Source organism: Trachemys scripta, chromosome 1 (genome assembly GCF_013100865.1).
Source record: "Trachemys scripta elegans isolate TJP31775 chromosome 1, CAS_Tse_1.0, whole genome shotgun sequence".
Classification (NCBI taxonomy): domain Eukaryota; kingdom Metazoa; phylum Chordata; order Testudines; family Emydidae; genus Trachemys; species Trachemys scripta.
This window is the reverse complement of record NC_048298.1, coordinates 98,335,254-98,479,432: the sequence shown is the minus strand read 5'-3', so window position 1 is coordinate 98,479,432 and position 144,179 is coordinate 98,335,254. Positions and strand designations below refer to the sequence as shown.

The following is a 144,179-nucleotide window of genomic DNA, read 5'->3' as shown; positions in this document are numbered from 1 at the left end:
GAGCACGGTAATGCCACTTGTCACTATCAGAATGACCTGCTTGCTTTATTGACATTTGTATTTTCATGGTCATCTCTCACAATTATATCCACATCCCTAGGCACACCCCAGAGATATGAAGATTTTTGGAATGTGGTCAAAGGGAGCTGCCTACTCTATCCCTTGAGGCATTCGCTTAATCTTTAAAACCCATTGCAATAAGAGTTCTATATTTTGAATGTCTAACACTCCGAGGCTTGAGGCAGGCAGTTTCTGGTGTTTGAGGTTTCAGCGCAGTGAATGGTGAAGTAATGGCATCAATAGCAACATCTTTTTTTCTCCCCAGTGGAAGCCCACTTCCCTTTCATAGAGCAGATGATTTCTATGGGAAGTAGGGTCGCCCAGAGGAGGGGCAAATGGGGCAATTTGCCCCAGGCCTGCAGGGGCCCCCATGAGAATATAGTATTCTATAATAATGCAACTTTTTTTTAATGGAAGGGGCCCCCAAAATTGCTTTGCCCCAGGCCCCCTGAATCCTCTGGGTGGCCCTGATGGGAAGACCCTGAGGCTGGACCCACCCAAGAGGTATTTTCAGCTGTGGTGCCTGGATATGCTTCAGCTACACTGCAGGATAGCCCACTAGCCTACAGGGTATCTGGGAGTTACTGGCTAGCCTGGGAACAAAAGGAGTGGAATAGCTCTGCAGGGAAACTGAAGCCATTACAGTGCAAGTTCACAGGGCTTCTATTTTATTAACATGAAAATTAACAGTAACATCACATACAATACACCTTGTGCCTTGGGTTCTTTCTCCCAGATTTCTCACCCACGCTCTAGATGCTATCTAGGGTGACCAGACAGCAAGTATGAAAAATCGGGACAGGGGGTGGTGGGTAATAGACGCCTATATAACACTCAGCCCCAAATATCAGGACTGTCCCTATAAAATCAGGACATCTGGTCACCCTAATGCTATCTCTCTAGAAAGCCTCTCCCATCTCCCTTATATCAGGGTGGGTAACAAACCATTTGCCTCAGTGAGTCAGCAGAACTAATATGACATTTCTCACCAGGATCAAAGCCTGATAACAGGGAGGGGAGTTTCTGGCAAATATATCAGTTCATTTAAAGAACCTGAAGAATATTCTTATGACGTTTTTGTGTCTCACAATGGCATCTGACATTAGACAATTGGATTAGGGTCAGCAGAAGAGAGAGGGAACATACTTTCACCTCCCTGAAGAAATTCTGTAGATTTGGGGAGGAAACCATGAAGAATATTCAGATTGTAGGAGAAAATTCCTACGTAACTGGCTAAAAATTTCCCAGAGGATTACTATTGATCCTGTGTGTAATAAATGATAGTACATATCCAGATTCCTCTTTATCCTGGTTTAGATCTGCAGTACAGTGCTATCAGCTAAATGGTATTGGATTCCTGAAATACCACTTGTGAAATCCCTTGTAATTTTTTTCTGTAGAATTATACCAACACTTTGCCAAACCTACGGAACAAATTCCAGCAATTCACATGAGTTTGCCATGTGTTTCAGCTCTGTACATTTAATAAGATGGCAGTTTTGAGTTGGAAATTCATCCCCCTGCATCAGGGCAGGATTGATTTAGTTGTTACTTTGAACAGTTCCAAATATGGGGATTCCACAACTTCTGGGAGATGTTTTCTGTACTAACAATTCTTATGGTTGTAAGGTCTTTTTCCTGATACTTAAACCAACCTTTTTCCCTGCTGATGCTTAAACCAATCTTGTTGTGTCATCATTGAATAATGACAGTAATTGTTACCTCTCACCTTAATAACAATACCCCTAATAGTCTACTATCCCTATAGGCAGTTATCATGTCTCCACTTGGGCTTTTCTCTAGACAGCTATGCAGATTTCTATTTAACTTTCTTATAGATTTTAATCTACTCAGTTTTCTATCATTTGTATAATTTTTCCCCCTCCACTCACTCTAAGTTTTTTTCCCATGTTTGACAACCAAAATTTCTACATTTATGTAGATCAGTTTATTCTAAGAAGCAGAATGAGGCCAATGGTCTTACACTAGGGATGAATATGACCCAGTAATCGTAACACATGATCTTCCCATGTGTCTATCTCAGTGGATGGAGAAAAAACATTTGATTTGACTTGGTTGCAAAAACTTGATATATAAGATTTGGCCACTTAGAATGAATTGTATTGATGTCAACATTTTGGGCACCTTACTGTAAAAAAGCCTTTGTCTACTCTTATTTTAGCATTTTCTAACCAGGTCTTACCCAGGAAAATACAAGCTGGCAAAGTTCCTTTGCTGAAATTTCATGCTCTATATTAACAGCAAAATTGAACCATTATTAGCTCAACGATCAACAGCTTTTCCAGGTCATAATCATTGGAATCAAAACCACCTTTAGGATGAGTTGTTGGTTACCTCTCTGATAAATATTGAATGAGACCAGGAAGCTTTGATCACAACCAAGGAGTCTTGCAGAATTTATACATGGAGTCCCAAATTTGAAAAAAAAAATGGCCTATAATTTAGGGTGCTGCTGGTTTTGGTGCCCACCTTGAGACAGCAATTGCCTAATTTTCATAGGTGCTGAGCATCCACAACTCCGATTAATTTTAAGTGGAATTGTGGATGCTCAGCACTTCTGCAAACGAAGCCCCAGATTTCAAAAATGGAACACTCACAAATGAAGGCACCTACCACTAGAGGCCACTTTTGAAAACTAGGTGAAAAGTATATTCTGCAGGCCATACTGTAGTCTCTAAAGTTCCTAGAACATATCAACCCCCCAAGGCTGGTGAGTGTATTAAAGTGGGGTCCTTAGCTCAGGCTAAGGCACTGTTTAATTGCAGTGTAGACATCCCCTCTCTGACCTGCAGGTGAAATCTGCTCCGTTTCTAAGTAAAAAGGTTGATTTTCTAACTGCCAGAACCACTAATTCAACCTGGAATCTGAAGATCGTGTAGTTTTCTTTCTGTCTCAGGCACTACCAGCAACAATGATGGGGCAGTTAGTGTTTATTAACCGTTTGAATTATAAAAGGTGAATCAGAATTGACTCCAGAACACACTCCTATAGCTCTTTGGTCTCTACATGGTATGACAAAGTTCCTCCTCTACCTTGGTGGGTCCTGCGCTTATTGGCGGATTTGCTCGCTTCACAGATCCACCCTGTGGGTCAGGAAACAGTCCAGAGACCTTCCCCTCTGGTAGAAGCTATAGTTCAGGTCAATTCCTCTTATGTTTGATCAGGAGTTGGGAGGTATGGGGGGAACCCGGGCCCGCCCTCTACTCCAGGTTCCAGCCCAGGGCCAAGTGGACTGCAGCTGTCTATAGTGCCTCCTGTAACAGCTGCATGACAGCTACAACTCCCTGGGCTACTTCCCTATGGCCTCCTCCCAACACCTTCTTTGTCCTCACCACCAGACCTGCCTCCTGATGTCTGATAATGCTTGTGCTCCTCAGTCCTCCAGCAGCACACCCTCTCACTCTCAGCTCCTTGTGCCTCTTGCTCCCAGCTCCTCACACTCACTTCCTCTCCTCTGGCTCCCCCTGGCTTGACTGGAGTGAGCCCTTTTATAGCATCAGAGGGGCCTTAATTAGAGTCAGGTGCTTAACTGCCTCACCTGACTCTTAACAGGTTAATTGGAGTCAGGTGGTCTATTAGCCTGGAGCAGCCCCTGCTCTGGTCTCTCAGGGAACAGAAAACTACTTATCCAGTGGCCAGTATATCTCCCTTCTGCTACTCTGCTGTTCCCAACTGGTCTGGGTCTATCACAATGGCTAACTGGCATGAAAACAAAAAACTTACTTTAGCCAATAAAGCAAACAGATATGTCTCTGAATGCACACGGAGGGTAGATACATTTTTTTATTTTATTTAATTTCTTTCTTTTTTTATATGTAGTCATTTCAGAGAATGATTGGCACTTTTAAAGTGCAATAGAACAAATTCATCACTGGTGTATCCTGGCCAAAACTCAGACCTGGTACTCCATCCTCTTCTTCCTTGACCTCTCGGCTGCTTCTAACACCACCAGCTATGCTCCTTGTTGAAGTCCTGTACTCCCTCAGCCTTTTTGACTCTACCGTCTCCTGGTTCTCCTCGTATCTCTCTCATCCCTCCTTCACGCCGCCTCTCATACTTAGATTGTGAGCCCTTCAGGGCAGGAACCATCGTTCTGGTATGTTTGTACAGTGCACGGTGGAACTCAGGCCTCTAGGTGCTAAAGCAATTCAAATAAACAACAATAATAAAATAATACTGTGACTCCATTGAAGGCAATGGCGTTAAACTGGGCCGTACTGAGCTATAGCGTGTATTATTTATCTCCTTTGGTAATACATACTATTATCAGGTTAAAAATAAAAGAGGGTCAAAAATGAATAGGGAAAAACTGTCATTGACATCAATGGGCTGTATGTTTGGAACTACGATAGCTAAGCTTTGTAACAAAACCAAATCTAACAAGACCCATACATCTATGATACAGACAGCCAAAACTAAGGGCATGTAATTAAATAAATAATTAAAAGACAAGACATTTCCAAGCAAGACACATTTTTACTTATCAGGGAGATTTATAATCGGATTAGGGCAATATTTAAATATGAGAGTTGCCATGTTTACGAGCTGCATAGCATGTTCACATGTGGACAAATAATGTATATTTCAATATCCTTAGACTAGTCTCTGTTGTTATGCCAGTATTCAGGCTAACAATAAAAAGTTGCTACTGCACATGAGAAGAACTTTATCCAGCTGTTGGTCTTGGAGAAGTAGAAAGCAGATGCAGTGTGTTAAATGTAGAGAAGCTATTCTTGAGGGATTTATCTCCAGTATTGCATTTTGTAATGTGTGGATGGAAGCAGTACACAAGCACAGATTAGTGATGTTTCTACAGCTGATGAGTATACAGAAGAGTCAGTCTGAAACAGATTTTGCATTTAGTGCTGGATACCCATGATGCATCTGGCTTATCTTCTGTGCTTATGTACAATTCTATGTCTTTATTAAAATCCAGATTTTCTTTAAGACTCCTTTGGGAGTTTTGAGGAAATTCATGTAGGCTTCAATATCAAACTTTCTTGTCTCTAATATGTTCACCATAGAAGCAAATAAAACTTTCATTGTTGGCCTAAGTACCATGCTACATAAATGTTGAATTTCCCACATTGTCTGGTAGCCTGTATTCTTTCCATTCTGGTGTCACCTTGCTAGATAAGTATCAGAGGGGTAGCCCTGTTAGTCTGTATCCACAAAAACAATGAGGAGTCCCGTGGCACCTTAAAGACTAACAGATTTATTTGGGCATAAACTTTTTTGGGTAAAAAACCCACTTCTTCAGATGCATGGAATGCAACTTGCATCTGCCATCTGCTACCACTGAGAACAGTCTAGATCCATCCTCTTTGGAACCCCCCTTCAGGTAGTTCTTCTCTTCTGCATGGGTGTGGGTGACAGCTTGGGCTAGCTGCCTAAGAACAGAGCCAAGGGTTGAATGGGCTTGTACTAGCCTAAGCTGCTGTCTGTACTGCAGCAGTCACACTGCTATTTTTAGCATGCTAACTTGAGCAGAGCTAACATATATGTCTTCCTGCACTGGGAAGCACCCTCCCGGTGACTGTGTAGATGTACCCTAAAGCAAAACACTGCCACAGTAACCTCTATTACATAGCAGAGTAAACTCTTGCTTGCAGGTAGATGGTGGTGTGAAGAATGAAGAATAACCTTCTTTGGGGTAGAAGATTGTTTGTTCTCTGTTTAAACAATGACTAACACAGTGGGGTCCTGATCTGAGACTAGGGCTCCCAGGTGCTATGGTACTACAAATGGTAACTAATTAATGCACTTCCTTTAGACAGTGTTTTCATCAATTTACATCTGCTAGTAACGCTGTGTTATTGTATTTACTGCCTGGCTTAGATGCTTTCCCACCGTTAACTTAATACAATATTTTGGTCTTTCTTTACCACGTCTCTGCAAGTAGGGAGCTGAAGTGCTGAATTTAGTCATCCTGGCCACAATATGCCCAGCAGAAGGGATGCAAAGGTGGCTCTATACCACCACTGCTGTCTCTCATCTTGGGGATCCTGGTACAGTGCAATGTAAAGCAACCTGAAGGTTGCACTACATTACACTGGGTACCCATGGCCCCCACAGAACCATTCTGGCATTGCAGATCACTGGCAAGCCACCTCTCCAGATGGACTTCCTTTCCCTTGGCCAAACTCTTATAGTGGTGTAGAAGCTGTTATGACATCCCTGAGTCACCATAGAGTTGTGAGGACTCTGGTATCAAAGCCCAGTCTCAAACCCAGGCTCATTGGGTTCTTGAGAAGCAGCATTGGCTGTCACACCACATTGGCTGATCAAATTACTAGGGAATTCACAGAGGTGGGCGGGGCCACCCTCCAGTCTTCTGCTACTTGCAGGGTCTTAACCTTGATTGGTCAGTGACCATATGTAAATTTCCTGCTTCCTTTCTGCCTTGTCTGAGCAACAAGCCACTGCCCGCTAGTTGCTAATCAGACCCTGCTTGAGCCTGCCTTGTTGCCTTGCCTGACTCTGTCTTGCTGCCCCATCCAATTCAGCTTTGCTGTCTCCCCCCAGCTGCCTTGCTCTAGCTTCCTGTTGGGCTGGATCTCCTAGCTATCAGACTTTGTGTGAACTCTGACTACTGATCTGGCCTGCCCTTTGATCTGCCTGCCTCCTGGGGATCAGAGTTTGCTCAGATAGCCTTCGATCTCACCTGGTCTTGCTCCTTCTCCAAGGAAAGGGGGCATGGAACCCACAGGGGTAGTGTCACTGGCACCCTCCAGAACACCGAATCCTCAGGAGCAAATCACACTCTTACAAGCAGAAAACCAAGCCCTACGGGCTATGGTGGACCAGTTCCAGGTAGAAACCCACATCCTTCAGGAACGGATTACAGAAATGCAAAGGAGAATGCCCCATGGCTCACAGCTCCTTCACTATCTGAGCCCATGGTGCCTTTACCAGAGCATCATGAGTGTACCCGCAGTACGTTTTGTGAATCAGTGCAGGCTCCTGTTTATGTTGTGTCCCCAAGTCCACATGACTGACCAGGCCAAGGTAGTCCCAGTTGTTAGTTTCCTCACCAGTGAAGCCCTAGACTGGATCTCTCTACTGTTAGAATGCGATCATCCTGTGTTGGCTAGTTGGGACTCCTTCTTGGGGCTTTTGCAATGATTTTCTATGATCCACACCAGGCCTGCACCACAGAGGCACCCTTACAGAGGCTCCATCAGGCTAATGGATGAGAAGAGTTGCATATGCCTGCTTCCAACAGCAGGCAGGTAATATGGCTTGGAATGAGTCAGTCCAGCTGCCTCAGTTTCAGCTAGGTCTGAGCAATGTGGTAAAAGACGAACTGGCCTGCATGGAGTCCCCCGGAGGAATCAATGCCTTCATTGAACTTGGTATTTGGATTGACACTCAGCTTAGCAAGTTGCAAAATGAGAAGAAGGAGGATCCATTTCATGCCCAGGCTCCACCTCAACCTCTCATGCAGGTGAACTCAGATTGAGCATGGCTGAAGCTTTTTGAATGGGAATGCCGGCGGTGAGAGAATTTGTGTTTTCACTGTGGCAGCATGGGCCACATGGCACCCATCTGCCTGGCCAAGGTCCCAAACCAGGAGAGTTTGGGGAAATGGCCCTGAACGCTTAGCTAAGGGAGTTGAGCTTGCGTAACATAGGAGACTCCACTCAGCAAGCCCTGCTAGGCATCTGCCCCATCTCCTTGAGATCATCCCCTCACCTACAGCTCCAGCTACAACTCTGACTTCAGGGCTCCAGACAAGCTTTTCCACTTCAGTGGGCATTGACTGACTCCAGGTTAGGGGATGCCACTGTAGCCCAATTACTCAGTGTTTCCATAGCCTAAGACTACCCCTGACCTGGACACTGCTCACTGTTTGCCTCTGGTCCCGTAAGTCTGAAAACTGTGGTTCTGGAAGCAGTAATTGGGGAACACTGTGAGCTCCTTTGGTTCAGCCTAATCCAGTCCCCATACTTTCCTGTGATACTTGGAATCCACTCATTGGACAGGCATGTCCTAAGTATCTCCTGGCAGCAGCATATTATGTTGTTTAGCGCAAAGTACATTTGAACTAATTGGCTTTTAGCCCTGAAGCCTGGATTCCAGGCATCGCCAGCCAGACATGCTACCTGGGTTTCAGGTATGTTGGGGGGTGCACAGGGTTGAGCAGCAGAATGAGTCTCCTTACTTCTAGGGTCAGCTGTTTCTCTCCCCCAGAGATACCAAGAATTTTCAGACGCATTTGAAAAATGAAATGCAGATAGCTTGGCCCCTGCCCTCACCATTAATATGATTTATCAATAGATTTGCAGCCTGATACCAAGATACCATTTTGATGTATATACTCCATGTCTGAGCCTGAACTGGTAGCTCTTAAAGAATGTATCCATGAGAATCTAAAAAAGCATTTGATCCAACTGTCCACATCTCCGTGCAAAGCTGGAAAAATGTATCTTTCGCAACCTACCATAGAGTTTCTAGGATATATATTGTCTCCCGAAGGGGTCCACATGGATTCCTGTAAGGCAGTACAGGTCTGCAACTGGACAATGCCCTGAAACATTCAGGAAACCCAACACTTCATTGGGATTGCAAACTTTTATAGGTGTTTTATATGGGGTTACTCTCAAATTCTGGCTCCAGTAACCGCCTTGCTTTGAATACCTGCCAAATTCATCTGGACATTGGAAGCCCAACATGCTTTCGAAAGCCTGAAGGAGATGTTCATCCACCCTCATGCACCCTGACCCCAGTCAGCCATTCATCCTGGAAACTGATGCCTTCGATGTTGCTATTGTGGTGGTGGTGTCCCCAAAGACAGAGTCATGATCAAGAGATCCATCACTGCACATATTTCTCTTGAAAGCTCTCCCCTGCTGAATGTAGCTATGAGATTTCGGATAAGAAGCTGCTTGCCATCAAGGCAGCTTTTGAAATTTCGAGGCAGTACCTGGAAAGGGCAAGATGCCCTGTGCAGATATATGCTGATCTCAAAAATATGGAGTTCCTACATTCTGCTAAAGCCTTGAATCAATGACCATTATGCTGGGATCTCTTTTTCTCAAGGTTTGATTTTACTGTCATTTACTGCCCTGACTCTAGGAATGGAAAGGCAGATGCACTCTCCAGAAAAGAAGAGTATGCCAATGATACTAGGGACTGCAGTGTAGAACCATCCTACATCCTGAAGCCATATCACTTCCTTGGAAGGTCATTGCTGTCAGACTTAATAACAACCATATATTCTGTTCTTTGCGGTTACCTTTTCGCCCAGAAGCACCTAACCTTTGTTACCTAACCCTTGGCTGAAATTACACAGAGGGATTGACTCCTTCATATCTATAGGCATATTTATGCCCCTGAGGAAAGCCTTCACCTGGAAGCTTTACACCTATGCTGCCATGTCCCTTGGGCGGGTCACTTCAGCCAGACAAAAAACATATGCCTGGCACTCCGATTCTTCTGGTGGACAAAACTGTGGTCTGATGTTCATGCTGATGTCAGATTCTGCAACACCTGCGCTCTTACAAAGATACCTCTAACTAAGGAGGGAAGTTGTGGTACCTCATTGATTGGGAAGGATACAAGCCCAAGGTGTGGATCTGGGAACCAGCTCATCATGTACTTGCTTCTGAAAAAGTCAACACCGGCCACAGGGCACACCCAGATAAACCCAGACCGCCAGCACCCCAAGGGGATGTGATGTCAAGAACCACTGGGTTCTTGGGAACCAGACTTGGGTGGGCCAACTTCAAGGGTTCCACAACCTGCTTCCTGGTCTTGATCCTGATTGGCTGGTGACCTTATATAAACGTCCTGCTTCCTTTCTGGCCTTGTCTGAGCAACAAACCATTGCCTGCTAGTTGCTACTTGGAGCCTGCTTGACTCTTAGCTTGCTGCCTCACCTGACCCTGTCTTGCTGCCTTACTTGATCCCACCAGCTGCCTTGCTGTATCTTCCCCATGAATTGGATCTCCTGGCTATCTGACATCTTGTGTGAACTCTGACCACTGATCTGGACTATCCTTTGACCCACCTGACTCCTGGGTATTATGAGGGTTCCTCTGTATTGGAGAAATCTTCCTGCAGCTTTTAAATCCAGATGTAAGATTTCTTTGTGCCACTGGAGTGGTGAATAGCAGACTTGTCAGGGATGAAGATCTGTCCTGCACTCTAAGCACACTCTGAAGGGCAGGCAACTAAGAAACTCAGAATCCATTCTGTATGTGCTGGCCGCAATTCCTGCTTCCCCTGCCAATATGCTTATGGTTTGGCATCTGTTGAAGCACCAAAGCTGTCCAGCTGATAAACTGACACGCTTTGGGTGGCCTTAGTCTCTTGAGATTTTACAACTGCTGTTGCTCTACCAGACAAGAGCCAAAGGCTTCCAAACTCTCCCACAGAGACTTTCCTTGTACACTGGTGTCAAGTTCAGAACAAGAATCCAGAGCAGACTTTTTATTCCTCCTAACACTCACATCCTTATACTGCTGCTCTCCCTCAGCTAACTGGTGTATGTGATGAACCCATGTTTTATGCACTGATTCACCCTGGTAATCAGTAGCCAGGAGTAGTTCATAGCAGTATCCCTGCCACCCAGGAGTCCTCTCCTCATGAAATATGAGGCATTTTGTATGCTTGACACTTGGATCCAAGCTTATAACCAGAGTTTGTTGCAGTGCACTGTGCAGTCCTGATTCCTGAATCTCTCTGCTGTGTGTGCTGGATGCTCAACACCCAGGTAAAAGAGACTGTTTGCTGACAATGAGACAACATGGAAAAAACAATGTCTCCAGCAGGAATTTTAGAAGGATAACTTGACTGATACAGAGTTAACACTGCTCCATTTATTAGGTCATCTCCATTTAAGGTTCACACCGTAGGTAGAGGTGCTGGCTAATGTGTATCTTGGACTTTGTGGACAATGCTTGCTTTACTCATAGAACCTTTTCACAATATGCAGAGTGGATTTCCACCACTTCCCTCTCTCTGGCTTCAGATGGTGGAAGGTCAGAGCATTCTGCACCAAGTTTTGATATTCCAAGATCTTCTGGGCCATCTTCACTATTCCCATTCTGTTTCAACAACTCCCACATCATTAAATGCAGGTAGTGTGCAAAGCCAAGGTCACAGACAACCCTACCTTCATGCACAGTTCACACCACACTGGAACTGCTCTTGGATGCCATCGATATAGGTGAGGAGAGAATCCATTAAGTTATCCACCTCCTTTGTTTTGCACAGTGTGCGATATCTCAAAATTGCACACACATGTGGCTGCTGCTTCCGCCACAAGGCAGCACACAAACAAGCCGTTTTTTCTATTCACCACCCAAGCAGACCAAGTGGGTGCTCTCATTCAATAATTTATAGATTAATAATTAATCCATAGGTTGGTTTGTCAGGAGGATTTTCTTGCCCTTAGATTTCTCCAAAGCAGAGAGCCTGTATCCAGCAGCATTTAGAACAGCTGTAAGACACTGCTCTTGAGGAGAAATACATCCTGCTTGATTCTTACCATCTGGGGGCTGCCCATGGCCTCTGTTCCCAGAAGGGTTCTCACCTTGTATAAGTGAAAAGGACAACACATAACTTCCAGGAATTCACTCGCTTTGGCATTGAAAAAATCCACAAGGGAAAGTCCTGAAGAATTTAATGTGATGAATCCAATAGATTTCCAGAGAAATTACTCTAAAACTATATAGAATTTAATAGAGTGATATTCTTTCTCTAGTTTTTTTTAAAAAACAATTTTATAGACTTCCATAACAGGGATATAATTTTCCAATAAATTCTATTGGATTGTTCAAAAAACCAACAGTACACTTTTCATTTTCTATTACCTTCTATATGACTTTTCTATAAGGGAAGGACCATTGGGTATTTTCAGCACAGTTAGGGCTGTATTTGAGGGTCTCACCAAAAATCAGGTGAGTCATTCACTTGATTCCCGACCTTATTGAGGAATGATGGTTTTGAGACTGCTTCTGCTCTGCCTTCTTAACAATAGCTATTGCTCTGAAGGATTCAGGTGCAGAAGTAGCTCTTCCTCTGTTCATAACCTGCACTGAGAGCAGTGACACCTCATTACTGCTTCTTCAGCAGGACTACTTTTAAGAGTGAGTGCTCACCAACCTAGGTAAGAGTTGCACAAGGATATGTCAGAGCTTCGGTGCACCCCCTACAATGGCTATCAAGACCCTAGCTACTATTTTGCCTACACAAGCAACATATCCCTTCTACTCACCCCTTTTCCTCTAGGTCACACCCTTGGCTCAATTCTTTTAATATTTATACCTGTGAGACTCATTGTAGCTGGGGATACTGGTGGCAATTGCCTATACAGATATAGTCAATGCTTCACTTTTAGGTTCATGACCCACAAAAGTTTAACTAGAAACCCAGCTAATTTAGTTTCCCTGTGATTCAAAGATGGGCAGAGAAGTCCGCCTAAGGAAATTCAGTTTGACATGCCATTTAAGGTGCTGTAAAAGAGGACAACATCTTTATTTCTCTTAGAAGCTTACACATAAATATTTACAGCATTGAGCTCTAGGATTTATGTGTGTGTGGGGTGGTGGGACTTGTAGACTGTCAGGGACCCCTGTTTCTGGAGTGGTTTGGCTGTATTATGCTATACTTATAATCTGTTTAGCAACAAGTAACACTCTAGTTCCCCCATGTGGCTATTTATGGTACAACACAAAATCAGTTGAGAGGCTCAACAAAAGGCTAACCTACCTCTCTATTGGTCAGTCCAGGATAACAAGATCAAAATTCCATGGACCAGCCCTGCTCTCCATCTTCCAAGAAACCTGATGATCTTTGGCAGCATTTCTCTGGAGGAGAGTTCAACACTCTGTTGCTGGCAGAATTTTCTTTCTTCAGCATTCATCTTCATACTTTTTTTTAAGCCCATACCAGAAAAGGAAAGGAGAAGATAACATCTGAGCTGGGATGTCCAAAATATTTGAAAAGATCCATTTAATATCTTAAAATAATGCACAAAGTTAGATTTCCAGTAGTTATTCAAGTTAAGGCAGGGGGTTGGTGCAGAGCCAAATGTCTATGCAAGCCCCAGTAACCCCAGTTGTTACGTGATTCTACCTGTACGTCTTTGTTTGCTTATTTACTTTGAGTGACTACAAGGGCACTTGGTGTGATAAAACATGGTCAATGTCCTGGGTTCAGTTGGAGAGTTAGGTTAGGATGTTATCTTTCTGGAGATTTTCCCTGCAGCCGTGATGCTACATGATCTGGGGTTAACTTTCTGTTGAATAAGCAGGGCAAGATTTAAGGCACTGGTCCAGATTGTAAACAAGTCTGTCTATTTGGAGCCTGCATTGGCAGCGTTGCTGAGGTTACTTGTATTAAAATATTTGCTAAGCAATTCTTTATAAAGCGAGGTATGTTTCTGTGAAAAGGAAAGATAACGTTGGTGCTTTGTCCCATTTCCAGTAGCAGTACTCTTGCTACCTTTGTCACCATTGATTACTCGCAGCAATTCCAGTGCACTGAATTTGGTGCTGCTGCACAGGGCTGGCCCACAACATTTTGGCATCTGAGGCGGGGAGCTCAAATGACGTCCCCATGCCCCCTCGCTAGGGCCAAAACTTTGAAAGGTCTCAATTCTGCCTTCTTCCTGTTCTACTCCTCTCATGGTACTGCTCTGCTACCTACCCCATTAAAGAAGAACTAACAACTTAAAATGCCTTGTTCAAAAATTTTAAGTAACACTTAACTTTCAAAAGCCTGAACAACAAATGTAACTTTTCTTGTCTGAATAGAAAACACTGTCATTTTTATCTGTTTGAATAATCAAAGTGGTGCTTTCTGTCCCTTCTTGGTTGCAAAGATTTGAACTGCTTCCTGCTAAAAGTCCACAGTCTGGGCTAGCTCATGCTCTATTGAGATGGTTGCAAGACCGACCAGCCTCTCCTGTGTCATTGTGGAGCGTAGACGTGTTTTTATTAACTTCAGCTTGGAGAAGCTGTGTTCTCCACTGGCAACTGTTACAGGAAGTGTTAGAAGTATGCGCAGAGGAACAAAAGCATTTGGAAAGAGGGTGGTCATCTTATTTGTGCACATATATTCCAGAACAGCCTTTGGAGTTGATCCTGCTTAAATGTATCTTGAAAGGGCTTTCAGTTCATTTCCTAAACCATCAATATCGCGCATGTCATAATGTGTCAACATTGTCTCTAGTGCCCTGCATTGCTGGTGTAGGTCTTCTTTAGGTATAGTGAGGAGTTTTGGAATATCATACAACATCTCAAATATACTGCTGAGTTCCTTGAGCTGCATGAAACATTCTTCAACTGACTGTATTGCACAATCTAGCACCTGGTTAAAGAATTCAACTTTGAATTGTTGTTTGGAGTTTCTTATGGGATTATCCCGTGCCTCGTAATCAAAATGTCTTCTTCTTCAGTGACTCTTGTATTCTTGAATGGGTGGGAAAATAGCTTCAGTGTGAAGTTCCTCTGCCAACTTCTGTGCACTCCTCAGAATGTTTTGAAATCCCTCATCTGACCAGTAAGACTGTAGGTATGACTTTGCTTTGTCCAGTTGTTCCATTGCTCCAGATATATCAAGGTCAACACCTTGGAGTCTCTTGCTTACAACATTTATTTCAAACAGTATGTCATGCCACACACTAAGCTACACAGAAATTTGAAGTTATGTATGTTTCTGGTGATTCCATTTCCCCTTGCCACTGTTCTCCCACAAACAGTTCCTGTCATAGCATTATCCTCCATAATGGCAACTATGGCATCATCTATCTTCCCAATTTGGTGTTTGATAGGCTTTATTGCCTCCACTCAACTTTCCCATTGTGTGGTACTCAGTGGTTTCAGTGTCAGAGAGGATGTTCCCAGATGTTGCTTCAAAATTTGCCATCAATGAGTTGATGCAGAGAAAAATACATAGATGCTTTGAATTACATTAAAAAATTCAGCAGCCTCACTAGAAACTGATGCTGCATCACTGACCATCAAGATCAATAAATGAGAACTGCATGGGACAAAAAAAGCTCGAGGGTTTAACTCTTGGATCCATGTCTGCACTCCTCTGTTCTTTCCTCTTATGTTGGCACCATTATCGTAGCCCTCACCTCTCATGTCAACTATCGCAATTCCCATATCTTCCAGCTTTTTAAAGCACATTCATCATACCAGGTCCTGTAGTATCATCAGTGTCAATAAACTCTAGAAAATGCTCTCTGATAGTCCCCATTGCAAGGACATTTTCACTAGGCTCTATTGTTATTACAAAATGCACCGTTAAAGTCATTTGTCCCGTAGGGCTGATGTCAGGTTTGCAGTCCAGAATAACAGAGTAATATCTTGCTGACTTCAGATCTGCCACAATCTTCTGTTTGACTTTTGTTGCCAGTAACTGTATGATCTCATTTTGAATTGTTTTTCCAAGGTAGTGGTGTGTGTACATTTCTTGGGTGGTGACTCTTCTTAGATGCTCCTGGAGTACAGCATCAAACTCAGCCAACAGCTCCACAATTTTAACGAAGTTTCCATTGTTTGGCACATACAGCTGATCTGAAGTGCCACACAGAGCTAGGTTCTGGGTAGCAAGCATTCTCACAATTGCAATGAGCCTTTTCAGAACATTTTGCCAGTAAAGAGACTCTGATGCAATCTTCTCTTGATGCTGATCATCTATGGTGGCCTTTAACCGTAGTCTCATCTCAAGCTCTTTCCATCTATGGAATGCTCTCTGGTGATTTGCTGCCTTCTCATGGCATGCCAGATTTTTCCAGTCCTTGTTTGTGTAGAACCCAATGTGGCTGGAACATTAGACTGGAAGAGTTTGCAACAAAAACAGTATGCAGCATTCTAGGTTTTGAGTACATAAGCCATGGCCTCTCCACTTTGTCACCATTGGGGATTTTATGCCAGTAATGTGTTGGATGGAAACTTCTATTTTCATTGTCTTTAGGGAACATGAAGTTTTTCACTTGCTGTGGCCTATGCAGCACAAGGAAGTCCCTCAGGCTACTGCTCAAGTGGGTCCACAGTCCTGGATCATCTAGACTTAAGGAACTAAACTCAGCAGCAGCTTTCAGAGTAACAGCCGTGTTAGTCTGTATCCGCAAAAAGAAGAACAGGAGTACTTGTGGCACCTTAGAGACTAACAAATTTATTAGAGCATAAGCTTTCGTGGACTACAGCCCACTTCTTCGGATGCATATAGAATGGAACATATATTGAGGAGATATATATACACACATACAGAGAGCATAAACAGGTGGAAGTTGTCTTACCAACTCTGAGAGGCCAATTAATTAAGAGAAAAAAAACTTTTGAAGTGATAATCAAGCTAGCCCAGTACAGACAGTTTGATAATAAGTGTGAGAATACTTACAAGGGGAGATAGAGTCAATGTTTGTAATGGCTCAGCCATTCCCAGTCCTTATTCAAACCGGAGTTGATTGTGTTTCTTGTGCCTCTACCACACTCTTCTCTGATCTACACTTTTCTTCAGGAATGTGCATGGTTACATCCATTTGAGAACGAGATATGGATGCTGCAGTAGCTGCCAGGTTACCTGCACTCTGACTAACTGGAAGATCAGGCATCTCACCATGAACATTTGTGTCTATGTATCTCAGGAGAGCTCCTTCCTGCTTAGATAGAAAAGCTTCCTTTGCTTTCTTTCTTTTTCTGAATGCTGCCCCAGAGGGGCGTTTTCTTCTTTCACTCATGACTGCTGTTCTGAGCCAGCTATAGTGGCTCTCAACACTCAATTGAAGGGGACAAATAAGCAGGCTGGTAGCAGGATCTGAATGAGGGAAGATATCAGCATCTTAAGGGCCTAACTGACTCCTACTACTTCAGTTGACTGCCTGTTCTCCTCAAATGGGCTCAGGGAAGCAGCAGGAAACAGGAAGCTCCCTGAGAAGCTGGTGTTAATCAGTCCAGACTTCTGGGGTGCTAAAGAGGTACACAAGAGGCTCCTCATCCTCTCTCTCTCCCTGCAGCTCCTGCTGCTTTCTGTTATTTCCTCTCACCTTTTCTCCTACCTGCCTGTTATGTCTCTTGTGCCCTCCTTCCTCCAGCACAGCACTCCGCCATCTCTGTGCATCTAGAGCAGAGAGAATACATATGCACCAGCAGCAGACACAGTTTTCTACACTCTGGGTCCTAGTGGCGCACCCCCACAGTCTGGCACCTGATGCGGACACCTCAGTTCGCCTCATGGTAAGGCCAGTGCTGCTGCTGCAAGCCTGGAACTGGTCTGAGTGCACTGTCTGATTGTCTGTCTGCCCAAGAAGCAGGAGCGGAATCAACCCAGTTGCAGAATTCCAGTGGCATCAAATTCAGTTCACCAGAGCTGCTGAAACTAATCAGTGATAGGGAAAATAGTGAAGGTCTATCAGAATAGGGGACATTCAGGATGTAGGACACATATAAGTTCAGCTCATCCCACCCTCATGTATAAGCTCTATACAGCAGGGATTGTCTTTGCGTTCTGTGTTTGTACAGCAGTGATCACAATGGGCCTGTGGCCTATGACTTGGGCTCCTACGAGCACTATAAGTAATAATAATAATTTACAATACATCTGTTCCTATCTGGAGAAAAATTGAACAGTTTGAACATGACTTAGTGCAATGTAAAACTACTACAACTATTTTTGCAACAAGGCAGGTGAGGTAATATATTTTATTGGTCAACTTCTGTTTGTGAAAGGTACAAGCTTGGAGCTACACAGCTCTCTTCTTCAGATCTGGGGAAGGAAGCAGAGTGTCTGAACTAAATACAAGCTAGGATAGATTGTTTAAGCAGAAGGGGTGAGGTAGTCCCTTGACATGGGCAATTGGGGGTTAGATTATTATGCATAAAGGGTTTGAAATGGCCAATTAAAGGTTAGCCGGCAGTAAGGTTTGTTAAAATTGTTGTAAAGAGCATAAAACCAGTGTCCCTGTTAAGTCCATGGTTATTGATATCTAGCAGGGTTATGAATTTAAGTTCCCAGCCTTGCCTTTTGAAGGGATTGTGTAGGTTTCCCATGAGGACAAGTATTAAAAGATCAAGTATGGAGTGTTTACTTTGTGCGAAGTGTTTGCCCCTGGCTGCTAGGGTGTTTTTGTCTTTTTTAATTTTTCTGTGTGAGTTCATTTGAGAGCAGAGTATTGGCTGGTTTCACCCACATAGTTATTATTTTATTTTATTTATTTGGTTATGTTGTTTTTATTAGTTATGTATTATTCTTTATCTAGGACAGGTCAACCTAAAGGTGCACCGCACCTTTTAAACAAGTAAAAGGCATAGTCCTGGCCTCAGATCTGGTCCTGTCCTGCATTCCTTGCACACTCAAGCTTCCATTGACTTCAGTGAGTGATCTGAGGATGCAAAAATGTAAGGTTGTTCCTTATATTTTGATATTAGATGATGAGTGATAACAAGGAAAAAGGAGCAGGGTATTGGAGAAAGGGAGATGATTGTTGCTGACGCTGGTGTGCGCTTCCTGAAGACTCTGGTCTTTTGTTCATTTTGTTTGCAATTGGTTAGGATAAAGCTGTTAGTGATAGGTGCAGTCCTTTTAGCCTCTCCTCATTTTGTTCTCCATTTTCCTGGACTCGGGTTATGGGACTTTCACTCAAGTTTCTGGCAAAGAAAAATGTGAAAGGACAGGGACAGGGAGGACAAGGAACAGAGGTCACTGATAAATTAGATTCGGGGTCTTTTCAATGGGTGGAGGATCAGACCTAGGATGTGCACCATACTCTATCATGGATGTTAGAAAGAACCTGTATATAGACATTTAGTCTGTGTACAGTGCAGCTGATCTCTCAAGCGTAGAAAAGGTAGCTATTGATTTAGTTGTAGGGAAAAGATCAGAAGACATGGAAGCTCCTTAAGTTTCCAGTACATACTAGTGTCTAATCCCTGGCAGGGAGCTATGGAAAGGCATTTGCTGTGCTGCTGACACGGTGGGAAGAAAGAGGGAGGAAAAAGAAATGCAAAGTAACAGGATGAATTTGCTGGATATTTTGAATCTCAGATCTAAGTGAGAGTGAAGAAGTGGGAGCCTGGGGTTCTTCTCCAGGAAAAATAAATAAATTGAAGTTTACATGCAAGGTGGGATATTGAGATGGTAAAAACGGTAAAACTTCCCATAGACCAACAATGAGCACTTCTGAGAGCATTTTACTGTTAAGGAAATTAGGGATTATGCACTCTGGTGGCCAGATCCTCAGCTGATTTATCAGCTGTTAAAAATCAGCATAGCTTCACCAAAGCCAGCTGCAGGTCTAGCCCTCTGGGGTGGAAATTCCTGCAAGTTATTCTTATCTTTATCCCAAAGGACAATGAGGATGCCTCTTTATCACAACTTTTTGCTGAATATGTCTCCTCATCTGAATGTAGCTCTCTCTCTTCACCATTTTTCATTCCTTTTCCCTTCTTTCCTTTCCTCCCTCTTCCTTTCCTTTATGATCCCTTTCTTGTCATCCCCACACTCAGCTAGCATATATTTTTTTTCCCTTTTATGGTGGCGTAGATGTGCATGCTGCACAAAATACAAATAACTCTGCAATATCTTTATTATTGTGTTTTGACATTTTTTTATTAGCATGTAATTATAGAATGAATTCCTTTGGTATGGACCTGCTCCAACATTTTTGTATTTTATTGCTTTGCATACTGTCATAATTAATAATGATTTTTTTAAAGTGATAAACTTCACTTTCTGCCAATTTCTCCTCCTTGTTTCCATTAATTTTTCTCTGCAGCAGGTCAGGTTAGGTAGTTTTGCCATCCCCTGGTGCTTCAGTCATCTCCTAATGTCTGAACAGGCTTTCTCAGAGGCAGCTTTTCTTATCTGTGAGCTATGTTTTCATGTGGGGTGGATTTGTATTCTGTCTGTCTTCTCCTCTGTCTCTGCGTCATGTCTTTTGGTTTGTCTTTGGCCTTGTGTCTTTCTGCTTTTTTTGGCTCAACTCTGTAGTAACGGAGGCAAAGTTATTGTTAGTTCTTGCTGAGAGTATATTACAAGATGGAGTGATACTTGTTTCTTTCATAGTTAAGACTGATGCAAAGCCTTCCATTATAAGCCTGACTTTGAATTCCTCCCTAATTTTGTCAGGATGAAATTTCACAGGCATGTTCCTATGCCTGGCTAGAATTTTCTTGGAAAGTTTGAGAAAAATCAGGCAAGGCATTTTGGAGTTATTTAAAAATAGGGGTGATCTCACTTTTTTGACTTTTTCCTAATTGTGCATTTTCTTAAAGGAGTGTCATAACTAAAAACTGTCTTGACTTGGAAACTCCAAATTTGTTTACTTTGTTGTGTCTGGCAAGGACTGGTGCCATGGACTAGTCTTGGAAGGTTTGATGGTTAAATATTATTTAAATATTAGTAACATCAATGTCGATGCACATTTGTAACACAAAGATATTCTATATATAGCATGCTGGCTTTGTACTTTGTTTGGAAATTGCTATCAGCCAGTTATGTGCTCCTTAAGCAATGTATCAACAGCATGTACTTTTTAGGAATAATGTAGCCAAAGGCTACCAGGTGCCTAAATAGCTGCTGTCATGTGTCATGTGACTGGGAAGCACTCTAATTATTCATCTTGTGTTCGCCACAGGAATTCTTGCAGAACCTGTCAACTTCGCTGTTGTTCCTCTGGACTTTACAAGATGCACAGGGCCTCTCTCCCCCTTTAGTGCCTCCCTGAAGTCTCAGAAAATTCCTCTACTAAGCTCCCCCTCAGTGCCTTTCAGTGACCTGTGGGACATTAGGGATCCTTGAATGGACTATGGCAGAGTTGGCCTCACATTGATCCTAGTGGAGCAATTTTTATACATTTTTTTATGTATAAAACCGAATGAAATACTGAGACATCAAACTTTGCTAAACTGGAGGTGAGGCCAAGAAAACAAAGTATGGAAATTCTGGTAAACTGCCCCTATGATGTCGTAGTTATGCCTGAATCTCAATACACAAAATGGTGAATGGCATTACTATGAAAACTCAATAAAACCTTTAACTGTCCAGATCCAGACTCCCTGGAGGCTCAAGGATGGCTCCTGGGTTTTCTGACCTTAGGAAAAACGGAAGTAAACTGAGAACTTACATTGTAAAGATCTCCAGGTGGCCTTTTCAATAGTACTCAGCATTGGCCTAACTCTGCTCCCAGTAAAGTCTTTGGTAAAGCTCCAGTGAGTTCAAAGGGAGCAGAGTTAGTCCAACTCTGAGCCCTTTTGGAAATTCCCCCTTACACTAATAATTCATGTATTTATAATGATCTCAGGCTGCTGTACCACATAAAACTACACAGTCAAAACATAGTGAAAGCTTAATTGAAAAGCCACCCATAATAATACAGTAAAACAAACAATACACAACACAAAAAGGAGTAGATAAATACAATACCAATGATGAGGGCATCTAGAATGAACACTTCTCTGAGATATCTGACATTACAAGATGTTGTGTTAAATATCTCAGTTAGTGTAAAAGTGGAGACACAGGATTATAAAAGCCCATTTCTAAAATTCTTTACAGACTAGATACATGATCAGGCAAATATCCTTTCTGTTCCCAAACACATATGTAACCCCTTTTGCTGTCTCAGTATCAAGATCTCAATTCCATCTAGGATAGGGTGACCATATTTCCCAAAGGGAAAACAGGACACCTCCAGCTGCTCGCCTGAGAGCCCCTCCCCATGCTGTTGCCTGTCGCTGGAACCCAGCCCCTTCCTCCCCGGTTGTTGCCCATCACTGGAACCCTGTGCGCCCCCGCCCCCATCAGGCTGTTGCCCGGTCGCTGGAAGCCTGCGGGGGTCCTCGCATGCTGCAACTCTGCTCCCCACTCCCAGCCCTGCTTCTCCCCTGCGGGGGGCTGACATCTCCACTCACCCTCTCTGTACCACACCCCACTTTTTTCTCCAAAAATTGGCATTTGTCCTGTTTGCTCTTGCTAACTGAGCAAGTCAGCAAGAAAAACAGAACAAATGCCTCCTTTTGGAAAAAAAAGTTGGGATGGCCAGGAGAGGGCTTAAAAGAGGGACAGTCCCGACCAAAACGGGATGTAGGGTCACCCTAATCTAGGAGAATGCAAAGCAGGTATTAGACTGACAAATGGAGAAGCTGGCAGTAATGTCCAGAGTGAGGGTGCTGACAGACTAGAGCTCTACAGGTGCAAAGGTTCCAAAGTGAATGTCCAGGCATAAATGAGCATAGATGTGACAAGCCTAAACGAGTATGTGCTGTGAGAAACATTAGCTACCATCAGTGCTCAGCCTAGTTTGCGAAGGTGAAAATCTTTGCCGAGTTAGATTTCCCCTGGCCTTAAATGTTCAGGTTTTCACATGTGGAAACTGTGCCTATGGTGACTGTTTTCATTAAGATGCCTAGTACAGGAAATGTGTTTTGTGACACGTGTTGGTGCATGGTGAGAGAATCCACATACTGTCATTTTGTTTGAGTTAGTATATTTTTATAGCATTTTTGTAATTTTGTGTTGGTTGTAAAGAACACTCTCACCCTGGCATAGGGCAGCCTACTATATTAGGAGATTGAAGTGATCTCTTCTGGGGCAGAGGACCCTTTTGCACTGCTCACTTCTGATGCTGATACTCTCCTGTAAAGATTGATCACTCTCTGTAACAGGCAGGAAGAGTTTGTTTGAAACACTCCATTGTGTTAGCAGATGTTGATCCTGCTGGGGAAAGGTTAAGTGGATTGTATTGATTCTCTGAAGCAAGCAGGTGATTCATTACCGGCACCTGAATATAAAGGGTGGAGGTGAAGAAAACAGATGGTTCGAGGATGGGATCCAAGTAGTCCTCACCTTCCTGAAAAGGCGGCTTGTGCTGGTTTTATAGGCCTAATCCAAAACCCACTAAAGTCAGTGGAAGTACTTCTGAACACCTTGCAGGGGTCATGAGCATCTCCAGGAAAGGGGTAATTAAAAATCTTGAGGCCTACATTTCCAAAAGTGACTAGCAATTTTGATTCCTCAGTTCTTAGGTGCCCAACTTGAGACAACTTAAAGGCATTAAACACAAGTTATGGGGCTTGGTACAGGGGTAACTGGGTGAAATTTAAGGGCCTATGATATACAGGAGGTCAGACTAGATGATCTAATGATCCCTTCTGGCCTTAAGCTCTATGAATCAATGAAACTGAGGAAAATCAAAATTAAAGGGGTCTGACTCTGAGTGTGTGTACTCTGTACTTTTTGAATCCCAAATCTCTCTAAATCTGATTTCTTCGATGACATGTAGAAAAGATTTGGGGGTCATGATGGATAATCAGCTGAACATGAGCTCCCAGTGTGATGCTGTGGCCAAAAGTGTGTGGTGCTGATGTGATGCTTGGATGGCTAAACAGGGGAATCTTGAGTAGGAGTAGAGAAGACGTTTTACCTCTATATTTGGCACTGGTGTGACCACTGCCACAAGCAAGAAAGATGTTAATAAATTGGAGAGGGTTCAGAGAAGATCCACAAGAATGATTAAGATTAGAAAACATGCCTTATAATGATAGACTTGGGAAGCTCAATCTATTTAGCTTAACAAAGAGAAGGTTGAAGGGTGACTTGATTACAGGCTATCATCACATATGTGGGGAACAAATATTTCATAATGGGCTCTTCAATATATCAGAGAAATGTATAGCATGATCTAATGTCTTTTCCATTGTAAAGTTTTAAAGATGAAATTCCAATCTTATTACAGTTAATAACAAAACTCCTATTGATTTCCATAAGATCAGGATTTCGCCCTACAAGAAAGATGATATATGATATGTCTGATTTCCCCAACTGATCTTCAGAAAGATTTATGTTTACTCCAAGTGTGCAATAAAAAATGGGCTCACACTATTTGATCACACCCAAATTTTGCTCTTAACTTCATTAATGATGATTTGTAGAACAACAGTTTATTGTAATCATGTTCCACGCTCATTATGCTGTGTGGTTTGGAAACAGAAATATAATTAAGACCTCCTTTTAAATGATTTTATTTTATGTGATTGTTTCTACAAATAAAAGCCTTTTAAGAGGTTCCAAGTTATATGTTTTTATCTCCAAACTCAGTACACTAGCCATGGATAAAGAATTATGGTCACACAGAAATGGCACCTACAGAATATAGAGATGCCGTTGGGAAGCTAAGAAATTACATGGTTTTGTGCAGTACTTATAATCTGCAGCATACTAACCCTCGTTATGGGCCCTATCCTACAAACCCTTGTTCATGTACATAACCATTACACATACAGGTAGTTCCAGTAACGCCAAGAAGTTCAAGATTAGGCTTTCTGATTTTGATAACTGTTAAAGAAAGAAAATCTCCAGCTGCTATGGAAGAGGAAATGTTAATGCTGTAGTTAACTGGGACAGCACCAGAATCTCTCAGATGCTGTGAAAAAAATTAATTAGTTTTCAGGTATTCAAACATAGGCCTGGTCTACACTGGGGGAGGGCTGGAGAGGAGATCTATCTAAGTGACATAACTTCAGCTATGTGAATAACGTAGCTGAAGTCAATGTACTTAGATCTTCATAGATCTTCGGTGTCTTCACTGTGGTAAGTCGACGGCTAACGCTCTCCTGTTGACTCTGCCTGCGCTTCTCGCCCTGGTGGAGTACTGGAGTGCTCGGTTGTCGATTTATCGCGTCTAGACTAGACGCAATAAATCAACCCCTGCTGGATCGATCGTTCCCCATCGATCCAGCAGGTAATGTAGATAGTGATATCAACACTGTGTAGAAGACTATCAGTTGGGTAAGAGGGTCAAACCAGGTGATTTCAGTGAACAGTAAGCTCTTATTTCTGGTGGAATAGGGGATTGACTCTTCCAAATCAATTGGCTGTAACCTTGTGAACCAAGAAAGTTAAGTGGACTATGGGAAAATATGGGTCGTCACGAGGTGTTCACCATGCTCACTATATTATATAGCAGATTAATGGTGTTAAGTACTAACGTCCATACTTAGTTATCTGATGACTTATTGTGCCATGATCACCATAGTATCTGGATGGGTTGTATACTTTAAAAGAACACTTTAATCTGTACTACCACAAAAGACTGCAGAAATAGCCACAATCCCTGATAACCAACCCAACCGACCTTAGTCAAGCGACTACTTAGCTAAAGGAATGGATCTTGCATACTGCCTTCAAAGTCGGTGAACTTAGGCTCTGGTGGAGCACAGCAGGAACAAGTTCCACAACTCCGGACCCTCTACCAACATCTTTCTCCCTCTAGTCTTCTTGAGTTCGATTCTAAGCATTATCAGCTACTGCACCTCAGCTGATTTCAACCATCACAAGCAACAGTTAGTAATATTTGCCCCCTTACTTCTCAAAACAAATCAAAATAGCAAACCCAAGATGATTTATATCAGTGACATGTTTTTAGTCCAGGTTGTTCATGCTTCTCAGGTAGCCTTTTTCTTTGGTTTGGAGTGGGTTTCTGTATGCCTGTTTGTTTAGAAATATTTACCTGCTTTGCGGTATTCTTGTTTGAACTTCACTTTTTTCCCTTACGTTATTTGATTGTTAAAGTCTGACACTATGCCACAAAGCTTCTGGGGGTGCCGGACTGGAATTAAGAAACTTGCTGTCTTTACATTAAATATTAATGTTATGCTACCACCTTGTGGACAAAATATAAATAACACTGAACTGCTGTACACAGGTATACTGCAATAAGGGTGGAAGTCAAATCACCCAGGGAAAAATGGCTGCATGTGTGTGACCTATCTGGAAGCATATCAGAGGCTGAATCCTCTCTGCTAACCAAGACAATACAAACTACCAGTGTGGCAAAACTGTGGTATAGCCAATGGACTGTAATAGTTGCTGCAGGCCACCCCCTAAGTGCTGAGGGCCTGATTCTCCTCTTGCATGGAGAATCAGGCCTGTGTGGCCCCTGAATTCATATAGCTAACAAATCCATTGATACAACGAGGAGTCCAGTGGCACTTTAAAGACTAACAATTTTATTTGGGCATAAGCTTTAAAAATGGTAAAATTTTACCCATTGATCACACTCCAACCTCAGCCCTTAGGGCTGCCTATGAGTTCCCCCTGTAGGCTCTTGAGGGGGACGCTGCTTACAGTTCACCCATTGTGCTTCTGTGGAAAGGGGAAAGCAGAATATTGCCCTACATTCCAGCCATAGAACCATTATTAAGAAGAATTTTACCTGAGACAGGACTAAGGAGCAGTTCATCCTGCAGGGCTGTAGCTGTGGCGGGGAAGGCACCCACACAAGTACTGGGTACCAGTGACTTGACTCTCAGTACAGAAGAAGATGCAAACAAACAGCTGAATCCCCCCTCCCTCTAAACATTACAGAAGGCCTTTTGCAGGTTTTGGGCTCTGCCTCTTCAAGGGCAGATGTGCTGTGGGTGAAGGACAGGGCCATTCTCTACTTCAGCTTCCTTCAATTCCCTGGGGATTTCCTGCACATGCAAATGCTGACCCAGTGACTGGTGTGAAAGTGGTGGGAATTGGGGGGTGGAAATCAAGCAAGCTGTTTTTAGGGTTCCCATGACAGCTCAGTTACACAGGGAGCACTGTAGTGGTTGGGGAGGCATGGAGCAGCCCACACCTTCTTTTCTCCTCTCACTGTGACAGCTGCATGTATTTCCTGATGGTTTCTGGGGAAGAAGTTCCTTGCTTCTGCTATAGCCCTAATGGCCTTTTGAGGCCACTTCGCCTTACCATTACATGAGCGCCCAATCCTGCCTCCCCAATCTCTATGCCCTTCTTCTCACCCCCCACCCAATGAAAGAGCTGATGTGAAGGAAATGTCGTAAGTTAAATGCAACAGTTTTCTGGCCCTTTGACTGGATTTTCCCATTTAGGTCTTGGTTAGCATCTGAATATGGAGCACAGGATTAGGCCTTCTGTACCTATGGTATAAATTGGTGTATTTCTATTGAGGCCAATGGAGCTATGTCATTTTTATACCAGTTGATATGGCCTTAGGGCTTCAATGAGACTAAGATCTGGCCCATAAATCCTTCCTAACAAGTTTTAGGTCTTACCACTGATAATTGATACCTAGAACTTTTGCCAAACTGTGGAGAATTACGGAGTAACAGAAAAATTGTGGACAGCAATTAGCTCTGCAATAGATAATCATGCAGCTGTTTTTAGAGCCTTTTTTTTTGTTGTTGTTGCCATTCAAAGTACTGTATAGTGAGCTGCTCTGTAGGTTTCTAAGGTTCCTGTCTTTTCATGCTATCATCCCTGCTCCTGGGCCAACCGAGAACTCAAGTGTAAAGGAATCAGAAAGATGATTCCCTCCTCATGGAAATTCACTTTGATCTTCCCTTAATGCAGTTGAATGAAAACAAGATAAGTCATGAAGGATCTGATAATGGACCAAAAACTATGCAGGTAGAAAAAACATTGTTTAATCAGGTTACACCCAATATAAGAAATAAATACCATAGTAATAAATTATAACCTCAGTGATATCAAAAAACATATATTAGAATTGGAAAAGGTACAGCAAAGGGCAACAAAAATGTTTAGGGGTATGGAATAGCTTCTATATGAGGAGAGTTTAAAATGAGATGGGACTATTTAGCTTAGAAAAGAGACGACTAACGGGGGATATGATAGAGGTCTATAAAATAATGAATGGTGTGGAGAAAGCGAATAACGAAATGTTATTTACTTCTTCGCATAACACAAGAATCGAGGGTCATCCAATGAAATTAATAGGCAGCGGGTTTATAACAAACAAAATGAAGTACTTTGTCACACTCCACCTAGTCAACCTGTGTAACTCACTGCCAGGGGATGTGGTGAAGGCCAAAAGGACCAGTGGGTTAAAAATGTATTATAGAAATTAGTGGAGGATAGGTCCTTCAATAGCTCTTAGCCAAGATGGTCTAGGATGCAAACCCAAGCTTTGGGTGTCCCTAAACCTCCAACTGCTGGAAGATGGGACTAGATGATGGGATGGATCACTCAAAATTGTGCTGCTCTGTTCATTCCCTCTGAAGCTTCTGGCACTGGCCACTATCAGAAGAGAGGATACCGGGCTAGATGGACCATTGGTCTGACCCTTCATGGCTGTTCTTATGTTCTATGCATTTAATATTTTGATAGGATTTCTGGACAACACATTTGTAACTGAAAGCATGTTTTGCTAACCATTGGATAAAATCAGCCAAAGAAAGAAAATAAGTAATTAGAAAAAGGTTGCAACAAACAATAGTGGATAATAAGTTACAAACACAGCTCCTTCCATTTCCCAACGCCCTAAAGCTAACAAAATGTTTAATAAGGGAGCAAAACATAAGGGTCAGATTCAGTTTCAAAGCTTGTATTTGTAGGACACTAGAGACAAAAGAGTTGAGTGAAATCATTTTGTTTACTTAGATTTAAACCAAGAAATATGAACTGACATGAGAGTAGGAACCAAACTGACTGGTTGAAGTACAAGGCTTAAACACTTTTTACAAATTTCATACCATCAGCCAACACACGTTCCACTTCAAACCCAACAGTTCTGGGATCAATTCAGGAAACACTTAAAAACAACATATTTAAAAAAAAATGGGTTGAGAAAGTTTTTAATACTCTTGTTGTGCAAAAGAGAAAGTGTTGCTTAACTGTGTCATCTCAAGACATTCTTGAAACACAACACTGTTTAATTGCCACCTTTACAGCTACTGACCCTCTATGAATTCGTTGGCTGTCTATTTATTTCAGTGTATTTAAAGTGGGCCTATCCATAGCGCTCGATGAACCTCAATTAAATCCATGCAACTGAGTTATTATCTATCAATAAATATAGAGCCATGTCACTAAGTGTTGTGATTTGACATTACTGTAAATGACTTCTTTATTGAATTCTGATCCTGATTATGCCCCAGTGCACTCAATGGGATTTTTTCTATTGCTGCAGCGCCACGTGTGCTATAAATCAGTGTAGCGTTACTAAAGTCAAAGGTCCCCACTGCTTTAAGTCAGCTGAAGCTCTGGCCTCATGACTTCGGTGGTAGCAGGCTCAGGTCCTTTAATTTCCAGTGGTATCCCAAACTGATTTAAACCAGCTAGTTCAGCTTCAGTTTTAGCTTCTAAACTGGAAGAGCTTTTTCCTCACTTTACCTTGCCTGGTCATTGCAGTCTTTTGTGGTATGTTCCATGTGATGCATGCTTCTACAATAATATCCCAATGAACAGTGCTGTAGAACTGGGTTGCAGCAATGGAAGGGAAGGAGGGGCTTGCTTTGGCTACTTAAAGGCGCACTTCCCACCACTTAGCAAAATATATATTGTGATATTGTTTCCTCCTCTTTTATCCTAGATTAATATAAATGTAATAGCAATATAGACCAGAAAACACCCCCAGACACCAGCTGGGGACTGCTAATGCACATTGTGCTCCAATCATACCCTGCCCCACCCCCTGTGACATGCCTCCTGCACTGGTAATGTGGTGAGGGAGGTGTATAGCTTGCCTCTATGCCTGCTGGAGACTAGCCCATGAATCTCCAGAAGGGGACTTAGGTGAAGTTTTCACTCCCTTTGTACTTCCTGAGTAGTGCAAGGCTACTGGATTGAGGGCTGAGAATCTGGCCCTTTATCTTTGCTTCCTATCTTAACTTGCTGTGTAGTGCTTCAGTTAGCTATTAAACAGTTATAAAAATTCACTCTTGAGGGGAATCTTGGAGGTGGTTGCATTTCAGTGGTGGGTTAAGTGACCCCTTTGATTATGTCTAGACATCAGTTCATTATGTGTTTTAGGATCCTTTGGGAATTTATCATGTGAGTTTGCTTCTTTCCTCCTGGGTCAGTAGGGAGTGGGACTATTGAGGATGTGATACTTTCTACTTATGGGGGAAGGGTCTTGATTTTCTCCTGCTCCTTGGTTGCTTTTATTGGTCATGTCAGGATGGAGGTTCAGTCCATAACACATCTTCACCCCAGTGTAAAGAATGAAGATGTCTCAGAGGAAAGTGATTGAGAAATAGAGGTATCCCACTGGACTGTGAGAGCTTTGCCTTGCAATGAAATATAGATCCTCAATGGGGGAAAGAGGAGGGTGAGGTGAGAAATGGGGAGAAACATGGCCCAGTTTCATGAAGACTTGAGGTAACTTAGGACTCCTCTCTCTGCCTCGCCAAGTCCACAAAAGCCTATGGAGTGGCCATGCTGGGAGCTCCTTGTAAGTCCACAAGGAAGCAATCAGGCACCTGGAGACTTCAGAGGGGTCAATATGGGTAGGGGATGGAGTTGGCTAAGAAAAAAAAAGTAATGACTTCCCAAATACAGATTTAATAAAATACACTGTTTTGTTTTACATGCAACCAATCTAGGAAAAACAAGTTTATCAGCATAAGCAAAATATCCACCACAGGGAGTTCATCAATAGTTCAGTTTCAAGTCACAAGACATGTTTTATTTGGCTTTCAAGTCACCCTATGACAGATTAACATGAAACAACTCAAATGTGAACTATATATATATATTTTTCTGTTTAATATTGTCTGCTGCTAGCCTCTATCACCCCCATCTGGCACCATATGCTAGCTTTTTCATGGTTATTTTATGATGATGAAACAACAGCTATTGTAAGAGCAACGCAATTGATCCACATCATTTTGGGTCAAACCCTGCAGTTCTTCCTCCGTCCTTACACCAAATAAGGGTTAAAGAATTTAGTCCTTAAGCAAGTGTGATCAGTGATGCTTTTGGAACAGCCTTTGCTGGATCATATGAGACCCTGACCTAGAACTTGCGTAAGGACAGCAAGTTTTGCCTCTTATGGAAGAGCAGCTTACCCCTGAAATCATGAGTCCAATTAATCACTGTTGGAACTCCATAGGAGTTGATGAAGTTACACCAGGGATGAATCTGGCCAATTGCCATTAAGTCTGCATTTTATCAAAATAGTGTGTTGTTAAAAACACCAAAATCAGCTCAGGATTTTACCCTACTCCCTGAGTAGTTCCACTGCAATCAATGGCCTTACTTGAGAAGTAAGGCACTAATAAGCATGTGTAAGGGCAGGAGAAGCTGGCCCTAAGTTATTTCTTTTTCTCTCACTGCTCCAGGAACTGGAAAAGACAAGGGTGTGTGGGCGGCCCTGGAGTCCCTCCAAGGCAAGTGTGAGGCTTTGGACAAAACAAAGCCATTTCTTCCAAATATAGGTCTACTCTGAGCTCCAGCCAAACTCAAGTCTAAAATCCAAATTCCATCTCTCAGAGGGAATTCACAAACGAGACCCTATGGCCTGCAGAGTCCAGCTATAGAAAATATTTTGATAGCTCTTCCTCTCTGGCATTATCCTCCACCTATTCTTCCTTGAACACATGGTTCAGGCTACAAAGCAAAATAACTAGCTTGATGAACATAATATTTTGTTTTTAAAAAACTTGATTTATTCAAAAATGATTTATTATTAGTCATCAAACATTTTTGCCTATGCCCCAATTGGCAAGAAGCAGACAGATAAATTACTACAAGATGTAATGAAACAAATGGCTATAAAGAAAATGTGTGTGTGTGTGTGTGTGTGTGTGTGTGTGTGTGTGTGTGTGTGAGAGAGAGAGAGAGAGAGAGAGAGAGAAATACAGGAAAGTAAATCCATAGCATACTTTGGGACCCTGTGAATGGCACTAAATTACCTACCAGTATATGAAGGCTGTTAAATGAAGTGACAGTCGCAAATAAATACCATGTACAAGTTCAAGGCCTGATCCTACAAACATTTTCTACAGGGCATATTGAGGGGACTATGCATGGTAGCCAGTATTATATGTCTTAGTAACTGTTTGCAGAACTGAGCTCCAAAAATATATAGATGATATTTTCAAGCAGTTATCAGCCCGGATAGTTTGGGGTCATTTAACTGGCAAACAAAAGTCACATGTCTGAAAAGTTGTGTCATTCAATGAGATAGCCCTAGAAAAATGGCATGGGTGTCTATATATCAGTATAACGCAATAAAGGGTACAGCAGTAGATAAATATACTCCACTCAATGCTAGCTTATATTGTCTATCAAAAGTAGAAGATTTTGTTGTCACTGAAACATACTATAACAAGTAATGAAGGTGGCTAAGATTGTGTAGCTTGACTCAGTGAGGTGATTAGACTGACTCAGCTACTCATGAGTTAGGATCTTCAGATACGCAGTTTCACCACTAGAAATCAGTAAGTTCTCGGGTTATTTGTACACATTTCAGCACCAGCTAAGACTGGCTTTTAAGAAATGTTTTCAAGGGCAAAGCAGAGGTTTTTCAGCTCCTCTTTCATTTGACTGAGCGTGTTCTTGACTTTCTGAGGTGTATTCAGAACCTCTATGCTGCAGGTGAATGGATCATAGTGAAGAGAAAAAGGCTTCTTGATCTTCAGAGCATATTTTCTATTGGGGAGGGGGGAGAAGATAAGAGATAGGTAAATGACATTTGAACCTGCAGACAAAACCCTAAATGTAAAACCTGTAGGGCCTTATTTACCACTATGTTACTCCTGTTTTACATCAATAGCAGTCATTTATGTCATTTATGTCAATGTTTCCATTTGGAATTTATATAATTATAGGGGGAGCTGGAAGCAATCCCTACATTTAGGTTACCTAACACCTTCCACCATGAAGGAGTCTTGTGAAGCTTTTCTTTTTTGAGATGCTGCAAAACCTCCATTGCAGTAGGCTTTTGAAATTTGGACTGGATTAAAGCCCTGAGGCCAGAGAATTGCCTTTTCATTAGTCCATAACATTCTCTTCAGGTTTGACAGAGATTTACACTTTTGAAAAATCACCATTTTTCTTCAGTCAGGTGAGTTGTCAGCAACATTTTGGCAGAGTATGAAAATAACTGAACACTGTAACCTAAGGTGAAGCCTAAATTGCTGCTGCTACCTCAATAGAAGACTGTACACTGGGAACCCTTGGAAAAGACAGTGTCTTCAGGAGGTTGAGGGAAAGAGAGCTGGAGTGGGCTCTCCTTGAAGAATTCCCCACCCTGACCCATCACATGTCCCCAGCAGCCTCTTACCCACCCCTACAACCAATAGCTGCCTTCTCCTCCTGCCAGCTAATGTGCTGATGGTTCAGTGTTCAAACACTGCTAAAAGTGGGGGAGGGCATTGTTACACAATAGGATTTTTTATTACCTTTTAAAAAATATCTAGGAAATTATATCCTCCCCCGCCCGACACACCCTGTTTTATAAGAATGTTACCTAGGTTGCACTCTAATGTTATGCCAGAACTTAGGTTGACTGTGAATTTTAATTCTGTTCCCTTGTGCTTACACATTTGGGACAGAAGGATGGCCTTATGAATAGGCGCCAACTTCCTCATTTCCCGGGGGGTGCTCGACCTCCACTCCATCCCAGGCCCCGCCCCTTTCCCCAAGGCCCCACCCTGCCTCTTTCCACCCCTGTTCCACCCCCTCCCCCAAGGGCACCTTATAGACAATTGGTATCTCCCCATACGGGGGAGGGGGGGGGCGGGAGGGGCGCGATCTAAAGAGGCAGTCCCGTGACCAGTTACATGTCATCCCCCCTGGTGACCCTCCCCCATGCCCAGCCTGGGTCACAGTGGTTTCCCCAACACACGTTACCTGTGTGTGTGTGTGGGGGGGCACTCTGTCATCCCTCTGCACCTGCCCCCCCCCCCCAGGGCACATTCCTGGCAGGAGGGAGCTCGGGCAGGGAGTGGGAGGGAGCCATTCCAATGCCACCCCTGCCGGTCGCTGCTCTGCCTGAGAGAGCCTGGCTGGGGAGGCGGCTTCCGCTCCCTGCCCAGGCTCGGCTGCTGGGGACCATGGCTGAGCAAGCCGGAAACGTGCCAGGTGGAGGGAGGCTCTGGCTCACTCACCCCCGGTCCCTGGCACCCGAGCCCAGGCAGGGAGCGGAAGCTGTCTCCTCAGCCAGGCTGAGCAGGCTATGTCAGGCAGCTGCCAACGCCGGACCGCCATGCTGCAGAACGGCATCCTGGCAGCCGGAGGAGGAGCTGGCTGGTCCCGCCCCATCTGCTCCTGGCCCCTCGCCCCTTCCACTCCCTGGCATCTGGGGCATGCATCACCCAGCCCCGCCCCCCCACCTCTTCCTGCCTCCCCACATGCCGTCAAACAGCTGATCAGGGTAGGTGGGAGGCGCTGGGAGGAGTGGGGGAGGAGCTGATTGGTGGGGCCTGCTGCTGGTGGGAGACACTGGGGGGGGAGAGGGAGGAGGAGCCCACTGGTGGGTGCTGAGCACCCACTATTAATTTTCCTTGGGTGCTCCAGCCCAAGAGCACCCATGGAGTCAGCGCCTATGGCCTTATAGTAAAGCCCTTTGACAGGGCTACAAGAGATCTAGCTTCAATTCCTGATTGCCACAAACTTCCTGGGTGACTTTGGGAAAGTCATTTAACCTCTCTACCTCTCAGCAGCAGAACCTACCTCAGAGGGATGGTGCGAGGACAAATATGAGTAAGGCATCTTTTGGATGTTGAGGCTGGGGGCTGGATAAGTATGTAGATGGAGTCTTATATGCAACTATTACTTTTAAAAAGCAGTACACCTCTACCCTGATATAATGCTGTCCTCGGGAGCCAAAAAATCTTACCGCGTTATAGGTGAAACCGCATTATATCGAACTTGCTTTGATCCGCCGGAGTGCGCAGCCCCGCCGCCCCGGAGTGCTGCTTTATCCTAATTCATGTTATATCGGGTCCCGTTATATCGGCGTAGAGGTGTACTTTTATTTATTAAAAAAATGTGCAGATCGTGTGTATTCTGAGTCAGCCACCATATTTTATGGAATGATGATGTATCTACCTTGATACTGTAAATGGAGCCCAGCTTCTAACCTTAGCTCGGCTACCAGATCGGGCAGGGTGTAGTAGTGCCTCCTGTGCATTGGAGATTAGCATTTGGCCCAATGTATTTGTCTCTATGAAAAGAATGTGCATCAATGGCAGACTCACTGGAGTTTGGCCTTGGCATCTTCAAAATTTTCTGCTACAAAATAGACAGGTTGGAAGGTCTGATCCTGATACGGATGAACTGCAGTCAGTTCGGGATCGAACGGTTTGTGCTCAGGCTTGTTTGATAAAGCATACTTTAAAAACAAAAAACAACACAAAAGGTTAGAATTTGTGCATAAAGATGTAACAAAATAAACATCCACTGTACTGATTAAGATTCTAAAGTGCATTCGGGATGGGGCAAGATAAATTATGATTAGGATACTACATTTACAGTTTGAAGTTTATTTTCATAATTTTTCACTAATACAACACATATGGAAAAGAAGATGTTTCATTCATTGCAACAATGCAGGGTGGGCATACTGTAACCCTTTTCTAGAATCAAATTCAGGGTGTGAAGCTATTTAAACATTTATTCTGAAATGTTAATAAAGAAGGCAAATGCAAGTCATAGGTATAAATACTAGATAGGGAGTTGACAGAAAAAATATCATAACAATAATCCCTTTTACCAAAGTGGGTAAGGATGGCAGAATCTGGCTCTCTATCATTCAGAGATTGATGACATTATCTCTGATTTTGAGCTAACCATCTAGTTTTGAGTCACTTGCCTCTTATCAGATAATGATTTGAAATTTCTTTCTAAACGCTAAAAAGTGCTATGAAGTCTTTGACTATGCAGGTCTCTCCCAAGCAAATGAGCTGCGGGTGAAGCTCCTGGTTTCAGTAACACAGCTGTCCCTTCATCTCACAATCCTCACGTTTTATTTTTAAAGTCCCATTAACTTATTTAATTAGCAATAAATTATGCAACAAGCTCATGGCGATGAAAGAAACAAAGCTCTATTAAACATATTGAGAGGCCACCTTTATGTTCTGAGGCATGGCTGTTTGTCTTCAAACCACGCTCAGGAACAATCCTCATGCCTGCATTCCTGAGCCTCTAGTCTCACACCAGTGTATGTTCTTCCTGACATCTTATCCTCTTTCTCCAGTTCCACTTAGCCTGTTGCACAACCAACCTGTAGCAAAGAGGTGTGGCCACCCTTGGAGATTGACAGCGAGGGATGGCCAGATGCCCCCTAGTGGGCAGAACCAGGAAAGCCACACTCGCCACACCGGAAGCAGAGGGGTGGGAGAGGAACAGGAAGTATAAACGGTGGACCCTGCAGCTCAATTGGGTTGCAGCCACCAAGGGAGATGGACAGGTTCTCCCCACTGCTGATGCAGGAGACCGCAGAAGACTTCTGGTCTGAGGACTCTCCCGAGCTGCCAGAGCTGCCAGACCTGGCTGACACTGAGAAGCTGCTGGGCTTGCCACTGGCAGTGTACCCTGGGGAGACGGAGGATGACCCCAGGGTTCAGGTAGTAGCCATGGGCAGTCGACTACTGTCTGGCTACATTGCTGGCTGACTCTAGGTCAGCATGTTGTGGCTGGATCACTCTGCCACTGTTAGGGCCCTGGGCTGGGATGTGGTGGAGTCAGGTGGGCCTGCGTCCCCCTGCCCCTGCCATCTCACCCCTGAGGTGGCAGCCTCCACACCATAGGCCAGAAGACCTGTGTTGTTCTACCATCTGCTGAGCTAGGATGCTAGACTGTGTGGTGCTCACCCCCTTCCCGAGCCCTAGACTGTGTGGTGCCCCACCCTGCTTGAGGGCCTGGGCTCATAGACTATTCACAGCTCTGCCCTGCCTGAGGGTTGAGACCTAGAGACAAATTTCTCTTTAAGCTAATTTCTCTTTTGTACAGACTGTCATTCCAGGTGTGTGACAGCAAAGAGGTGGGGCCACCCTCGGAGATTGACAGTGAGGGTCAGCCACACATGCCTACACACTTACATAGCCATTTTCTAAAGATTCAGAAACGTTTGGAGGTGTGTTTTACACTGCTGGTTTCAGCCAGTTTTGCTATAGGAAGTACCCAAATCCCATGAAAAAGGCTCTGTGTGCTCTGTTTCTGACTATGACTAGAAGCACCTAGAAACTTTCATTTAAAAAAAAAAGCAGCTGAGATTCTCATGAATTCATGTTCTGTGGCTTGAAGAACACCATCAAATATCATGACACTAGTGATAAAATTGCAAGAGGTAGTGATACTGCATGGGATTTTCAGCTCAATGTGCTGACTTGAGAAACTCCACTTCTTTGACACAACAGAATTCTCTACAATAAGGGTAAAGATTGCTGGAGCTAGAACTCTCTCAGGGGCTGGTTTGAGTCTGTGGAATGGTCCCCTCCATGCCAGGTATTAAGGGCCATCATAAACCTCACCATCTTTCACCCCAAGAGCAAGGTGCATCTCTTTGGCCTTGCCTTCTGTAACATAAATACATAGCAACATGTTTATTTTAAAAATATCCCCCTGGGATAGAGAGAATGAGAGAACACACACAGATGTTAGTCGAGTTACTTAATGAGATATTGGAAGGCACTCGGAGACTATGGTGATGAGCGCGAATGAGAACCTTGATAAAACAGAATACAATGGTTGAATGGAAGCAGTTCATTTTAAAATGAAGTAGCAGCAGTTTGCAGGGAAGGAGTTAAAACATCTCCAAATGATTCTACAGCTCTTAATGGGAAAATTAAGCAGCAATACAAATTGCTTGCCTTCTACATTCAGTTAAATGGCAGATGTAACTTTAGCCTTTACAACCAAGGTCGTATACTAACTCAGTTTCTCTCACCACAGACTTAGCCTTAGGACTTGACTGGATTCCTCTATTGTGATTAATCACTTAAAGGAGATTTAAAGCTCTGTCAAAATCACTAGAGGCCATGCTGAAAAACTACTAGTTAACCTTTGCTGAGCTTCTGAACTTTAACCTAGGTGCCTCAAAACATACGTATTTGGAGACATGAGCACCAGTATCCTATATTACCCTGCTTAATGTTGAAATAAATTAGATTTAAAGCTATAAAGTATTCAGACATATAAGGGGATTAAAACAAATGTTGAGTCTTGCTCCATATTCAGTTTTGATAATGGATCTGACAGGTTTTAGAAGATAAATAAAATCAGCTATAAACTTTATATTTGTTGACAATGCACATGGTGAAGGCAGAGGGAAGTTTAAGAAAATACAAGTAGCCTGCAGACTTTATCCTAGAACAAGTATAAGTCTAAACCAAATATATGGTAATTGAGCATAATTTGTGGAGATGCACGTTGATCTTTTGGTTCAAAGCGAGAAAGTCCAGTATTATATGTATAGGTGCTGTACCTCTATAATACAGTTTTAAAAAATGGTCATGCACAAGATCACAATACCACATTGTAACAAAGACACACATACTTCTATACTAGTGTTAATGAGGGAAGCTTTCCCTGCAGACCATAAGGGAAAGCTCTCCAAACCATGCACCATTCAGTTTGGAAACTGAACCCTGCAGTTTGGTTTGCAGGAGGTAGGAGCACACCAATCCCAGAAGACTCACTGCCCTCTAGTGAACAACAGGCAGCTACACTAGCTTAATGTTGGACAACCATGCTTCTGTCTGCCAGGTTTTGCTCTGCCAAGGCATCTGTGGTCATCTCTACCAAATTCACGGTCCATTATGGTCAATTTCACGACCATGGGATTTGAAAATTGGTAAATTTCATGTTTTCAGATGTTTAACTCTGAAATTTCATGGTGTTGTAACCGTGGGGGTCCCGACCCAAAAAGGGATTGTGGGGGTGGGGGTTGCAAACCTGTTGTAGGGGGGGTGATGGGATTGCCACCCTCACTTCTGTGCGGCAACCGCAGAGCTTCCTGCAGCTGCAGGAGATTCCTGGAGGTGGAGGTGGGTCTGAGTTCTGCATCCCCCACAGAGCATCTGTGCAGGGGATCGACAAGACCTGTCCCTCCCCTGGCCTGCCGGGGCTAGGAGCCCCCTTTGCTCAGGCACTCCCAGCAGCACAGGGAAGATCAGACACAACTCCACAAGTCTCCTCCAGCTGCAGGAACCTCTGGGGCTGCTGCCCAGTCCCAGAGCGCGTCCTGTAGCAGGGGAAGGCACCCGGAGGTGGGTCTAGTCTACCCCCGCAGAGCAGCTGTGCAGGAGATGGACAAGTCCTGTCCCTTCCCTGCCCAGCCAAGCAAGGAGTCCCCTTTGCTGGGGTGCTCCTAGGAACAAGAGGGCATCGGATTTCACAGGGAAGGGCTTATTTCATGGTCCGTGATGCATTTTTCATGGCCCTGAAATTGGTAGGGCCCTAGTAATCTCATCCAGTTTTGAACAGGACAGGGCAACTGTGCAACTAAGCTCTTTAAATCGGGTTTTTCTAATGACCTGCGATACAGCTGCAGTCAACTTCAGTCTGTCGCATATCCTTGACAAGTGCTCACTGACTTCTTTTGAGGGCGGGCTACCGGCTCTCTACCTGGTTACTACTGATGCCATCAAATGGCTGGGCACATTGTGCATATGCTGAGAGAGACCAAGCTTGTACTGGGGAAGGTACCATAAGGAGACAGTCTATTAGTTCACGAGTATAGTTAGTTTTCATGGCTATGTTGGCTATTTAGTTGGAAGACAGACAACGCTATAATTTTTCTATTCACATTTGTGATGGCTGTTGTAGGAGAGAAGGGAATATCTGAATTTCTCTAGGGTGGGAGGAGTGGAGGAGTAAGGTGCTAAACGGGGTGATCAAGTGTTTTTTAAAATGATCCTCAGAATATTTTGATGTCAGAAAACATTCATTAACTTTTCCCACAAACGTTAGAAAATGGATCATAGGAATCAGTCAATAATAAATACATTTTACTTACCACAAGCTCCCCGTAAGATGAAAGGAGTCCTGCCCCATAAGCTTTGATGGATCCATTTTGTTTGCAGAGACCAAACTCAATAGTAAACCAATAGAGCTGATAACCAAGAACAACTAATCAGTTTGTGAGAACCATAAACTAATCTAATAATCACCTCTCTTTTTGTTTACTTGACTTGTGCCCTATCTTTCTTTTGTTTCTTTTCTCCTTATTACTTTTCTTAATTTCTAGTTATCTTTAAGCATTAAGTTTGTATATTTTAAGAAAATATCCTTACATATGTATATATTTACATATTTATATATTTAAATTTATCTACTACTTGAGCAAAATGAAATAGGAAAGGTCCCCTCCCCTCCATTCTGGCACTATTAGCAGAAATTTGAAATTATCCATCCCTTAGCACCAACATCCACTTTAAAATTAAGTCCATTCCATCTTTATCACATTACAACAGACAACAAGGACAAATATCTTTTGGCTGCCCTTGCAAATTGAAGTAGTTGCACGTTAAGTTCTGGATTATGACCCAGCCCTACAGACCTGCTCAGGAAAGTAAGGGAATTAGGACACTTTCCCCCTCTGCAACCCTGTTAACACTTCCCACATTGCGGTTGCAGACATGGGGAAGCTGGGGGAGGGAGGAAGCAGGGCCTACCTTTCTCCAGCAGAAGGGCAGGGAGGGGTGGAACCTATAACCTGCCCCAAGAACAAGAAACAACAGGGAAGGAAGGAATCATTCATATTCCCAATGTGGCTCTGTGTCACAATTCATCTCAGGCCCCCTTCTGGGGCATTCAACTATGCACTTCCTGTTACACAGGACTGAGCCCTAAGTTTCAATCAAGCCCTATGTGATTTGTTTACAGCACTCCGCTTAAAGAGTTGCTGATACTTCACAAAAGAGTATGAGACTAATCTACCTATATATCTTGGTTTCTTTGATATAGTTCTCTGACTTGTTATTTGCAAGGACATTTACAATTAAAAAACCCCAAACAACAAACAGGCAAACAAAGAAACAAACACCCAGGATTGTTGTTCCTTAGGGGTTTTCTCTTCTAACTACTTTACCCACATTTCAAATGATAATACTTCATTTGTGATGTTCTAATCATCTAGGTCCTTTTTATTTTCTAATGGGGATCTTTTCCCATTCCTCATCTTTTTAGTATAGGATCTCTTTGGTTGGATCCTGAGGGATAGGAAGGTGGAATGGGGTGCCCCGTTCTTTCTGAAAGTACCCCTGTGCCACTTCTGTGATGCTGAGTGAGGATCTTGAATCTTGACACTCACAGCTATAGTGTGATATGTGATATGATGCTGTCTGGGCAGTGAGTTCAAACATGAATGCTGACAACTTTCAATCTGTCCTGCTCTCACACAGCTGTGTAGAACACGTTCAATCTAAATATTAAGAACTGAATAGATGAAGGAATCAATGGTGGTTCAGAGTTAGCTTTAGTAAAGTCAATCTCATAACACTTAGCAGCACACTTTAATTACATTAACTAGATAGTCCTCACAATGGTCCTATGATATAGGCAGTAATAGCTCTGTTACAGGTGGAGAGACAGAAGCAGACCAACTAAATGAGTTAACCAAGATCACAGAAAGAGAGAGAGAGAGAAGTATAAAAAATGAGAGGGAATGCAGATATTCCTGGCTCCCAAGACCTGTGCTCTGGGCACTAGACCATGCATCTCACTTGAGAGGCAATTAAGAACTAGCTTGTGACAACAGCACTCATGCCTCAGCATGAGCCTAATTCCATAAGTGGTCCCACTGACTTCAGGAGACATCTCATGGAGTAAGGTCAGCAGGAGGAGTCAGAATGTGTCTCAATGTGATCTGGTGATTTAGAGCCAGATTGTGGACCCCATACTTTCACTGGTGAGCCAGGAGTCTCAGGAATTGTCCCATTGACATTAATGGGACCACTTGGATGAGTCACGTAAGGGGTTTGCAATCTGACCCGTAGTTTGCATCACTTTATTAGACGACCATAAAAAACTAAAGAGAATGAATTTGTTCCCCCACAGAGCTGAATTCCCAAGTACTGGCCTAGATGGGCTCTAGGGACAACGTAGCTCTTTTCTTCCCATTTTTGCTCACCCACAAAGAGTCGTTCTCAGGTGTGCCATAGACTCCTGAGGAGTTTGGGGAAGGGCGGGAATGTGGCTCCTGTCATGGCATTTTCTGGGATGCTTGGGCTCCTGCGTTTCACAGTAGGTGCCACTGAAGATTTAAAAGGTTTATGGGGCACTTTGCTCTCAATCTGCATCTTGGAATACGTGGCTGAGCAAATCTTCTCCAATAGGTGACTGGAGAAAGGGATCATTAGACAGGCTCACAACCCCATGGCTATTATTGGTGACCCTCTCCTGGTCTGCAACAAAGAGACTGAGAACTGCAGGGTTTGCAAAGATATATGTGGGCTCATCAGAGAGGGGCAGGAGGGGCTGCAGGAGCTGCTTGTATAAGGGAGGGTTGGAAGGATTCCTCTGCCTCTGATAGAGCTTTCCGTAGACTGGTAGTTCACCCCGACACAGGTGATTTACTCCTGGCGCTCAAAAGTCATCCTGATGAACAAGTATGTGCCTTTGGAATAGGCCAGATTGCATGAAATGGTAGGTATTCCCAAAAGAATGACCCAGGGTGCAGCTTTACTTCAAAAATAGACCCACAGCAGCAAGTCTCAGAGCTTGGGTCAGCTGAGTCAGGCTTTTGATAGTTCTAGTGTTTGCAACTGTGGATCATCACAGCTAGTTGCTGGTTTGTGCTCACACAAAAATAAACTCTTTTTCAATGCTGGTTTAATTTAATAGTAGGATGCAAGTAATCTGACCTAGTAGTTGGGGTGATGTGAAGCTGGAAGTGACTGGTGACTTTTCTGTGACTGAAACTGAATGAAGACCCTGATTCAGGAAGACATTCAGATTCAGGAAAATAATTAAACACTTGCTTAAAGTTACACATGTGCTTATCTGCTTTCCTGAAGAAGGATGGACTTGAGCACATGCTTCTGCCCTTTCCTGATCTGGAGATACAGTTCAGAGACAACTTTTGTGATGCCTCCATTTTGGGTACCCAACTTGAGACACCTGAAAGTGAACACTCAGTATTTTCTCAAAATCAGGGCCCTTGTATTTTATCTCTGATGTTAAAGTGTAATCTATACTTACTGTTGCCAGTTTTTCAATCTCAACATCAGATGATCCAAGAGAAGCCAGTCCAATAGCCTAAAGCAAGTAGACAATGTTATACTTGTGTTATTGTTTAGCCAACAAGAGAAAGACAGACATAGAGGAGTACTATCTCATTTCTAACATGAAATAGTCATTGCTATTTGTCAACCAATATGTCCTACAGGGGTTTCCAGGATACCTTTGTCTCTCTGGCCCCATCTACACAGCAGAAGGAACCAGATTTGTTGATCATTAAAACTGTTTAATTGCATGTAGTTCTTGGCCTAATGTTGACCAGCTCTTAGCCTAGTTTTGACCCAAGGCACGTGCGCTCTCTCCCTAAACAACAAAGAAATCTTGTTACGAGGCCAAGGTCTATATGGCTGGATGACACCTCCAGCTTCTCCCATTGCATGGCCTGGCAACATACAAATAGTCTCTTTCCCACCTGCCAGACCCCTTTCTAGCTCCTATGCCAGCTCCACTCACTGTCCTTGATGCCCAACTGCCAGCCTACCCACCCAGCCTTGTCTTTTCAATTGCTTCCCCCCTCTGTCTCCCTATCTACATTTCTGGATTCCCTGATACTTTCCTGTTCTCTGGTACTCTTCCTGCCTCTTTACTGTCTCCCCTATTCTTTCCTTCTCCTCTCTTCCTAACTGTTCCTCTTTCCCCCTCATCTACAAGGCCCATTCTGGAACTTTCCATCTTCAACCCTGACTGTACAGAAAAGAATTCAGCAGCATGTTACAGGTGAAAATGAGTGAAGTGGTTTGGATAAAAAAGAACCGCCATCCCCTTAGCACCACAAAAATAACCCAAAACTTGAACCAAACCTTATCTGAGATTGAAAAAGTTCACTCCTTCTGTCCTGTATCAATGATGTGACCCTGCAAACTCGATTGTGTTTTCTGATTGAAGGAGTGAGAGTAGCAGAAATGGCTCTCACTACAAAGAATCTGTGTGAGTAAGGAAGTAACATGCCTCATGCCAGACACGTCGTACAGTCAGAACTCCAATGGGCAAGGAAGCTCTGCTGCTGCTTCTTTCATGTTAAATCTACACGTAACCTCTAGATAAATGGGTCAGATGGCGTGGACTCAAGATCCAGCAATATGCAAATGAGACACAGCTCTACCTATCCTTCACCACATGTGACCACACTACTGCCATCAAGAGATCCATCCCAGTGCTTGGATGAGCTCAGCTCTTGGATGGAGATCAGCTGGCTGAAGCTGAACCTGAGCAAGATGGAGGTGATGTTGGTGGGCAGAGGAAAGTATTGTGAAGAGCTTGTAGCTACGGTGCAGTCCCTGTAGGTGGAAGATAGACAGACATAATTGGTCGATTCAGTTGTAGTTTAGGACTACTCTTGGATGCCTCGCTGAGCTCTCATATAGCAGCATCTGTGAGGAATGCTATCTATCAGCTCCACTTGGTTAGAAAACTCCGTCCCATTCTAGTGAGTGAAGACCTGCCCTCAGTTATTCATGCCTTCGTCACCTCTCAGCTGGACTACAGCACTGCGATATACCTGGCCATGAAGCCTTCTGTGTTTAAGAAGCTCCAACTAGTTCAGAATGCAACAGTGTCTCCTCAGCAATGCAGGCTACCACAAGCACATCACACCTGTCCTTCCCTCTGTCAGGAATCAGGACATGCAGCATTGCCAGTATGAAGCAGGGCTTGCAGCACAGCAAGTCTCTGGGCAACCTAACGAGCGCAGCTTGCTGGTGCTAGGCTGACTGACTACACTGCCCAACTGGTTTGCAGAGTCAGCAGGCTGGCTCTTAAGCCCAGCTGCAGCAGCAGTTCAGCGGCTGCTCAAAGTATTTGCCCATGGCTGTGATAGCTCCTGCTTGTCCCCAGCCCTGGTCCTGCCTTGACTCCAGCCTTGCCCAAGCCCTTCCTCACTCCAGGTAATCCAGTTCTGACCCTTGACTCCAATTCCTGACCTCTGACTCCGGCTCTGACACTTGGCTCTGATCGCTGACCCTAGGCTCTGGCTACTGACTCTGGCTGTGACCCTTGGGTCTGGCCCTGGACTCTGATCCTTGGCTACGGACGTCTGTTCTAATGACTTAGACTTGACTCTTGCTCTGATCATTGGGCATGACTCCTGCTCTGACCACTGGCTATGACCGCCTATGTCCCTATCACATAGAATTTAGAATCAAATTTATGGTCTCAGTCCTTATCTTCAAGGTACTCCGTGGCCTGGGCCCAGGGTATGTACAAGACCATCTAAAAGTCTGCGGGCAACAACTAGGCTCCCCGGTGCAGTGGAATTCTGGACAATCTGAGTCAAGCGTGTCTGTGCAGGAGACAGATCTTTCTCCAGAGCAATCCCAATCTGTGGAATGAATTCCCCCAAGAGCAAAGGTACAGCACAAACCTCACCACTTTCCGATCCAAGGGCAGGGTGCATTTCTTTGTCCTGTCTTCTCGAACAAACACCGAGTAACAGGTATATATATATATATATTTTAAAAGACATATGCTACCAAGAAAAGACACTCCACTACTCACACTTCTCCCTCTGGGGAGAGGAGGAGAGAACAAACAACATGTGACAGATGTGTAGTCACATGGCTTGATGGACTACTGGAAGATACTACAGTGGTGAACATGGGTATAAAATAGAATAGAATCGAATAGACCTTGGTAATCTGAGCATAATACACCTCCAGAATTGCTTGAGATACAAGTTACTTTATAGTTCTACCAGCCCAATGGAAATTTGAGCCTGTTAAAACTGCCATTAAAGACAATGGAAAGACTCCCATCAACTTCAGTGAGAGCTGGATTGGGCCTATTGGCACTTCAAAAGAGCACTACTGAACTTTTCAGCAGCAGAGTTGACAACAAGAATCTGTCTACTCCCTTGTATGCTCCCCATTAAGCTAATTACATTATTTTAACAGTGGGAACTGCAATTCTCCGGAGCCTCCTTACAGTTCAAGCCCTGGATACAGTGTCATAGTAACAAAAACAAAACAAGGGCATTTTTACCATTAATTTTCACATAGTGGATGAAATCAAGAAGAATTTCCATGACAGGAATTCAGCCATGAAAAACACTTGATGTCATTCACTTCAATCAGTGAGCTTTTGTGAGCCTGTGTTCGCTCTTCCATAACAGAGCAGAGAAAACAACAACAAAACCTGGTGGTTCTGAAATTACTATAGCCCCTTATTTTTACATCTTTTAATGGTTCTTTATTTCTAGTATCAAGCAAAAGGGAGTGTTCCCCCCACAGGGCAGGGCAGTCACAGGGCATTAGAATATTATATGATTCACTGGTTCGAATATGGTAATGACCAAAACTGATGACCATGTGATAGCTCCTGCTTGTTCCCAGCCCTGGTTCTGCCTTGACACCAGCCTTGCCCAAGCCTTTCTTCACTCCAGGTAATTGACTTTGATTCCTGACTCTGGCTCCGACCCTTGGCTTTGATCTCTGACCCCAGGCTCCATGACATGAAACCAACTGGTGATCTCTTTCCAGAACTACTGGACAGGCGTCTATATCACAAAAATACTGACGATTCTGTTGGCAGTCTCAGTAGAGGGCAAAGACTGATGGGGACTGCATGAGGAACCTTCTCATCCCTGGGAGGCTCCCACCAGTTCAAGTTTGAGGCACATTAACAATGCAGAGTAGGGGAAGCTTGTGCTGCTTTTTCCCATGCTGTACCTGTTCTGTGTTTAATTAGAGAACACACTGGCAATCCCTAGAGATTGCAGTTCCCTAATTAGCCACAGAACACAGGTTTTCAGCAGCACTAAATCCACTTTGGGCCAGATTCTGATACTTTTATATGGAGTAACAGCTTACTGCACATGTAAGTTTTTCATAGATTCATAGATTCATAGATTATAGGACTGGAAGGGACCTCGAGAGGTCATCGAGTCCAGTCCCCTGCCCGCATGGCAGGACCAAATACTGTCTAGACCATCCCTGATAGACATTTATCTAACCTACTCTTAAATATCTCCAGAGACGGAGATTCCACAACCTCCCTAGGCAATTTGTTCCAGTGTTTAACCACCCTGACAGTTAGGAACTTTTTCCTAATGTCCAACCTAGACCTCCCTTGCTGCAGTTTAAACCCATTGTTTCTGGTTCTATCCTTAGAGGCTAAGGTGAACAAGTTCTCTCCCTCCTCCTTATGACACCCTTTTAGATACCTGAAAACTGCTATCATGTCCCCTCTCAGTCTTCTCTTTTCCAAACTAAACAAACCCAGTTCTTTCAGCCTTCCTTCATAGGTCATGTTCTCAAGACCTTTAATCATTCTTGTTGCTCTTCTTTGGACCCTTTCCAATTTCTCCACATCTTTTTTAAAATGCGGCGCCCAGAACTGGACACAATACTCCAGCTGAGGCCTAACCAGAGCAGAGTAGAGCGGAAGAATGACTTCTCGTGTCTTGCTCACAACACACCTGTTAATGCATCCCAGAATCATGTTTGCTTTTTTTGCAACAGCATCACACTGTTGACTCATATTTAGCTTGTGGTCCACTATAACCCCTAGATCCCTTTCTGCCGTACTCCTTCCTAGACAGTCTTTTCCCATTCTGTATGTGTGAAATTGATTTTTCCTTCCTAAGTGGAGCACTTTGCATTTGTCTTTGTTAAACTTCATCCTGTTTAACTCAGACCATTTTTCCAATTTGTCCAGATCATTTTGAATTATGACCCTGTCCTCCAAAGTAGTTGCGATCCCTCCCAGTTTGGTATCATCCGCAAACTTAATAAGCGTACTTTCTATGCCAATATCTAAGTCGTTGATGAAGATATTGAACAGAGCCGGTCCCAAAACAGACCCCTGCGGAACCCCACTCGTTACGCCTTTCCAGCAGGATTGGGAACCATTAACAACAACTCTCTGAGTACGGTTATCCAGCCAGTTATGCACCCACCTTATAGTAGCCCCATCTAATTTGTATTTGCCTAGTTTATCAATAAGAATATCATGCGAGACCGTATCAAATGCCTTACTAAAGTCTAGGTATACCACATCCACCGCTTCACCCTTATCCACAAGGCTCGTTATCCTATCAAAGAAAGCTATCAGATTGGTTTGACATGATTTGTTCTTCACAAATCCATGCTGGCTGTTCCCTATCACCTTACCACCTTCCAAGTGTTTGCAGATGATTTCCTTAATTACTTGCTCCATTATCTTCCCTGGCACAGAAGTTAAACTAACTGGTCTGTAGTTACCTGGGTTGTTTTTATTTCCCTTTTTATAGATGGGCACTATATTTGCCCTTTTCCAGTCTTCTGGAATCTCTCCCGTCTCTCATGACTTTCCGAAGATAATAGCTAGAGGCTCAGATACCTCCTCTATTAACTCCTTGAGTATTCTAGGATGCATTTCATCAGGCCCGGGTGACTTGCAGGCATCTAACTTTTCTAAGTGATTTTTAACTTGTTCTTTTTTTATTTTATCCGCTAAACCTACCTCCTTCCCATTAGCATTCACTATGTTAGGCATTCCTTCAGACTTCTCGGTGAAGACCGAAACAAAGAAGTCATTAAGCATCTCTGCCATTTCCAAGTTTCCTGTTACTGTTTCTCCCTCTTCACTAAGCAGTGGGCCTACCCTGTCTTTGGTCTTCCTCTTGCTTCTAATGTATTGATAAAAAGTCTTCTTGTTTCCTTTTATTCCCGTAGCTAGTTTGAGCTCATTTTGTGCCTTTGCCTTTCTAATCTTGCCCCTGCATTCCTGTGTTGTTTGCCTATATTCATCCTTTGTAATCTGTCCTAGTTTCCATTTTTTATATGACTCCTTTTTATTTTTTAGATCGTGCAAGATCTCGTGGTTAAGCCAAGGTGGTCTTTTGCCACATTTTCTATCTTTCCTAACCAGCGGAATAGCTTGCTTTTGGGCCCTTAATAGTGTCCCTTTGAAAAACTGCCAACTCTCCTCAGTTGTTTTTCCCCTCAGTCTTGATTCCCATGGGACCTTACCTATCAGCTCTCTGAGCTTCCCAAAATCTGCCTTCCTGAAATCCATTGTCTCTATTTTGCTGTTCTCCCTTCTACCCTTCCTTAGAATTGCAAACTCTATGATTTCATGATCACTTTCACCCAGGCTGCCTTCTACTTTCACATTCTCAACGAGTTCCTCCCTATTTGTTAAAATCAAGTCTAGAACAGCTTCCCCCCTAGTAGCTAAAGTAAAAGTCCCGTTTACTTTAAGGAGACTGCTCATGAGGTAAAGCTCTAATCAATATGAGTAATGGTGTCAGAATATGGCCATTTATAAACAAGATAAAAGTACCCTGGTAGATTGAAATGAAAATGCAGGGACAGGATCAACCTAAATTATGATGGCTCCTGTCTGTGAAACCCAGAGATGCGAGTTCCCATGCAGTATGATGGGTACCTAAGAGAAGAGCCTATTCATTCTTAGGCAGGCAGTGCTTAGGAGGTCTCCATTGCAACTGAAGCTTCCCTCTTCTTATTTCTGCCTTGGTTCTTATCTCCCCTAGGAGACACTGCCTGCTCTGCCCTGCCCTGGTGCTTACCTCCCCTAGGTGACATTGCCTGCCTTGCCTTGCCACTTATCTCCCCTAGGTGACACTGCCTGCCCTGCCCTGGGGTATAGTTCCTCTAGGGTGTAGCTGGCACCCCCAATGCAAGAGAGTACAAACACCACCACCACCCTATACAGGCATAAATGGGGGAGAATCAAACCTTCAAAATTAAAATAGCAAATCATATCTAGTCCCTTGTACGCATTGCTATTGGAATTACAGACAAGGTTCCTTACCTGTGAGAACTGTGCAAATTCTTTGTCTGCTAACATGGGAACATGACCCAACAATTCGTGGCAGCAGTCCCTGGAAAACAAATCACTTTTCTCATGTAATAAAGCTTGTTTTATGTGAAAATCCCCCCCCCAAGTGCAATTCTAAGCAGGGCATAGCTGCTGTTTCACTGCTATTCTTTCTCCTGCTCTTTGCACAGCAATTTCACATGGGCTAGATTCTCAGCTGGCATAATTCAGTGAAGCTCCATTGGGGACATATATAAGGATACCACTGGAGTCAGACAGATGCCAGCTGAGTATTTGGCTCTAGGTCTTTGCTTTCATTTTCTCCTATCCAGTTGTCTGTGCTCTTTCCGAGCCTCCTACCTGTCCAGCTCTGTGTTATCTTCCTACTCTTGTCTTTAAGCCTTCGCCCATGCTATGACTTAGAACGCCCAGGCTCCAGTAATTTGCTCAGATACCTCCTTCTTTACATGGACGGCTCTCCCCAAAATTGACTTTTTCCATGCAGCCTTTCATTGATAACCTTGCCAAGCCCTGAACACACATCATGAAAACAGAACTCCAATGGCCACAGCTCCCATTGACTTCATTCATACCTGTGGGTGCTCAGCAGCTCCTCCGAAAACCAGGCCACAACTACAGAAAAGGCCAGCCTTTTATCCAGTGCCTCTTGTACATATAATCTGTGTATGAACTCAATTTCGAACTGCACGCCATAAGCCAAACTGAGAAGTGGTGCAAATGCTGGTTTGGAAAGGGTGTGGAACTGGTGTGGAAAGGGTGTGGAACTGGTGTGGGACTTGGAGAGGCAGAAGCGTGGGCTCATAGCAAGCAAAGCAACCAAGAAGAGGATGTAAGATAAGGCAGGGCAGGCTCAATGTGTAAGTTATACTCACTTTCATCCACTCTTACCAATGTGTAACTTACTCCCCAATGTCCCTCCCCAATTATGTCAACTCTGAATTTGGCCCTTGTGGACTCATCTTCAAAGGTGCTGAGCAACCGCATCTCCCAGTAACTTCAATGAGATTGATGGGTGTTCAAAATCAAGCCAAGAGGCTGTGTCTAATTTACATTGTAAGCTTCTCATGGCTGGGTCCACATTTCCTGTGTCATGGAAGCGGCCAAACATCTTCTCAGAGTTCAACAAATGGTCAACACAATAAGAATGAACAGATTAAACCAGGTTCTTCCCAGTCTTTTCCTTCTCCAGACAAAAGAAGGAAAAAGAAACAGACTCCCCCTCTCATGGACCACTTCCACCTCTGCTTGCTTCTCAAAATATTTCACTCCGTGGACCATGTTGTGGTAATTGGGCCTACAAATTTATCCTAATTGCGAGCTCAACTGTAAAAAGTGACTGAAAGGTCTTAAAATGTCACAATAACCTACGATAACAACACAGGTTGATGGACAAAAGGTAACCAAAGTACAACTCAGACTGTCGTATAAGGTTGTTTATAAAAATTAGCACAAGTGAAAAAACAGAACAGAATTAATTCAGACAAAAAGAGCCTCTTGATAGAACTCAAGGATTGTGTTAAAATCACGCCTGGTAAACAAGAAAAGCCTGGGGTCTGAAAATTCATGAATCAAAACTGGTGTTTTGGAAATTAGGCCTAATTTCTAGACCAAATAATGAGGGAATGGGCTCATTCTGCCCATCACTCCCTTTTGGGGTCCTTAAAAAAAGAGAGAGAGACACACCAGTGCCGTATTATTGCCTAGGCCAACAAGGACTAGGCCTAGGGTGGCAAATTTTCAGGGGCGGAAGCTCCCCTCCATGCCCCGCCCCCCGATCCAGCTCACCTCCGCCTCCTCTGCAAACTTGCCGTGGCGTCCTGTTTCTCTCCCCTTCCAGCGCTTGCGCCACGAAACAGCTGTTTGGCGGGGCAGGGAGGGAGTGGGGAGGAGGGGGAACACCACGCGCTGGGGGAAGAGGCGGGGTTGGAGGCGGGGATTTGGGGAAGGGATCCAATAGGGGAAGGGAGGGGGCAGAGTTGGGGCAAGGACTTTGGGGAGGGGGTTGGAATGGGAGCGGGAAAAGAGCGGAGGCGGGGCGGGGCCAGGGCGGCAATTATTTCCCGGCCTAGGGGTGGCAAAATTATTAATCCGCCACTGAGACACACCTTGGGGGAAAAGCTAATGGGCTGCGACACTGGCTGATATAAGATGAGAGAAAAGGAAGAAGCAAAATTCACCATCATGGCTGCCACCCCCACCATCTCCTGGAACCTTGGGCCTCTATCCTAAGAGGTGTCCTGACCAGACTGGTCCAGAGAGAAGGGGGCATACCTCATCCTCTCCCCCACTAGCTCTGGCTGAATCCCAAACACCACCTGCCATGTGAGACTTGGTTTCCCCTGCACACCCCCTTTGTTCTTTTCCTTCCCTACCTTATTTCTTCTCTTTCCTATCTCTCTCCTTTTTCCTTCTGTCTGAGAAGAGTCTGGCTTAGCCAGGCAAGGCTGCAATTTTTTAACACTGCTGTAAGCCTGTGACCAGAGAGGGAGCTAAAAACAATGCTCTAAACAGCCTGGTGATATGAGTTTGTCAGGTCTCAGAGTTGCTGGTAAGACTGTGCTGTGCCTGTGTTTTTCCAGCAATGAGGTTGCAAGCGATACCTCAGAGACAAAAGCTGCTATTTTCCATCTTTGCTGTTCCCTTCTTTCCCATTTTGTGCGTGTGCGTCTTGTTTTGTCTTCTAGGAAATGGGATTGGACTTTAACAACAGCTACAAGACCAGCTCCAGCCCATCTCAACTAACTTCTCTTCTCCCCAAACAACAGTTATTCCCATCTCAAAACCTGTCAAACAAAGGGACTTTTCCTTCTAGAAACTCTCTTCAGCCAAAGGGAAAGGGAACGAGGGAGGGATGTTGTTAAAGTGAAAGCCTTACTTAATACTTTACATTTCAAATGCTTTAACTTTTTCCTTCTTTTCGGTATCTTTAATAAAAGGTTTAAAGGATGTTTTATGGTGTTTTTGCCATGGTACTAAGCAGACTGAAGTCTCTGTATATCAAAGACCTTGTTTAACACTGAGAATGTTGGACAATGACTGGGTTACATTAACACCCTTGACTCTTTGAGTCCCTGTATTCCATCTAAATTAGTACAACCACCACCACCACCACGAAAGGCTCACAGACTGAGAACCACTGGATTTTGCCATATCATCCTACTTACGGTTCTGGGGAATGCATAGGGGAAGAGGAATGCCTTATATACTGTGTGCTCTGAAAGACACGAAATGCCAGGCTGGCAAGGAAGTCACGAGGCGATAGCAGCCCTGCAGCTGGTCTCAGCTGAAAGCCTGTTCTTTCTGCAAAAGAAAACAACCCAGCAGGAAAATCTACTGTGAACATAACTCCACACCATCCAAGCAGTTTGAAATTTCCTTTGCATTTAGTCTCAGAACTTCCTTGTACAGATGGATAAGGAAAATGTCTGTCTATTTTAGGTACTAATATGGGCTCTATTACCTTGGTATCTGAGTGCCTCACAATCCTTCGTGTATTTATCTTTCTAACACCTCTGTGAAGAAGGGCAGGGATATAATCCACATTTTACGGATGGGAATTGAAGCACCGAGAGGTTAAGTGACTTGTCCACAGAGGAAAGCTGTGGCACAGCAGGAAATGGAAGCTGGATCTCCCAGGTCCCAGCCCACTGCCCTAACCACTGTCAGCTTTCTTCTCTTGTAATAATAAATGTCAGAAATAAACAAGAGTTTGGATGGTATGCACACCCTCTTGATTCAGGGCACAAGGCAAGTTTCAGCTGTTGGCGGCTCAGCAGGTATATTCCCTGGTTATACATTAGCCTGTAACTACCTACTGCAGGATTCTTACACCTTCCTCTGAAGAAGCCGGTGCTGGCTACTGTCAGAGACACGGCACTGAACTAGATGGACCTCAGGTCTAAGCTAGTCTGGCAATTCCGATGGTCCTGCATGGGCCTTTTATGACACAATCAACTTCAAGTAGTCAAGTTACCGTATGGTATTATGTTGTGTTTCATTTATTTTGTATGCATGATTCAAAAGCAGAAACTGGATTCACACTGGCAGCACACTGCCATACATTTTTGGAGAGTGTATTTTTTGATTGTTGCAGTCTGTTGAAATCATTGGGGTGCAGCAGCAACTGAATTTACATGGGACCCCTACAAGGTATGTAACAGGTAGGGTTACTCATTATGGGTAATTTGGCCCTTAGCCTTTCTACATTTTCATTTTAACATTCTTTTCAGAGCTGTCAGCTCCCATTTTTCCATCTGATCTTGCACGTTTGTGTTTTATTTGTCGAAGTTTAAACTATAAGCCCCTTTTGGCAAAGCCCATGTTTTCTATGTGTTCAAAAAGCATCATGTAAAACTGCCGTGATTTAAGAAGAGTAGATGATAATCTTTTTGAAGCCCCATATTCCAAATCTGTGTTGCATTCCCTGCTTTCATAAATACTGTTTCAGCTCTCATTTTAATTACTTTTATTGCGTACAACTAAAAAAATAAAAGGACAGAAATGGCTTTTTACTTGCTTTCCTAATTTGTTTAAACAGAAATGTTTCCCACAGAAACCAAGCTGTTCACGTGAAATGTTTTATGTTTCTTCCAGCATGTTTGGTCTCAGTCTGTTTGGTCACTAGTTCTCTTTCTCATATAAAGACAATCTTCCGGGGGAAGAGGTAGAAGCCCCATCCCTAGAGACATTTGAAGTCAGACTGGACAAAGCAGGGAACACTCTTTCCCTGGCAGGATGATGACCTGGACGAAAGGTCTTTTCCATCTTGAATTTCTATGATTTGTTGAGCCAAATTCAAAGACATTGTGTAAGATGCATCATGTAAGCTACACAGTAGTAAGTACATGTGAATCTAAGGGCACGTCTTCACTACCCGCCAGATCGGCGGGTAGCAACCAATCTATTGGGGATTGACTTATCGCGTCTAGTGAAGACGCGATAAAATCGATCCCTGATCTCTCTGCCGTCTACTCCGGAAATCCACCGCGACAAGAGGCGGAAGCGTAGTCGACGGCGGAGCTGCAGCGGTCGACTCGCCGTCGTCCTCACAGCCAGGTAAGTCGACCTAAAATACGCAACTTCAGCTACGCTATTCACGTAGCTGAAGTTGTGTATCTTAGGTCGGATCCTCCCCCCCCATAGTGTAGACCTAGCCTAAGAGTTTAGATTGTACTTGGACTACCTGCCTGTGCAAGGGTATCAGGAGGAACTGGGAGAACCTACACCGGCTATTCAGAGACCTGTCATGGCATTTAGGCCCTGGCTATAGCACTGGGACTGCTCAGGACTAGCATTGCACATGACCACAGCTCCACCTACAGCTGGAAGGAACTGCACACTGCCTCTCAGTATAGAATATAGCGGCTGGCATGTCCCCACCTCATGCTATGGAATTCTGGGAGACACAATGCCACCTAGAGCTCCTCTGGGGAAGTGCAGCTCTTCGCCATCCACAACACGGGCTGGATTCCACCCAAGGTATTTGTAAATAAGAGGTACGCCTTATGCACCCTAATCTCACAAGATGGCTCACTGACATTGGACTGGCTGTTGCAGCTGCTGCAGATCTTGCAATGGTACCATTAGACTCTGACTTAGAGTGAGTTTGTGCCAAAGGGATCTGACAGTAACTGCAACTCTCACAATGCCCTAAGAGGAACGCTGTGTGATAAGGAGAATCTAAAGTTAGAATTATTGGTGACAAGGAGATATTGATGGATATTGATTCAGTCTGGACCCAAGTATCTTATCCACCACTATATGAGTCCAGCCATAAACAACACTGGTTTGTGGAACACTCTGAATTTCCCTCCCCCGATAGATATTTGCAGAGTTTTCTAACTGATGATTTTTTTATCATACTTTTGCCCAGAACAACTTGCATGATGACACATGGAAATAACTTAGGACCACAATCTAGAGCAGATGTGAATAGCCACAGACATCTCTAAACAAAATCTAACTGTACACATACAAAGAGTGCGCACCAGTAGATCCTTACTTTGCCCTAATCTCCCTGCTTCTGTTATCCCTTCTGAAGTGAGCTAGGACTGATAAAAAAATACCAATATCAGTCACATTCAGAGCAGTATCCTAAGACCTATTTACAAAGCTAAAGCTCCCTGCTGACTGCTGGCAGTAAAACACACAGAGAAGAAACATATCCAATTCCTCGCCACCATCCAGAGCTGCTCCAATATTATAGTGAGTGCAGGGTGGGTAGAATGGAAGGGGGGAGGGAGAATACTAAAACAAGCCCTAAATTGGTCAGGGCAGATATGGTTGCCATGTACACCAAGGAGAGGCTCAATGGAGCAGAAAAGGAAGAGAGAACAGAGAAGGAGCTGGGTGATGGGCGAAGCCTGGAGGTTTGGCTCAGCGAGTCAAGGAAAGACATGGTTGAACCCACTGTGTAGGATTTTCCAAAATGAACGGTAATCAATAAAACAAAATGTCATTTTACCTACACAGTGAGGTATGATATTCCCTTAGTTGGGATTGGGAATGTTGTGATCCATTATTATTTTAAGTGATTCTCTTTTTTCTTATATTGAATAAACTTCCCTTGGCTAAGGCATTTTCAAGTCTTACACTTTTTTTCAGGACAATTTCACTGCGGCATGTTTTCAAAGGGAAACAGCCTCTGACCTCTGGTGAGAGGCAAATGATAAGAAAAAGACAAGTGACCTGGTCCAAGACATCTTCCAGACACTGGCTGTGATCAGTAGGGGTCTGGAAGAAGCCACCTGAGCAGAGGCAGTGGCAGGATTAGGACATGAAGGTAACAACAACGGTGTGTTAAGAAAAACAATGTGTATTATGAACCTGATTCTGACCACATGTTCACTAGTGTAAATCAGGAATAACCCCAATTGAAGACAATGGAGTTATACTTGTGTATCACCAGTGTAAGTGATATCAGAATTAGGCCATTGTCCCCATGATCCAGCAAGGAAACTTAAAGGAAACCTACAATATTCTTAGTTATTTCTCACATTCTGTTAGTGAACAAGCTAATGGGCCAGATCCCTAGGCCCAACTGAGCAGTGTTCAACTCATGAATATCTAGGATGTGGGAGGTTGCCTCTCAGGCATCTTTCCACTCTCCTTATCCTTAACCCAACCACAGGCTCCCAGCATAATGTAGAGCAGCCTTCAGCAACAGCAAATCTCAAGGACTGCTTTGCCATCTTGGAATTGCTGGAGGGCATTGTGCTCCAGTTCCACCTCCTCCTAGCCCTGGCAATGTCCTCAGCCCACCCAGGAATGCCTACTATTCCTGGGGTTGGGTGGGAGGATGACATAGTCCTGGCCATTCCAATTTACACCTCTGAAGGATGTCTCTACATCTGGGGAATTTCTGGCTGCACTAGCAATGTAGCTGTCCATTCCCTTTGTGCTTCTGGATCAACACAAGGATCTGGCCCAATATACCTTAGTCTCTAATTAAAATGACAATGTACTGGAAATCTCTTCAGCAGTAGGTTAAGCCAATTTGTCTTGCATCTGTTTATTGGCCGATTGAGAGGTTCACTTGATTTGATAAACATCCAATTTAAACTTAATGTATTTTAAGTTAAATCTACCATTTATATATTTATTTTGCCATACTTTAGCAACTGTCTTTGGGCTGCGTCTGGCACCCTTCCTATTGCTGGGAGAGCAGCAAGGAGGGTGTTTTCTTTTACTGCAGCCATTCCTTGGCTACTCCAGATTACAGTTAATTTGGCAAGCCGATTTGTCGAAAAGGCACACCCTGTCTTGGAACTGAATCTATCCGGGGGGTTAGTAACACAGGATCTCAATCTCCACTGTCCTCTGTCACTCAAACGTCTGCTGACAGACTAACTTGAGCTTGCACCCTCTCAATATTGTATCTATTCCTAACCCCCTCTCCTTGTTATTAGCAAACAGATCTTCACGCCCAGTTCATTCAGAATGGGGGTCTACCATCAACACCTCTTTCCATCACACATCATTGTAGATTCCCAACCTAGGGAGTGCTAAAATACAGTGGACTGTAATGTCTTGCCTTTTAAAAATCTGGAGACATCCTGAAGCTGAGGTATACTATCCTCTTGGTATCCACAGCATTTCTCCAGCTGCTGAAAGGCATCCAGGTACTGCTTACAGGCGTGGGTAGGATAGAGGCTGCTCAGCTTCCTGTAGACTTCCCTCCTGAAAGAACAACAACCCTTAGTTCATGTCCTTTACTAGGAGCACCACCTCCTCTCCCTGGCTTCAGAACCACAGCTATTCACACAGGCAGGGCAGAGAGGGTATCTAACACCAAGCTGAGCTCAGAAAAAATGATGCTCTGAAGCCGAAGCCTGGATGGAGGCTGCAGGGTAGGATTTTTCCAGGAGATGGGCACAAAACGAGGAACCAGATACGGGCCTTGATCTTGCACTTGACTCTGCCCAGGCAGATCTTGGTGCCTGTGTGGAACCCCATGAACTGTTCAACTGTAAACGGGCACACAGAGTTTCCCTATTCAGGAAAGCACGAAGTATGTCCGTAAAGTGAAGGATATGCTTCAGTGCTTTCTTGCATCAGGGTAGAGTGACCAGAGGGCAAGTGTGAAAAATCGGGACAGGGACTGGGGGGGGTAATAGGTGCAAGATACCACCCAGGCAGCTCTGAATGCAAGATGGAGATGTCCATCACCTCAAATTTTGGAGGTGTTTAGCTTATTGTAATAAAAGGTGCTATATACAATTATATAAAATTAGTTGGCAGTGCATGGAATCTAGGGCTTTGGTTTGGGCCCTTCTCATGTATTTTATTATTTCATTTTAAAGGCCCCACTTTCAAAATATATTTAGCTATTGCAAAATAAACAAGCACTAAAGTGATGGCAGGGAAGCTTATAGAAATGGTTATATTTATTCACACCCAGCTCTGGGGTTCTAACAAGTGTATAAACAGTATTTTATGAAAATTGAGATCATTCTTGGAAATACTGACTAAAGAAAATGACTTTCTCTTGTTTTTGTATTGTAAGTTTTTTGCTGCTATTGTTGCTATGGAGGTGATAGCCAGTATCTTGTAAGGGTGTCATTCCATCACATAAACTTCTTATGTTAGCGTGGGTGTAATTGGGAAAAAAAGAAACAGACGTAGACAGTGGCTGTTGTCAGTATTGTAAAAGCTGCATGAGCTCCATCTCCACAGAGAAGACAGGAAAAGTTTAGGAGAATAAGAGGCCAGATTTTGACCTAACTTATTTCCCATAGAATACCATTGACTTTAATGGTATTGTATAGGGTGTAAAGCAGCGCATCAGTCCAAGATTGCTCTCTGTACAGTCTTATCTAGACTTGTGGGAAGAATCTGGACATACTTACTTCAAAGAGTGACTTTACTGTTAATACTAGCACCAAAGCTTAGGCAGGATCGGAGACTAGAAATGAATGTGACCCAAAACTCCAGGTCCAAATATTCTTCTTCAACTTTGGGCAACTTTGTGTCTTGATAAGATGCTGGATGCCCTGTCCCTTTTCTCTATGGGACTAATATTGGTCATTTTGTTTTAAAACAAAACAAACTTTAAAGTCCAGGGACCACGGCCTCAGCCAGTGTAAATAGACACAGTCAATGAATTTTATCTAATTGTGTGGATGAGGCTTTGGCCCACCGTGTATTTTGTAGCCACGTGTCTGCATAATTATCACCATCAGCCTAGAAGAGGAGAAGCCACTAGGTACTGGCCTTCTAGTATAGGGCTTGGAGGAGGAGACATGGAGGACAGAAGCCCCACAGAGAAAGAAGTTGTTGCCAGGATACTTTGACATGGGAGGAGCCATTTTTTGGCCCCTTTCTTCTCCATATGGTTTATTCTTACTCCCTGGTTGGTTGACAGAAATGGGGAATAACATAAAAAGAATGAATATATCTTGTGTGGGCATAAATACCTCGGTTCACATGTGAATGCAACTATTTGTACAAGGAGCAGGCCTTCTCCAAACCATTGTACAGAGCACATGAATAAGGATGAACTGAGCAGCTGGAAATTCAAATGAATATTTGGGAGCCCTGTATTCAGCCCGCTCTAGCTGTAGGGACCAACGATGCTGAAGGGCCAGTGCTGGCCATCCCCACCCTAACAAGAAGGGTGGGAAGGGCAGAGTGCAGAGTGGGGGGATAAGCAGAGGAACCTGATCCTATAGCAGCCCCTCAGACTGCAGTTCACACTCTGAGAAGACAAGGCGAAGCCCTGCAGAAGAGTTTGTGATCCTGCCTTCGGAAGCCTACGATCAGCAGCAAAGGGACATTCCCTGTGTTGAGGCTGCTTTACCTCTAGTTATCACCAGGGGGTGGGACTTCTGGTCACCTGTGTTCAAGAAAGATTAATGCAAACTGGAACAAGTGCAGAGAAGAACTGCGAGGATGATCGGGAATGGAGAGCCTAACATGTGAGAGGAGACATGGAGAGCTTGGCCTCTTTAGCCTAGCAAAACAAAGGCTGAGGGGGAATCTGACTGCTCTCTATAAATGCATTGGGGGGTAAGCCCCATGGAAGGAGAACAGCTATTGAAGCTAATGGACAATGTTGGTACAAGAACACCTGTGTATAAACTGACCATGAACAACAGGCTGGAAATTAAATGAAAGTTTTTACCCATCAGAGGGTGAGGTTCTGGAACAGCATCCCAGTAGCAGTTGTGGGGGCCAAACACCCTAACTCGTTTTAAGGTGGCGCTTGATAAATTTATGAATGGAATTATATGCTGTGGTTTCCTGTGACAGCACGGGACTGGGCTTGACCCAGCAGATCCCTTCCAGGCCTATGTTCCTATGAATTCTGCTTACAAACCAAGTAGAAAGGGGCTGAGTTAGAAAACAGAAATTACAGACTTTTAAATATGCTTACTTTACTTTAAATATACTGTACAAAACTTTTTTTTTTTAAATAGACCAATACTTCCCTATTAGAAAATTTAAAATTGTGTTTACACTTACAATAGAGACAAGTTTAAAATTAATTGTACGGGTTGCTCTAGAACTAAGTTTAGTATTACATATGCTTTTACTGCAGTTTCCTTTTTTTAGAAAATTAGAAGCACTGCAAATAAAAAAATATCATATTTTATTCTTAGACCATAGAGAGAAGAAACAGTGGGCTTCATTTAGTATTCTCAGCTGTTGTGCATTATTGATCTGCACTGCCCAGCTGCAGTGTTCCAGCCCAGAGGTGGCTACAATTCAGTGACAGGACAACAGAACTGTGTACACATAGGGCTCAATTCTGCAGTCCTTACACAGGCAAAATTCCCACTGCTTCAGTGCACAGCTTTTCTAGGTTTGAAAGCCGTGGAAAGCCGCTCCCTAGTAAGCTGTCAGAGGCAGAGGAAATGTTAACCTGCTTTGAAGGCGGAACCTCCTAACACCAAACCCCTCCACAGAGAGTTTCAGAGCTGCCCAGGGGGCGCAGCTGGTGAGCTCAGGAACATGTGCTCCTCTCCTTCCTTCTGCACTTCCTTCTCTTCTCATTCTTTGGATTGCCTTCAAAGACCCCAGGCCATGAGGGGGAAAGTGAAGGAAGTCCCTCCTGAGCCAGGCTGTAGTCACTTCCCTGCGTGATCAATGGTTTGTGGAAAGATGCGCCACCCTTAGATGACTGGGATGGGTTTTTAAAATTCCCTGGGACACAGAAGAGTGCTGGAGTTGCTAGAGAAAGTAGAAAATGGTCCTTCCAAACATTTTTTCCCACAGAAAATGGCTTTTTGAATCAATGAAAATGTTTGAAAAAAAAATCTGTTTTTCTCAAAATTTGAGGGGATATTAATAAAAAACCTGAAAACCAATTTTTTAAAAACAAAAAACCCCTACATTTTAAAATTATAAGCTGAACAATTTCAGTTACTGAGAAAGAGAAATATATATCTATACGCACTCAGTGGTAGGTTTTTAGACAAAATGCTAAAAACATACCATTAGTCTGACCCAGTATGGCCATTCTTATGTTCTCATGATAACTGCATTCAAAAAAGAACTAGATAAGTTCATAGAGAATAGGTCCTACAATAGCTATTAGCCAAGATAGTCAGGGACAGAACCCCATACTCTGAGTGTCCTTAAACCTCTGAGTGCCAGAAGCTGGAACTGGGTGAGAGGCAATGGATCACTCAGTATCAGTAGCATAGCTGGGGGGGAGCGGGGCAGTGGCAGCTCCCCCACTGAGCATCTTGGCCCCTTTTTAATTTTTACTCACCCGGCGGCACTCCAGGTCTTCGGCGGCACCTCAGCGGCGGACCCTCACTCGCTCTGGGTGTCTTCGGCGGCACTGAAGGAAATGCTGCCGAAGACCCGTGGAGCGAGTGAAGGTCCCACCGCTGAGGTGCTGCTGAAGACCCGGAGCGCCGCCGGGTGAGTAAAAGCACCGCCCCGTCAGTAAAAGCGCTGCAATGGGTGGCGCCTTTTTTTTTTATTCTCCCCCTGTTCCCTCCACCTGGCTACGCCACTGCTCAGAATTACCCTGCTCCGTTCATTCCCTCTGAAGCATCTGGCACTGGCCACTATCAGAAGACAGGATATTGGGCTAAACAGACCATTGGTCTGACCTCATGTGGCCAAAAATCAATGACAATTTGATTTTCATCAAAAACATTTTGTAAGATGAAAATTATTTCCTGACCATCTCTAGTACCTCCCCTAGATAAAATGTATTCAGAACACTAAGGATAATACACCTGAGAAATTTAGGGTCTGATCCAACTCCCATTACAGGCAGTGAAATGATTCTTACTGACTTTAGTGGAGTTGGATCAGGCCCTATTTAGTGTGGGAGGAGGAAGGTGATAACTATTTTAAAAGGGAATATTCTTTGTAAATACTAAAAGCTAGTAAAAATCTGGATTTCTAAAACTGAACCTTGATCTGAATAGTGTAAATTAAGTGCACTGTAAATGCACGCATGCTGAGAGCATATGTGTGCTGTTTCTTTAAAATGACAGGTGAGGGCTGTGAAAGATTCTAGGCAGAATCTTGACAGTGAAGCAGTGGGAAAGACAGCTGGGACAGCTTTAGGGATAATGCTGTTTCCTTATTCTAATCAAGTTCCTTGTTCTCTGTTAGAAGAAGGTGACTGTCTGCCTTTACTATTGTCACATGACATATGTCTCAATATCTTTGTCCTCTGTTCTCCCTTTTCCTGGGCAACTTCTTCCCAGTAAACATCTCCCCATTTGCTCCCATGACCGTTCCGTTTATGCCTCTGCAATAACTATGCCTGACAACATAGATTGTCCAAGCCCTGTTTTTGGAAGCTGAGATTTCTGCTCTTGTTTTCATTTTTATACACATGTTGCTACAAACTGAAGGCATCCAACAGCTCTTCAGAGCTAACATCAAGGGACTTTACAGCATGTCAAAAAATTTCCCCTTTGGTTTCCCTGTATCCATATTAAGTTGTGTTGTAATGCAGCTGACCTCAGCACACAGCCCTAGGGAGCTACAGTAACAACTGTGAGATCTAATTTTGGAATTTGGGTTGCTGGGGCTAACTGTGTTGAGGAGATAGCTAGATACCCCCGAAAGGCCTATTCCATTTACCACTGTGGGAATAGTTCTAGATGGAGAATGGCTGCCGTGATGGAGGTTGGCAGAAAAAGGGGAAAAACAGGAAAGAACACAAAATTTAATTTTCTTAAATACAACATTCCCACACACCAGAACATGCCAATATTGTTGGCTGGTGAGAGCCGTCAGGCACATGATGCTAAGGACTTAAAAGGCATGTTACTACTTTTCAAAGGTTATTTGAAAATCTAGCTTGTGAAAATAATAGAAGTTGGATGAGTAGGATATGATGTTCCTTGGTAGTTATCCGGTGCTCATTTTGCAAATTCTAAGGCCCAATGGATTTTATTTAAAATAAAACACTCTTTCAGAGAGGAAGGATGACCTTGTTGCTGAGGTGCTGGTTGGGGACTTGGGAGATCTAGGCTCAATTCCTGGCTGTGCCCTGTAAGACCTTGGGCTAATTGTCTAATTTCTCACTTTCCCATCTGTAAAATGGGGATAATAATTTTTCCTTTCTCCCACCTTTTGTCTGTCTTGTCCATTTAGATAGTCCCTACCCAGAAGAGTGTACAATCTTCAACTATGTGTACATGCAGGACTTAGCACAGTGGGGCCCTGATCTCAAGTGGGACCACAAGACATTCTTGTAAAACAAGTAACCCATAACAATAATTATTGCTATATAGTGTGATTTTTGAAAGGCAGCTAGGGAAGATGGAAGGAGGTGGACAAGAAATCAAAATTCCCCTTTCTTCCGAAACCTTCATCCATTTCTGAAGTTGGCAAATGTCTTCTAGGTTTAATGAATTTCTTGCATTATTTTTTTGTTGCAAATCCCACTGGGGTTTTTGCACTGGGATAGCTACAATGAGGAAAACACCAGGGGAGAAATGGGCTACACTGGTGTGAAAAGTGACTTTCTCTAGTGTGGCTTGCCCTGGGTTCATCTGAGATCATGAAGCTTTTTTATTGTAAGTTAAGACCATGTTTATTCAGAGAGTGAGTCAACTTAAAAAGGAACATTTTTAACGTAAAGGGAAACCTGTGCTGTGCACTGGGGTTAGAAACATCCCTCACCCCATAAATTGCTAGATAGATGCACTCCCTTGCACTACTATCTATCTCAGCATGTATATATTAAGAGCACACCTTTGCATCGGTTCTAGCATATACAGGGGAGGAAAGAGGAGAAGAGAAAAATTCAAATGGAAAAATACACTCTGTGTGTGTGTATATGTATATACATTTGACTACACTGATTTTTCTCATCCTTCCCACTTTCACATGGCTTTTCACTTTTTGCTCCATCTTCACCCTTTTTTTCCCCACTGGATTATTCTTTCTCCCCTTCTCTCTTCTTTTTTCACACTAGCCCCTAAATAGAACATGAACCAGATAATGTTCAATTTTAAGTTAAGGACATAGGAATTGCCATGCTGGACTGACCAGTGGTTCAGCTAGTCCAGCATCCTCTCTCTGGCAGAGACCAGTAACATGATTTCAGGCCCCTATGTTTATAAGGAACCAAACAAAAACCACAGACTCAAATCCAGATCTGGATCCAGATCTGAATTTTCTGGCTTGGGACCAATCTCTTTTAAAGATTCTGAAATGCTCAGTTAACATGTATTTGATCATTTTTCAGTCTTACACACTTCCAGGTTCTGGTCAAGACAGGAGCTGCCAAAAATACCTTGCGAGAAACAGTTTTGTTTTATTTCCAGCCCAACCAGAAGCAAAATAAATTTAAAAAAAGCACTTGTTCTCATGAGTTTTCCAGACAAATTTTGCAGATTTTCAAGAGTTCTGGATAGTATGTTTAAGTAGCCAAACTTTTTAGTGTCTTTTAACTGAACCAGAACTCTGAGGGCTAGATCCACATCCCTACTAAATCTGCTTTGTGCTGCTTTGGTCCTAAGCTCCACACCTCGTACCAACATCACAGGGGATGTAACAGCCCCTTAGCCAGTGCAATTTAGAGCAGCCCTGAGGTTGTTCCAACCTGCCAGGGATCAAATTTGCCTCTGCTACCTTGGAAACTGGGTGGGGGCAGAAAGAGGGGCCACAAATGTAGCAGAAAGCCCCCCTCACTTAGGTGCACCAACCCTGAGCCTTTTGTTGTATTCTCACCACTTAATGTAACCTGGAAATAGATTCAGAGGTCTATTCACCCCTCAGTACAGGTATGTAACTCCTCTTAGCAACACCAGGAGTTACACTTGCATGGGGAGAACAGAATTCTGCAAAATGAATAACAAGAAGGGATAATTAATACATCAATTAAAATGAGAGATGTCAAATATTATTTGAAAATGTAGGGCACTGTTGTGCACTTCTTGCACCTCTGAAATTCCCTTGGGTTTCAGTGGAATCACCCCATGACTTGTCATGGGGCAGGATATGAAAAATATACTCACCAAGTAGCAGTCTCCTGGACAGTGTACTCAACTCGAGGCAAAGGGTCTCCTCTTTAAAGAGAGAGAGAGAAAAAATTATGTAGCTGACTTGAGTTCTAGTTTCAAGTATAATTTTCTTTATATGCCTCAGGACTATTTGCCATACTAAAATAATTACAAATAATAAATAATCATCCTGAAGGATTCTAAAGGGTTTTATGACCCAGGTGTCCTAGGCTCCACCAATCCCCAGGGATGGTGCAAACAGTGAAATACTGTAAAGGATGGACCACTTGATGAAATGTAGAGAAGCAATGCTGTATTATTTCCCGTTCCAATTGCTTAGCTGCTGGAAGACCATCAACAATTATACAGCAAGTGGGTTTATAGGTATATTGTGCATATTTCAGCATTAACTTCCCCTCTGTAGTTGTATCTACCATCAGAGAAGGAGATAATTCACAATACTAGTGAGGGAGCTGGCTGACTAGCCACAATGTACGGAGGCTGTCATTAAGCAGAAATCTCCCAAGGTTCAGGGTTTCTCTTGAGTTCTTGGGCACCATGTGGCTCACAGCTCAAGGCCATTATGCATCTTGCTAATGCCACCTACAAGTGCATAGAATGAATTTCAGTGTCCACAAGAACAAGCCCCCAGACTTCTCTTCCACTCCCATGTGTTTTTACACAGAAAGGCAAGAAAGTGTAAATTGTTCATTTGAGGATAAGTCCATCTTTTTTTTTCTGTAGGACATGAACAAGTCCTTGTCTACCTGACAGGTTTATTAAGGTACATGCCAAATCCTGGAAGGAAGATACTCTCATCCTATAATTTAAATGAAAGAGTCATGTAGAGACCATTTGTCCCCTAGAATTACATGAAATTATGCAGAGCTAAGTGAGGTGTGAAGGCAGCCCTGAAGTTAAATATTAAATTAATTTTCATTGTATTCTGAAATGTTCCTGATTTGTATGGGATGTGTGTTTCTGTGATTAACTCAGTTTTCCAACAGATGGCACCACAGACCATTAGCCTAGGATTAAGTTACATCAACCATAAAGCTGCTTACAGGTGAACAAAATCAGACTACTTACTGCGAGAGCACACAAAATGTGAGTGAAACTGATTTAGAACAAGCAGTTTTCCAGTGGTGCTGCACTTACTCTCTGTAGTTGAAGGCCAGGTCTGTAAAGAAGGCTCTTCGTTTCCTGTACTCTGGGTCAGTGTAGCCCTAAATTGGGAAATAATTTAGCATCACTCTTACATCTGGACAGTGATGGGCTTGAATGGATTTGCTGACAGAAACATTCAAAACTAACAGGCCTGAATTTGATTGTTTCTTCTATTGTACTCTCTCTGTGGCAAGGAATCATGGAAATATTACAGAGTGAACCAAATTCTGCACTTAGTTACACCCATGAAATCTCACTGACTTTGGACCTGTTCCTAAACAGGAATGTAGCGTACTTTGGTCACAGCTAAGCATGAAGCTATAGTAGGTTTTGAGTAGTGATCATTATACAGAATGAAAGGCACAATTTAAGTGGGAGAGTTAGAAATTAAGCTCACGCCATTGATTTTCTGCTTAGCCATTGTGAAAAGGGACTATGTTGATGTGAAATTGTATGCTAGGAGACGTTGCTATAGGATAAGGGTTGTTAAGTGAAATTGTAAGATGACATGTGTCTCTGGACAAAGACCAGAAGAACTTATAGAATCATAGAACATCAGGATTGAAAGGGACCTCAGGAGGTCATCTAGCCCAACTCCCTGCTCAAAGCAGGACCAATCCCCAACTAAATCATCCCAGCCAGGGCTTTGTCAAGCCGGGCCTTAAAAACCTCTAAGGAAGGAGATTCCACCACCTCCCTAAGTAACCTTTTCCAGCGCTTCACCACCCTCCTAGTGAAAAAGTTTTTCCAAATATCCAACCTAAACCTCCCCCATTGCAACTTGAGACCATTACTCCTTGTTCTGTCATCTGGTGACCCGAAACACAGGACTCCTGAACAGAAGCTCCATTAGTCTGCTCATTTGGAACTTTTGGGGGTTGAATTTGAATGATCATAGGTTCGTTGCTATGGGGAAAGAGAGCTGGATCGCGGAGGAGGGCAGGGAGCTGGACTGTGGTCAGGAAGGGAAGCACCACCAGACTCTTATAAGCTCAGGCTTTCCTTCTGGGAGTAAGTAGAAGGGTTACTGAAAGCTATTGTTATGTTTAATTTGGTTAAATAAAAGTTGAGTAGTTTTTCACACATAAAAGTCAGAAGTGTCATTAGTTGGTGGGTTTTGAAGAGATCTGCAAGGCCCGCAAAATAGAGTTAGGAAAAAGCAGACAGGATCTTCCGCTTATCACTGGCAAGGGTCGTGACAGGAAGCTGAGGGATGGGGGCGGGGGGAAAGCCTGTACTAACAACACAGAAACACCAGTGCTGAACAAAGTGTGCGCCTAGGAAAGGGAAGGTCATGATAGCCATTTTTAATTATGAGACATTTAGAGATGGACATATGATATTTTGCTCAAAAGGGAGCACATTTAAATTTGGGTTTTCTTTTTCTTATGTTTTAATAGAAATTCAGCTCTTCCAGTCAGGTCTTTCCAATTATTCAATAAATATTAAAAATATGTGGAATCAAATCCCTTTTAGGTTTACATTACTTTTGATATAATAAGAATCATATCTAAATTCTGGCTCCATATTAACACAACTAATAAAGCAGAGCTGATCGGTATCACTGTGCAAATATTTATTACTGTAAAATATTCAACATTTATTGGAACCATTTTTCATTTTAAGGGCCAAACTTTTCCTTTAGGGTTATGATCATGAATACGACTGTAATCAATGAGAGTTGTGCACATTTAGCTGAGGGAAGAATTTGACTCTGAGAGCATGTTATAATCTCTGTGAGCCAGGGAAGTATTATTATCTCTTTCAATGGGACTGCTCACATGTGTAAAGTTACCAATAGATGTAAAGACCATAAGATCAAGACCTAAAATAAGGCAAGATGCAGAAGGTTGGGGCACAGGAACACATTGTTATGTCATGAGCACATGGTTAATATGTTGTAATTTGGAGGTGGCAAATGAACGAGAGGTTTCTTGTCTAGAAAGTGAGACCTGATCACGTGCTAAAGGCCTTTCCTGAACAGGGATGCACTTAACCATGTACTTAAAGTTAAACGTGTGCTTAAGTGCATTTCTGAATGGGGACTTGTTGTAATAATTGGGCCTACAAATGTACCTTAATTGCAAGCTCAACTGTGGGAAAGTGAATGAAAGTTTACAAAATGTTCCAATCACATATAATGATAAATGTTGACAGGGAAAGGTGCAAAAGAGAGCCAGAAAGACTGAAGTAACCGCCTCCTCCCCCTCAAAAAAAAAAGGCCACTGATATAACTCAAGGATTATATTAAGATCATGGCTGGTAAGCAAGAGAAGTGTGGATCTGGACATTAATTAACCAAAATAGCTGTGTCAGAAATTAGGCCTAGTTGGTGAACAAAATAATGAGGGGATTCTGCCCATCACTCCCTTTTTAGGGGATTCTGCCCATCACTCCCTCAAAAAGAGATGTTGTGGTGGGAAATTAGGAGCATGCTGGCTAACTGAAAAATGGGAGAACACAAAAGAGTAAGCTTTACCATCACGGCTGCCATCCCCACTGTTTCCTGGGACCCTGGATCTCCTGTAATACCTTTGGGCTTTCCTTGTACTGATCCTGAGAGACGGTTCTTACCAGACTGGGCCAGAGAGAAGGACCCAGATGACATCACCACCTCCACTGACAGAGACTGAATCCCAAACCCCACCTGGGATGTGAGACTGTTCTCCACCTTGCCCCTTCTTGTGTCTTTTTCCTTCCCCACTTTATGTCTTCTCTTTCCTATCTCTCTCCTTTTTTCTTCTGTCTAACAAGAGTCTGACTTAGCTGACCAAGACTATATTTTGCACACTGCTGTAAGCCTGTGACCAAAAAGGCAAATAAAAGCAATGCCTTAAACAGCCTGATGCTGTACAGGTTTGCCACACCTCAGAGAGCCTAATAAGACCGTGTGCTGTGCCAGTGTTTTTCAAACAGTGATACTGCTTTTGAGAATCAACACCAGGGACAAATATTGCATTTTCTATCTTTGCTATTCTCTACTTTCCCCTTTTGTGCGTGCTTGTCTTGTTGTGTCTTCTAGGAAACAGCATCAGATTTCAATAACAATGGCACTAACAACAACTCCAGCCCATCTCAACTTTTTTTCCCTTTCCCCACAAATGGACAATTATTACCATCTAAGACACTGTCAGACAAGGGGGATTTTCCTTCTCTACTGTAGCTGTAAAGATACTCTACAGCTAAAGGGAAAGAGAACAAGGGATACTGTTAAAAGGAAAACCTTACTTAATACTTTACCTTTCAAATGTTTTAAGTGTTTTTCCTTTTTTCCCCCTGTATCTTTATTAAAGGGTTAAAACTATTTTAATGGCGTGTTTGCCATGATACTAAGCAGACTGAGATCTCTGTATACTAAACACCAGATCTTGTTTGACACTGTTTAATGTTGGACAGCGACAGGATCATGTTAACACTTAGCTCTTTGGGCCTATTTATTCCATATAAATTAATACAACAGGTCTATAAGATTTTTTATTATTAGGGTACTTCATTCATTCCTAGTTCACTGATGTCCATTGTAAATCCCCCCTTTAAAAGACAAACGTCGGGCACAGAATTATTTTGGAGGATAGTTTTACAGAGAATTCTTTCTATTGTGCTTCATCTGGACAGCAGAACTAACCAATGTATTTAAATAGTTTCAAAGGTAAACTAATGATGACCTTAAACTTACAGGATGATCATGGTCCAAATCAGGTTCATACTTGGCGATCAGATGGTGGCACTTGTCAAGGTCTCGTATTTTCTTTGGAAACCATGGGACTGTTGGAGACAGCAAAAAATGGTACATTTAAATGATATAGGTTCAGTACAGGCTTGGGAAGAGACAGAATAAAAACAAACCACTGAGAATAACCACCTCTGCTTTATAGAAGGAATATCTTACACCCCCATGTTACAAATGGTGAACTAAAAATGAGTTGAAAAATTACAAACAATGTCACTGTTCACAGTGACCCAAACCCTGAGGGCCCTACTTAGTTTTCCCCACTCAGGCAAGCTCCATTTATAGTCAGTTGGAAATTTGCTTTTGTAAAGGGTGATATTCTTGCATTTAGTCAGGATGCTTGAAGTTCAGTGTGGCCTTAACCAACACTCTCTTTTTTGTATCTAAAATGTTATGGGAACAAATAATTGCAGACATGATTATTTGCAAATGCAGCTGAGGTTATCAAGGTCCCCAATCCTGCAAACACATATGCACATTCTTACTTTTTTAATCTGTGAGTATTCTGATTGATTTTAATGGGACAGCATGTGCTTTTCTGGTTCAGGACCAGAGAGCTCAGCATGTTGCAGGATTGAGCTCTGAGTTCATGACTGCATGACAAATAATTGTCTTTACAAAAAGGAGACTGCCTTAATGATGGGTTGCATGTCAATTGCATGAGCTAAGCAACATGAAATCACAGTTTAAGACAGAAGCAAACCTCTCTCCCCTCCGTTCATTGAGAACAGTGCTATAATAACTATCTCTACTCATTTCTCTGACCATGCCACTCCGGTTTTCGCTCACCTTTCCCAGCAAATTCAAGCTTCTTATCTTTGTATTCAAGCTCTCTACATCTCTGCTCTCATCTTCTGCTGCTCCCTACTAGCTCCCTGCCCTCCATCCAAGCTTCCAGCTCAGGTGCCCCATTTGTTTCATTCTCCCATTCACAGTTCCACATTCATGGGAACACCTTCCTTGTTCCTATTCACTCGATAACCTGCCTTGTCACGTTAAAATCCCCTCTTAAAATTCATTTCTGCAAGACTTCTCACTAGCAACTCACATTTTTTAAAGTTAAACATGTGCTCAAGTGCTTTCCTAAATCAGACTTTGAATGCTGAAAATAGATTATTAAATCAATGGATTAAAAAAATCCAACCTCTGCCCCCACCCCAAACGGATAATGTCAGTAAAGCTGAAGAAAAGCTGTATTATCATTATCATTTCTCTCTCTGGCCCATATTTTCTCCCCCAATAACACCTCACTTTATACAACCCCCATTTTCAGAATTGTTTTCTCTGTCCCAAGTGGCATTTGATTAAAAAGGTGTTACTATGTACAGTTCACTGCATACAGTATATGCTCCCGACAATAAGGTCCCCATTCAGCAAAGCCTATGTTTAAATTCCATTGTTGTCAATGAATCTTAACTACTTGCTTAAAGATAAACATGTGTGTAAGTGCTTTTCTGAACTGGGCCTAAGGCTCTGATTCAGTAATGCACTTATGCATGTGTTTAGGTCTATGCTTATTCATACTTGAACTAAAAAATGTAGTTTGCATTAGCATAAATGAGTGTTATGCACATGCATGAAGCCCATATACCTGTATTCTCTATCATTTCCTCAGGTTTTGATCATAAATCATTCACTCTTCACCAGCCAATGAACATAAGAATTACCACAATGGGCTGAGCCCCTGTTCTCTGGCAAAGGCTATTTAGATTGCAGACCACTGTTAATTTCAGGCTGGCTGGTGAGAAGGCTGTTTTTCTTCTAAGAGAACAAGTATTAATACAGAAGGAATATCCTGTCCTTTAGAAATTTAAAAAGAAGGGAACACTCTGTATTCTAATAAATAATAATAATAACCATTCTTGTTTATAGAACATCAGCTTTCCTGAATATTTTCTATTTCATATAAAATATAATAACTACTACATGTTGACACACAGAGACAAAATGCATAGAAGTACTATGGAAAATATGACATTGATAAAATCTGTTGCATATTTTGATGTGCTATATTTTCAGAATCATCTAGAAACAGAAGATGCATGAAAAACAGGTGGACCCCAATGCCAGGATGTGTTTTAGGAAGGCTGACCTCTGTGAGGTCACTGGAGCTATGCATGAATATGGGATCTGCTCAGGAACATCACGTTGCAGGATAGGGGGCCTAACGTCACATGCATAAACTGGAAACTCTGGACCTAATTAATAATTTAAATACAATTAGACACATTTGTGGGAGGAGGGGACTTAGCCATTAGGGTACAGGTTCCACACATTGTATACCTCTCTCTTCTCTGATAGTTTTCACATCTTCCGCCATTTTCTTTAAGGAGTTTATAAGGACACTGACATCAGAATTATGAACTTCACATTTGACAAAAAATTCGAGGTCATCAGTAGTGTTCTTGGATTTTTTGGCTTGCCTGGTTTCAAGGTGATGGATTCCAGCTTCAAAAGTCTGCAAAAGACAAAAGTCCAGGTGGTGAGAAATCTAAAATCATTAGTGTCATTCATTGAAAGACAGCTCGCTTTAACTGCAGCTGTAATATGTCTTTTAAAAGATAACTGGATAAAGCTTTACAAGAAATGTCAACACCAATTTTTCTTACGCCTAAAATGAACTGCGTGTGTGTTTTACTGTGGGAGGTGAGCAGTTCTTTCACTCCAGATCCTGCCTTCAGATAGTTTGCATAGAATTTGCTGAGAGAATCCACAGCATCATAACAGCCAGAGGGTCACATTGGCTGACGGCTCTTCACCCTAGAATCGTTCTCCACCTGAAGGCACCATAATCAGAGAATGGGAGAGGGCAGGGCGGGCTGCTTACGTTGGACAAATACCCCCATACAGCAAGATGGTTCCTCTAAACAGCTGTTCCCATCCCTCTAACCCTCCATCCTCATTTCAAAGTGCCCCTGGCATCCCCCTTCAGCCAGGAGAGCCCCAGCCAACCCCTTTGAGCAGAGAGGTGGTGCTAACATACAGGGGAACAGAAGAGCTGAGAGTCTAGGAAGTGGGAAGAGGCAGCTGGTCCATAAGAGGGGGACACGTGCAGAGGCTAGACGGGGTCAGGGTCTGAGGGAAGGTACAAGCATGTGAGAAGAGAGGGGAAGGTTAGGGGACAGAGGCAGGGGGCACAGAAGGGGATGAGGCGAGAGGCAGGGCAGGAGGATGCTGTGGAGGGCGAGGATTAGGAGAGAGGCTGGGATGGGGAGGTTTGTACCTGGAAGACTTTGACTGTCTTGGAGAGCCCGGCCTTTCTAGCATTCCGGAGGGTGAAGGTCACGATCAGGGTGGCTCTTCCTTCCTCTTCCTCCCAGACCAGGCCCTCTCCCTTGTCTAGGGATTCTGTGGCCGGAGTTTCCTTCTCCGCATCTTCTTGGAGGCTTGCTCTCCTGCCTGGGGCGCCCGCAGCATCGCTCTTCATTGAAAACCGGCTCAGGAAATCCAGGTCCACCTGTGCAGAGGGAGTTTAGCTCACACCGCCTACAGGCGCCGAGTTTCAGAGAACCAGCCCTTGGCCTCGCCTTGTTCAGTGAGAGCCCCAGCGGAGATCGGTCATAGGCAGTTAACGGGGACTATACACCCGCTGCTAAGGGCTGTGGGACAAAACCCTCCCCGGCGTCCTTACAGTGCGAGACGGGTTTGGGGTGGATGTAGGATTCCCGGTGGGTCTGACACTGGGGGAGCCCAGCAGTGAGTGAGGACCATTTATAGTGCCCGCCCCAGGGAGATCAATGGAAATGCGCTGCGGACAGTGTACGCAGGAGACTAAAATAACCCCCCTTCTCATGGTAATTTCAAAGCAGGATCCTCCTGCTCTATTTGAAAGTGTCTTTATTTTCCGCAGTGTTGCATCTTTTTACCGTTTTAGAAATAAATATATTTTGTTAAGAGGCCAATTGAAATCTGGATTCGGTTTACATCTCTGAATCTGAGCTTCCATGCTTGTGCGTGGAAAAAAAGTATCTCCCCCCACCCCTCCCCACACACACACACCTCTCTCTGTCTTTCTTTGCGTTTATTGTCTAACTGGAAAAATCTTCTTTCTATAGCTGAATTCCCACTATTGGACTGGTCCGTATTCTACCTAAAGCGTTCAATTATACAGGTAATTCAGAAGGTGGAAGTAGAATTTCTCTTTTCAAGGTCTTCGATTTGGGGAACAGCTGATCACAAAGAAACCTTTACATTTTATTTCCAGGAGGAACAGTCCCCGCCAGCCGCAGGGAGGAGAGGGGAGGAAATTAGAATGACCTGGAAAGGGACAGCTGTTCAATCTAGTAACTCTCGATGGATTTCCAGCCCTGTTTAAACCCCGCTGCAATGTCAGCTGTGAGTGTTAAGCGTTACTTTAAATATTGTCACGTAGAGAATGTTATTAGCTATGCCTAAACCTATGTCGTGCAATATGATTATTTCCAACCGTTTAGTTTAAGAATGTTATAAATCGGTGGTTTTTTTTTTTAAAGCAATGAAGTAGAAGAGATGCCAGTCAACAACAGCCTGTGATTTTTGCAAGGTGTCCGGGATCTCGCAGTCCGCTTTAAACTTTGTTTCAGATTTACATTTTACTTTCAATAGCCTTTCCCCCCCCAACCCGCCACTCAGCTAGGGGCTCTTTGCATACTTCGCCCTGGGGGAAAACCCATATTGTTCCAAGGGGCTGGTTTCTATTGTAACAGTATTTTGAATTTCACTCAGATTAACGCTACCTAGCAAACGAATTCAGCTCTGGTAGATAATTCAAGCCCCATCTCTTGGGAACACATGGCTCCGGATTAATGATGGACATTTACTAGATGATCAATGACTATAAAGTGCATGCAACTCCAGAGACGCAGGACAATTGTTCCATTTTATTGATTTCGGTGAACGATGACCGTCAACCTGTATGCGCATTCTATATACAAAACTAATGTTTCCAGAAAACTATTGTCCCGGGTGTGGCTGTGTTTATGGATCCGGAATTAAATTCTGCCAGCATTTCCACTAGTACAGTTCGTGATTTTTAAACCAATTTCAAGTCCGTGGCATTTTATGTTTTGTTTTCATTCTTCGATTTTTTGGGGTACTCTTCCTCCCATCACTCTGCAATTTGGGACATGGACACACACCTTTGTGTTGCTGTCAGTTCATTTCCCAGGTTTTAAAGCTGTATTTCGATTGCCAGAGCTACGCCAAGCTGCTACATTTTAGCCCAGCGAAATATAACATAATCAAACGCACACATGACCAGTTTAACTCTCTTTTTTTTTTAGCAGTCGAGGCTAACGTCTCAGTGATACAATTTTACCACCAAACGCTCTACAGCTTTATAAAATCATCCTCCCTTGATTCCAGGAAGAATGCTACAACGACACATGATCTACTGTAAGCCCCCCGAATTCCCCTTCTTCCCTGTGGGTCAGATGAGAGCAGGGATGGCCGCTGTCCCAGGTGCTGAAACTTTCCTGTCTTGACCAGAAGCAGCAACCCTGCTCCTGGATCCGTTGGAATGTCCAAACTCTTAACTGCCTGGATTTCTAGGGTAGTCTGTCGGTCAGTTTGGTTCTGATTTTGGCTGGTCGCTTGGGAATAAGGATCCAGAGTGAAACGCAAAAGTAATAACTAGTCATAGGCAGAAATTTAGCGCCGAAATAGTGAGGTTTTTCACCTATTTGTAATTAACACGAGTCTTCTGAGCTTCGATTGTTTCTGAGCTAGCCACGAGGGAAAAGACAGTCCTATGCAGTTCCAAGTATTATCCACGGAGATCCGAGGTTGTCAGCTGATTTGCTTTCAGTGGGAGTACAGTAGGAATCCGCATTCGGCATTATTTACATCCACAGTGAAATTAAAACCAGGTATTTAACAAAGAACAAGACTCCCAGAATCCACATTTTCTGGAACCGAAATTCCTTGGTGACTTTTTGAAACCAGCAACTGAAAGTGTGATTAGCTGGTAATATAAACTAGAATGCCATCTATATAAACATGTATCATGTCGCTCTATAATCTATAGATATACTATATAATCCTACTATATAATCTAATATATAAAAAGAAATCAGCAAAGACACGAATTTATCACACCCAAATCTGCTGTGACACAGTGCAGAGGTTCAGCTCGAGATAGGAAAGAATACAATTTTATCGACGTAAACCTAATAACAACCTTCCCAGAGTGGAAAGCCAGTCAAGACAGGCTGGGGATTGAGTCTCTCTGAAGATAACAGCCTCCTTATATGCTACTTTTAAATCTGGACGGTAAAAGGTGTAAATATTAATATTTGCCATACAACCACCTGTACTCTCATTCAAGCACTTACAAAATCATTAGGTTAAAATGTCCGGCAACATCCATTTGCTTGGGATTTTTTTCCTCTTGCAAAATAAAATAAAATAAATCAAAACCATATTAAGAAATACAAAATTGCCAGCGAATGGATACTCAACCTCCAGCTTCAGACTCAGGTAATGCAGGGCTGAAACTAAACAAGGACAATCTCGTCCTTCTCGCCCAATCTTCGTGGTTATAAAGTAGCAACAGCATCAGTCAACCTAACAGGGACAAACCACTTCTCCTTTTGCTCGTCCTGGTGCCATTTTGTTGAGCTGAATGCGGAAGCCCCTAGGCTGCGGTTCACCAGCTCATTCCCTTTTTGAGCTCCAGCAGGCTAGGCTAAAAGCTAGCAATGGAAACTACCAACGGAGCTCTGAAGGGTTAGTGACACATAGAGGAAAAACCAGCGAAGTATTTACTGGAGTGAAGGCACCTCTGATTTGCTTGAGGCGCAAAAGAACAAATTCCAACCGCTTCCGTGGGTTTCTGGCTGACAGCCCCACCAGTTTTGAAACGTGTTAAGCACATGAGTTATACCCTATAATACGTTATTAAATGCAAAGTTATCCAATGAAGTCTTATACAAATGTCATAACTGCAAAACGTACATCAGGTATATTAATTTGCAATCGTATTGCATAAGCGAAACCGCCAGGATTAAATATAGCTGATGAAAACTGTGATCAGGTAAATGCTTCCTTTTATCCCATAAACTTCTATTTGCCCCCGGTAAATGTATTTTTAAAATATGGCCCATATGTTTAATTGTAACCATGACTGGCTGTTCCAAAGCCCACTGACTGAGGTGAGAGTCTTTACACTGATTTCAGTGGGCTTTGGACTAGGCTAGGCGTGAAATCAGTGCCGAGATGAATTACATTATTTGTCTGACTATACTACAAATATTGCCTGCAGTGGTGTTGTAGGTGTTGGTCCCATGGTATTACAGAGACAAGTGAGTGAGGGTAATATCTTTTATTGGACCAATTTCTGTTGGGGAGAGAGAGGAGCTTTCTAGCTCCACAGAGATCTTCTTCAGATATTAAAAGACATTACCTCACCCACATTGTCTCTATACGATAAATATAGACTGTATACATTTTAAGTATATAGCTACAGGTATAGTTAAGTATTTGATCAAATAATTTTAAGGGTACAGAGTTACTGGCTATAACATTAATACAAACGTTTCAATCCATGCTCTGAACCCAGCTTCCCCAAAAATCACTCTGTGAGGCATTAAAAGAAGGCACCACTGCATTAACAGTGACATGTGCGACATTTCAGAGAAGAATGGCTGAACTTTTGTAACATGTGTCTGTGTTTTAGGGGTGCCTCAATGTAAGACCAGGGCAAGAAATAATTCCATGGTCTTGATTCCACACCGTCCTATGTAACATTAATTCCAGGTGGTTAGACTGTAAGCTCTTAATGGCAGGTTGTGTCTCTTACACTGTATTTGTAGTTGCCTACCACAACTGGACTAGTCATGTGACAAATATTATAGTTCCAGGTCTCCTTACAGGGACAAAATGTACCAGATCTTATTATTATACAGACAAACTTGCAACAGCTTACAGCTAAGAGGGAAATAACTTCTAACCTCAGCGGTCAATATTTGAAGCCATAGCTCCCCAAATAGGCTACATTTTCTAAAAGGTCTGGTCCTGCAGTCCTCACCCAGACTCCTCCTGAGTCTCCCACACATAGGCACTCAGATACCTGCACATAGTAGAGTAATCCACTGGGGTTTGACTCAGATCCAGCTTGCACATTTGAATACGTATTTTTTGTGTGCAGTCACCACTTTGCTGCTTGTGATTACATGTGATTGTACCTGCATCCAACTGGTCATATTTGAACATGAAAATGGATGATTTGTGTGCATCTAGGAAATCTGTCCGGTTACATCCATTTTAGGGCATCTGCAGATACTATATCAGGAGTTCAGAAGCAGAGTGTGTGTGTGAGAGAGAGGGGGGGGGGAGGTGCTGGGGGCAGCAATCTGCTCATTCTTCTTGAGAGCTGCTAGCCTGAGACATGAATGCTCCAAAATAAGTTTGTTGTTTTAAAGTCGCAGACTGAGTGTTTTATACAGATCCACATTTAATAAGGAGGATTAATTAAGGAGGATTCCCTTCCCGCCCCCCTTCCTGCTCCAATTAACAGCATAGGAGTATATGATTCATACTTTGAATCACCGTCATCTCACTTTACTTGCAAAAGCAATTTGGTTTACTTCATTTTAATGCTGGCCAGAGATATTGTAGACAGTCCCATTTCCCTCTCCCTCCAGTATATCAGATTGCAAATTTATTTTCTTTAACTAATTCTCAGTATACGCTGAAAGAGATGAATTTTTGGTCAAAGCTATTTATTTTCTTTATTTCCGGAAGCAGCATTTATACAGCATTGTGATGGCCACTTGTTGAAGAATCTAGGATAAGAAAATCCTATGTTTCTGTGTCAACCAGGCTTGGCAGCTTTAACTCAAACACTGGTCAAAGTTTCCATTGGACTCAGCTTTTAGTGGGGCTGACACAGTCTTTACAAAGTCCCTTCTTTGAATACCTCAGTTTCAACTTATAAGGAAACTTGGGTCTCAGACACATAGGCTGAGATCCTCTAAGGTAGTTAGGTGCCTAACTCCAAATCAAATTCCTTTGAGGACATGGGCCATAGTCCTTTTGCAGGAGAATTCCCTTGGAAGTCAGCGAGAGATGGCCTGCATAAATGACTATAAGACTGAGCCCTAAATTAGTTTCCATAGTAAAAGAAAGTCAGGTCACAAAGGAGCTATGCCCATGCTTTATATTTTAAAGGGCACATATTAAAGACAGGAAGGTCCTGTTTGCTTAATGGAAAGTTGTGGCATAGCCTTGGCTATGGAATGGCTAGCATGTCTCCATAGTAGTAAACCAGGTTACACAAATCACATCTGGTTAATGGGTTATTGTTAGCAATTTTATTTGCATAAAACAAAACAAAACTTTCACCTATTGCTTTTAGGACATATACAAGGATCAGCGCTTCAATCAGTACATTGCCCAATACTGCTGAAATATACACTTAATATGTACTTAACACTGTATTTATTTAGCTCTGCAAAGAACATGATAATCTGTTGACATAAAAAGTAACAGTGAACATATGCAATTTAATGAAAATAAATGGTAAGGAAGTTAAATGGGTTTGGCTGCAGTGAGGCACCAAAGTAAGTGTTGGCTCAACTGTGCATTTGTGCAGACAGAAAAACCTGCTAACGAGACGCTACTCAAAGATGTATAATTACATCCCAACCCCCAGACTGAAGATGAAAAGTAAATGCTTCAAAATACAGAATATCACAATGCACTATATACGGCATCTAGTCACTACCTGATGTGCACATATAACTCATTATTAGTGTTACTTTATGGAGCTTAGAAGAAACGGGGTATACAGAAGAATGAAAAGCCACTCCAATCATATTAGCTATAGGCACTTTTAGGAAAAACAAACAAATCAACCAAAAGCAACTAACTCATTTCAGCAGAAATCCTTTTCATACAGTGGTTTTTACACTGTATTTATTGTTGCAGCTTTATTGATAATGAATTTATATGGTATGACTATTATTCATTTAGATTAATTTAAATGCTAACCAGGTCTTCTATCTATACACCTTTGACATAACTTAAAAATACAGTACATGCTAAGTGCAGCAGTATACTTTAAGATTAAACCATCAGCAACAAGCAAGGTAAAATCTCAAGTCTCCCTCCCCATCTTTACAATAACAAACACCATCATGATCAACTCTATTAAAGGCAGCTACCTACTGTAATAATATCAGCATGGACAGCTGATCTTCTATCAATGCAACTAAGGTGGGCTCTGTTTCATAACCAGGTTGGTACCCAAGCTGAAAAGGGTCAAGGAGATCTGAGGCAACTGGATACTGCAAAAGCGGTCTCACCACAACTTTTTGATCACCTTAATCAGGAATGAAGGCACCATGGATATTTTAGCTTATTCTACAAGAAGCACTGAAGGAAGAAGCATGGAGAAAGAGGTTATAGCATGGGACTGGTGGTCAGAAGTTTAGTTATAGTTGAGTATCCTAAATACTTGGATAGCACTATAATGGGAACACTATATTAGCCTAAATTGACAGAGCCGATCCAGAATTTTTATCTCAGGCTCGATAGCAGATCCTGGACATGCCAATAACCTTCCATGCCTCAGTTTCCCTGACTGTAAAATACAGGCAATACTTCACGGATCTGAGATTTCTTAGTTAATGGTTTTAAAGCATTTTGATGTTCTTGCATGAATGATGCTGCAGAAGTGCAAAATGCTATTGAGTTGTTTTTTTATTTAGTCTGACACACCACTTAAAAAGTACTCTCTATATTTGTAAATATTTGTTTTAATACTGGCTTACTAAACATTTACATGCATTTAGTTTACAAAGCAGAATGATATGTTTACCAGACAGCAGAGAAATTAAAAGATTTTTTACAAATTTTAATTTCTTTCTTGAGCTATCCACTAAAACTAGTATTCTAAATGCAGCTAACTTAAAATATTTAAAAATAAATGCATAAGATTATTTTTTTTAGTAAGAAAATCTAGTTGCAGTTTGTTTCATCCATTTCTAAAATCCTGAGGGGGCCAGTTCTCTCCCTCCCCTCACTTAACACTAGTTTGACACCAATGTAATTCCATTGATTTAACTGGAGTCACTCCAGCCTACACCTGTGTAAATGAGACATAATCAGACCCAAAATGTGAAAGTTGTTTAATAATTCCACTTAAGTATAAAGGAAACCATGTATCCTGTGTTCCCAACAGCACCATGGATGCTGCTCTTCTGTTATTCATAGCAGCAGTCACAACAAGATTTGAAAGCCAGCAGCAGATTATTTTGAAAGACTTCAAACTTGTGGTGGAATCGTCCTTTTGTGAACACAATCACCTTAGAGGCATCACTATACTAGAAGGGAAGGAACATGGGCTTCTTTCACTTTTGAAATAAGTGCCAGGGATTAAAGGTTTGCACAAACATTACCACACAATAAAAGACTCAGTGATAAAAAGTGATACTTCAAAGCACCAAAATGATGCCATTTTGTATAAATATACTTCTATTCAAAAAGGTCCCAGCTGGTATCCTTACAGGGCCGGCTCTAGGCACCAGCCTTCCAAGTATGTGCTTGGGGCAGCACTTTTCAAGGGGCGGCACTCCATCTTTTTTTTTTTTTTGCTTGGGGTGGCAAAAAACCTGGATCCGGCCCTGTATCCTTAGATTAGTATATGCTATAAATATAATAGAGGCAACTGTAGTTTGTATCCTCTTAAAGGACAACGTTTGAATGAAAGATCCATTGCTTTTCGAGATGTAAACATAAAAGTGGTGCAATAATAGGTTTTACATTTTGTGGACTTTTAAATTAGTTTTGTAAAGCCCACAGCAGCTTTAGAACCTCTCATCACATGTTAGAGACTAATACATTTATTTGGGTTTTAGCCCAGAAAGCTTATGCTCAAATAAATTTGTTAGTCTAAGATGCCACAAGAACTCCTCGTTCTTTTTGCTGATACAGACTAACACGGCTACCACTCTGAAACCTGTCATCACATGTTGAAACTTGTGTATGGGAAAATTGTTAATGGGAAACACTGATTTGCTCTGCTTAGCTCAGGATGGTTCAAATGTCCAATCTGTGACATAGCAAATTTAGTCCCTGGACTATGAGCTGTGGGAACACATTGCACATGGTGTGAACACACTATTTTAACACTGGAGGAGAAATCTTCACTAATGAGTCAGAAACATACTGAAAACACATTCTCCACTTGTAACAGCAGAGCATCTACTCTTTGACTAAATCTGAAGTCACTTTTGAAGAACAAAAACTTTTACAGCAAAATTCATCCCAGTGCAGAGGACCCACACAAGGTACCACTTAAGCCCCATGTTAAGGTGGCAAACTGTGGCCTCTTCTCTGTGCAGAGTGCCCCATGTGTGGTGGAAGAGGTGCAAATTTGCTATGTAGGGGACAGGGTTTGTGAGGTCATGTAAAGTCTGTGTACAAGCTAGGGATACAGAGCTTTGCTCTCCAGGGGAACCCGGCATGGTTGCAGGCTGGGGGGGATGGGAGTGTAGGAGGGATGTGGCAGGGTGGGTGAATCTGCTGCTAGCCATTGCCACGTTGTCACTGGGACATGTGGACAATGCAGTACCAGGGCTGCAGTAACTCCACAGGCTGGTGAATGGAGAAGGATTCCCTCTTCTGCCAGCCTCCAGGATTCAGACAGAAGAGATGTGCAGGCCGTGGATAGTCACCCGGGCTGGGGTGAATTTTAAATAGAATTATGATATGCAACCAAAGAGAGCACAGAGTCACCCACAGAAGCCTCTTTTGTTGCTAAGCTATAGTAATTAAGTAATATGTGTGTATATACATATATATCTTAAACATTCACACATTCAATAGAGTGATAATGTGAAATAGCTAGAATATTATTGGCATTTGCATATGGTCACTTCAGCCAGTAGCTCTTGGAAGAGAGGACGCTGAGAAAATCTTCATTCTATCTTCTTGAGGGCACTGCAAAGAGTTCCCATCTCACCTGCATATGAAACAGCAAAAATCAGTGTTTGTCCTGTTAGTCTTACAGCCTGTTTAATACATTTCAATGGAACTACAGCACAGCCATATTTTCATGCCCAGAAAGAATGAGACCAAAGAGGCGGGTGATAGACTGGGCACATTAACTTCAATGGAAGTTTTGCCTGAGTATGGACATCAGGATCAGCCCTTATATCTGGAGTTTTATCAGCCATAGATGCTGTGTAAGATCAGGGATGCTGGCTTTGAGCAGGCCAGTCAGTCAATTGGAAAGAACTGCTCATCCTGAAATGACGAAAGAAAATCCAAACAGCCTAAGGCTGTGAATATCCCCCTTTCCTTACTGGGGGCAGAGAGAGCCAAACTCTGGTTTCATCCTCCTGTGATATCACCAACCAGTCCTTCAAACTTTGCCAAAGTCCTCCAACAAAAGGAAGAACATCAAGATGTGATATTTCCAATGTAAAAAGCCAACAAAGTGGGCAAACTACTTTGGGGGATGGGTGAAATTAGGAAGCAGTTTTTATACACCATAAAGGAAATACTTAGGACCTGATCAAATTCCCACTGGTGTGAGAATCAGGTCTTTAATGGCAGCAGGAGAAAAACACTTCTCATTCAAGTCCTAGCTTTTGAGGAACCTATTATAACAAAACTGCAATTGCTTACTGCTGATGGACTCAGCTAAATTCTTCAACTGCTTTGCATTGTCCAAGACTTCAATTCTCTGGGTGTACGGATCGTAGCGAACGGAGAAAGGTCGAGGGATTGTTGAAGCAAATCTCCTGAAGGAGAAAAGACAAAAACTTTTATGAAAACAACTGTTTCTTTTTAAGTAACCTCCTCCTTTAAGTTGGGAGGAACTTTTATTGATGTGAAGGATAGGGAAACCAATGTGGTAAAGTAACTGAAGACCTACTCCGGGAGTAGGCAGCTGCAGTATTCTCCAGTGCTTTAGCAATATCCTTGAGGCTGACCTGGGAGTCTTTCCGATAGGTGCGTCATTTATTAACCACCCTTCATTTTTTCAAACAGACCCCGTTATGCAGTATTTACCATGCTATTATAGGAGTAATACTAGCTGCTGCTGATTTAACCCAGTGAGCAGGTGTCAGAATTTCCCAGACTTTAAATCCCCATTTTCCTATTACTAATGCAGAATGTGATCCCCTGATCCACTTTTGCAGTCCCTGGGGTTGCAGACCCTGACATGCATTCGAGTACCTCAGGGCTCGTCTAACTTCTGATAGCTGGGAGCAGCCCCCAAGGTGCTGGAAAGCCAGTCAGGGATCACTGGAGTGCAGTTTCATTCTGGCCACACCTTTTCCTCAGTCTTGCCAGGGGAGTCTTCAGCTGAGGGATTAGGGTTGCTTTACAGCCTCTTGGACTGGCACTTATATACTGGAGCTGAAGATCTGGTCCCATAATTGTGGCAGAACACCTGTCATTTGCCAAAGCTCTCTCACCGAGGTTTTACCAGATTAATAATTTGCCTTGGAAAATGTCTGTGCTTCTCAAGTCACCTATAGTTCTGGTTACTTCAAAAGTTTGAGAGAGAAAAAGTGGGAGACTTAAGGGCTAGGTAATAGGCTACCAAGACCAAGGGCCTCATGTACTCTGCAGTACAGCTGGGCCAAATTCTACAGCAGCAACTCTTGTGTTAATTTATTCTATCACCCTGAAAGTCGTTCATTCCCTACCCCCACAAATGCACACGGTTATGGCTCATAGTTGAATATTGACATAACATTTGTTGATGATTATGTTCAGCCATGCATATTTCTGGGCATAGGTGTTTTCCTCTATCCTTTCCAGGTGGCAACCTCCGCTCCCTGGGCCATGGCTTCCGCAATGCTCTCCAGGCAACCCAGCTCCAAAGGCAAACACTGCATGCGGCTGTGGTCAACAGGCCCAAACAATGGAGCATGTCATATCTGAATGTTCCCTTTGTTCTTTTGCCGGGGGCCTGAAGGACATTCACCAGTTCACTGCTGTGGCAATGTGCTGGCAATCAAATCTAGACATAAATTTGTAGTCGTTGCTATCTATCCAAGCCATATGAAAGAAGAAGAAGAAACTCCAGATTGAATTCAGGCCATGATAGTAGTGACTGAAGCCACAATCCCACCCAAAGCTCTTTATGGGCTGCTCCCCTGTGTTCATGTGGCGCTTCGCACAGAACCGTGGCCTAAACATATTATCATGTGATGGCTAGTCAGTACTCTATAAGACAAAGGTTGCTGGTATCAGTCCAGGTCCTTCTGGGAAAGTGTCAGCATTCTAGGAAAAAGAATGTTCCTCCTAGATCTCAGCAAGAGTCCCAAGGGCTTCCCTAGAAGTAGGAAACCTTAGCTCAGACACAGAATGATGACTAAAAAAAACTAAGGCAGTCTGTGACCAAAATCTCCCTTGTATTCACATCCTACACACTGTTCTAATAATTTTTGTACAAAATATGCCTTGTGAGGTGTTATTTGAAAAGTAATAACTCACTGATCAATAATATCATGGTGAAATGCATGTAGTAACATCATATGTAAAGTTATGAAATCCCCCTGTATAATATTGGTACATGTTCAAAAACACACAGTTATGCCCAGGCAGAAGTATCCTGAACAAAGAAATGTGTGTTTACCTTAGTAATACATATAAGTATTAAACAAGGTCCTCAAAACAGCAGGGAGAGGAGATGGCAGGCGACAAAGCAAATTAGCATTTCAGCAAACACGGGTGAGAAGAAAGAACATGGAGTCTCCTTCACCACCAGACTTCATGTCACTTTCTTTACTATTTGAATAAACTTTGTCTTGAGGGATAACCCTCAGAAGAATCTACTTCAAAGGTTAACTGGACTATAAAAGAAAGGGGCAGGAAACCCCAAGGTATCTCTCTCTTTCTCACCAAGATGACAAAAGAAGCAGATCATTGATTTTGAGGGGAGAGCCCAACCTGAGAATTTGGACAGCCACATTGCTGGGAACGTATGTGAGGATTTTACCTTGAACCAAGTCTAGCTTGTTAAGTTTTATTTTATTTATTATCAAGTGTAAGAGAGTTTTATTTTTATTTCTCTTGTAACCATAGTACCTGATACTTGAATTCACTCAAAATCCTATCTTGTTTTGTTAATAAACTTGTTTTATTTTTAATCTGAAGCAATTCGGTGCTGGGTTTGAATTGAACTGTTTGGTAGCCAGTTAAAGTAGCAAACTGTTGAATACTGACCCTTTACAGGGGCAATGAATCTTTAATATCTGAACTGTCCAGGAGAGAGCTGGCCAGTGCACAATAAATGCTTCGGGGAAAATTTGGAACTGGATGTGTGTAACCAAGACTGGTGGAAGCCAGAGTGTGACTGGGGTGCTGCTGACAGGTTGCTGGGGTCAGAGCTGTTGGATCAAAGCTGTAGATATGCACACACACATTCAGGGTGTGACCTTCATGCTGGTAGCTCTTTGTGAGTGGCCCAGTTTGGAAGCTACAACAGTAAAGCGTTGTAAGGAACCCATGGTTACAAGGCAGGCAGTGACCCAACCTTATTTCAATGTAAAGCCCAAGTTGGAAATAGATACATGAGGTGTAACATAAATAATAATAGTTATTTTTATTATTAAGGGTTTCCATTGTGGAATAAAAGGGGGAAAGATTTGAGCAGCAGATGAAGCTACTGAGCAGAACCAGAAAAGAATAGTTGTTATGAAAGGAGAACATAGCCCAAGGATTTTGTTGTTAGCCTCAACTACAAGAAGCCAAGGCTTGACTGGGCATAGAGACTGAACTACTCTCTCATCCCTAGAAGGGATTTCCCCAGGATGTGATTGGCAGAGTAGCATCATTTCTGAGAAAAACTGAAGACTTCAGCCTTCAGGGCTATCAAGCTGATGACAGAACACATTCAAACAGTCCCCTTATGCAGAGCAAAAGCTCAGAGAAGCTTTCAAAAGCCAGACCAGAAGTCTTAAACTTCAAGAATTCAAAGAACATGTTCCTCAGCTGCAGGGGTCCACAAAGGCCTCGAGGAGGTATGTGTGTGTGTGTGTGTGTGTGTGTGTGTGTGTGTGTAAGATATTGCCTATAATGGAGAGGATTATTTTACCTTACTTTTTCCTTTGCATTTTTAAAACTTTCAGCAACATAGTAAACAGGCTGGAACTCAGTGACGGGGTATTTCTGGACTGCAGTCTTCTCCAGGTTAAGGGATTGAATTTCAGGCTTATCTGATAAACAGTACTGCATGGAAAGAATGAGAGATTTCTTTCAATTAAAAAGTGGTCTTGTTTGAATAACGGAGGAGGACAATGTTATTTAGACATGCACACATTCAGTTATTCAGGACCTGCTCTTCCTCCCATTGAAGACAAAAGGAATTTGACCATTGAGTTCAAAGTGAGGAGAAGCAGGCCCTAAATGAATATAATGATACATTTATGAAATATGACTTCTATGCAAAATAATAGTCATAGATTTTAAGGCCAGCCTTCCCGTTTAACACAGGACATGGAACTTCCCCAAATCTGTTTGAATTAGAGCCGATTTATTTAGCAGAAACATCCAATCTTGATATACTAGTTGCTAAGGATGGTGAATCCATCACTGTCCTTGGTGAGTTGTTCCAATGGTTAACTACCTTCACTGTTGAATTTTGTGCCGTATTTCCAGTCTGAATTTGTCTAACTTCAATTTCCAGGCATTGGATTGTGTTACACCTTTCTCTGCTAGATTGAACAGCCCACTATCAAATATTTGTTCTCCCTGTCAATACTTAAAGACTGTCAACTCACCCCTTAACCATCTCTTTGATAAGCTAAATAGATTGAGTTTCTTGAGTCTATCACTGTAAAGCAGTGGTCCCCAAACTTTCAGAGTCATGTCCCCCTTTTGCCCCGTCTGCACCCTCTACGCCCCCGCCGGGGTCAGGAGCAGGGCCGCAGTTCCAGGAGGGGGGAGACACAGATGGGGTAAGAGGGCCGAGGCTGGGGCCAAGCTGGGGGGTGGGTCTGGGGCCAGGAGCGGGGCCACTGACAGGGGCCGAGGCTGGGGAAGGGGGCAGGATTAGAGCCGCAGCTGGGCTGCGGTGGGGGCCGGCAGAAAGGCCAGCGGCCAGGTACAGCTCCACTCCTCACCTTGCTCCCAGCCTTGGCCCCAGACCAGGAATGGAGCCGTGCCTAGAGGCTCACACTGGGGGCTGGCACGGGGCAGGAGCAGAACCACAGTGAGGTTGGGGATGGGGCCAAGTGCAGGGCCGGGAGTCAGGGATGTGGCTGGGGGCAGGACCAGAGCAGAGCTGGGGGCGGGGAGGGGCTGAGTGACACTCCCTCCTGGGGGAGGGGGGTGGCCCAGGTCCTGCTACGACCCCAGATGTTCCTCCGGTGCCCCCCACTTTGAGACCCTCTACTATAAAGCATGTTTTACAATACTTTAATCATTCTCATGATTCTTCTCTGAACCCTCCCCAATTTATCGACATCCTTCTTGAATTGAACTGAATACAGCATTTCATTAACAGTTTCACCAGTGCCCAACACAGAGGTAATATAATCTCCTTACTCCTATTCAAGACTCCAAGCATCGCTTTAGCCTTTTTGTCCACAGCATCATACTGGGATCTCATGTTCAGCTGACTGTCCACCATGATCCCCAAGTCTTTTTCAGAGTCATTTCCCAGTCCTCTACCCTGTAAGTATGGCCTGCATTCTTTCTTTCTAGATGTATGTCTTAACATTTGGCTGCATTGAATTATAGTACTCCATTTAATTCAATCTGGATGCACAGTACTAGGTGAAGATACAGTAACATTTACATAAGAAACACGTAATTAAAAAAAAAAAAAAGACAACAAATCATGTAGCTATTATGACGTGTTATTGGCAACAAACCTGCAACTCGCCAAATGAAGACAGCAGCCCAGCCCCATAGGCCTTTATTGCGTCACCTTCTTTACAGAGTCCAAATTCCACCGTAAACCAATAGACCTAACATCAAAATTAGACAGAAATAGATGATTCTCTAGGCAAAAAATATCTGACCGTGTGGCACTGATTTTTAAGTATTTGGAACTTACCTTTGCTAGAGAACGTTTTTATTTAAAAGTGTAGCTATGGTTTAAATAGTGACTGTTTTAAAATGGTTCCTTTTTACTGAACAGATCTGCTCTCGTTCAGTGAAATTCACCCCTTTGAAGAGGGTCAGCAGTAGGTCTATGTTTCACTTACATCCTACTTAAGCCGTCAAAATAGCCATGTATGTATTCAGATCTGCTTACTTTCCTGACAGAATAGTTATTTGTTACAGCCTTTATATTTTTTTGGCAGAACAGAGCCAATAAAGCTACATGAGAGAGAAATGGATTGTAATACAGGTTGTCAATCATTGACAGAGGTTGAGTTTTGTTCCCTTAGTGACACAAATTATGTTTCCTGTTTCACATGTAGGGCACCAAGGTATCACAGAGGCAAGGGAGAGCAAAAGAGACTAAATTGTTAGCAGAACTCTGACAATTGCTTATGGATAGCCTTGGAAGGAGTAGATTTTTAATCAGCAAATGTTGGTAAACATCAATTTCAGTGTACATGCACAAAGCGAAGAAAAATATTTTCAAAGATAACAATTGAAATTTACAGATTGGTGAAGTAAGAAAAATGCTTCCTGAGAACTTACTAGAGTTTGATTTAAGAATATTTACTTCGTATATTTTGACATGTGATGTTAACAATTTGTGTTGTAACAGTTCTGAAGCTTTACATTTTTCAATCTTAATGGCTACTACTGTCATTCAGTAAATATTGTCTGCCCCCCCATTATTTCCCACATCTGTGAAAATTTAAATAGATAAAAAACGAAAAAGTTTAAAAAACAAAATTTTGTGCAACTGTGAAAATTTAAATGTCTAAAATGCTTAAAAACAAACATGAATATTAGCAGTCACATTTATAAAAAATAAATAAAAATGGAATTCTGCCAAACCTACTTATGCTACCTGAGCTAGAAAGAACACAGCTTGACTTTCAGCTGGAGTTCATAAAGCTCTGCATCTCAGCTCTCCCACAGTAGGATATGAGTAACTCCCATTGACATCAGAGGGAGTTATTTGTATCATAGGGTGGAAGAGCAGAGTCCTTGGCAGGTAGAACGGCTGTCAAAACTTGCTGCACATTTGCAGGAGAAATGAAGTAACTGCAGTATCTCCTTACCAGAAAGGGTCCAGCTAGAGCAACTATACTCTTGCCCTTCATGTTTAATCACAACTGTAAAGTCAATAAGGCTCGGATAGGATAAGCATTCTTATTATCCATGAAGGCAAGTGTTTACAGGTGGGATTTTCCGAAGTGCTTATCATTGGCCTAATTCTGCTTCCATTAAAGTCAATGGGAATTCCACCACTGACTTCAGTGGAAGCAGAATTAGGCCAGCCCCAGATCTTCAAAAGGTATTGAGGCACTTCACTCATTGTAATCCATGGGAATCAGGTGCCTAAATAATTTTTTTAAGATCCGGGCCTGAGAGCTTTGCAAAATCCCATCCTAATGTATTAAATTACCGTAGCAAGTTTCTCAATATATTCATCCGGCGCTCCCAAGGATGCAAGTCCAATTTCCTGCAACAATAAATCATTGTTCTTCAAGCTGTTTAGTGCAAACATTGCTTCTTATATGCGTTATTTCATTGTTCACTTTTTAATTACCATCTAGTACCACCACACATAAGTGTTAACAGAGCACCTTACCCTAGTGCATCAGAAATTGTTAACCAGAAGACCCTATGGAAGTTAATGAGGGGCTCTGTCTAAATATCATTTGTGTGGTGTGACCCATTGGACCTGGCATGTAGCCCATTTCCACTGACTTCAATAGGGTTTGGATCAGGCCAATAGTAAGCAATCAGCAGAGCCTTACAATAAAAAGATGATAAGTCAATCACAAAGCAGATACTTTAAATATTTATCATTGTTCTGGTGGACCCTGATGGAAAGTGAACACAAGAACGGCCATACTGGGTCAGACCAAAGGTTCATCTAGCCCAGTATCCTGTCTTCCAACAGTGGCCAATGCCAGGTGCCCCAGAGGGAATGAACAGAACAGGTAATCATCAAGTGATTCATCGCCTGTCGCCCATTCCTAGCTTCTGGCAAACAGAGGCTATGGACACCATTCCTGCCCATCCTGATTAATAGCTATTGATGCTGCCCATCCTGGTTAATAACTATTGATGGACCTATCCTCCAAGAATTATCTAGTTCTTTTTTGAACCCTGCTATAGTCTTGGCCTTCACAATATACTCTGGCAAGGAGTTCCACAGGTTGACTGTGCGCTGTGTGAAAAAATAATTCCTTTTGTTTGTTTTAAACCTGATGCCTTTTAATTTCATTTGGTGGCCCCTAGTTCTTGTGTTATGAGAAGGAGTAAATAACACTTCCTTATTTACCTTTTCCACACCAGTCATGATTTTATAGACCGCTATCATATCCCCCCTTAGTCGTTTCTTTTCCAAGCTGAAAAGTCCCAGTCTTATTAATCTCTCCTCATTGAGCAGTCGTTCCATACACCTAATCATTTTTGTTGCCTTTTTCTGAACCTTTTCCAATACCAATATATCTTTTTTGAGATGGGGTGACCACATCTGCACACAGTATTCAAGATGTGGACATACCATGGATTTATATAGAGGCAATATGTTATTTTCTGTCTTATTATCTATCCCTTTCTTAATGATTCCCAACATTCTGTTAGATTTTTTGACTGCCAGTGCACATTGAGTGGATGTTTTTAGAGAACTATCCACAATGTCTCCAAGATCTCTTTCTTGAGTGATAACAGCTAATTTAGACCCCATCATTTTATATGTATAGTTGGGATTATGTTTTCCAATGTGCATTGCTTTGCATTTATCAACAGTGAATTTCATCTGCCATCCTGTTGCCCAGTCACCCAGTTTTGACAGATTCTTTTGTAACTCTTCGCAGGCTGCCTGGGACTTAACTATCTTGAGTAGTTTTGTATCATCTGCAAATTTTGCCACCTCACTGTTTACCCCTTTTTCCAGATCATTTATGAGTATGTTAAATAGGACTGGGCCAAGTACAGACCCCTTGGGGACACCACTATTTGTCTCTCTCCATTCTGAAAACTGACCATTTATTCCTACCTTTTGTTTTTTATCTTTTAACCAGTAACCAATCCATGAGAGGACCTTCCCTCTTATCCCATGACTGCTTACCTTGCTTAAGAGCCTTCGGTGAGGGATCTTGTCAAAGCCTTTCTGAAAATCTAAATACACTATATCCACTGGATCCCCCTTGTCCACATGCTTGTTGACCCCCTCAAAGAATTCTAGAAATTGGTGAGGCATGATTTCCCTTTACAAAAACCATGCTGACGATTCCCCAACAAATTATGTTCATCTATGCATCTGACAATTTTGTTCTTTACCTTATTTTCAACCAATTTGCCTGGTACTGAAGTCAGGCTTCAGTTTGCCTAGAGTTACCTCTGGAGCCCTTTTAAAAAATTGGTGTCACATTAGCTATCCTGTACCAAATGACTGGAGAAGCTGATTTAAATGCTAGGTTACAGACTACAGTTAGTAGATCTGCAATTTCATATTTGAGTTCCTTCAGAACTCTGGGGTGAATATCATCTGGTCCTGGTGACTTACTACTGTTTAGTTTATCAATTTGTTCCAAAACCTTCTCTAATGTCACCTCAATCTGGGACAGTTCCTCAGATTTGTCACCTAAAAAGTGCTTCCCCATAAGCTCATATGAAATGGTTCCAGAAGCTAGGGGCACAGTGTGAAAAGAACCTACTCTTATCTCAGGAGATAAATGTGAATATGAATTACAAAGCCATCCACATGAGTGTAAAATACCCAAAGTGCAGAAAAAAAAAATACAAGCCCAACTCAAGAATGTGTATAGCTAACTTGCTCTAAAACACAGACTGCATGCTGCAGAGTCAAAGGCTATGTCCTCACTGCAAAAAAGAGGGCCATCTTGATGTAAAACCCTAGCTGGAGACAAGACAGAGGTTGCTTTTGCCTCGATGTAGCTAGTTGAGGTAAACCCCGGGGATGTGTGGGGGTGTGCACATGTGGGGGGTTGGGGGTAATAGGGTTGATCTTCACTTACAACACCAAGATAAAGACTATCTGTGCCTTGTTTCAACTAGGATTTACACTGACTTAGCTATCTCGATGTACAAACACACCCTTTGGTGCAGTGAAGACATAGCCAAAAGCTCAATCCCTTCCTGAGGTTTGGTGTGATTAATAGAGAAATTAAAAATTAACAACATACAATACAAAGTAGCAGCTCAAATTTTCTCCACCAGGTTCGATGGCTCTGAGGATTCCAATCTTACCTCACCTCAGCTACTCTCCACCCAAGTCACTCCAGCTCCTGTATATCAGAGTGGGGTAACAAGTCATCTGACTCAGATGTCATCTAATCCTTTCTAAACAGGATTAACACCTGCTAAGAGGGTGTTAGGCAAACACTATCAGCCTATTTCAAGGGATATGGATTAAAAAAACAAAACTACACAAAAATGAAATCTATATTTGTATACATTAGGGTTTTTTGCGTGAACTGAATCTAATTTTTAAACAATAAATAAAACAGGTTCTACTTAAATATATGTACAGCAAAATTTTAAATCACATTGCATACTTTGCATAACAGATCGGCCAATATGCTTCAACTCTGACTGATGGGATCACTTCTGGGAGACAGGAGAGTGTGTTTTCTATGCCCATTCAGTTCTTAGGAACTTTGTTGAATCTGCCAATGCAGCTGCCAATTAATATTATGTTTACCTCTCCATAAAGAACTAGATCTTTTCACACAGATTGCTGAACAGCAGACAGATAATAAATACTTGTTTTTACATGTGAAACTGACTCACCTGACCTCAACTAGATTTCATACAATAAGCTAGAAGTTGAAAGCTCCATAACCCTTTACTAATTTTCTGAATTATCCAGTGTCTGGCATCTTAAGTTACAATGATAGAGTAATGTATGCACTTACCTGGGAAAATTGAGCAAAGCTAATGTCAGCAAACAGAGGTACATGTCCTAGGAGCTCATGGCAAACATCACTAGAGAAAATAAGCTGTATGAATTAACTTTATTTCAGAAACATGTGTAGACACACTAGTGTCAGAGTCTCTCCATGTGTACAGAGGAGAAATCACATTAGAGAGAAATGCCCAAGATCCAGAGGGAAAGGAATTTCTATCTCAGGCACTTCTGGAGCCCACACTACTGTGCCATCTGGGTCTCTCACAATTTATAACAAATTTATGCTCACTACAGCCCTGTGAGGAAGGGAAATGCTGTTTCCCATATTTCACAGAAGAGGCACTAAGGCCCAGGGAAACTAAGTGATTTGCCCAAGGTCACACATGCCCTTTGTGGCGGAGCAGAGAATTGGGAGCAGATCTCCCTAGGCTTGTGCCGTAACCATAGGACCCTTCTCCCTTTTCATTTTGTTAACAATCATCACTGCTAACAGCTGAAGAAGAGAACAGTAAAGCAAATGTTGGCCCTAAGTCAAATATACCCTGTATATTCAGCCCTGCAGAGAGAAGCAGCTCAAGACCTATGCACCACTTAAGTCCCACAAAATAAGTGCAGAGGCTTTGTGCCAGCCCTTTGCACAGGAGGAACATAGCTCTCTTTGAATTCCTGGGCCAGGTTCACCGGAGCCAACACCTGTAGGTGTAAACTATACCTTCCTGCACCACCCCTGCAGCCCAGAGGGAATTCACCCTGCAGAAGATGCTGTGTTGGAGCTGCTACCCTCATGTGGACTTTTCAGCCATGGAACTGGGGGGCAGCTTTAGTTTATCATGTGGCCTCACAGGAAGCAAGCTGACCAGGCTGTTGAAGGGCCGCACTTTGGAATCTGCCTGGCCAAGTCCGCTTTGACCTGTGCCACTCACTTCTTGGGCTGCTGCAGCCTCCCGCTGGCAGACTCTCCTTCACATTCCCACAGATATGGCGGTTTGCCAAAGCAGCAATTCTTGTGCTTAAAGCTCCCAGATGGTCAGAGCATGTGTTTCAGGGAGAGCTGGGCAAGGGATTGCTGGTAGTTGGAAAGGCAGAGAGGAAGTGGCGAGGGGTTGTGCAGCTTTGCCATATCCCTGGCATAAAGGATTGGGTGGGGGAGAAAAATAGAATAGGAAGGAACAAGGAAAGAGGGAGGAGGATGAGATTCTCCAGGCAGCACAGGGGCTGCGGAAGACGCTCAATACAACTCTGCTGTGCAGAGGGTGGGCAGCTACAGAATGGATATGCAGGGGAACATGGTAAGTTGTGCATAGCAGAGCAGGGCTCCAGATAGATCAGCATGGAGGGAAGTGGAGTAGTGCAGGCTAGGGACAGGGAGGTGGCCAGTGGGTCTGCAGTTATGATGTGTCAGTGGCCCCAAGCCCCCGTGAAAGGGGAGCACAAGGTTCGCATCCACTATTGCAGACCAGGGACTGGAGTAATGGCTCTTGAGGGACTGTGATTTTGCCTTCAATTTGCACATGGGGCTGTGTGGGAGGATAACACCCACTGCACAAAATGGTTTAACAAATTTCACCTAGAATGAGAAGAAACAAGAGAGAGGGAAGAAAGAAGAATGATGTGAGGGAAAAATGGATGGAGAGGAGGAAGTGAAGAGAGGGGTAGGAAGTAAAGAAATAAGGGGGAAAAGGAGAAATGGAAAAAAGAACAGATTAATTTTAAAGAAAAAGAGAAAGAGGAGAAAGAAAATAAACACAAGGTAGAGTTAACAAGATCAAAGGAAAAATGGAGAGAGAGAGAGAGAATTAAAGATGAAGATGAAAGGAGGAAAGAAAGGCATAACAGAACGTAAATGTGGCAAGAAGGAAGAATAAGAGATCTATGACAGTCAGTTAGTGAAGCTGATCAGTTCAAGAAGGGCTAGCAGAGGAAGGGACAACTTGCAGAGACAGAGCTACACTCTCTCGCTAAGGAGACAAGAAATCCCTTCTAAAATGTTCAGATGAGAGCAACAATATAATGGGGATACCTCAGTATGGTACAGTGTAGTGCTTTACCATGAGGATGGGTATATTAGTAATAGGGCCCTACCAAGTTCATGGCCATGAAAAATGTGTCATGGGCCGTGAAATCTGTTTTTTGTGTGTGCTTTTACCCTATACTATACAGATTTCACAGGGGAGACCAGCGTTTCTCAAACTGGGGGTCCTGACCTAAAAGGGAGTTGCAGGGGTCACGGTTTTGCCACCCTTACTTCTGCACTGCCTTTAGAGCTGGGTGGCCAGATAGCAGCGGCTGTTGGCCAGGCGCCCAGCTCTGAAGGCAGTGCTGCCGCCAGCAGCAGCACAGAAGTAAGGGTAGCAGTACCACAATCCCCCCTACTATAACCTTGTGACCTCACCACAACTCCTATAATTACAACACTGTGGAATTTCAGATTTAAATAGCTGGAACCATGAAATTTATGATTTCTTAAATCCCATGAGCGTGAAATTGACCAAAATGGACCGTGAACTTGGTAGGGCCCTAATTATTAACAATAGTATTAACTGCAGTTATTATTTACTAACCCACCTGCATAGTTAACCTCTGCAGCTTATGCAGCCCTGTCTCCCTTCAGTGCCAAAGTACTTACGGTTCTGGTGTGTACATTGGTTTAGATCCATGGCGGATGTACTGTGTAGAGTGAAACACTCTGAATGCCAAACCAGCCAGGAAATCCCGAGAAGACAGCAGGCCAGCGACAGGGCGTAAGCGGAATCCAGTGCAGGCTTTAGGGAGAAAAAGGTTCCATTTTAAAATGTCTATTGGACTTGGTTTATGCCTCTCCTTTGGGACCTGGGAACCGGACAGAACTTTGCATCAGTTTTCTCTCTTAATTATAAGCTTGGGTACCAAATAGTGGAGAACTCCCTATCTGCCTAAGGTACTTACATGGCCACCATCACCACATATCTCTACGCCTCACACTCTTTAATATATTCATCCTTGACACACGCCTGTAAGGTAGGGAGTGCTATTATCCCTATTTCGCAGGTGGGGCACTGTGGCAGGGAGTAACTAAGTGACTTTCCTAAGGTCACACAAAGTCTGTGGCAGAGCAGGAAATTTCACCTAGGGCTCTCAAGTCTCAGGCTAACACCCTAACAGCTGGACCATCCTTCCTCTCTATTGGGCTATTTTAACACAAACATACTTTGCAGGAATTTTGAAACATCTTCAAGTTGTGGAATATTATCCTCCTGGTAGCCACAGTATTTTTCCAGTAGCGGGAACACGTGGTTGTGTTCATAGCAAGCATGAGTTGGATAGAGTGTCTTCAGTTCCCTGAAGACTGTGCCCCACGTTTTCTTTTCTTCCTCTGTGTAAGTCACTTTAGGAATAGGCTGCCCGCTGTAAAGCAAAGAGCATTTTTAATCCACAGTGAAATGCATACACCTTAAACCAGCAATATAAAGAAGCAGCTTGTGTCACAGGCATCTGTGCTTGTACTCCCACCTGGAGCTGGACAGGAGTTGGTGCGGGTGACAAAAATCTCTCTTGCTGTATATGAGAAGAGGGAAAACACTGTGATGCACAAGGGGCCTGATCCTCCTTTCACTCGCATTTGTGTACATCTGGGATAACTCTACTGAGTTCAGTTGAGCTATGCTGTCATTTAGATTGTACACTCTTAAGGGCAGAGGCTGTCTCTTCCCCTGTATTTGTTCACTGCCTGGCACAATGGGGCCCTGATCTCAGTTGCAGCCTTTTGGTTCTACTGTCGCAAAAGTAAACCGTGTTTATTTTGCTGATGATGATGATCTGCTAGTAAAATTCACTGACTGCTGAATTTCATTGATTTTCCTTTATTGATGTGCAGAAGGTTGTTGCATTTCACGCCTATTTATTTCTTTTGACGTTCCTACTGTGGTCAGGAAAACTTCAGTTCTGAAGATGCACAGCTCTTACTGGTTTAAGTATCGTGGAGATGTTCCTAATTATCACTAAATGCAGATTTTGGAAAATTTGATTTTTTTAAAAAAAAATGAATAACCCCCGGGTCAAATTCCCCCTCAGTCATGTGTTCATGCAGCTCATGCTGATGTTAACAAGAGATAGGCACCATGAACCATGACTTTGGCCCTGCATTCCCTCTTCCCTTGGAATTAAATGGAGGAAGGAAGATTCCTTAGCAATAAAGAAAAGGGCCATAGGTGAATCCCCAGCTTTTAAAAATCAAAGGGTTTTAAGCAACTTAATAGGGTTAGCAGCACTCCTGGAATAATGCTAGGGCTTTCCAAGCCCAGAGATTCATTGTTAAACTCCAGTGATATCCCACCGCCTCCCACTCTCTCATTTTAACTTCGGCCTGGGGGCAGCTCCCCAGTAACTCTGTAATTTTCTGCCTGTGTGCATCAGTCCTCCTTGATCTATGGAGCTTTAAATGTGCTCTTGAATTATTAAGAATGCTGGGGGACCACTGCTGTTCCTACTGCACTCACTGGTCCTAATTAATCTTTGGGCCACTTTCACAGGGCTGGAGAAGGAAGCCGAGGCTTAGCGCACTTTCAAATATCCATCAAAAGTCCCAGAGATCAAGAGGGCAGGGACGAGGGAAGGAGGCACGAGAAAAGGGAGCCAAAAGCAAGGGAGAGAGAAGGCAGGGAAGTAGGAATTCACGCTGGGGAAGGATAAGAGTAAAATGAAAAAAGAAAAAGGAGAGAAGAGAGTCAAACAAGCAGCAGATATGGGCAGAAAAGACGTGCAAGGGGAAAGCGACGGGCGGGGGAAGAGATCAAAGGAAAAGAGGACAAGAGAGTGTGAATCTGCTCATTACATGGCTGTCCCACTTCTTGTAGCTGATTTTTAGAGGTAATGGCACCTGAATTTCATAGTTACCCTTTAAAGGCCCAACCTTCCCATCACCCCCAACAAGCTCCAAGTTCACTGGGGATCCTCTGTGCCTGGATCTGCCCCTTTTTACACAGCTGGGAACTCTGCTGCCTCCATAGAACTGTTTCTCACCCCTCTGCAGAACCTGCAACAGGGCATCTCTGCAGGGCTCAAGGTCTGAGGGTGCAGCTACTGGGTGGCTGGATGGATGGCCCAGGGTGGTGCCAGAGGGTTCTACACGGTACCCCTTCCACTTTGTGAAGAATCCAAAAAAGCTAAATTTCTTTGCCAACTTGTCACTGTTCTATTATTATTCTATTATTTGAAAGCATGGCGCTTATGAACTCCTAATAGAATACGAAGTAAACACATAAAATCCCAGCCTGGTCTATCTCCCGATAAGGACAATTTAGTAATACTGTTGGGGGTCTCATCCTCCTAACTTGTTTCTGGTTTGGTAATGGCTATTCTTGATACTTGTTCTATTATTTTTATATAAAGTTTGGTTGAAGTCTGCAAAACAAGGGACAAATTCTGCTGTCATTTACAAAGGCTGCAATTCCACGTACTCCTGTAAGTGGGGATGCACCTCTGTAACTAAGATCAGAAACTGGCCATAGAGGCTCACCCAAACTTTCTAGCCAGCAAGCAGGTTCCTCTCTGATTTCTTTGACTCCTTTCAAGCAATTAAACAGTCAAGTTGGATCTTTTTGTCTTGTAACTTAGATTGTAAGCTCTTTGGGGCAGGCACTGTCTTTCTGTTCTGTGTTTGTACATCAGCCTGCACAGTGGGGCCCAAAGTAAAATTAATAAAATAATGATCTGATCCTTTGAAGTCAAAGAGAGACTTACCATTGACTGCAAGGATTGGGCCCGTTAGGTACAATATAAAAGCGTGAATGACTTTGGCGGAGGGTTTTAGTTCCTATTGTCATTCAAATTTGACCGTGAACAGAAAAAGAAATAAAAAGCAGAAAACAAAATGAAGTCCATCCTAGAGAAGTGGATCTGCTTCATTTGTTTATTTTGCTTGTGAAACGAGAACCTAAATTGCTCAATGCAGCTGGATCAGACATGATAAAAGTAGAGTAATAAGCACTGGATTAACAAGAGGACCATACGTTATTCATTATTTTAATAGTGTGTGCAGCTCCTTTAATGTAAATTATATACACTCTCCCCCTCTCCACTGTTTAATATGGAGAATACCAGAAGCTGCATTATTCAGTGCTCTGGTCTTTGTAGTAGCATGTGATACTGTTGTACAATTAGACAACAAAGCTTGGTGCTGGAATGGGGGGGAAGGGGGAACATGTCCTCATTTGAATGTCTGCCTTGAGCAATTTACTTTTGTTTTGCTGTAATTTGGGATAAATGCATTTACAGGAAGATTTAAATACACGCCAAGAAAGGAGCCAACAGCAAAAAGGAAATCCCTGACAAGCATTTGTTGTTACTGTGATGAAAGGGCAGGGACAGGTTGGGAAGCATTCACTTGTGTGACTGCTGTCTCTCTTGTCCGTGTGGTGCACACTCACTGTCTGTAGTTGTAGGCCATGTCAGCAAACTCCTTTCTGCGGGCCCGGTAAACAGGATCTTTGAAACCCTAGGAGGAAACAATTAAAATGTACTCCTCTTGCTTAGTGGGAACAATGCAGGGTTCAGGCCTTAATCCTGCTCCCCCTGAAGACACTGGGAGCTTTGACACTGAACTCAGAGGAAGCAGGAAAGTGATCTTAGGCTAAAATTGAGACCCCAGCCCATAGGGTGGACACCAAGTGCAAGCAGAGAAGACCGATTCTTCTCAGGCTGAATGACTGCTTTGCTGAAATAGCATATGCAGGCTGTTCACATCCTCCCACCAGAGGGTGTGTGGGAGAGAGACAAGAGGATCCATTTAGCAGCAATTTCCCAGCCTTACTCATGTCCTGCCTCCTCCCGTTCTCTGCACACTGCCCAGCAGGGGGCTCACAAAGAGTAGAGCTTCACTCATTACCACACTGGGGGTGTGCACCCTGATGCATGGCTCCCCCACACATTTAAGCTAAAAAGCTCACCTCTTATACACTTATTTCTCACAAGGTTCATCTAGCCAGTGAGGATTAGGCCTCACCTGAAGATGAGCTCTGCGGAAGCTCAAAAGCTTGTCTCTCCCACCAACAGAAGTGGGTTGAATAAAAGGGATTCCCTAGGGTTACCAGATCTCATAAATAAAAAAAGAGGACCCTCCACGGGCCCTGTCCCCGCCCATTTCCCCACCCCTAGCCCCACCCCAACTCCGCCCCTTCTCCACTCTAACTCCGCCCCCTCCTCCCTTCCACTCCCAGCCAGGGGGAAAGGGCTGCCCCAGTGCTACCGGCTTCACGGTTTGCCGGGCAGCCCCCAGACCCTGCGCCCCCAGCCAGTGCTTCCCCAGCGCAGCTGGAGCCCGGGAGGGGAAGCGCCCAGCCCGGGGCGCAGGGTCTGGAGGCTGCCCAGCAAACCGTGAAGCCGGTAGCGCTCGGGCTTTGGGCAGCCCCTATGCCTCCGGACCCTGCGCCCCCAGCCGGGCACTTCCCCTCCCGGGCTCCGGCGGCGCAGGGTCCGGAGGCACGGGGGCTGCCCGAAGCCGGTAGCGCTCGGGCAGCCCGGCTCTTAAACAGAGCCGAAGAGTCGGGGAGGAGCAGAGCCGCCATTTTCCCAGACATGTTCAGCTTTTTGGCAATTCCCCCCGGACGGGGGTTTGACTGCCGAAAAGCCGGACATGTCCGGGAAAAAGAGGACGTATGGTAACCCTAGATTCCCTCACGCCCTCATCTCTCTCATATCCTGGGACTGACACAGCTACAATGCTGCATACTCCTGTCCTTTCTCTGTCTTGTCTATTTAGACTGTGAGCTCTTCAGGGCAGGGACTATCTCGCACTATGTGTATGTACAGTGCTTAGCACAATGGGACCCCTGTTTCAGTTGAGACCTCCAACTACTACTCCAATATACAAATAATAATGGTAATTTGGTTAACCCCAGCACAGTACAAGATGAAACTGGATCTGGGGATAACTGGTATCCAACATAGTTGTATTAGATCAAAGTATTATACACAAAAAGGGGTCAGGTGATTTGAAAAGTTATATGTTATAGAATACAATGGTATAATAGAACATTTATTCTATTTTTAGCTCCCACGTCTACTTAAATGACAGCGACTGAGTGACTCCTAGTTTTTCCTCCTGGCTGCATCCTAAATTCTTCTATCCTTTCTTAGTATACCATATGCCTGGTTGTGCTTTGATTTTATGAGAACATAGAGGACACTGATCACTAACTAATGAGTTCTACCAGTTAGAACTGAGATGCTTCATTCATTTCAATACCTGAGTTTTCTTTTTTTTGCTTTCAAGAACAACATTGTTTTATGACATGCTCGTATGCCAGTGCAACAAATGAGAAGGCTATTGATTTAGTTTGCTGAAGTAATTGCATCTTCTTTCATTCTGTTTTTCATATGACCGCACTGAATATCATGAATCATTGTACATGATACACAACGGACTTTGAATTAAGCAATAGGTAGTGAATGACTAATCACCCCATCTCAATTAAACTAATAGCAGCAATTTTTGCTACACTGCGTGTAATTTATTTATAATCAGCCTGTCTCAATTAAACTAATAGCAGCAATTTTTGTTGTGCTGCGTGTAACTCCGTGTGTTTTGACATGAAAATAAGTTTTTGTATGGGAGGGAGTGGGGATAGAAAGTATTTTTGCATCAAGAAAAGTCTTTAAAACACTTAAGGATTCATGTGCTCACTAGCACAAACAAATGCACTTTCATTATTTAAATTGCAAGCCCCTTGGAGCAGGGACCACTTCTTTTATTGGGGCTTGCATCATAAATGCCACATTGGCATTCAACAAATAATATGTAGGTGTCAATCAACTATACGTTCATTATAAAAGGAAAAAAAGCTCTTAATATCCCCATGCTGGAATATGGTGATTGTCAACTTTCTGTGGCTAAAAAATTGTTCATCAAGACACCGTATCCCAGAATCCTTTGCATATGTGTAGTTGGGAGAAAGTGAGTGTGCCTGTGATGACTGTGTGCTCTGAAGATCCCCAGCTGCCATAATGCTTGGGGCTGCTGGCATTTGCACAAGTTAGAGCAGCCTCCAGACTGATCTAATTTATGTCAGGGACTGACTCTCAAACAACCCTATTTATGGGAACTGCCTTTGTGCCTCCCGGGACCACTAGAGTTACCCTGGTATAAAACATGTGTACATGAGAATCCCAATTACTATAAAGTTGTTCTTTGTTTAAAGGTAGGACTCATTTCTTACAGGGTGGTCTGCATCCAGTTCAGCTCCATAGCTTAGGATCTGATTGGCAAATCTGTCAAGCTCCTGGATAGTTCGCGGGAACCATGGCACTAAAAAACAGAAAAGAAAATACAAATTAGCCTCTTTTCATTTTAGCTTATCTTGGGGTCTCATCTAACTCTTTCAATTTCTTTGATATAAATATAAAGTAGGATAAACACCAGGCTAGAATCACTGGTTCTTTTCAGAAGTGTTGCACTGCACTAGTGATGCAATACAACAGTAAATCCAGTTTCATGAGCCAGTTAAGTTGGGTTTATGGATGTTTTGCATTGTTGGAACAATGCAAAGCAGCTGGAGTAAATCCAGTTCCTGGCATTAAGTTTGCTTGTGATTGTTATTATTTATTGCTTGATTATTGATTTTTCTTGAATTATCAGAACATAGGAATTACCAGACTGGATCAGACTCAAGTTCCATCTAGTCTAGTATCTGGTCTCTGACAGTAGCCAGAGTCATCCACTTCAGGGGAAGGGGCAAGAAACCTTGCAGCAGGTAGATATGGAATAATCAGTTCCATGAAAGGCTCATTCAATTCCTAATCTCTGCCACTTTGCCTGGTTTAAGACGTGAAGCAGTATACAAATTAAACAGCACTCTGATGCATCTGATTAGTGTTGTATCAAATAGCAGACATCGCAATAATGCATAAGGAGCCATTTCAAACAGCAGGAACAGGTCTGATTGTCCATTGCCCTGGGACTCATATGCATTTGCATCGGTGCACAGTAGGTGTAAAAAGCTACCAACACTGATTTCAGAGTCTTTTGTACCCAGCTTGTACTCACACTGCATGAATGTGAGAACTACATGAGGTGCAGGGCAATAGAGAATCAGGCTCCATTTCTTTTTATTTGGATCAGAGAGGGAAAAATGGCACCCAAATCTCTCTTGAGAGCAACTACTATAATGGGAGAGGGGTCATTACAGCTCTTGTGGTGACAATAGCACTGCTCTCAGCTTGGATGTCACATGGAGTTCGCACTCTGCATTGATGCGCCTTACTCTCTTCATGTAGGGTACAAGTAACTGCCAGTGATATTAATGGGGGTCACTCATCCCAGAGGGCCCCGGAGTTTAAAGTGGAGAGTTCAAGCCCAAGTGCTCTCAGTGTTCTCTCTTCCAGCTGAACTGCACCGTGACTTATATGAATTTAGCCTCTTTCTTGTCATAAAGGTGCACCATTCCTCCAGCGAGTGCCTTGAAATGCTTCCCATGCCCTGCTTTCTGCCCTAACGAGGACACTGCTGCTGAGTGAATCAATTTTATTTTGTTTAACATTTTGGTTTTTAGTTAATCTCAGCTGCCCGAAAAGTTCTGCACCAACAGCTCTGGAAAGAGAAGTCCTGTATAAATCCTCCAGGGTGCACAGCCAGCGGCAACGCAATCCCTCCCACAGTGCCCCGCTGATGTTCCCCAACCCTGAGCCGCATGGATCACCGAAGGGATGAGAGGATCATTCCGTCTCCAGGCCTATTCAGCCCGTGGTCTCTCTGCTGAGACTGACAATAAAGAAGGCATTTATGGGTAGGGTTTAAGTAATGTGGACACCTGCACATCAGAATTGGAGTCAGACCACTAGCTCATTTCACATAGGCCCCAGAAATGCAGTCTGCATTTATGACTACTGGGTGGCATGCTTCCGTGACATGTCCATCTGTGCCAGGGCAGTGTTCTGCACACTAATGTGAGAGTTGTGTACTGTCTTTGTGCTTTTAGAATTCCTGCCGCAAACAGTTTCTAAACATCAAAACAGACTCTTTTTAGTGCAGTGTTTTTTTGTTTTTTTCCCCCTTTAATGAAAGTGAATGTGGCTTTGTATTGCAGAAAGAAACGGTCTTTGGAGCCCCATGCTACTAACTTTAATCAGACCTAAGAAGTTAGTCACTAGATGGCAGCAGAAGTAGCATCAAAATCTTTCACGACTGGATAGATTTATTTTTTATCCATAGCTCCATTGTTTCTTTAGAAATATTCGACTAGTTTCTGTCAGTAATCTCCACCCCCTCAAATTAAGTAAGCAAATGGGATTTGGTTATGAAATAATGTTTTTACTTGATACAAAAGTCACTGTCAGCATACACACTAAAAAAAGGCAAACCTCATACAACAACCCTGGAGGACGCCATTATCTTCTACATCTATTGCTTAGGCAACTAAGCTAGTGGCTTTATGGTCAAGAAACCTGGGTTCTGTTCCCAGCTCTGTCAGTGACCTTTCATGTGAATCGCATCACCATGCCATGCCTCAGTTTCCCCATCTGTAAAATTGGGGTGACAACAGTCTGTAAAGTGCTTTGAGATTTTGGGAGGAAAAGTGCTACTGTGAAGCTACATGTACATTATTAATTATTGCAACAACATATTGCCATTCCCAGGGAAGCTCTAAAACTCATCGGATGTGAACACAGCAGAAGGCCCACTAGTGACTGTGAAGCCTGCTATGCCCTGTGATGGATTTCAGCGTGTGCTGAGAGGATGGTCTGTTAGGGATTTTGAAGAGGAAGAGGTATTCCTCTGAACTAGAAAGGTTTGGGTTCAAGTAATGTCTGTTCCAAATGTGGCTGAATTAGACAAAAAATAGTATCCAATAAACTTTTATTACCGAAGAGTTTGACAAACGGGTGATTTACAAACCAGGGGGCAGATTCATTCCTGGGCTAGAACCAGCATAGGGACAGAAGGGAGGTGGTTTGTTTTCCCCTTATTTGAGCTGCTGGCGTGGCCAGTGTGGAGCTTTGTGAAGATTAGAGCAGCCCTCAGGGCTCCCCAAACTTGTACCCTTGCATCAGTGGCCCCAGAATCACTAGGACCCAAGTCCACCCTAGTCACACCGCCTTCCACTACTCCCCTCCCTCCTCTGGCCTAACTTCATCTCACCTCCTGTTACCTACCCACCCTCCCACCTCAGAACACCCTCTGTGCCTGGGGCTCATGTGGATTCAGCTCAGAGCTGGTGGAGTGGCTCTGTAGTAGGGGAGATCCCTGATGAGAGAGGCTTTATACCTGCCCTATGGTCCATTTGCACCGATCTCACTGGTACAAAGGGGTGGCAGCAGAAGGCTGAACAGGGCCCTATTAGTCTTCTGTAGAGAGCTTAGTGTTCTCAGCATCCAAGTCGATGGGAATTGAGGGTGCTGAGCACAGCATGGGATTTAGCCCCTCTGCCCTATACATACAGTAGGAATCAGAGCAATTAGTGATGTGAGAGAGCTGCTGGGGTATATTGTCTGGCAATGCAGTTCAGAAAGACCTTCCCCAACAATGCTAGCAACAGTTTAAAAATATCAAATCAAATTAGGCTCTCAACGAATTTGTCAAATATTTTGTTTGCTGACATGTTTTCGCGGGGGCTAGTTAACCAGACATGCTGGCTGTCTGCACTGCAGTTAATGAATTGCCAGAGCAAGCTGTTGCAACAGGGAGCCTCTGTGAAGAAGACTTCAAGAGAGAACATGGGCTGATCAGTAATAAATATTGATTTGTCTGTAAGTGAAACAGCAGCATTTATGGGCATGTACTGGACACCCAAGTGGTGACCAAATTAACATGGGGTCAAATGCTTAATAGGATGCTAATAAGCTATTTATATGTGGGGTAACAAAACGGAAGCAGTTAGGAGTTTCTGCAGAGCTCCAACATTCTGACCATTGTGAGGAGGGTCAAAGCCAGGTCTATTAAATTTATAGCTGTTCGAGGCACAGGTTTAGACCTTTTTAAACAGATCCAAATGCTTTGGCCTGCCCCAGGGTTTAGCAAACAAGGATCTTACAGAACCTCAGCCTCCAGCCGGTCTCAGAAATGCAATAAATTGTCTCTGTTTCCCGCCACTGAAATAGACTAATATTTAATTCTTTTATTCCTGGGCTCCTAGGGGTCTGCAAATACTCAACTTGTTTCCCAAAAGAGTCATGAAGAGATGCACTGTGTTTTCGCAACAAATAACTCTAATTCCACAAAAGGCATTTGGCCAGATGAAACACTTCAGCACATCGCTCATGCGAAGAGCTAAAGTTACCTTCAGAATGATGACATTTTGCTAGCATTTGCTAAGCTACAGTTATATTATTGATCTAAATCTTTTATTCATTGCTTGAATAGGGGAAAATATATCTTTTGTCCTACAATTAAGAGAGCTTGGGGAAAACAAAAACAAAACAAAACAAAAAGTGTAAAAATGATAACTGAGCCCAAATGAAAAATCATCAGTACACTAAAGCCCCAGACCTGGTAAAGCATCAAAACATGCTTCAAGTTAAGCACAGGGTTCATAGATTTTAAGGCCAGAAGGGACCACTGTGACCATCTAGTCTGACCTCTGGCATAGCACAGAGCATAGAATTTCACTCAGTGATTCCTGCATCAATCCCAATAACCTGTGGTTGAACTAGAACTTACTTTTTTTAGGAAGATATCCAGCCTTGATGTAAAGATTTAAAGTGATGGTCAATCCACTACACATTCCAATTGATAATCACCCTCACTGTTTAAAGTGCGAGCTCGTTTCTAGTTTGAATTCACCTACTTTCAACTTCCATCCATTCAATCTTGTTATGCCTTCATCTGTTAGATTAAAGACTCCTCTAAAGATCCAAGGGCTTCTTCCTATACTTACAGACTATGATCAATTCACCTCTTGGCCTTTTCTTCAATATGCCTTGGGTATGTCTACACTACAGCCACTGGATGCTTCCTACAGTGACAGAAGGAGTTTTTAAATTCAGTCCAATATAATAAATCCACCTCTCTGAGAGGCAGTAGTTAGGCTGACACAAGAATCCTTCCATCAACCTAGCCATGTCTACACCAGGAGTTAGGTTGACCTAATTACGGTGCTCAGGGCACAAAATTTTTCCCAGCCTTGAGTGATGTAGCTGGTTTATCTAATTTTTCAGTGTAGACCTGGCCTAAATAGATAGAGCACTCACTGTACAGCGTATTTTCCAATCCTTAAATCGTTCTTGTGATTCTTCCTTCTCTTCATTGCTCAGGTGCTTTGCTGGATCAAGTCCTAGTGGCACTCAACATACATCAGGCAAAATGAACAAAAACTATTTAAGCGCAAGCCGATAAAAATCCCAGCCCTGTCATAATTAGATCAATTGAGGAAAGAGGATTTCACTAGCCTAGATGGCACATTGGTCACCAAGAAGCAACATAGGGAAATAAAATAAAACCACCTTTGCTACCCCCTGTGACCCTGCACTGAATTCATGTAAAGTGCACAGATGAACTGAACCCATAATCCTTAGCAAAGAAAAATCAAATCCCATCTATAGATGGTGGGTAAGGAATTGGCACTATTGCCTTAGCTTAAGTAAGTTGATTCTTTCTTGACACAGAGGTGTCTCACAAGGAGAATATTTTCCTTGGCAATGAAAAAGGCCTGTGTCCACATACAACATAGGGGAGGTTGGCTTGCTAGTGTGTGTGTGGGGTGTGTGTGTGTGATATTTTGTTTAGTTTTATATTTTAAAAAAAGAACAATCAGCAGATTCTGATGTTAAGATTCCAATGTTAAGATCTATCAGTGATGATTTTAAAGGGCAAGTCAATGTAGACATTGTCATGGCAATGCTAGTTATTTATTAACACTGTCATATTTGTTTAAGGGACAAATTCAGCCATTATGTCTTCAGCTTGGTCTCTCATTTCACTCTGAACCTGTGTATGCTTTGCTCACATAGCAGCCTTAGTCCACAGGTGCTGGAACTAGGGGTGCTGCTGTTGCACCCCCTGGCTTGAAGAGGTTTCCATCAGATACAGGATTTACAGTTTGGTTCAATGGCTTTCAGCACCCCCACTATACACAATGTTCCAGCGCCCCTGCCTTAGTCGGACTTTTAGGGCACAACCCTTCTGAGATTTAAGCTCATGGTGGGCCCTTCCACTAATGGCAGCTATTGAAACTGAAAAGGGAATCGAGGACAGAAGAAATAAAAATAAAATGGTTCATTTGATCTTCTCTCTCTCTCTGATGATAAATTGCTTCCACTAACAAACAAAAACAGTCATTCCTTCAATCAGAAGGGATCGAATTAATCTCTGTTGCTCTGAAGTCAATAGAGATTAATCTGGCTCAAGAAGACCTTTTGATGAACATGGAAACAAGAAGTGAAATCCTAGCCCTGATTAAATCAATAGGATTTTTGCTATTGACTTCAATGGAGCCATGATTTCTCCTGTGGTCTTTTTGTTGTTGACATTTTGAGCTCTACCCTGTGCTCGAATCAGTGCCTACAAAACCTTTAATCACTGCTGCTCAGCAAAAATCTTTCCAGGGTCTGTAGCTTTCTTCTGAAAATATAATTCAGAAAGAGGATGCGTGACAAAGAGAGAACATCTGTGATAGTAAGTGTAGCTGAGGCCTGGCCTGGAGTAAATAACTCCTGGAGGGAGGCCCCTTTTTTTGGAAGAGAAGATTAGGGAAGGAAATTAATCATAAGGTTGAAAACAATGTTTGTGCTAAAATAAAGTAAGTAAATGGGTCAGTAGGCTAAGAAGACAGAATGTCCGAGACAACTAAGATAAGAGGGGAAACACACAGGGACTGTTTACTATGAATTAGATAACAAGGGAAGTTAAGAATATAGAGAGGAGGTAAAGAGGAAATCAAATGGTGGTCAGTATGTGGACAGCACATGCGGCACAGAGATTGGTTCCTGCAAAGTAACCAAGCCGATCCAAAAATGTGCACTGCAATGTATAGTAAATGCAATGAGATGTGTAATGTATAGAAAGGGAGGAAGTTTCTGTGTAACTTTGGAGCTGTGATGTACCCTGTATCTGAGTCTGATCAGCTCAGCATAGCACTGCTGTGTGTCCAGTAAAGATACCCGAGTGACAAAGGCAGGAGTCGAACTGAGTTCTTAGGAAGCCGAGTGGAAAGAGGTCTCGGAGGGAATCTCAACAGTAGTGCTAATAGCTCCCTGCCCAGGCATAACCCTTTCTCTCTTGTCACTTGTATGGAGGAAACTGACCCCAGAGAGTATTTGTTGGAGGTTTCTTTCCCCCAAATGTAATGTCATGGGTCAGGCACAAAGGAGATGGTAAAAGGATTACCAGGATTTATCTCGGGCAGATATTAATGCCCTTTTATGTTGTTCCAAGGAAGGAAGAGGAAGAACCAGACCAAAAGCATTTGAAGACAATCCTAGCTGAAATCCTATTAAAATCACATCTGGTATCTGAGGAGGTATTTAGGTATTAATAAAGTGGGTGTTGTGGTTTCTTTACATGAATCTTCTGGGCCATGTCTTTACCCAGGCCCCAATCCTGTGAGGTGCTGAGCACTCTCAACTCTCACTGACTTCAATAAGAAGAATGGAGGGTACTCAGCACCTCCCAGGATTGTGCCCTAGTTCCCTAAAAAGGCAAAACTACCATCAACATTGCTGGGAGTTTTGCCTGCGTGAGGATAGGTTGAGCCTGCTCCCACTGAAATGGGTAGAAAAAACTCCCTGATTTCATGGCTTGGAGGAGGGGTACGATTGGACCCAAAAGATTTGAGTGAGATTATGGGGGCAAGATTGTGCCTGACTCTTACGTAGGTGCATTGTGGGGGAGGAAGTGCACAAGAAGGCTTCCTCTCCCCTCCCCACTCATCATCCAACCTGCATAAGGGTCAGACACAGCTGCTGCCCCTGAGCCTGAAGAAGGGAAGAAGGAAGCCTGCTCCCTCCATTCACCAAGGGGTGCACACTGCTCCAGAAGGAGATGGAGAGAGATTGGAGGCTGAGCAGCCTGCAGAGAAGGACCAGTGTGGAAGAGATGGGGAAATGATTTCCATACTCTGATGGGGTGCAGTAATAGATCCCTGCCAGGGAAATCAGAGAAGAAATCTACTTCCTTGAAGCAGAATTTCTCCCTCTACTTCCCCACGGGTTACATTGCTTCACACCAAGTGTAGTGCTGGACTGTGCCTCATTGGCCTTAGTAGGGCTGCAGGATTTGGTTCGTTGTTATTAACCAAGATTTAGGGTGTTTTCGGGGAGGCAATGAGGGGTATTGGAGTTAGCCATGACAATCAACACTTCATTCGTTATTTTGTTACTTGGTCCTTTATCAGCAACTTTTATGCATTAAACACAATTGAGAAGATGATCACACTTTGCATGAAGGGTCCATTTAACAAAAAGAGTTAATAAATGACCAGCAGATGTTCTAAGAACTGGTAAGTCAATTGTTATAGAGTCCAATAGGTCAACTGGTAGCTTATAACCATCTGGCATATCTTCTACTGATGGATTTATAAACCATCCATAGCTGTAAGATGCTGATAATCATAACGCCTCTTATGGTAATTAACTCTTTATAAACTATTTCTAAGTGGACCCTTACTATGAAGGGTGACCAAGAAGAGCTCCGCTGTGGATTCAAACAAACAATCTGCATTATCCTATTTCAATGTTAACAAACTGCCTGTCTTCACCTGACTGTTCCCCTGTAAGGGTGATCAAGACACGGCAGCTTTGGAAAGTGATGCAAGTTCTTCATCAAGGGAGCATAAAGGGCAGGCAGTCACAAATGTCTCTAGGCCACTGTTCTAAAGCCCTCCTTAGGAAGGTGAAAGACCATCTTTCTCTAGATGGCATTCATTACCAAAAATGCACATTAAGGGCTCGATTCAATCAGGTGCTGAGCATGCTGGCATTGCTCCAGCAATGCAGTTTAAAATGAATCATGTGCTTAACACATGAATAGTCCCATAGATTTCAATAGAATTACTCATGTGCTTAAAAGTTAGTTATATGCTTAAGTAGCTTGCTGAATCTGGGCTTTACGTAACTTGTTGGAGGTTGACAAGATTAAAGCCATTGTGCATGTCAAGCAAAGACCATCATTAAAAAAAAAAGTTTGAATCTAGATAATGTTTATCGGAATTGTGTAATATCCCTTTAAATACTTTTTGAGCTATCCAATGGTGCTTGCTGTGTTCTAGAAGCCACTGGAAATCAGTCACGGCCAGGGCAGGCTTCAGCTTTTTTGCCGCCCCAAGCGCTGATTGAGCTGCCGCTGAAGTGCTACCAAAGAGGAAGAGAGGGAGTGAAGGACCCGCCACCAAAGACACGGACATGCCACCCCAATAGCAGACGGAGTGCCGCCCCTTTCTATTGGCCGCCCCAGGCACCTGCATCCTTCGCTGGTGCCTGGAGCCGGCCCTGGTCACAGCGGCAGTGTGCCTGTAGCTAGGCTTGGCATGTTTGCGTATCTTTAGCAAACGCAGTCATTTGGAACTCACCTGTGCCCGGGTGGTCTCTTCGTATTGTTCGTGTGTGTGTAAGGAGCAAAAGATAACACTAGATGAATTTGGTAGATTGCTGAAAGCTGTGTATGAAAATATAGCCTATTTGAACAGCAAGGGCACTGTTCATTTGCAGAAAATAACCATGCCTACAACTTTTTGGAATGGAAGACAGGACTATAAAGGGTGGAAGGGGAAACACAGGTACAGAGGTCAACCAGAAAATTGCTTTACTGAAGGGAACAGAAGTAGTTCAAAAAGGCTGAGTGGTTTAGGCAGATAACACAATTTTATAGTCAATATTAGCACAATCAATATTTTCTTACCAGCATCTTTCTTCTTTTTACGTGAAAGCTCATGAACAGTCACTCCCATTTCGTTTCTCAAAGTCTTGATGATATCCGTGAGAAGAGGAGTATTCCTCCTATCCAGGTTTATGAAGAATTCATACTCATCTTTGTTGACTCGGGAAGGTCTGGACTCAATATGGGTCAGGTTTATGCTTTTTTCCTATGAGAAAGGGATAATAGGTTGAATTTTGATACTATATGCTGTAAGTGGAATCACAGCATGCTGAAATTCACCTGTTGGTGAATGGTCCATACAAGGCCCTCTACACCACAATAATCTCCACCAGATGGAGCAGTTGTAGGGGTGAATTTCACTCCATACAACTGAAATTTCTCCCCCTCCCCGCCTACCCACCCACTGTGCAGAGTCAATGCGGGGCCTGCGCACAACTAATTCCCTCAAAGTAGGGCTTAAGTTGGGTGCATAGGCTTTGTAAAAAAGCTGCACACAGGCTCTGAATATGCCTATGTGGAGAAGAGCATTTACTCAGAATCAACACAGGATTCAAGAATTCCTTCCATGAAGAATAAAGAAGTGAGAATAAACAAATACATTTAAGTTATTTGCGATGACAATGAAATGAGGTTTGGAAAAGCCAGAAGCGGGGTAGCTTGTAATCCATATCTCAAGGGGCGGAAAATGAAAAGCCATTATATGCCCTCGTTCTGTGCATGCAGTTTCCTTGCCTCAGACCCTACTGCAAGCTTACTGCTGTGACTGTAGGGATAAGCAATGGACAATTCCTTTAAACCTGCCTACCTACTCTCTTTGCTCCTGCATTGCAGCCAGCCAGGGGAGCAGCTCAAGTGTCAGCTGCTGCAAACTCAAGCATCTCTGTTCCTGCAACGCTCAACTCAGCCCTGGAAGCACATGTCGCATGGCTCCAAAGTGCCACTGCAAGCCAGCCAGAACAGCATGTAGCATTCAGGTGAATGGGGAAACTGGAAGGGGTAACAAAACTCAAGACAGAACAGGGAAGAGTAAAGAATAGGAAGCCACTCCCACCAAAAAAATACATAAATTAAAAAAAAAAGAAATCACAGAAGAAAAAACAGATGAGAAGGAAAAGAGAAAATGGAAACAGAATAGAACAAGAGAGAAAAAGTAATGGAAACAAAGGAGAAGAGACAGCAACTGTCCTAGGAAACAGCACAGGAAAATGCCCCTATTTGCCAGTCCGACACTAGGGGAGCACCAACAACAAAATGCACATCGGGAACCACTGACTTAACAAGCTAACTAGATACAATATCTGATTAATAACATTCAAGATACACATTCCAAAGTGTTTTTGAAACAATTCACAGTGTCTCCATTCAGTGAGCAGGACTGTTGTCTCTCTCTGAGAGTTGGCTGAATCTTAGGTAGAGCTGGTCAGAAAATGTTCTCTCCCACGGAAAAAGTTTGAAGACATTTTTTGTTTTGGACCACATTTTTCTCCACAACTCTTCTGGTTTTCATCAAAACCCCAGAATGTGCACGGTTTGATTTCTTGAGGAAAACCAGAAAAATGTAGTCAAAAGCAGGGTCTCTCCCAATGAAATTTTGATTAAAAAAAAAAACAAAAAAAAAACAGCACCATGTTTACTTGAGAAAACCTTTGAACAAAAAAATGTCAACCAGCTTAAAATGTAGGATCTAGGCCTGCATTTCTTCTTCAGGCATACTCCCACTGCAGCCATTGTTGCTATAGGATGAGGCCCATAATGAAATTCTGCCTCCCAAAAGGAAGCTGAGACCCATGAAGACAGAGAAAATTCAGGTTTGGGCCTGTCTGCTCCTTGGTTTTGCTTTGCGCTGCATAGTGCAGTGAGGCAGCTGGCCATCAGCAACACAGAAATGACCCCATTCACCTTGCTACAAAAGGCAGTTCAGAATCTGGTAAGAAAGGAAGAAGTGTGCATGGTGCTCTTCTGTGTCTGTGTCTGCAAGCCACTGATTACCTTAAGTTGTTTTGCTAAATACCAGTACAGTAAGTTGAAAAGTTCAAAAGCACATTCACCAACGTCTGCTCCTGAAAGATACTCCCCAGTTGTGCTGTCTGAATGCAGAGAATGTGTTTAACTGTGCTAAGCCCTAGGGACAATTTGTTTTAGAGCCATAAAGTTCTGTGGAGCACACAGACCTTACTTTGTATTTGCTTTTTAGCTAGATGGTAAGAGATCATTACAGTGCTCAAGACTTAAAAGTTAAAATTACTTGAAACTAGATTTTTTTTTTTTTTGACAGAGACCAGAGACAGCGGGCTGTAGTTTGCTGTCAGCTGGGCCATTGTAAATCCACAATAAATCCAATGAGGTCAATGCAACTACTGAAGATTTACACTAGGGGCAGAATCTGGACCATTAGGCCTTATTCTTCACTGCCTGGAACCTTGTGTAGCCACAGACAACTGTGCAAAATGGCAGTAAAATGCCACCAAACCAGAATGCTCTATTCACACTGACAGTAACATTTTACGTTCACTGTGCACAGGTGTAAATGATTGCACAAGGACTTGTTGTTCTGAGGTTGTACAGCACCTAGCACAATAGGCCCATGTTGGGGGACCGGGGAGAAGGTCCTAGATACTACTGTAATAAATAACAAAACAAAGAACAAGGGAGTGGAGAATGAAGCCCATAGACTGTACTGATTGGCAGGGGGGAGGGACAGAGGGGTATTGTAATAATTGGGACTACAAATTTACCCTCATTGTAGGTTTAACTGTAAAAAGTATGTAAAAGTTCATAAAATGTCACAATAGCCTATAGTAATAAATGTTGATGGGAACAGGTGCAAAAGGTAGACGAAAAACTGATTTAGTCTAAAAAACTCCTGCTAAAACTCAAGGACTAAGTTAAAATCATGCTTGGTAAAAATAGAAGATGTGGAACTGGAAATTAATCAATCAAAATTGGCATCAGATATTAGGCCTAATTGGTGGACAAAATAATGAAGGGATGGGCTATTCCCTCCATTACCTTGTAGGTCCTTAAAGAAAGAGACTTTGGAGGGAAAAGAGAAGAACAGATGTATGCTACAAGTAAGCTTCATGATCATGGTTGCCTCTCCCATTGTTTCTGGGACTCAGGATCTTCATCATCCTGATGCTGAGAGATGTCCTAAGCAAACCGGGCCAAAGAGAGAGACCCAGATGACATCACCACCTGTACCAATTCCAGCTGAATCCCAAACACCACCTGAGATGAAATGGGATCAGACTTTAACAACGGCAGCAGCTTCAGCTCATGTCAACTAACTTCTTCTCTTCCCCCACCCCCCACAAGAGGACAGTCATTACCATCTTTGATACCATTTAAGAGACTGTCAAACATGGCGGGTGGGGGGGTCCTTCTAAAAAGGGAAATGGAACAAGGAATGCTGTTAAAATAAAAGCATTACATTTCAAATGCTTTAACTGTTTTCCCCTTCTTTTCTGTATAAAAGGTTAAAAAGGATGTTTAATGGTGGGTTTGCCATGGTGCTAAGCAGGCTGAGGTCTCTGCATACCAAACCCTAAACAATGTTAAACAAAGTTCAATGTTAAACAGTGACTGGGTTGCATTAACACCTTTGGCCTGTATGTTTCCATCTTCTAAATGAATACAATGGGGGCCACACAGCAATGATTTGTCCAGGAGACCTTGGAGAACAAACAGTGGAGCAGGCAGCCAGCATGCGTGCCACTCTTGTGACAGGTCAACTCTGCTATGCTTGCTTCACTCCCTTTGGAAAGTCTTGGGCCTGGGGTGCAGGGTCTTGAAATGCAAAGGGACCTGGTGCCAACATGCAGGACTAGGGTGGGAGGGCTGTTTTGTACCTTCTCACTATTTTATCTACCCACACTGGTCCCGGTGTAAGCTGGCCTGATGTAAAAAGCAAAAGGAGCTATTTTACTTATTATAGTCACCTGTCCTCTCAAGTTCAACTCCTCCAGCTGCACCACGAATGCACAAATACAGAGGAAATACCTATTGATTTGCTATCGTGTTGTACAGCAGGTTGTTTCTTGTTCACCGGGGAGGCAGAAGAGACTCCTGCTGGTTTCTTTTGGTCAGATTAAAAGAGGATGTATACAAGTCAAACGTCCACCTCCTTTATACCAATGTAATTCTGGAATAACTCCACTGAAATCAGAGAAGCTATTCTGAATTTGCATCTGTATAAGTGAGACCAGGTTCTCTCCCCCTTCTCCACTGATCAAGGAGTAGAGGCCAGAAATTGGTCATATTTGGCCATCTGATAATTCTTCAGTCCTTGGCTTGTGCAAATCTGGCACAGCCAGCTCCTACTCCACTCCCCATCTGTTCCTGACATACGGTCTGTACAGAGGTGATGGAAGGGGGAACAGTAATTATGCTTACCTAGCAGAATTTAAATCAGGCTCTACAAGGCCCTAAAGTGTACAGGGCCAGCCATGAACCAACCTCAGAAACACAGAGGGGCAGCCAGCTGTCTGGTAGCCCTCTCTCCACCAATCTGCTCCATGCCCAGCAGATACTAGGCATAGCAGAGAATCTGGGGCAGAATGCGAATGCGGTCCAAACGATCTGAAATTCTGCTGCATTAAACGCTCATGGTGCTTAAATTACTCAGGGTCAAAATTCACCCTGAATTACAAGCTGACGGCAGAAAGCAAAGCCTTTATTTCAAACCATCATCGGGGGCGGGAATTGAATGTGTAGCTTTTGAACTGTATATATCCCATCATGTAACTTTACCTATCCTTAGCAATATATCTATCTATCTCATCACACACACACGATTTTATTTTCATTTCTATTAAAACCAGTGCTCTTAACTACAAAAACATCCTTTACTGATTACATTGTAAACAGAACTGATCTGTATTTCTTATGTGCATTTCTATTACAATCAGTAGTTTGCGCAGAGGAACACAATACAGAAAAACTGTCCTTATATGACAGTTTCTTCCATAGTTGTTGTAACCATGTTGGCCCCAGGTTTGAGTAAGAAGAGTTGGGGGGAGGTAATATCTTTTATTGGACCAACTTCTGTTGGTGAAAGAGACAAGCTTCCTTCAGTTGAAGAAGAGCTCTGTGGAGGGCATTCTTCACTTCCTGTTCTAAAATCTTGTATAATGCAAAACAATAGACTCTAGGATGTAGTGTTATATGCTCTCAAACAATTTTTGCCTTTCATTCAAGAGATGCCTGCATCTCAGCAATGGGCAAAGAAAATTATGTGTCTATTATATAAATATATATTGTTGTCATTTTGTAAAGAGTGCTTTGGGATCCTTTTGGAGCCATATAAATGTAAGTTACAATCACTGTATTAGAAACAGAAATTCAGTCACAGAAATTGACCCCTCCCAATTGATAGTTTTGCCTAATTATGTTTTCAGATGTTTTGTATTGGTAATAAACATCTTCACTTCAAGATATTTACAGCAGCTCTGTTACCTGAGTTTCTAGTCAGCACCCAATTTCATTTTGGTACAACTTCTCCACCTGGTGTCTACCGATGGTATTGTAATTCTATTTTATATGATTCAGCACTCAGTAGGATGCAGTCTGTGTTGCCAGTTCTTGCAATTTTAGTGTTAGTCTCATGATATTTGATGTTTTACTTAAAGCTCCAGCTCCTGGAGTCAAAAGGAGAATTGGGGTTTAGTGGGGGGGGGGGTTTAGGTATGTTTCTAGCCCTCCTGGTTGCAGATGAATGCTTGTAAATGCGACATGAGTGTCCTCTAAAAGCTCAGAAACCAGAAGGCAAAAACCAAACAAACAAACAACACACCTCCTGGGGTGTATTCGTTCTTTAACTTGTGCCTTTACTGCAATTGCTCCTCTCGCCTATTGCATCTGTGCAGAATCCCCAGGGGATGGGCACATCCTGGCCAGTCCCCCTCCTACCTCAGCAGGCCCTCCTCCTGCCTTCAGCCTGCTGTGGAAAACCCGCTGCATAGGGGTCTTCCTTAGGGGGATTTATGGCTCCTTTGCAGCACCTTTGTGACTATTTGGCCAACTGAAAGAGGCTTCAGCACGAGTGAGTCCCCTGTCAGAATTGCTCAGGTGCAGAGATGCTTGTAAGCATATAGCTGTCTGCCTTGCATCTATTTAAAGGCACCACACTTGCCATTTATAAGTTCATTGTTATCACGAGGTAACAGATTTCACCATTAGGGTCAATGATCGCTCTCAGTTTGCGCTATGTAACCCTCCAGTCTTCAGGCGGGGTGCCAGTTCCCATTATTTTAGCCTGAGTCTCACCCGAGTTATTGTTTTGCAGAGAGGGGAAAAAAAAAAAAAAAAAACAACCCACAACAAGCAAGCATCTAGCCTCATGGTAGCAGAAAAAAAAGCCTGAAAACATGACCCAAGTGTAGCCTAAGGGTTCAAAACCATCAAATGAAAAGAACCCAACATTTAGAATTTTTAAAGTCTCATGATTTTGAAGACAAAGTCATGATTTGGGGGAGGGGGGAGGAAATCAGTCTCATGATTTTTGAATGATTGGAATTGGCAATACTGCAGGTGTCACTGGTAGTAGAAGTTGGCCCATCATTAACAAGTCTTTTAACAAAAGACCATTGAAGAGGTTACATTTTCACATGTGTTTTTCACAAATATATTAGGAAGCCTTAAGGGGGAGTGATAGTTCTAGGCTACTGTTTCCAACAGTGCATTTGTGTCTTCCCTCTGTGAGCTATGTGCCCCTGTACTCTATGCTTAAAAACCAAAGACAGCTATAAAAATCCATCTGTAGCTTGTTTCCATGGCCTTTGTCACTAAGCGACCTCAGACCTATCACAACATTCCTACAGTGTGGCTGCATAACTACTGAATTTTCAGGCAAACACTGAGTAAAAACTCTCAGAGTGAACATTTCCATGCTCTGTCTTACCAACTTTATATACAATTTTGTGCTGCAGTTTTTACCCCTGGCTAACTGTGGGCAAAATTTGAGTCCCATTAAAAGGGAAGGTTTTCAAAAAACCACACATGACAGTTAAGCAGTTGATTCCCATTGAAAGTCAATGGGAGTTAGGAGCCTAGTGCCTTTGAATATCTTCCTCAAAGTCAATGGAGAGAGAGAGACTTTCTTTTAGGTCAGGGAGAGTTCATTTAGGCTCTGTTTGTTTAAGGCATGGATTCTCAATTGTCTCTATACTGCAACCCCCTTTCCCATACTGGGACCTCACCCCCACCCCGCCATGACACCCCTCTTGTCTAGCTGAGATCTGCCAGGACCCCTTCCATTCAGTAGTGGGGGAAGGGCAGAGTGGTCACAACCTCCTGACACCTCTTGGGAGTTGTGACAGCTCTCTTGAGACCCTCTGTTCTCAGGCACTTATCACAGCAGTGTCTAAGTGCCAAAGCCCATGAGATCAGTTTGCTGAATGTATTAAATACAAGTTAAATGACCATGAAACATGCAGCTTTGTACAAAGCACACAGGGCTCTGCCCCTTCTCTCTACTGCCCGGCCCATTCATGTGGCAGCCAGCTAAACTGAGTCGGCATGCCCTGGGAAGTAATCTGCCTTCCGTGTAAGGCTAGTGCAGATTTCTCTCCCCTTGGAGCAAGGCAGAACCAGGAACCAGGGAGGTACTGTGGCAGTCTACTCGCCGCGGTCCTCACAGCGAGGGGTGTCAACCTAAGATACGCAACTTCAGCTACGTTAATAGCGTAGCTGAAGTTGCATATTTTAGGTCGACTTACCTGGCTGTGAGGACGGCGGCGAGTCGACTGCTGCCGTGCCGCCGTCGACTCCGTTTCCGCCTCTTGCCGTGGTGGATTTCCAGAGTCGACGGCAGAGCAATCAGGGATCAATTTTATCGCATCTTCACTAGACGTGATAAGTCGATCCCCAATAGATTGATTGCTACCCGCCAGATCTGGCTGGTAGCGAAGACGTGCCCTTTGAGTCACAGTCTGGTTCCTTGTCTGCTCCTGAGAGAAAGGAACTATTCACTGCCCCTTGCTCAGGACCTAGGGCAAGGTCACAACTGAGCCTACCTCGTCCTCCTGTGGTTTTGTGAATAGTATTTCCAAATGTCCTTTGCTTTTAATAAAATGAAAAAGCAATTAAAAATGCCCAACATTGAAATGAAACATTTCATCTTACCAGAAATTAATATTTTTTCGTCTTTTGTATCACTGAGGAAACCCCCCCCCTTTTTTTTAAATTTTTTTTGGGGAAAAACCTCAATCATTTGCACAGCTCTCGTTAGCGCTATCCCAGTACATAACAGTGCTTTCTGTCTTGAAGTTAAAAGCTATGAGATGACCCCTCCGCAGTGTCCAAATCAGGGCAGCAAAGGAAGGGTTTATAGCTGGTGCATGTTGTAGTGGAAATAGGTATACATAGGGAGTTGTGTGTGCACTGAAGGGGGAGAGGTCTTATTTATCCCACTAATGTACTGAGTTAAATTCTAGGGACAAATTGCTTTGCAAAACATGCCTGTGCCTGCGTAACCTGTATGCTTTTCCTCTTGTTTTGGAAACAATCCAAAATTCAGCAAAAGCCCAATACATTCATGATGGTCAAAGAGATAAACTTCAAAGTGGTCATTATTTGTTGAACACAAAGTCAGCTCCCTAAACAGAAAAAAAAAAAAAAATTACCACAGTCATTTTTGTTGGCTCAGAAGGCAAAGGGTCTGACTCAATGTTACCATTTACTTCTGGGCCAGGTTCAAGTATCTTTACTCACATGATGTAACAACTTACTGCAGGAGTACAGCCATGTAAATCAAAGGTGCTGCACTGCGCAAGCAAGGCTATCGGAGCCTGGCCCTTAGGGCAAAGTTCTGCTATTTGAAAAGAACATTATGCAACAAAATCAGAGTGATTCCTATTTGAAAGCGAGGTAACAATTTGCATCATATTGTAACCCACACACCTCCTGGATGTGGTGTTCCGTCCCAGCTAGTGGCATCGAGACCACAGAGAGAGAGAAAGCAATTAATGAGTCTTCCCTACAGCCTTAGCTAACAGGCATATGGCTTTTAGCTCATGCACTAAATTCCAGAGACCCAGGTTCAAACCTGCCGATGACCAGGTCTGTCAGCATTTATTATTATTATTATTTTTAATTGTTTTACTGGTAAGTGTTTTAATCCATCTGGCTCTGGGCAGGATTTTCCTTACCTCACATGGCCAGTGTTTAATCCATCCATGGTTTTCTGCACAGGGATTTTTTTTTGGTCTACCATACTGTAAAATCATTCCTGTGGTCAAAGCCACTAGTGACATCCTACGTGTTTCTTTACAGCATAAAAGCAGATTCTGCCACCCTTACTTACAATGGGCAGTACCTTGCTTTGCACATAATCCCATTAAGATCAGTAAAACAGGATGAATACTTATTCACCATGACTAAGGCTGGCAGAATCAGCTGCTATTGATGGTATGTGATTGGTCACCTTAGTCACAAGGTACTACTTCTGCTACCTGACTGGTTGACTCCCAAACCCACAAACAGCTTTCAGATCCCAACTTCCAAGAGAGAGAGACATGAGTACTTGAGAACAGACACATGGGTGTCACAGAAGAGGAATGGTCCAGTGGTTAGGATGCTAGCCTAGGACACAGGAAGTCTGGACTCTGTTCTCTGCCAGAGATTTCCTGTGTGATCTTGAAAAAGTCACTTAATCTCTCTTTCTGTGCCTCAGTTCCTTTCCCCTTCTGGAAAATACAGCAGTGTTGTGAGGACATTAAAGATTGTGAACTGCTCTGATGTTACACTAATGGAAGCCATATCAGTTCCTGAAGAAGATTTGCATGCACATTTGCAGCACTTCTCTTTCCACAAACATTCTGGCGAATAACAGTTCTTACAGGCATAATCTCATCACCAATCCACTGCTTATTGAAGTTAAGGGAAATACTCCCTTTTACTTTAATGGAGACTAGATTTGGACTGTAGTAAATAAGGACAGGGAAACAGGCTTCCTTTCATCCCCCAAATGGACTGCCATGGTCTGGTACTCACCTCTGGGGTAGGGATGGTGGATACATCGAATCTGGCTCAGGATAGGTTTGTAACCACTTGCTTATAACGGTGGAGCTGGAGTCACAGCTCAGTTTAAGAATGAGCCTCTGACTCCATGAGGATTTGGCTCACCCTGCAGGGGAGGATGGGTTGGGGGGCTCACTGGGAAGCCTTCTGGGGGGTGGACGTAGAGCTGGGTAGCAAACAGTGGTGGGGCTGGGTCCTAAATGATGCTTGAGGAACACATGCACTCAGCCAGCCCGCTGCCTGGTTCATCAGCTCAGCTGGTTGATGACTCCTTCAGGGCACCATTCTAGTGTTCCATCTGGCCCTGACGTTTTGTCCCACAACTTACAAAGCATGGGACAAAACACTAGAGCTAGATATTCAAGAGAGCTCAGCATCCCACTTGCACTCCATGTCTTGAGGTCTTCTGAAAATGTGCCCATTTATTTTGCTGCCTAAATGGGAGCGAACTCTTGGAAAATCTGGTCCCAGTTGTGCGTGCTGAGCACTTCTAAAAACGTGGCTCGACGCCTGTTGCTAAAAACCGAAAGATTCCTAGTTTAAAGGGATACATGGTCACCCTGCCCATGCACCCCATCCTTTGGTGTGGACCAGAATGGTTATCCATGTCAGCTGATTGCACTTCTCAGGGTCACAGACTTGACTCTGAAAACTGATTGAAAGAATATAAATCAGGAATAAACATAAGACAAAAACAGATCTACCCAATCGTGGTTTGAATTTAAAGCAGTCAAACACATCAAAGCAGTTACCATAGAAATGATTCAACTCTGGTGGTAACATTCTAGCAGATAAAACACCAATTCCTATCAATAGGAGGGGTGCAGTGCACTTCTGGAAACAAGTGGGAATTGTACTAAAACAAGAGCTCAGTTTCAAAGCACAGAATTACACAACAGCACCTATGGACAGTCCCTCAGTCACAGACATGACCTTGAGGGCTCTTTGTATACAATAAATACAGTGCACCCCCAAAGCACATTGAGATTCCCTTAAACTTGGTGTCACAGTTGCAGGGCTAGCTGCACCTCTAGCCCCTTTCGGGTTGCTCTGAGAACATCCCCTCAGGTGTCAGGCCTCATGCCCTTTCCTCCCCTGGGGTGAAATTCTGCAATATTCCCATTCCTAGACTGGGCTCTGGGCTTCAGTACCCTGTGTATCAACCATGCTTACCAAGTAGGTTTGAATAGGATCAGCCTCTGCAGGTCTTCCCTTCAGGAGTCTGACCAGTGCCGTATACAGTGGCTAAGCCACCTTCTTAAAACCAAAGTCTCATTTGTTTAACTGTAGGAATGAAGCTTTGAGAAAATAGATTTTAAAACTATCATCTACACTAATGCTGGTGTTACCTAATGGCTTTACCACCCCCTGCCAGTAACCTAGGCAGGCCTAATTCCTCTGACACCTCCAGCAGGTGCCTGGGTTGCAGTCTGGTTCCCCCAAACAATTTTCCCCTCTCTTGAAGCAATGTTTCTTTTTAAACATGCCAAAGATCTTTTGATATCCTGTGTTTATGGCTATAATAGGACATGCCTGCCCTGCCATTCATCCTTCTGACAAAGTGTGGCTCTGCAGTGTCCCTTCCTACCCCCGATTAGGGACTCTATAACAGGGTGGCTTGGCCTGTGGGCTAGAAAGCCTGGGGCCAAGCCAGCCCTGATTACAAGATGAATGACCCAGAGAGAAATCAGGTTGTTAAAATATAAAAGGCAGCAGGAAGCTGCAAGGGAAGAGTGTGACTGAGAGAAGTATTTGAGACTACCAGAGGTAGGAAGCCTGCCAGTAAGCTACGGAAGCCTAAGAGGAGATTGTGTGGCTCTGGAATGGATGATTGTTCTGGACTTTGTTCTGTTTTTGACAAGCTTTGTTGCCAACTTGGTGGAGAGTGAATTAAAGAATTTGGGGCTGAGAAAGTGACTAGCAACTTTGTGAATTCTTAAAGGCCCTGATGAAGGGGAAGTAGAGGCAGGTGGTGGCCAGGGCACTACAGACTCCATATAAGAATTACAACAGGCTTACCTGTGTTTGTGCCCAAGCCAGCCTTATTTATTAATACAATCTCACATATTCATTCCCCCCCCAAAACAGAAAAGTTTACCCTATTCTAAACTTATGTTCAGCAAAAATAGCTCTCTCGCCTTAAAATTCTTCCAGTTCACCCATTCCTGAGCGCTTCTTCCTTGAACTGTTTTAAGCCATATTGGTCAATGCTTAAATATCCCACTTCCCCCACCAACTTTGTGGCCAGGTGAGCTCTCTCCAGACTCTCCTTTTGGAGACAAATGTCTTGTCTCAGCATATTATGTTCCATGCCACCTTTCCCCAGATGCCTGCTGACTGCTCCCTCTCCCTGGAACAAGCTCTTCTCTAAATGAGGGACCTGTGGTCTGGATGAAATTATGGTAAAGTGGGTGCCCAACTGGTTGAAAAACCATAATCAAAGAGTAATTATTAATGGTTTGCTGTCAAACTGGGAGGACATACCTAGTTGGGTCCTACAGTGATCTGTCCTCGGTCCAGTACTTGTCAATATTTTCATTAAAGACTTGGATAATGGAGTGGAGAGTATACTCATACAATTTGTGGATGACATCAACTGGGAGGGTTTGCAAGCACTTCAGAGGACAGAATTAGTCTCCAAAGTAACCTGGATAAACTGGAGAATTGGAGAAATCAACAAGATGAAATTCAGTAAAGACAAGTGTAAATTATTGCACTTGCGTGGGGGGGGGAAATCAAATGCACAAACTACAAAGTGGGAAATAACTGTCTAGCTAGTTGTACTGCAGAAAAGGATCTGGGGGTTATAATGGATCACACATGGAACATGAGCCAACAATGTGAAGTAGTTGCAAAATAGGTTAATATTCTGGTGTATATCAACAGGTATGTCATGGGTAGACCACAGGAGGTAGTTCTTCTGCTCCACACAACACTGGTGAGGCCTCAGCTGGACTACTGTGTCCAGCTCTGGGCACCACAGTTTACGAAATGTGAACAAATTGGCGAGAATCCAGAGGAAAGCAACAGAAACGATAAAAGGTTGAGAAAACCTGACCTATGAGGAAAGGTTTCCACGTGTCCAGTTTTATTTGTCTTGAGCAGGGATCTGATAACAGTCTTCCTACATGCTATAGGCTGTTATAAAGAGGATGGTGATCAGTTCTCCATGTCCAATGAAAGCAGGCCAAGAAATAATTTGCTTAATCTGCAGCAAGGAAGATTTAGGTCAGCTATTAAGAAAAACTGTAGAAGAACAGATAAGTACTGGAACAAGGGAGGTTATCAAGGGAGGTTGTGCAATCCCCACCATTGGAGGTTAAGAACAGGTTAGAAGGAACACCTGTCAGGAATGGGGTCTAGGTTTATTTCATCCTGTCTCAGTGCAGGAGAAAGGGACTAGATGATCTCTCCAGGCCCCTTCTAGCCCTACAATTCTATGACTTCTTATGATTAAAAAACACATTTCTTAATATTATACATCCTGCCACCTGTCCCCAGATGCTTCTCAGGACTCGCCTGGAGACAAGCTTCTCAAGCTCAGGAATCTGGCTACCTCTTGCCAGGTTCACGCTCTTCCTTTTCTCCCCAATCAGTCTCTTTAATGTTATGCCTGAAGGGGTCAGCAGGCAGCCCTTTCCTTGCTGGTGTCTTTCCCTTTATAAGGTCCAGGTGAAACAAAATTTAAGGCCAGAAGGGACCACCACATCATCTAGCCTGACCTTCTGTATATCACAGCCACCAGCACCCATGCACTAATCGCAACAACCAAAATTAGACCAAAGTATTACAGCCCCCAGGTGCCTTCCCTTAAGCCCAGCAGGTAATCAGAGATGCACTGAACCCTGCTCCCTCTCAAAGGGGCTAATCAGCTTGTGACAGTTGGCCTTTTCCTGTCCTGGTCCAAACTGGTTTTGTAGGTTGGCTGAAGAGGAGACAAAAATCACCAGAGCTAATAGATAAGGGTCAATGTCAAAGCTATCACTTTCCACAAACTCTTGGGAGTTATCCTTTTCTTTCCTGTTTGTTCCCCTCCTCCCCTCCCTCCCCCCCCCCCACACACACTCTCTCTCCTGTTGATTTAACCCACTATAGCCACACAGAAAACATGCTAACAGCCAGGCCAACACACAGTAGTCGTCAAATTATTACAGAGCCGCTCCAAATGCGTCACACTGGTCCTCGAACCACAATATGAAGAACTCTGTGGGGGGCTGGGCTTGGCTTTAGTAGGCAACAGACTCATAGAATGCAGACTCTGTTCGACGGAACAATTTCATTTGAACCATATTTTGTAGCCTTTGTGTTGGCTTCCCCCCGCCCTATTTCATGCACAAATGTGGCATAGTTTTGAACAGATTAATGAGGCTTAAACATGCCCATAGACAACCAGAAATCCATAGATTTCTTCTATGTGCAGTCTCCATTGAGAAGGGCCCAGGGACCACCACCAGGCCAGACATGGTGCCTGCAGACAGGCTCCCCAGTAAGAAAATATGTCCCCTGTACACCCTCAATTGAGTCAAACAGATGTGACCAACAGAGCCATTTCTAACCTGAATACCAAAGCCATTTTCATCCCTCTGTTTCATCCGGTGAAAGGGGTGAAAAGAATGGAGTTCAGCCAAAGGAGCAGGTTTTCCAATTGAAAGTGGGGGCTGGGTAGGCTGAGTGTAAATGTCATCATGTCCCCCATCTCGGACATTGTCAAATCCCCTCTGTCCAGACTGTGTCTCTCTGGTATTCAATGGTCATGGCCTTGGTGGGAAGGGGAGAGGGGTCAGAGGGAAGAGTGCAGATTATAGCATCACCCCCTTCCAGACTCAAGTCTTTCCTCATATAAGATCATGCTGATCATTCTCTTGTTACCATTCTTACCACAGGACGGGGATATGGAAGGGATCAACAGGAGCATGGCAAAGTGTGCTGAGATGGGCACCTGGGAGCAGTGCAGAGTCACTGTATCTCTGTGAGAATGTCCACACATGGAGTTAACCGTATGTGTAAACAACCCCTCAGACGTGCATGTCCCTAAGAAGTGGAAATACCGTCAAAGGGCCATACTGCTAACCACAGACTGACACTAGCTCTGTAGCTATGTACGCCCCTTTCACTTAATGAATTGAAGATGTCTTGGGACATGTTTTGTTTCCATTTGTACTATGCCACTACAGTACCCTTTCATTTACCAGTCAATTCAATTTTCTAATAGAAAATATGTAGTCTGCAGTTCATTACAGTAATCTGCCTAAACAATTACTTGAATAATATGAAACAATTGTTTCAAGTTCTAAAAACCAAAGAAACCAGTGGATTTGCTTGGGATTATGTCCACAGCCCTTGTGTCACAACTAAGGCTGTCAAAGGTGTCACGAATTCCATGGGCTTTTTTAAACATTGTCCATGACATTTGGGGAAATGTGTGTGGATGACGTTTTAACAGCAATGCAGCTCCTTTCTTCTCACAGGATCCCAAAGTGCTTTTACATATCCTGGGCCCAATTCTCAACTGCCTCACATCTTGTGTAGCTCTAAACACCTGTGCAAAGTGGATGTAAAATGCTGCCATTCTGATCCGATAACATTTTACACAGAGTCTGCACTCAGTGACTACACAGGGTGCAAGGAAGTGAAGAATCAGGCCCTATTATAATCTCTATACATTCATAGATATGAAATATAGGGAGACATCCACAGGCACGTCAAATGCAACCACTTCTAGGGTACATATTTTGTTTGCTAAATCGTTTTCTAAGAATGGGGGGGGGGGGAGCAGATTTTTTTTTAACCCTTGCACAAGTTAAAAAATGATTGAAGAGTTGGTTTTGAGGGTCTTTTTTTTTTAAAAAAGTCATCTCTCAGCTGAAACTAAACAAGGAAAATTTGAGCCCAGAAAAGAAACAGCCCCCAGCCCTTAAGTCAGGATCATGTGAAAACAGGGGGTAGCATTGAAAGTCCTGACATTTTAAAGACAGAGAAAAGCAAAATATTTACCTCAAATATGCGCAGAACTTTAGCCAACGCCCCAACCTTTTCTTTCAGCGAGAAAATCAAAGAGATCATATCATTTTTATATGAGTTTTCTTCAATGTACATAGTCTCCTGAAAGATAAACAAACTCTTTTAAATTCAATTATACAGGTAGAGCCCTATTCTGCTCTGCAGTAAGTCCTCTTTGCCCTCCTCCAGCGACTCAAAGTGGACTTACTGCTGCCTTAAATAGACATCTGAGCATTACCCCAGCATAGGGGGTGTGCCATGGCAGAGCCAAAGTGTACTCTTCCCATCCCGGGTTAGCATAGGGAGCTGCTTCTGCTCGTGTAAATTAGAACAGCATTGTGGCTACTCTGATATATGCTGAGGATGAGCCACCCCTTCAAGGAAGTACCACGATTGGTGTCATTAAGTCCCCAACAATGTCCCACTTCACCTTTCAGACACACCAAGCTCACTTCATGCACACTTGAGGATTTAACGTTCTTTTTCTTATATATTGTGAAAAGACTTTCTTTTAGATTTTCCTTTCATTAAATCATCCCCTTTGGATTCAGCAGAACTACATACACACATATACATGCAGAGCATAGAGCCATCACAAGGACTAGGCACCACTTATACCCTCAAAATAGCACTTCAGAGATGACTTTCACCCAGGGTGGGTACCAAAATTAAAGACATGGTGCAGCAAATGTAAAAAGTCAATGAAAGGCTGAATGAATAGTGACAGATGGTAAGATGTGCTTTCATTTATATTCATTCATAACATATTAAGTTTTCTTCCTCAAACAATTAAGCACAATTTCTGCTATGCACTAGCTAAGGTGTGCCTTGCCCCCATTACCATGGGGAGATTGCACCTCACAATCTTTAATGTATTTGTCCTCACAAAATGCCTCTGAAGTAGGAAAGTAATATTATCCTGATTTTACAGGGGTGAAATTGAAGCACAGAGGCCCAGACCCTCAAAGGTATTTAAATCAAATAGGAGTTCAGCACTTAACTTAGTGAGATTTTTGAAAGCACCTAACCAAGTGCCTATCTGTATCTTTAGGTGCCTAAATGCCTTTGGAAAAATCTGACACTAAGTGACATGCTCAAGGGCACACACAAGAAGCCTGTGACTGAGCAGGGAAATAAACCCAGGAGTCTCAGACTAGCACCTGATTCACTAGACCATCCCTTCCATTTCTCTCTCTAAGATATTCTTCAGAGCTGTATTTTCGGGGTCATCTCCAGAGATCTTTCCTCATGCAGAGCTTCTACTAAAAATCAATGAGAGTTCGGTGTAAGAGAAAAACAATGCCAGGATAGAGGCCTTGCTAATAGCAAAGACAGAGTCTGCAGCCTTTGGTTCAGCAAGGGAATCTGGCTTTCCTTGGGCCTCCAACACTGCCCCTGAAGTCAAAAGGGAAGGCCTCATGAGGTACAATATTTTCTGGTGCAGTGATACACAGAACAATGTTCATTTTAAAAATAAAATATTGTTACTTCTCCAGACCAGCTTTTGTACTTGTGTTAGACTGTGCACTGATCACCAGAGGCTGAGGGAACATTTTCTGCCGCTCCCTTTGGAATGCTCAAATGGCACAAAGAGGATTCTCCCAGTATGGGGAGTCTCCAGAGGGCGAAGGGGTGGTATAGATTGTAAGCTATTTGGAGCAGGGACTGTCTTTTTGTTCTGTGTTTGTATGGTGCCCAGCACAGTGGGGTCCTGGTCCAGGACTGGGGCTGCTAGGTGCTACAGTAATACAAATAATATAGCACCTTTCAGATGAGGCTTTCAAAACACCTTACAATCATTAACTAACTTTAGATTACAACACTATTCCATGGTAAGTAAAGGATATAGAGAGGTCACTTCACCACAGCATTAGGGGGTAAACCAGCAGCTGTTTCATAGCAAACAAACAACATTAGGTAATAGTTTAGGATGGGATGTGAAAAATACCAGTACCAGGGCAAACTGTTCCAGCTTTAACTCATCCCCCCAGTTGCGCAAATGAGCATGGGATCAAAGCGCAAATAAGCATGTGATTGAGGGGTCTGGGTCTGGATGGTTTGGGGAGGTGTGGGTAAAAACCATGTGTAGAGAGACAGGCTAAAAGACTACAGCGTAAAGGAAAGATTGCCATCTATTGAATCATCAACACCACTTCCCACAACATGTGTGTTTTCTGGAGCCTTCTCATACAAATACTGACCCCTTCCAACTCTACTTAGCTTGTGAAGCCTGAGGGAAACAGCAGTAGTAGACAGTATGGCAGCAGACTAATGAAAGCCATTCACACAAGAAGCACTTGTGTAAGAAAAATGTCAATATTCTGCGCGATTTAATGAGGAAAAATTTTAACAATGAGAAAACAATTCTAAAATATTAGCACCAGATGAGTTTGATGTTCTGTATGCAAGTCAGCTTTTCTTGGGAAAAAACAAATCCATTACACAAACATCAGGCAAGTGGAGAGGGCATTTAACTTTAAAAGGCTGTGTTCTAAAACATTTTCAAATCCAGGCAACAGTGCAATTAAAATAATATTTAGAACCCTGTACAGATCTCCGTAATAGGCTCAGATTAATATGTCTAAGGAAGGAGGACAGGAAGGAAGGAACAAAGGAGGAAGTTGTGAGTTGGCATGGTATAGAATCAGAGGTGCAAAACCTGCACAGTAGCTATAAAAACTGATTGTTTTAGATCATGTGACTTCAACCGTGTACTCAAACCCTAATAAATTCCCTTTGGCCCTTAACTTTAATGTGTTGAATCAAGTCTTTTAAAAAAAAAAAAAAAAAAAACTAGGAACCGAGGCTTTTCTACTCTTGGAAATTGGTAAAATTGTTTTGCAGTGTGCAGGTCTTTATACCTCAGACATGTTGCAATAGACCAGGGGTTCCCAAACTGTGGTTTATGTAACACTGGTGGTATATGAACTTGTGGGAAGGAGTATACTGTGGCCAGGGTAGGCTGTGCCTTTTAGGGGTAGTGAAGACTGGACAGGCTCCTTTAAGGAAACAGGTATTCAAGGGAGCAGTAGATTAGCCAGAGGAGTCTCAGTCATCAGGTAGCTACTGTCTTAACTTAATCGAACCCAGCTGTTAAGTGACTCCAAGAGAGAGAAGGGAGATAGCCTGCAGAAGAGAATTACAAGGGAGCTATTGTGTCAAAATTAACTACATTGGCTAACCCAGCAGAATTAGCTACCTTGATGTTCCGGAGCACGTCACTGCTCCAGCAGTTTGAGCATCGCAGTGACATCTTCTGAATCCCTTGTGCTCATTTTGCCCTTAACTGCCCTCAGAATTTGCTACTTGTTGAAAACTAGGGTACCGGGGTGGAAGCGGGAGGGAGGGAAAGGAGGCAAATTGGATGGAGGAAGGATGGGCAGAATTTGTGCAGCAGCCAAACAAACAGAGGAGGGTAAAGGGGATGGAAGGAGTGGAGGAAGAGGAGCAGATAGGCAACACTGGGGACAGGATGAATAAGCCAAGGTTTAAGCAGGAGGAGTTGTGTTGCCAGACAGTGGCAGGCAAGGGGAAAACTCTGGGAGAGTGAGGGGTTAAAGGTTGCTGGAAATAGGGTGAGCCACCTGCAGTGGTTGCCAAAGTAGGATGTGGAGGGCAGAGGGGCTTGTGTTCCTCTCTGGATGGTCATATCAGCTAGGGTGACCAGATGTCCCAATTTTATAGGGACAGTCCCGATATTCGGGGCTTTTTCTTATATAGTCTCCTATTACACCCCACCACCTGTCCCGATTTTTCAGACTTGCTATCTGGTCAACCTAATATCAGCATCCCCTCCTCATGATGTTAAAGGCATGGTGTTAAAGGCATAGTGTAGCCTAGAGCCCAGACCCTTGAGGATTTGAGCTCTAGGAGACTTGATTCAGTGGAATAGTTTACTTACACACTCACACCCCACAAACATTCATCATTTTCATATATTTTTTTAATGTTTCAAAGAATTCCTTGTCAGTTTTCATAAGTGCAACATGTCTGTAAATAGCTTTATAGCATTTCTCAAATTTGTCTTCTCTTTATTCTGATTGCCTGAATTGGACTTCTCTCAAATTATCACATCTCACAGTGTTAGCATAGCACTTTGTTATTGTAATTTTCAATTTTTATTTCTAAAGTTTTAATTTTTCCCTGTATGATAAATTCACTCTGTCTTCAAAAGCAAGAGAGTCTGTGGCACCTTTAAGGCTAACAGATGTATTGGAGCATAAGCTTTCGTGGGTAAATGCCCACTTCGTCATGCATCTGATGAAGTGGGCATTCACCCACGAAAGCTTATGCTCCAATACATCTGTTAGTCTTAAAGGTGCCACAGACTCGCTGTTGCTTTTTACAGATCCAGACTAATACGGCTACCTCTCTGATACTCTGTCTTCAGTTTCCTTTGATTTTTCCAATGAGAAGTTCCTTTCTCAGCTGTTATTTTGGTCTATATTTTTTTAATTTCATCACTTATGCATAGATCTTACTTTCCACATATTCACTAAGGACACTTCTCTATCTTATTTGAAACCCTTCTTATGCACTAGAAAGTTCTAATATGATCCATTTAAGTGGTGGTTTTCATTCTGGAAAGTTTACTTTTTGTTCTGCTAAAAATCAATAAAGTTTTTTTTAAACATTAAATATTTTGTTATTTCTTGGACAACCCTTCATTTAAGAAAAGGGGCAAGGCTTTGAAATCTTTACCAGTCATCTCAGTAATGAAACCAACATATGAGGTTGGATAGTTAATGTGTGTTATGAATTTTAGATCCTTCCTCTATAAAGAAACTGGAAGTTTGGACAACAAAAGTTCCTCTACACAAGAGACAGCAGGATGGGCATAACTGTGGGGCACTCATCCTCAAAGTATGCAATGCCAAATGTTGACTGTTAGTTCTTCATTATGTATAAGTTATAAACTATTAGTTTGCATAAGTGTATCTGGAAGATGGAGATAGTTGAAACCACAGAAGACACCCTAACAAAAGTATGGAAGAAAAACAGTGAGTTATGTAATGAAATAATCAGATAATTACTTTGTTAGCCATACCTACTGAAGCCAGATTTTGTAAAGGTAAATATTTCACTTTTGAAGAAATTGCACACTTAAAAATACAAATGATACTCTATGTATAGAAGTTGTATTTTAGTGTTCATATGTGAGAAGACTCAAAAAATGCTGTTGTAGAAGGTACTGGTGAGACCTCATCTGGAATAATATATACAATTCTAGTCAACCAAGTTCAAGTGAGATGAATTCAGACTGGAATAGGTGCAGAGAAGGGCAAAGTGCAGATGTTGGCCTGTGATCTGATCTGCTGAGATAATCACAATGAATTGCGGGGTCTGCAAGTCTACACATCCAGCCTAGAGAAAGAGGAAGAGGTCTCCACCCATAGAGAGGTAATAGCGAGAGGCCTAAAACGAAAAAGGATGCCTTTAAGGAGATTGAGAGGGGTCAGAAGTGCAGTTAGCCCCAAACTATGAACTTATGTTCCCTTGTTTAAAGAAAAGTATGCTTGTTTATAATTAATGCTGACATATGAAGTAATATACTTGTGTATATATTCCATATCTTATATTTTTAAAAATCCTGTTACATATATCCATATTTCAGATACCCCATGAACTACCCATGGCACAAAATGGGTGCATGGGGGTGCAGCTAAAGTTAAGTGTAGGGGGGAGAGAGAGAGAGAGAGAAGAGTAGCTCAATCTGACAGAGGAGGTCCCCATCTGTTAGAAGGAGGTACCTATGGGAGAAAGCTTGGAGGTCACTAATACTGATGTGGAAGCAAAAACTGAGTGTAGTACCAGAAGCTGCTACGAATAGTAAATTCTGATGGGTAGCTGTTTCCAGGGCCTGGATTCTGGTGGGTTGGAAAAGCCTGCTTCAATCACAACTCAGCCCTGGAAGGTCAGCTGTGGACTCCCTTAACCTGGAGGAACAAGTTGCGAGTCTAGAGACCAGGCCAGGAGGAGACCTGTGGGAAAGGCCTCACTAGCGAGGCCAGAGACTGGCAGAGCTCCCTGGCTCAGGAAGAAGTGGTGGGGAACCAGAAAAGTGAAGCCTTGGAACAAGAGTAAATTGAAGCTGCTGGGTGCTCCACTTCTAGCCAAGGCTTCTCTCCTCCTTTCTGAGCCTTCCTACCCTTTTACATCTCTCACACACACACACACACACCCCTGCACCCCAGCCAGACCCCCCCGCCCATAGGCGCCGACTCCGTGGGTGCTCCGGGGATGGAGCACCCACGAGGAAAAATTGGTGCTCCCCATCCCAGCTCACCTCTGCCTCCGCTCTGCCTCCTCCCCTGGGCGCACTGCATGCCCACTTTCCCCCCCCCCCTCCCCGGCTCCCTGTGCTTGTGCTGCGAAACAGCTGATTTGCATGGCAAGCTCTGGGAGGGAGGGGAGAGGAGGGGAAATGCGGCGCACTTGGGGAGGAGGTGGGGCCAGGGTGGGGATTTGGGGAAGGAGTCCAATAGGGGCAGGGGCAGGGAAAGGGTGGAGTTGGGGTGGGGCCAGGGGGTGCGAGCACCCACCGGCGCTGGGGAAAGTTGGCGCCTATGCCCCTGCCCTCAGTCTAACCTCATTACAGCTGGGTGGGAAACTGTTTTCCTGTTTCATGGAACCTTTAGTGATTTCAAAAGTTTTCCCATTCTGCTCTCAGAAGAAAAGGAGACCTTTTGAAGTTTTGGTTTGTTTTTAAAATCAAAAAGAGAGGGAGACCCACCCAACCCAGAATGTTCCAGTCTTTTTAATCTCTCCTCATAGGGAAGCTGTTCCATACCCTTAATGATTTTTGTTGCCCTTCTGTGTACCTTTTCCAATTCTAATATATCTTTTTTTGATATGGGGAGACCAGATTTGTATATAGTTTTCAAGATGTGGGCATACCATGAATTTATAGAGTGGCAATATGATATTTTCTGTCTTATTATCGATCCCTTTCCTCATGGTTCCTAACATTCTGTTAGCTTTTTTTTGACTGCCACTGCACATTGAGTGGATGTTTTCAGAAAAACTATCCACAATGACTCCAAGATCTTTCTTGAGTGGTAACAGCTAATTTAGATCCCCATCATTTTGTATGTATGGTTGGGATTGTGTTTTCCAATGTTTATTGATTTTCATTTATCAACACTGATTTTCATCTGCCATTTTGTTGCCCACTTTGGCACATGCTTAACTCTATGCACATGAGTCCTCTAACTGAACTCAGTGGAACCATTCACATACATAAAGTTAAGCACATTCTTAAGTGTCTGAAAGATTGAAAACTAGAAAGCTTGTTCCTCATTCTAGGTGTAAGTGTGAAACAATTATGTTCCATATTGCTCTCTCACCACTGGGTCCTATTAGGAAAGATGCTCCTAAAAATATATTAATGTGTGTATTAATGTAAGTATGAGCACTTCGTTTTCTTATACTTTGCACAGTTTATTCATGTTGAAGAGTATTTCCTATCTTTTGAATTCTCAGATAGCTAAGCACAGCAACTTTGTTTTCCTTTAATTAATATGAATAATAGTTGAATTATATTAAACCTGTCACAAATGACTGTCTATATGCCTCATGGGCTTATGAGATCAAGTCCTTAAGAGCATGCCACAAATCCACTGGATGGTCCTGAGGAGAAGATTTTGCATTTGGAGCCTTAAATTATTGTTACCTGTGTAAAAAACACACACACCACAACACCCCCCCTCCCCAGGTAACCAGTCCTAATTAATTTGCATCTGTGGAGACTAAGGACAATCCAAAAGAGCTCTAGAATAAATTAAGTTCAGCAATTTTCTCCCCATTCTGTCCTTTTAAGACAGTAAAATAAAAACAAGATGGTTGGCTTAAATACTATTTTGGACCAAGCCACCACCCCTAATGCAGACAGCATGTTGTTGTTTGGACCCACGTATTTTGCAAGAAAGTGTAATACCAATAGGTTGAATGCTTTGCGGAGGCAGGAATTTACCCAGGTACACATGATGTTCCAAAATTTGGAGATCCACAATGCACATCTCGGAGGAAAAATATGACTCATTTTGAAATCTGCCATTCATTATCAGACATTTTAGAGTTCATTAAATTAAGAAAGAAGAATAAAATCCCAGCCCTATGGAACACAATTGAAGTTTTGCCTTTGACTTCACTGGGGCCAGGATTTCACCCAACGTTACTAAACTCCAGAGTTGGAATATTCATAAATGGAAATATATTCCTACTTCAAAACATGACACAAGTTCAATTTTTCCAAACATACCTAAGTGACTTAGGAGTCTAAGTTTCATTTTCAGAAGTGACTCAGGCACTCATGAGCCTAAATCCCATTGACTTTCAAGGAGACTTAGGTTTGTCAACACTGCAACTAAACACCCGCAGCTGGCCTGACTCAGATGACTTGGGCTCGTGGGGCTGTAAATGTGCAGTGCAGATATTTGAATTCAGGCTGCAGCATGAGCTCTAAGACCCCACAAAGGGAGAGGTTCCCAGAGCCTAGACTCCAGCCAGAGCCCAAATGTTTACATTGCAATTTTACAGCCCTGCCAGCCCAAGTCAGTTGGCACAGGCTGGCCAGCAGGGCCGGCTCTGGCTTTTTGGCCACCCCAAGCAAAAAAAAACCAAACCTGCGGCGCGGCTGGAGCACAGGTGCAGGGGGACCGGCGCGGGGGGGAGGGAGGGTGGGAAGCAGGTGGGAGAGAGAGAGAGAGAGAGAGAGAAGGGGGCAGCCAGGGCTACAGCAGGGGCGCTGCCATGCGGCCCCTCCCGCTGCGCCGCCTCCTGCCGCCTGCCGCAAGGGCTCCGCTCCGGTTGGTGAGGAGGGAAGGAAGAGGACTGCCCTGCAGGGCGCTCTGGTTCTCCGCGCCGCCACCCCCTACAGGGTGGCCAGAGCGGAACAAGAACAACAAAAAAAGTGGCCGTGCCGCCCTAGGATTGGGCAGAATGCCGCCTCCAACAATCTGCCGCCCCAAGCACAAGCTTTCTCAGCTGGTACCTGGAGCCGGCCCTGCTAGCCAGGAGTGTTTAATTGCAGTGTAGACACACACTTCTGCTCCTCAAGCACTTTTGAAAAAAAAATGGGAGTTAGACTTTTAAGTCACTTGAGTACTATTGAAAATTGTACCCTGCCTTGATCTTCTGTGAATTTCCGTTTTTAAATTGCTGCACCTTTTCATTTTCTTTGCAGTTCCACTCTGATCTTGATACAGTTGCACTAGGGCAAATGAGTACAGAATTTGGCCCAAATAATGTACCTATATCACTGATCATGGACTACTTCTCTCACTTGTCCCTACAGTAAAAATATTGCCCACAGCTTAATGGCATGTGCTTCAGCCGATTGTCATCTACTTTTGGAAGCAACGGATTCAAAATAGCTGCAACAATCAGAGCTTTACAAAAAGTAGCAAGAGACAATAAAAACCCAGAATTTAATAAAATAATCCCTCAAAACCAGTAAAGAAATTGGCTATCATAATAGGCCCTGTCTTCTTCTAACACATGTTTTTAGATCTCCAGTTTCTTTCTGGTCACTTCTTTTCTTATTCTATTTGCCATATATACATAAATACATTGGCGGTGGTCTTATGATGTTGCTATAATGGCTCTCCTTCATCTCTGTTTTACTGTTTGATTTTTGTTACTACTGCACACATATAAATATAATTTACAGCAGAAAAGGGCATTCACTGTCCAAAAGAGAGCAGACTGGGCACCACAACTACTGATACAGTAGCCTTGTTTCCTCACATACCATAAGTGAATAATAATATGCCATGTCTCACAAACACAGTACAAAATCAGAGGAGCAAAAGCCATCCATCCTCCCCAAAGAGCAGCATCATTTCACCTGCCAGACGAGATACACCTGCCTATACCACACTACTTACCTGAAAAGGATCTCCATTCATTTTGCAAACCTCTGTGTCCAGGCTTTAAAGCTAGTAATACTCAGGCTGCAATGCACTCTTCTCTCTGTAGAGAAAGCCTTCTGACCTTACTAGGTTTTACAGATCTGTGCGGTGCAAAGGTATTTAAAGTTTAGCATGAAAGGCAGGTCCAACCCCTCCTCACGCTCCCCCCCCCTTCTCCAGCTGTGTGTGGTTAGAGGGGGCGTCGTCCCTACACGCCCCTCTCCACCCCCTGCCGAATTCTGGCACCAGAGTCTCAAACAATTCATATGTGTGCAGAGAGAGCAGCAGAATTCAAGCCTCTCCAGGAGTGTCTTGTTAGTCACTCTAGCATATGGTATCTATCTGTGACCAACATGGACAGATGGCATGGTTTGAATTAAAATCCCTTCCTTTTGGTTAATATTGTATGCTATGTTCATTTTAGTTGTGCAAAGGGCTTCATCTTTTCTTAAGCAGTTTCTGATCCATACATTAATGATCCCTGGCTTGTGTGAGCATTAGACACTGTTTGACATTACATGGGATTTACAGCATTTTCTGTTTACAGTTGGATCTACTTTAGTAAGCAAGTGTGTCTAGGGAGATACCCTGAACATAGAGAAAGGCCACAAAGAGAGGATATAGGAAGAGAACTGTGAAAGCTGACAAGAAGGGCACAGGAGTATCAGGGTGCGAGGGTGTTGCAGTACTGAGAAGAGACTATGTGAGATGGATCAATATGACAAGAGAATCATGGAGGAGGGCTGTGATTGGTAATGGGATCTGCATAGAACAGCACAGGACCAAGCTGGGAAAGAATGAGAATGGGGGATGAGGGAATGCTGCAGAGCCAGGGCCCTATACAAGAAAACAGGAGCAATATTCAGGTGCATTTTCATTACGCTGATTTTGACCTATATACCTAAATGATCTGAGGCCCTGATTCTGAAATTTGTTACATGCCCCTGCACCCAAAAAGAGCCTCAGTGAAGACAGTGGGACTCTACCAATGGGCAGCAACCTGCAGGATCAGGGTTGAATAGAGTGCCCCTCTCACCATGTGATACCACCACAGCTGTGGTCAGCACAGGCACAAGGGAAATCCTGAGATGATGGGGAAAAGAGGTATCCCGGGGGATCCTGAGGGGAGTGTTGGGGGAGAAGAGGAAGTCATGGGGAGGAGGGATCCTGAGGTGATTGTGGAGGGAAAGGAGGAGTCTTGGCAGAGCGGGTATCCTAAGGGGATTGTGGGGGAGAGAAAGGGAGTCCCAAAGGAGGATGGATCATGAGGAGATTGTGGGGAAGGGGATTCCCATGGAAGAGAGAAGATCCTGAAGGGATTGGGGGGGGGAGGAGAATCCCATTGAAGGGGGAATGCTTAAGGGATTGTTAGGGAAGAAAAGGGGAATCCTGGGCGTTGGGGGAGATCCTGAGGTGATTTGGAGAAAGGAGAGTACCAGGGGAGGAAGGATCCTGAGGAGATTAGGGGAAGGGAGTCCCTTGGAAGGGGAAAGATCTTGGGGGGATTGTGGGGAGAAGATGGGGAATCCTGGGGAAGGGGAAGATCCTGAGGGGTTTGGGAGAAGAAGGGGTCCCCGAGAAGAGGGTATGCTGAGGAACCACCTCCAGTGGTGTCAGAGGCAGGAAGGGGGAGTGTCAAGGAGGAAAGTCTCTGACTGTGCGTGGATGCACGCATCTTCTGAGGCCTTGAGAGCCAACGGGCCCGAGCAGGGAGTCAGTCCTGGTCCATGGGACACAACCCACCAGTGTAGGGTGAGTGAGGGGCAGACTCGGCCCCAAAATAGAATATTTTCACCAGCCACCTATGATTCTTTGCCTTCTTTTGTCCTGTCCCTTTCCTTCTCTTTTGTGTTCCTGTATGCCTTCAGTCTTGTCCTACTTTTATTCTCTTATCCTATCTTTCCTTCTTTCTTAGGCCTTCCTCTTATTCTACCCATACAGCACTAGTAAGGCTAAAAATCATTCATTCAGAATCTTTGTAATTACTTTTGTATCCCCTCCCACTCTTTGTCTATTTTGTATATGTATACCCTAAGCTCTTTGAAACAGAGATACTGTATATGTATATATACCATGTGGTGAAAATAATACTGACCTCCCTTGTAAAACACTTTGAGATCAACTGATGAAAAGTAAAAACTCTCTCTATGTAAAAACTAGATATTATTTATTATTTATTACTTATTAATTATTATTATTGCCTAGTATAAAGTGGCCTCTGTGTCCTTTGGGGCCTTTAGTACCTACCATAATATAAATCATAATATTAGTATCATCAGCCTGTTGCCACCAGCCCTCTGGATCTATCTGTCTGCTAAGTCAGCCGGACCTTCAAAGGTGGTATGGTCGCAAAAAACAATTTATAGGAGAAAACAGGTAATAGGTATCAAGGGGGAGGGTCCCCTTGACAGTAGTGGATTTCAGACTCCCCCCTTATCTTGGGATAAAGATCCCTCCTAGTGCCTTTGTGGAGGCAGGAATTTACCCAGGAATCACTCCAACTTGCAGGACATGGGATATATCTGTCAAAATCTCCAAGAGTCTCCCCCTTTCCTTGCCTATTCAATACATCCCAGACAGTTTGAAGAATCAGTGAGAAGGAGAGAAAGATTCCCCTAGTGGCAAAAAAAAATTCTGAAAAGTTCCATTAAGATAAATTAAAATATCTTCCAAGAAAACTAAGTCCCTTTCTTGGAGATGTAACACCACTATCTTCCTGCTGTTCTCTGAGAAGGGCCCTCAGCTGAATTCCTGACACCCTTCACAGAACTACTCCACCCCTTTCCTTAGCTGACTCCCCTCCAAAATGTTCAAACTCTCCTAATTCCCCACCACAAATAATCTGTCTGCCTTTACTTGGAAACTCCTTGGCGATTTAGTGTATCTTAAGACTGTTACATCATGCATGTCCCATCCTCTGCTACAGTAACTAGGTGATGGAACAAGCCAAACCAAGTCTTTAAACTAAGTAAACACTGAAGAAATACCTATCATGTATCTGAATCAAGTTTCAGTCCCAAGATAAGCCCTCTGCAAAAGCAGTGTCTGAGTATTTCTCTGTCAACGTACCTTTTTGCCTCTCACAATGCTACAGCTGGTCGGTAGGTGGCGCTCTGTCCACACAAGATCACTGACTTTGCATATTTGAATTTTTTATTCAAGATTTAAAAATCATTACAACTGGAGAGAGGGGGGAGGGGCTCAAACTCCAGCAACCCAATTAATCAATGGAAGGTTAGCAGTTACTACAGGGAATTTCAGTTCCTCGGCACCTGGATCAGCACCTGCCCCTCTCTCCACTCTAGTTAATTGAGTCAATAAACGGAGAGATTGGTGCATAGCAACGTCTTAGCGCTGTCTCTCTCCAGGTATTTGGTCAATACACACATTATTCTGTCTTCACCACTTACTGATGACTCTCTTTTAAAGAGATGTAATCGTTTTAAACAACCTGACTAAGAAGACGAATCAATGCAATGCTCAGAGCAGGCAAAGATCATTAGCTGTTGAGGAAGTTATAAAACACATGCTCTATCGGCGCATCTGAAATGCTGAGAAGATGCCCTCTCCTGGACAACCACAGTACCCTAGGAGCTAAAGGAACCTGCCTGCCTGCCTTCCTCCTTCGAGCTTGCATAGGGCTTCATCTTAACTAAAGTATCAGCCTTTTAAAGGTGAATTAGAACCAGTGAGCCAAAGTCACTCATTGTGCAATTCCACTGGCGTCAGCGGACCCACTCAAGGAGCAAATATATGATTTATTCCTCGTTAACGCCATTACTGATTGTTGGGACGGTGCCATAGATGGGCATGGAATTGGCCCCTTATATCTAAGGTTAAGTGTGGCAATATAACTCCTATTCTATATGAATGTATAATAGGCCATCACCACAAACCATTTTGCACACATACATACAGTGGGGCCAGGCAAAACTCCTCCCACTGACTTCAAGGGCAGTTTTACCTGAGTACAGGTTGAGACCCAATAGAATCCTGTATCTTGAAATAAACCCCTTCCACCCATTATTCACCTACATCGTGCTGAAAGGGAGTATAGCGTGACCTTCACATAGGGAAGGGTTAACGAGCTCTCAGCTGGACTGAACTCAGCCCAAGGTACAGAGGTTAAGTGTTAGTTTGTGCACAGTTGCTTCCAACCTGCAGGGAGAGTAAATATTTCCGCATCAGTCGCTGACATCTGGGGAATAACAGGGAGAACCTGGGGGATTGATTTATGCTCCCGTTCTGTGCGGCAAGGAGTCGGGCTGCTTTGGACTTCGGGAGCTCCTGATGGACACGGGACACGTGGCCACACAATGGAGACACACGACTGACCTCAGCTAATTCGGCAAACTGCCCCTACCCTTTTCCATGTCCTCGGAAATGTGGAGAGAGAGAGAGTGTGTGTGTGTAGTGGGAGGGCAACGAAATCAGGGGCTGAATATAGCCCCCCACCCCCAGCTGTTTTGTGCCAGTGACTTCAAGCGTGACTGAGAACTGACGGATCAAGAAGAAGTTGCTATATTTTCAAGCCAGGAGAAAGGAAAACGCACAGGCAATAATATCTAATGGCATGTCTCATCCTCACCTCGGTGCCTTCAGTGAGCAACCTTGCACTTCATGTCCTTACATACCACACATGGCGATTGCGGGGGGAGCTGGATGTTTGTGATATAATAACGCGGTTTTATGAACTAAAAACACGCCCAAATTTGCAAAAATAATAAAAAAAAATAAAAGGGAGGGTTGTTGAAAAACTGCAGTGCAGACATCCACAGTGCTTGTGGTTTCATAGGAGAGAAAACAAAAAAAAAATGTTGGTCCCCCCCCCCCCCCCCGCCTTATATGCAAACTGTCACTTCAGGTTAGCATGATATCTGATGTAGCTCATTAGCATGAGCTGTAGCTAATATGCTTAAAACCTCTAATTATTTATTAT

General features: G+C 43.2%; 2 protein-coding genes across 2 annotated transcripts; both read right to left on the bottom strand.

The window, feature by feature from the left end:
• Nucleotides 1–32,279: 32,279 nt before the first annotated feature.
• LOC117870626 (tyrosine 3-monooxygenase-like) lies at nt 32,280–74,002 on the bottom strand. Its single transcript, XM_034757931.1, has 12 exons — nt 73,799–74,002; nt 72,859–73,033; nt 70,522–70,610; nt 66,837–66,904; nt 65,694–65,744; nt 57,785–57,930; nt 52,917–53,052; nt 49,726–49,795; nt 42,937–42,993; nt 39,752–39,847; nt 34,992–35,125; nt 32,280–32,439 (listed from the first exon to the last, which is right to left on the bottom strand). Exons 1-12 carry the CDS (start codon nt 74,000–74,002, stop codon nt 32,280–32,282), a joined length of 1,386 nt encoding a protein of 461 aa, XP_034613822.1.
• An 8,131-nt stretch (nt 74,003–82,133) lies between these two features.
• Nucleotides 82,134–139,346, bottom strand: PAH (phenylalanine hydroxylase). Its single transcript, XM_034778710.1, has 13 exons — nt 139,217–139,346; nt 129,324–129,431; nt 113,334–113,517; nt 103,726–103,814; nt 100,939–101,006; nt 97,722–97,918; nt 97,161–97,296; nt 94,542–94,611; nt 91,055–91,111; nt 89,394–89,489; nt 87,614–87,747; nt 84,187–84,302; nt 82,134–83,518 (listed from the first exon to the last, which is right to left on the bottom strand). Exons 1-13 carry the CDS (start codon nt 139,235–139,237, stop codon nt 83,475–83,477), a joined length of 1,320 nt encoding a protein of 439 aa, XP_034634601.1. The 5' UTR covers nt 139,238–139,346; the 3' UTR covers nt 82,134–83,474.
• Nucleotides 139,347–144,179: the final 4,833 nt, after the last annotated feature.

Excerpts from the sequence above, each read along its gene's own strand:
- PAH (XM_034778710.1), bottom strand. The coding sequence starts at position 139,237 with ATGAATGGAGATCCTTTTCAG. Across the intron at positions 129,432-139,216 it reads TGAATGGAGATCCTTTTCAG|GAGACTATGTACATTGAAGA; the intron begins GTAAGTAGTGTG and ends TTTATCTTTCAG. Across the intron at positions 84,303-87,613 it reads AATGCAAAGGAAAAAGTAAG|GAGATTTGCTTCAACAATCC; the intron begins GTAAAATAATCC and ends TTTCTCCTTCAG.
- LOC117870626 (XM_034757931.1), bottom strand. The coding sequence starts at position 74,002 with ATGAAGAGCGATGCTGCGGGCGCCCCAGGCAGGAGAGCAAGCCTCCAA. Across the intron at positions 73,034-73,798 it reads AGACAGTCAAAGTCTTCCAG|ACTTTTGAAGCTGGAATCCA; the intron begins GTACAAACCTCC and ends TGTCTTTTGCAG. Across the intron at positions 49,796-52,916 it reads CCTATGCATTCCCCAGAACC|GGACTGCTGCCACGAATTGT; the intron begins GTAAGTAGGATG and ends TTTGTTTTCCAG.